This window comes from Ovis canadensis, chromosome 12 (genome assembly GCF_042477335.2).
Source record: "Ovis canadensis isolate MfBH-ARS-UI-01 breed Bighorn chromosome 12, ARS-UI_OviCan_v2, whole genome shotgun sequence".
NCBI classification, from domain to species: domain Eukaryota; kingdom Metazoa; phylum Chordata; class Mammalia; order Artiodactyla; family Bovidae; genus Ovis; species Ovis canadensis.
In genome coordinates, this window is record NC_091256.1 from 70,804,203 (window position 1) to 70,948,381 (window position 144,179).

General features: G+C 42.2%; 1 long non-coding RNA gene across 1 annotated transcript; it reads right to left on the reverse strand.

Annotated features, from left to right (window-relative positions):
* Positions 1-9,145: 9,145 nt before the first annotated feature.
* Positions 9,146-69,924, reverse strand: LOC138416635 (uncharacterized). Its single transcript, XR_011247788.1, has 4 exons — positions 69,726-69,924; positions 54,108-54,180; positions 53,308-53,402; positions 9,146-10,507 (listed from the first exon to the last, which is right to left on the reverse strand). It is a non-coding gene; the product is annotated as an uncharacterized lncRNA (long non-coding RNA).
* Positions 69,925-144,179: the final 74,255 nt, after the last annotated feature.

The following is a 144,179-nucleotide window of genomic DNA, read 5'->3' on the forward strand; positions in this document are numbered from 1 at the left end:
GCAGATCCCTATTGGTAAGAGCTCCCCGCTCATGCTGCCCTGGTGCCCAAAAAACCTCCTTCACCCATGTGCATGCACAGGGGCAGGAATAACTCCAGCCTCTGCTTTTGTCCTCTACTTTGAACATTTTCCAGGCTTCTTGGGATTCCCCACTGGTCTTTCTGTAACCTCATACCTGAATTCTTTCTTTCGATAACAAGGTTAACAAAGACTCATCATAAGAATACCAGATTGCATTTAATTTTTTAAATTTAATTGAACACTTTATTATGAGGTAGATTCATGCGCAGTGATTGGTAAGAAATAATATAGGGAGATACTGTAAGTTCTTTGCCCAATTTTCCCCAATGGTAAACATCTTGTAAAACTGTGGTACAATATCAGAGTCAGGATATTGACACCAGTCTAATCCCCAGATCTTATTCATATTTCCCTTGTTGTATGTGTGTGTATTTAGTTCTTTGCTATTTTATCACATGGAGTTTCGTTTATCAGTCACTATCTCTTGTGTTACCTTTGTCTAACACCACACATCCTCGTCTTGCTCCCTCCTCACTACCCCCAGCCCGAACCCCTGACAACCTGTTCTCTATTACTATATTTTTGCTGTTTCAAGAATGTCATATAAGACGTCCCTGGTGGTCCAGTGGTGAAGAACCCACCTGCCAATGCAGGAGACACAGGTTTCATCCCTGTTCCAGGAAGATTCCAGGAAGATGCGGCGGAGCAACTAAGCCCATCCACCACTCTACTGAGCCTGAACTCTAGAGCCTGTGAGCCACGACGACTGAGCCTTCAGATCCTGGAGCCCATGTGCTACATCACGAGAGACCACTGCAATGGGAAGCCCACGAGCCACAGCTAGAGAAAGCCTGAGTGCAGCAGCGAAGACCCAGCGCAGCCAAAAATAAACAAATAAATGACATATTTTAAAAGAATGTTATATAAATGAAATCAGAACCTATGAAACCTTCAGGACTGGCTTTTTGGACTCAATTTAATTCCCTCAAAAGTGACCCTGATGCTGAGAAAGATTGAAGGCAGGAGGAGAAGAGGGCAGTAGAGGATGAGATGGCTGGATAGCATCACTGACTTTGGGACATAGTGGAGGACAGGGAAGCCTGGTGCACTGCAGTCCATGGAGTAGCAAAGAGTTGGACACAAGTTGTTTAGCTACTAAACAACAGCAATGATTCCCTTGAGATCCATCCAAGTTTTTGCACGTGTTAATAAGCTGTTTCTTTTTATGCTGGGTTGTATTCCAATGTATAGATGTACCGTAGTTAATTTAACCATTCATTCACTGAAGGACATCTGGGTTGTTTTCAGTTTGGGGCAATTATGGATAAAACTGCTATGAACGTTCATATATAGATTTTTGTGTAAAGATAAAATGTAGGTTTTTATTTTCTGGGATAATTGCCCAAGAGTGCAGTTGCTAGATCATGTGGTAACTGCATGTTTAGTTTTATAGGAAACTATCAAAATGTTCTCCACCAGCAAAGTATGAGTGATTCATTTTTTGTGCATCCTTGCCAATAATTGATATTGTTACTACTTCATATTATCATCATTCTGATGGGTGTGTAGTAGAACCTCACTGTGGTAATTTAAGTTCTGAAATCTTTTTATAGTTCAGCTTTTAATTGTAAGCTCATTTGTGCAACTTTCATGCGTTGCTTTTTCTAATACATTATCTTATTGTTTTTTACTTTTTAAAAACTGAGCTATAGTTGTACAGTATTAGTAAGTTATAGGTATACAATATAGTGGTTTACAATTTTAAAGGTTGTATTTCATTTATAGCTATTATTGTCTATGTTGCTAATATTTCCTTAGTTGTACAATATATCCATGTAGTTTATTTTTATACATAGTCGTCTGTACCTCTTAATCTCGTACTCCTGTATTGCTTCTCCTACCTTCCCTCTCCCCACTGGTAACCACTAGTTTGTTCCCTATATCCGTGAGTCTGCTGCTTTTTTGTTATATTCACTAGTTTGTGGTGTTTTTTCAGATTCCACAGATAAGTGATATCATACAGCATTTGTCTTTCTCTGTCTCAGGTACTGTTTTTTCAGAAACTTCTTTACTAAACAACTGTGTGAAGTGTTGGAAAATTTCAAAATTTCCACCTAATTTCCACTAGTATTCACATAATTCCGTTCCATTCACCAATCTACATTTTTCCCGACATGCTTAGTATTCTATCAGTGTCTGCTTTTGAGACATGACTTGATGCAGTGTTGAAACATTTCCAGTAATTGCCAACTCAGAAGTGACAAATACCGCATGAATTACGTAGTTAATGAGCTATTCTGGCCATCATGGGCCTACAATAAAGGGAATTGCTTAGTCCACATACCAATTTTGTTTCTACGTTCATAAGAGATTTTTCTAATCAAAAAATTAAACTATGAAAAGTAGACACCTATTTCTTTTCCAGCCCTTCCAGAATGAGAATGCATTTGGGCTCTGCCCAGTTCTGATCTGTAAGCTGCCTCCTCAGTTCCTCAACTCGATGCAGCCCAAATCCCACCCTAGCTTTCAGGCCTTCTACTCACCCCTGGGGGAAAATGAGAGGTAAGAGGGGAAACTTGGTGTCCATGTCTTTATTTGTCTGGAGGGAAATTGATGCTTTTAGCAGACAACTTAAATGTTTACTTTAAAAAAAGTAGAGACCCAGTTGTTTGGATACAGCCAGAAACTGCTATCACTATCATAGAATGTCCCAAACTCACTTTGTCCCTATTTGAGGGTCCAAAGTGTTATGGGAAAAAAGAGACAGCTCTAACAAATAGCTCATACATGCTTGGACTTTCTCTGATAGTTCTCTGGGTGTGTGTATACGTATCACATACCCATACATATGCATGTGATAAATGGTTGAGTATAAAAACCCTGCAACAAACATGAATTCTGTAGATGACCAGGGAGGTCTAATTGGGTTCACTAGCAAAGCAACTTTTACAAAGACTATATACTGTAGGCACATGCCTCCATAAGTAGAGCAGCTATTTATTTTTTTAATAGGGGATTCTCATGTTACAAGGGCATCACAGATTACTGAATAATTTATTTAATGATAGATTATATGGGCTTCGCTCTTTGCCAATGAGCTCATCCCCAAATGTCTAAAGGAGATAAGGGGAGCAAAAGCTAGAGCTGAGGCTTGAGCTGTTTATTTTTTTATTAGATATCATAACTATTAGAGTTGTATATGTGTATTTTATTTAAGTTTCAGCTACATTGTCATATATATTCAACCATTTCACTATAGACATTTAGCTAATTCATAACAGTGCATACAACACACCACACTGAGAAATACAGAATAGAATAATAAATTACTTTGGCTGTTCTTGGTGATTTTAACAAAGTATGGTGATATATAAGGGTATGTTTGTTCTCTAGGAAAATATAGGGAAGCAGGAGGGAGCAAACTCAATACAAGGATGTTGAATTTGGAAAATTAAGGCAAGAAAAAAGATCTGGATAGGTATTTCGTCTGTGAATCTCTATTGTTATCTTTTTAATGACTTGGAGTGGAAAAAAATCACTTCCAAACTTGCAGATCTTAGATATTTTGCCTCTAGCGGTATATAGTCCTCAGGTAAGCAGAGGTACCTTGAAAGATGGGCATACATTTGTGTCAAACAAAATTTTGATGAAGATAACATTGATTTAAGAAGAAAATTTACATTTGACAATAGAAAGATGGTAAAACATTTAAACAGGCACATCCCATAGGAAGAAATTCATGTGCCCAATGACTGAAGCAAGAGATACCTTTTTTTTTTTTCCTTCGTAACCAGGGAAATGCAAATTAAACCCATAATGAGATATCTCTACACACCCACCCGACAGTTACAATTTTAAAGTTTGACAATAATAAGTGCTAACGAGGACAGAGAATAATGGGAAGTACTGCTAGTGGGATTTTCAACTGAAGTAATGACTTTGGAAAATAGTTATTGGCTACTGAGGTTGAAAATTCACACACCCTGTTGACGAGTGAAGAAATGCCACTGTGGGAAAATGCCCTGGAGGGAGATGTGTATGTATTTCCTGTGGATCAGGGTATATACAAGAGTGTTTAGAGAAGCATTGTTCCTAATAGCCCCAAGCTGGAAACAGCCCAAATGTCTGACGGACTTAGAAAGGATAAGTGAGAGCCAGAGCCATTTACAATAGCAGGGATGAATTCCACAGACAGAATGTTGAGCAAAAGAAGCCAGATGCAATTGGTAGAAGCTCTTAAACAAACAGGCAGAACTCAGTCTGTTGTTCAGGGATGCATATAGAGAGGGCAACACTATAAAGAAAAGCCAGGGAATCAGTATAAGAAGTAAAGTTAGGATGGCTAATACCTTTGTTTTGTTTTGTTTGAGTTTTCTTTTCTTCTATTTTTAAAAATATAAATTTATTTATTTTAATTGGAGGCTAATTACTTTACAATATTGTATTGGTTTTGCCATACATCAACATGAATCTGCCACGGGTGTACACATGTTCCCCATCCTGAACCCCCCTCCTACCTTCCTCCCTGTACCATCCCTCTGGGTCATCCCAGTGCACCAGCCCTGAGCATCCTGTATCGTGCATCGAACCTGGACTGGCATTTCGTTTCACATATGACATTATACACATTTCAATGCCATTCTCCCAAATCATCCTACCCTCACCCTCTCCCACAGAGCCCACAAGACTATTCTATACATCTGTGTCTCTTTTGCTGTCTTGCATACAGGGTTATCATTACCATTTTTCTAAGTTCCATATATATGTGTTAGTATACTGTACTGGTGTTTTTCTTTCTGGCTTACTTCACTCTGTACAATAGGCTCCAGTTTCATCCACCTCATTAGAACTGATTCAAATGTGTTCTTTTTAATGGCTGAGTAATACTCCGTTGTGTATATGTACCACAGCTTTCTTGTCCATTCATCTGCTGATGGACATCTAGGTTGTTTCCATGTCCTGGCTATTATAAACAGTGCTGCGATGAACATTGGGGTACACGTGTCTCTTTCAATTCTGGTTTCCTTGGTGTGTATGCCCAGCAGTGGGATTGCTGGGTCATAAGGCAGTTCTATTTGCAATTTTTTAAGAAATCTCCATACTGTTCTCCATAGTGGCTGTACTAGTTTGCATTCCCACCAACAGTGTAAGAGGGTTCCCTTTTCTCCACACCCTCTCCAGCATTTATTGCTTGTAGACTTTTGGATTGCAGCCATTCTGACTGGCGTGAAATGGTACCTCATTGTGGTTTTGATTTGCATTTCTCTGATGATGAGTGATGTTGAGCATCTTTTCATGTGTTTGTTAGCCATCTGTATGTCTTCTTTGGGGAAATATCTGTTTAGTTCTTTGGCCCATTATTTGATTGGGTCATTTATTTTTCTGGAATTGAGCTGCAGGAGTTGCTTGTATACTTTTGAGATTAATTCTTTGTCAGTTGCTTCATTTGCTATTATTTTATCCCATTCTGAAGGCTGTCTTTTCACCTTGCTTATAGTTTCCTTTAATGGTAATTACTTTTGGAGGAAAGGAAGAATTGTGGTTGCAAAGTATACTCGGGACTTCTGGGCACTGGAAATGTTTTGTTTCATGAGTTTTTGCTTCACAATTTTTCACTAAACTAGATATTTTTCAAGATTTTTAAAAAATATTTATTTATTGGACTTCACTAGGTCTTGGTCACAGCATGCGGGATCTTTGATTTTGGTGTGGACCATGGGATGTTGAGTTGCAGCCTGTGGAATCTTTCATTGCAACGTGTAGAAATTGTTAGCTATGACTTGTGGGGTCTAGCTCCCTGACTAGGGATCAAACCCAGGCCCCCTGCATTGCGAACTCAAAGTCTTAGCTGCTGGACCACCAGGCCAGTCCCTAAACTGGATTTTAATGTTTAATGAACTTTTTATGTAAATGTATATGTTGTATTTCACACACACCTGCACTAAGTGGGCACAAACAAATACTAAAAGATTGAGATTTGAAAAAAGAAACCCCCTAGATCAATTTAGTTACTTTAAAAAATGGACGTGTTCAGTTGAATGGACATTTAAAACAATAAGCTAAATCTTATGCATAGTCTCACGTAAGAATTTTCTAATGTGGTGCAGGGACGGAGAGGAAAGGGCATTGGCCGCCAGAGCCCAGGCCCCTTTCCAGCCAGCCCTGAGCCTTAGCACTCGTTTCCCAGGGCAGTTTTCAGGGTCTTGAATCTCATCTGTAAAGAGGATCAGACCCAGTTAGAACTCCTCTGAGAGTCTCCTGGTGTATTCTTGGGAGTTCTCTGTGGGAACTTTAATTCTTTAAAAATAAGAAATTCTTCCCATTTGGATGAGACTCTAAAGAACACGCACGTCATCTGGGTCCTCTGTAAGTCCACCTTAAAGCTGACAGAGCCAGCATCACTCTCTGGTTATGATCACACTGGGGCCCAGAGGTGCTGCTTCGATTGTCTCAGGCCGGTAAGGTGAACACACAGGTGGCCCTCATGAGTAGTGTCTGCGTTTGCCAAGTAACCTCATGGGAGGCTCACAGCCAGAGTTTTCATGGAAGTTTGAAGAGACTGTGTTGTGTGAGATGTGAGTCGGGACGATGCCCTACCCCCAAGAGGACTTGGCACCCAGTGACAAAGCCAGGGGCATTTTACGCCACAAAATCATGCCATCTGTCTCATTAAAGGAATGCTGTTAACTTAAGATTTATTGCTTTGCTATTGGGTTGTCACAATCGTGAAGCTGTTTTGATTTTATAGTTGTAGAAGTTACAGGCCTGTGGGATGCATGCCTGGTTTCATGTCTGTACATATCTAACTAACGACGCTATAAAAGTGATTTATGTAGACCCTGGAAATCCTCAAACGTTTTTTTCTCGAGAAGGCACCACACGTTATTTGAATTTGATCATGCTGAGCCCTGTGACCTTCACTGACCCTCCTGTGATTCTGTTTCCATTTTGGAAGTCAAGCCCTTTCCAAATGAGCAGGAGGCTTGTCCCTAGTGCAGCCTGGGACCCCAACCCCTTCATCTGTCTCAGTGAGACTCCATTGCACGTGACTTTGCCCCCAGGGGACCTTTGACAGCGTCGTGAGACCTTTTTGGTTATCGCACATGGAGCCAGGGCCCAGTCAACAGAGCCCTGCTGAATATCCTACAGTGCACAGGACAGTCCCTCATAGCAAAGAAACTCTCCAGGCCGTAATACCAAAAGCGCCCTGGTTGAGAACCCCTGGTTCCATTCCCTACAGCTTTCACTTTTACAGGAAAGAAGTCATCTCTGTGTTTGTTCCCAGTTAATCAGGATAAGGCAGTAGTTTTCTTTCATTTATTTTTATTTTTTTAATTTTTAGTACCTTTCAGGTTAATTTTTCTTTTTAAACAAGGAGTCTCACATTTTCCTTTTGTATTGAACCCTGAAAATAGTATAGCGAATTTGTTTTATTTTGTTTTTTAAATTTATTTGGCTGCCTTGGGGCTTAGTTGTGGCACTTTTGTTGGGAAAGTAGGGTCTTGCGTTGCAGCCAATGGACTCTCGTTGTGGCTCACGGGCTCCAGAGTGTGTTGACTCAGCAGTTGTGGTGGGTGGGCTTCCTTGCCCTGTGGTACATCAGATCTTAGTTTTCCAACCAGGGGTTGAACCCATGCCCCCTGCATTGGAAGCACAGAATCTTAACCACTGGACCACCAGGGAAGTCCCAGGAGTTTTCTTTTATAACTTACCTTTCTTAGCACCTGTTTCCTTCCATGTGGGAGAAATGGGCAAACAAGCAAAACCATCCCTCAGGTGTGAGGTCTGTTAACATGACTGGCTTGATTTAAGAGTGGGAGTTTTCAGCCATTTTACTATTTTTGAGGCTCCCTTATTTCTGATCCTCTTCTATTGGCTTCTGAGCCTCTTCTATTGGGGCCTGATCCACCATCTACATAGAGTGACTTTGCTCTCTGGGGACCTGGTCCTGATGTTTATAACTGGTCTGAAGAGGAAACGTGCTCCAAAGTGATTCCAAGAGGAGCCGACGTCTCTTCTAGAATAAACCACTGGAAACACTATTTGAGAGCTTCAAACCTATCTGAGGAATCTGGGTCAGTCTCCAAGGTTGATCTCAAGGCCCACGTGGTTGTGTTTGTCTGTGTGTCTGTAGCACTGCTGGGGACCATCTGCCCTGCTCCTGTCTATCCCTGAGGAGTTCTTATTCGTGCAGACCCTGCTGGGTGCTCCTGGGTCCTGTCTCGCCTCCCCCATCAGCTGTTTAGCTCCTTGGGAACACAGTCTCCCGTGTCTTTTGGGGTCACTGTGCAGCACCCAGCATGCCAGCAGGTGGCCTGCTCTGTGGCGGCCACACTGTCAGTGAGCTAGGGAAAATGACTACGTTCAAATACAGGTCAGGTGGTGTTACGGGTGACAAGTTTCCTAAACGCCGCCCCAGTCCCCCTCAGCTTTTCCTCTTGCTCGCCTGTTGTTCTGGTGATCAGCATCCAGGCACCAACCAGCCTCTTGGTTTTGGAAGCATTAGAGTCTATAACTTTTTCCTGACAAGATAGCTGCCCTTAGTCTCCAAGACCAAAAAAGGGGATGTTCTCTCACTCACTTGGCTGGGCAGGCTGCCCGAGGTAGGGGTTCTGAACGCTTCTCCGTCTCTACTCCATCTGGCCCTCCTCCCTACCACACTCCCACAGGGTCACGGAGTACGCAGTGGACAGGACTTCACCCAGCCCTGACAACCTCTGATTCGAGGCAGCCGAGAGGATGTCTCACATTCTAAGACCACCACCCTTTCCTCCCTGTCCCCACTCCTTTTTAAAAAGAAAAAAAAAATCCTCTCTAATGTGTAGTCTTTCAAAAACACAGTTGGGGGCACCATGCCTCTTGCACAACACGGGTGCCCCTAGGGTATGGCCAACAGGGCCCTTGTTTCCCGGCGGAGACTTTAGGGGTCTGCTCAGATCCCACAGCTGAGACACACAACCCACAGACCTCTCCTTCCCATGGGCTGTTTGGTCAACACCCCTCCCCCTCCTCCAGGTACCCTGCTCGGGGTGCCTTCCTCCTGGGTCCTGCACAGCTGGGGGCCTGCACAGCTGGGGGCCTGCTTGGCTCAAGGCGACTCACTGTGAAGGAAATGCAAACCATAGTGAAGGAAGGAAGAAAATTGAAGGCCCGGGAAGCTGAGCATTGGGTATAAGGAAATGAGGCTGGACCACAGAAAGGAAGGCCATCATGGGGTCAAAGGTCAGAAGGGTGACAAGCACAGGGAGTAATGTTATAGGAGACATGCATGCCTGCTAAGTCACTTCAGTCGTGTCCGACTCTTTGCAAGCCTCTGAACTGTAGCCCACCAGGCTCCTCTGTCCGTGGGATTCTCCAGGTGAGAACACTGGTATGAGTTGCTATGTCCTTCTCCAGGGGATCTTCCCAACCCAACGGAGATCAGGGATTGAGACCAAGGATCAAACCTGGGTCTCTTGTGTCTTCTGCACTGGAGTTGGGTTCTTTGCCACTGGCGCCACCTGGGAAGCCCCTAATAGGAGACAGGTGAATGGAAATGGATCTGGTGAAGTCTGTTAGCAATGCCAGGCTGGGCCTCTCTTGTGGAATCTGGTGATATTTTAGGTTTGGGGTAGAGCGAAGAGAGAGAAGGACATGATGACCTTAGGATAACTAGGCAACACTCAACAGTCCTTTTGTCCATTTCAGCCAGACTTTACATCGATGATGTCCAGACCTGGGGGAAGGGGAAGGAATAGCTGTGATTTCCCCCTGACTTTACACAGACACAGTGATGACTTGGAGCCCCATCTTTGACTCTGAACGGGTGGCAGACCCTGTTGTAGCTAAAGTGTAGCAAGCCCCCAGCACGTTGGTGGGGAAGAGCTAAATCAAGCCCTTCCACCTGGTGTGAGCCAGAACTAACTTTAGCCTCCCAGGAGCACATGCAAAGTGGGTCACCAGCTGCCCCATCAACCTCATCCAGGGCCGCTTCTGTTTTACATCCTGCACTGGAGGCTGTAGCGTATCTCCATGCTCACCCCCCAGTTCCCAGGCCAAGAACATCTTAGACTCACATAGGACTCCTTATTCCCTTGGCAACAGCCAGCTCCTTCCTCCCCTTCTATCCCAGAAGCAATGTCACAGTTTCTATACTTCTGCCCTGGGTCAGGAAGATCTCCTGGAGAAGGAAATGACAACCCTCTCCAGTGTTCTTGCCTGGAGAATTCCATGGACAAAGGAGCCTAGTGGATTACAGTCCATGGGCTTGCAAAGAGTTGGACATGACTGAATGATTTGCATCCTGGTTAGTGGACCCCATGGAGACAGGGCCCTCATGGAGGGCCTGAGTTATAAGCAAGAAGGAAGATGGGGAGATGACTCATCCCTGTGAGACGGGATACAGTCAGGTCAGGAGCCCATGGTCCAGACTGCAGAGGATCCAGGCTCTTGTTTTCCTCTTCCCCTGGATGCTGGCATCTTGTTCTTGTCATGGTTGATTAGCTCCCTAAGCAGAGAAAATGAAAGGAGAAAAATGGAGGAGAAATTAATAGCTCTGGTAAAAGATCTGGTGGGGAAGGAATTTACCAATTTACCAATGAACCAACTGAGATTTCAGTTGCTGCATCCACTCCCTATCCCTTTGTGATACATAGAATTAAATCTTGAGTGTAGGCACCAAACACATTACACCCATTCACCAATGGGTTCTCTGGTCTTCAGCTTGAAATCTGCTGAGCTTGAGGTCAGGATGTTCCCCTGGGACCCAGAGGTGACACCACATTCACAACTGACCTGCAGGCTAAATGGCAGGAAGCCCTGCTTGTGAAGATAGCTGGGTAGTAGCCATGGGGAATAGGGGTGATGTCTCATGAGTTCCATGGAAAGACAAGGATGGGCTGTGGGAGTGGAGAGGGTGGAAGAGGCAAAGAAACGTCTCTTCCCACATCATTCTCTGGGAGAACACCTAGGTCCTAAAGCCTGGCCCTGAGGGGTGACCACATTTCAAAGGAACATCAAGGAACAGATCTGAGTAGTGTGAAGAGGCCAAACAGTGAAAGCCTCAAGTGCCGCTCTGGCAAGCAGAGTGGATCTTGCTGCCAGGCATCTCAAGGCTTAGAATTCTCTGCTAGTGACCTCACTCCTTTCACAGTATTTATTCGTCCTCTTCATGGGACTCTGCCACTCAAAAGGAAATGCAGTGCTTAGTGAAATAAGAGAGACAAACACTGCATGATATCACTCACTTGTGGAATCTAAAACATACAACAAACTAGTGAATATAAAAAAAGAAGCAGGCTACAGATACAGAGAACAAACTGCTGATTACCGTTGGGGAGCGGGAAGAGAGAGGGACAAGATGGGGGTAGAGGATTAAAAGGTGCTGCTGCTGCTGCTAAGTCGCTTTAATTGTGTCCAACTCTGTGCGACCCCATAGATGGCAGCCCACCAGGCTCCCCCGACCCTGGGATTCTCCAGGCAAGATCACTGGTGTGTGTTGTCATTTCCTTCTCCAATGCATGAAAGTGAAAAGTGAAAGTGAAGTCACTCAGTCTTGGAAGGAAACCTCTGACAAACCTAGACAGCATATTAAAAAGCAGAGACATCACTTTGCTGATGAAGGTCCATAGTCAAAACTATGGTTTTTCCTGTAGTCATGTATGGATGTAAGAGTTGGACAATAAAGAAGGCTCAGTGCTGTCTGACTCTTAGCGACCCCATGGACTGCAGCCTTCCAGGCTCCTCCTTTCATGGGATTTTCCAGGCAAGAGTACCGGAGTGGGGTGCCATTGCCTTCTCTGAAGGTACAAACTACTATGTATAAAATACATTAGCTACAAGGATATGTCATACAACACAGGGAATATAGCCAATATTCTAGGATAACTATATATCAAATATAAACTTTGAAAATGTGAATTACTATATTGTATACCTGTAACTTATATAATATGGTACATCAACTATATGTCAGTAAAATCTTTTAAAATGAGGGACCAAGGTTTAAGAAAAAGAAAAAAAAAAGGAAAAAGAACATGCAAGATTTGGCTTTGTAATTCCAGAAAAACTCTGTGGTTCCACTAAAGTCAAGTGCGCTATGAAACTATAGGAAATGTCAAAACAGGTGCAAAAGGAGGAAGTAAATCTCTTCTAAGTAACTGCTACATTAGGCTCTATTCGCCTGTGGGATGCAGGGTAAAATTATTGCCCCCATTTGAAATCCAATATCTACCTTGCCCATAATGGGCCATCCAAACCACTAAACTTTTAAGAAAGTAAACTTCCTCTCTCTTCAGAGGTGACTGTTGGCATCATTGGCCTGAAACCACTCTACCATTCACAACAGACTGGTTCCAAATAGGAAAAGGAGTACTTCAAGGCTGTATATTGTCACCCTGCTTATTTAACTTCTATGCAGAGTACATCATGAGAAACGCTGGGCTGGAAGAAGCACAAGCTGCAATCAAGATTGCCGGGAGAAATATCAATAACCTCAGATATGCAGATGACACCACCCCATGGCAGAAAGTGAAGAGGAACTAAAAAGCCTCTTGATGAAAGTGAAACAGGAGAGCGAAAAAGTTGGCTTAAATCTCAACATTCAGAAAATGAAGATCATGGCATCTGGTCCCATCATTTCATGGGAAATAGATGGAGAAACAGTGGAAACAGTATCAGACTTTATTTTGGGGGGCTCCAAAATCACTGCAGATGGTGACTGCAGCCATGAAATTAAAAGATGCTTACTCCTTGGAAAGAAAGTTATGACCAACCTAGATAGCATATTAAAAAGCAGAGACATTACTTTGCCCACTAAGGTCCGTCTAGTCAAGGCTATGGTTTTTCCTGTGGTCATGTATGGATGTGAGAGTTGGACTGTGAAGAAGGCTGAGTGCCAAAGAACTGATGCTTTTGAACTGTGGTGTTGGAGAAGACTCTTGAGAGTCCCTTGGACTGCAAGGAGATCCAACTAGTCCATTGTGAAGGAAATCAACCCTAGGATTTCTTTGGAAGGAATGATGCTAAAGCTGAAACTCCAGTACTTTGGCCACCTCATGCGAAGAGTTGACTCATTGGAAAAGACTCTGATGCTGGGAGGGATTGAGGGCAGGAGGAGAAGGGGACAACAGAGGATGAGATGGCTGGATGGCATCACTAACTCGATATATGTGAGTCTGAGTGAACTCTGGGAATTGGTGATGGACAGGGAGGCCTGGCATGCTGCGATTCATGGGGTCACAAAGAGTCGGACACAACTGAATGACTGAACTGAACTGAACTGATTCTACTAGTAGAATTCGTACCATTGGCTGAGGTCCCACCCAGAAAATAGTCAATCCAATTTAATATAACAAACATGCATATACCTTTGGTATAGAGCTGGTGACTATCTGTGTTAGTCACTCAGTCATGTCTGACTCCTTGCGACCCTGTGGACAGTAGCTCACAGTCTCCTCTGTCTGTGGAATTCTCCAGGCAAGAATACTGTTGCCATTCTGTTCTCCAGGGGATCTTCCTGACCCAGAGATCAAACCCAGGTCTCCTGCACTGCAGGCATATTCTTTACCAGCTGAGCCACCAGGGAAACCCTGTGACTATCTGGGAATGTGTGATTACAACTCAGGCCACCCACTCTGAGTATCACATGACAGAAGGAGACCCCTAGCAGTGTGGGCAAGCTGACAGGTAGCAGAGAACAAGCATGGGCACCATCTTTTACTAAACCACTGTCCAGATCAAACCAGGATTTAAGTCAGCCCATGACTTTGAGGAGCTGACATGGTCCCTTCTGATGAAGCAGGGTTCCCACCACCACCACTCTCATTCCTATGATCTCTGGCTCTGCAGGTGGGAGGGCCTGGAGTGGGTGTGTTATCACACCTCAGACTGCCTTTCGCCACATGTAGTGCCGCCACAGACAGTGCTGAGCAATGGGAAGATCAGGCACCACGGTTTCTCTGGCACACTCTGAGGAGAGACTCAGCCTTTTTGCTTTGTATGGACCTGGGGTCTGCTTAGAGGGGAGAGGAGATGGCCTGGCTATTCCCTGCTAAAAGGGTCTTCCCAGACAGTCATAAAGCCAAGTAATGAAATCAGCCAGCACTCATGGAGCCCTGCTGCGGCAGACTCTGCGGTCCAGGTGAGAGCGCCTGAGGGCAAGCTGGTTTGGGCGTCCTGGTGTGGGACTGAAGCATAGACGTAGGTCTGTCAGTCAGAAAAAAGGTAAAGAGGGCCATCCACAAATAACAACACGGAGGGGAGGAAAACCTTAGAGATATTACCTTGGAGATGACTATTTCTCTTTGGAAACCATACAAGTAAGTAAATCACACTCTTTGGGTCCTGAGAGATGTGGCTTTGTCCCCTATCCAAGGATGTGGGGCTGTCGTGGGCTAGGCATGTGTGGAAAAGCCAAGGAAGGGAACGTCTCACACTTCCATGGCATTTTACAGCTGCTTTACCCACATGGTTTACACCTGATGTTCACAGCAACTGCTGAAGGGGACAAGAATTACTATCTTCATTTCACAGATGGAAACTTCCCTGGTGGCTCAGAAGGTAAAGCATCTGCCTACAATGCAGGAGACCTCAGTTCAATCCCTGGGTCAGGAAGATCTCCTGGAGAAGGAAATGGCAACCCATTTCAGTATTCTTGCCTGGAAAATCCCATGGACGAAGGAGCCTGGTAGGCTACAGTCCATGGGGTTGCAAAGAGTCAGACATGACTGGGCGACTTCGCTTTAAGAGAGGTTAAATGACTTCTTGAATGCCCCACTCTTTCTACGTGGCAGAGCCCGGATTAGAACCTGGGTGTTCTAACTTTAAATTCAGAGATCTTGCAGCCCTACAGTGGTGGTTTTTAAACCATCTGCCCAACAGAACATCCTGGGAGAGGAAGGGGACTCTGGCATCCCCAAACCCCACTCAGATGGGAGCAACTCCAATTTCATTTGCTTTCTCTGTTGGTGTTCCAGTCAAGATTTTGTGTATTAAAAAAGGGGGTTTGGTTTAGGTTGGAAATTCACTGAGCTCTGCCATGATCCTTCCAGTGGGGGCTCAGCTGCAGGACAAGGAGCCCGTGTGGAACACATGCAAGAAAGGGAGGGATGAAGGCAGCAGCTCTGGAGGCAGACTCCCACACGTGCATGCTCGGCCCCTCAAGACTTCCCTTAGGGAGGGAGACAGAGCTGAAGCCTGTCGGTCTGGGGAAGTATTTCCTGGCTCCACATCATGCGGTGCTGCCTGGTCAGCTTTGTGGGATCTTGTCCAGACAAATCTAATGCCCTCAGCAGACCCTGAGTCACAAACCATCCAAGCTCAATCAGCTATTGCAGCCTCATGCCTTGTAAGCATGTTTGCAGCCTCCTCCAATGCCCAGCCTCCAGTGAAGCACCTGCTTATCCTGAGGGTTGGCTTATGGCTGAGGCATCACCTTTTCATAGGGTGAGCCCACTCAGGGTGTCACCCCTACCACCTGAGCCCTGAGGCTTCCCAGCCACTTGTCCCTTTTCTCCGAGCTCTTCTTTGATAAGACTGTCTCCTCTCTCACTGTGCTTCTGATCTTTCTAGGAACCTGCATTACAACCTTCTGGTTTAAGCTTCTCTAAATAGGAGCTGTTTGGAAACAGCCTGCTTCTCTCCCCATTGTCCCAGCTGGCAAGTATTTTGGCTTACCAAGGGCCTCTTGGAGCTGGGTGGAGTAGGGCAAATCACTGAAGGTTGGGTTTTGGCCCTTTAACCTGGACTATGAAAAAGCCACCTGCAAGACTTGACTGAAGTCTCACTTTACTGTCATCATGGTTGATTAACATAAATGCATCCTTCTGTTCAGATTTTACAAAGTTCTTACAGTTTACTTTTGTCATTTGTTTTTATATCTCTCTCCTTAAACTATATATGACAGAAAGAAATCAGATAGACCTGGGTTCGAATTCCAGCTTTGGACTTACTAACTGTAGGATCTTGGACAAGCTACTCAACTTTTCTGACCTTTCTTTTCCTCATTTATATAGTAGAGATAGTATTGCTGCAAGGGGTTGGTGTTTTGTATTTTAAATGAAGAATAAATGAGATAAGGAATCCTGTACAGTGTTTAGCACAGAGTCAGATTTCAGTAGATGCTGGTTTCAAGGATCTAAAGATAAAGCCCAAAGTTTACCCACATTTGTTTCCTTAAAGTCTAGTATAGTAGCTGGTACATAATATATACTCAGTAAATATTTATTGACAGTATGAATACATGAGGAGTGAATCAAGAGGACATATATGAAACTGATACATCAGGCCACAGGAAGAGTTGGAAAAACTTGTTAAGTTCTGTAAAACAAGTAACAGTATTGAGAAGTGAGAAATATATCCTAAAGAGGTAATCAAGTGCTCCAAAATGTACTTACAAAGATGTTCATTGTTGTGTTCTTTATAATAGTGAAGCTTTTGAGATAACCTACATGTCCTTCAAAAGGGTCTGGGTACATTAAGTTGATTTAATGTAATAAAACACTATGTACCCATTTTTTAAATGTATATTTAGAAGTATTATTCTATAAAAATAACAAAAACATATTTTAGGTGAAATGGTATATTATAAAATCTCAGTCTTGTAAAATTGTCTATTTATCTATATTTCAAAAGAAAAAAATTCCGTGGTGGTCCAGCAGCTAAGGCTTCGTGCTCCCAATGCAGGGGACTTGGGTTTGATCCCTGGTGGGAGAACTCAATCCCACATGCTGCAACTAAGCGTTTGCATGCTGGAACTAAAGATGCCACAGCTAAGCCCTGGTAGAGCCAAATAAACAAAAATAAATATTAAAAAAGAAATGCTTGCAAGAGTATTAAAAGACAGTGAGTGGTTATATCTGGATGGTAGAATTATAGTAATTTTTAAAATATATTTTTCAACATTGTTTGAATTTTATGAATCTCATTTTATAATCAGGAAAAACTTTTCTTTTGGAAACCCAGAATATACAAAGGGTATAATAATCCGTGGATTTTTGTTGTTGTTTGTTTTCGGTTGTAAATGTCAAAACCCAGTATGAACTCCTTTAGATTCAAAGGGAGATGTATCTGGAAGACTGATATAACTATGGGAAGGTGGAGGTGTTGCTGTGCCTTGGGAACAGCTGTGAATGCCTCTGTCACATGACATCTTGGGGTGTTGATATCGTTCATTCCACCACAAGCCAGCTTCCTCCCCACGGCAGGAAACACCATCATCTTGATGAGTTCTGAGCTGCTAGTCTCCACCACAGAGGGAAAATGAGCATCGTACTTGGTGGTCCTTAGGTCATAAATTCCAAAGGTACACTGCAGTTGGCCCCATTGGTTCAGCTGTCTGTCCACCATGCAGTCACTTTGCCCAGGGCAAGACATGCTCTCTATGACTGGCCCAGCTTACGGCCCACTCCCATGCTTAGGCCCATCAGTGTGAACCAGCAGGCAAGGTCCTGTGAAAAGCACTTGATTGATGGGTTGAGGAATGGTTATCCTCTTCCCCTGCACTCTTCTGCTGTGAACTGATATTTCCTCAGAGGTGAGGAAGAGAGGATAGGAAGTTCTGAGTGTGTTGGCTTAATTTCTGTTTTCAGAGGAGGGTAGGGGAGGCTGGAGGTAGAGGGGTGGCCAGAAATTGAATGGACAGTTGTCAATATTTGGGGCAGTGAGTGAAATTCCTGGACATGTCCCTGTGCTACTGCAGAAGTCATCTGACTTCTCCAAGGGCTTACAGTTCAACCCAAAGGCTAAATGCTAGTTGGATAGAGGCGGTAGCTTTTGTTGTTCTCGCTACCTGACCTTTCTTCCCAGGCACCTTTCATCACTTCCTTGTTAAGAAAGGAGAAATATATCTTATAAAGTATGGTGGATTTTCTAAGTGTCATTCTTGGAACAACCAGAGCTCAACGAAACATTCACTGGTTTCATTCCTCTGTGCATTCCCTGCTGCATTTACTTACTTAGGCATGGTCATTTCATTTCTTTCCAAAATAGAGTGACTGTGCCCTGAAAATAAACACTTGCAAATACAGTAGGATCTTATGATATCATAGTCTACTGTTAGAACTCAACTTGGAATAAGGTCTTTGGTTTGAATGAGATCACTGCACTGTGAGTCCCTGATGGTCAAGGGTTATGTTTTTGTTATCTCTGAGCCCCAGCTCCTGGAGCAATGCTGGCCCACAGTAGGTCCTTAGAAGTTAATGGTACTCATAACTCTTATGGTTCATTCTTAACATGTTTGTTTTTTTTGGCGGGGGGTGGGGGGGTGGCGGGGGAGTTCTGTTAGTGTTTTTTCTTCCTCCCTACATTTTTTTCTGTCTATTAAGGATGCCACACGTTTCCCCAAATCTGGTTCCTGCAGTAAACCATTTTCAGAAGTTTGTTCTTCCTCTAAGCCTTTTCAGTGATGTTCCCAGTACCTTGTTCTACAGTATTTCCCCCACATAATTCATTTTTGACCTCTTTACTCATCCTTGACCAAGGTAAGATGTATCCTCCCACCAACAAGAGGCTATTTGGAATGCCTTGGATTGAGCTCATTGTCTACTTGGGCACTGGCTGAATCCTTTTCTTATTTTATATTGATAGATGGCACAGGTTCATGGGTTCAACTCCCAGCCTGCTACAGGTAAATGTCTTGTTCTTTGCAGTGGATTTAATCCAGATGAACAGTAAAAAAAAAAAAAAAAAAATTGCCCTGAAAGATCTGCTGGACCTCAGCCTATTTCCTTTTGCCCTGAAACAATATAGCACTGATGAGATTATGTTTCCAAGATGCACAGAAGGATTTTAACATGACATTACCTATAGACTTACAAGTCTCAGCCCTTAATAGCCACTACAGTGAGAGCACATTGTAGCGTGTTTTCTTTGTACTGATACTTGATAATTATTGAGCACTGAGGGAAGAAAAAAGAGTGTCTTTCCTTTCCTAATTAGCAGAAAAAGGTATGGAATGAAAAAAAAATCCACCAAAAGCCATGGCAAATCCGCAACATTTTTTCCCATTTGCATAGCCATATATCATTACTATGCATTATTCGCCTTGCTTTTCAATGTGAAATTGTTTTTAGTTGCAAGTAAAGAGAGAGATTGGAGAAGGTATTGGCAACCCATTCCAGTACTCTTGCCTGGAAAATCCTTGGTAGGCTGCAGTCCATGAGGTCGCTAAGAGTTAGAAACGACTGAGCGACTTCACTTTCACTTTTCACTTTTATGCATTGGAGAAGGAAATGGCAACCCACTCCAGTGTTCTTGCCTGGAGAATCCCAGGGACAGGGGAGCCTGGTGGACTGCTGTCTATGGGGTCGCACAGGGTCGGACACAACTGAAGCGACTTAGCAGCAGCAGAAGCGGCAAAGAGAGAGATATAGCAACAGTGACTTAAATGAAAAGGACATTTGTTTTTATTAAACAAGAAGTCCAGAAGTATGGTCTTAGGGGTGGCCTGAGAGCTCAACTGTGTTATCAGGATCTTTCTCTCTTTCTCACTCTCACTTACTAGGCACCTTGCTTGTCATCATTATGCTTATTCCCTCATAGACTTAATGTGGCTACCTCTGCTCCAGGCATCACTTCCACATCCCAGATAGGAAGGCAAAAAGGGATGACAGCAAGCTTTCCTTCAAGTTTGTCTCTTTGATTAGAAAAGCAAAATTTCCTGGCAAACTTCTATGTTTCATTGGTCCCAGTTGGTAACATTTCAAGTCCTAGCAGCAAGGAAGAATGGGAAAGGGTTTTTCAAAGAGAAAAACTGTTATACAGTCATGACTAGATTGAACTTATTGATCTTAATTTATTCCCTGAGTCAAGGTACATTGCTGCTGCACACCAATGACCTCCATCATCATTCAAACAAAATCAGTGTTGTGTTAGCAATGATTGCTGACAGTCAAGAGCAACCTTGGCAGCCTATTTTTGGCTGTGGTGATGATAACTATAAAACTTACCAGTGTTTTCCTAAGATAGAGGTACTTTGAATATAATGAGATGATATATGATTTTAATCACTGATAATGAATATGGAGTCAGTGGAACTGAATATTATCTAATATTACATAGTTAAATATGACAGCATGACTTGTTGAACTCAAAGAAGTCTATAGAGACATCAAATCAAATAATGATTGTACAACTTCCCTTTCTTAAAGCAAGTAATTTCAGAACCCAATATATAAGGAATTATAAACCCCATTTGCACTGATTGCTCAAATTTCTCAAGCAAGCAAATTCTGAGAATCACATACTTCAAAGAGCCCTTTCTAGTCTGCATTTCTACCCAATGTGAAGTGAAAGATATTTATTGGGTTGTGGCTTCCTCCACCCAAGCAAAGACTGCCAAGGCTCATTGCCAGCTCCTGTTTCTTCCCCTACCGTTACTATCTCACAAGCTGATCCTTTATTAAAGTTAATTTTGATATTAGAAGTCTTCTCTTTGGGCTCACAAGGTGAAAGGTAGGGAGTTCAGGTGGTAGGCCATCCCAGATGGCCTAGGATTAAGGCTTTCCTAGACAGCAGGACTTCGAATGCTGAAACCAGGACAGTCCTAGGCAAACCAAACTTGTTGCTCATATTAGGAGCTGTCACCAACGTGAAATGATTCATGAGGGAGAGGGAGTTTGAGAAGAAAGAAGGAGAGGGATGGGACTTCCCTGGTGGCCCAGTGGCTAAGACTCCACACTGCCAGTGAAGGGGGCTTGGGTTAGATCCCCACTCAGGGAAATAGACCCCACATGCTACAAGCAAAGATCCTGCATGCTGCAGTGAAGACCCTATGCAGCCAAATAGATAAACATAGAAAAACAAGTACTTAAAAAAGGAGTAAGGAGAGGGAGGGAGGACCTGGGAAGTCATGGCCATTTAACTCAACTCTGAATTGTGTGACTTTTCTTTCCTCTTTAATAACTGGGGTTCCTGCACGTCAGCTCACCAGTGATACATGAACTCATCATCTTGTCAGGTTCTCTACTCTTCCAACCCGTACACAATTGCCCATTTTCCACCTCCCAGTTCTATGCCTCTTTTTTTCTGTTTCTATTTCCATCCACTGAATTCAGTGGCCTTGCAGGTAAATGTTTTGAAGTCCCCTCTGCTCCAACACATAGCAATGATAGATAACATTTCCAAGAGAATTTAAAAAGTTGTAATCACACTAAAAAATGAGATACACATGTCCATGGTCCTGGAACTGAAATGTGAAGTGATGAGTTAAGGCTGATCTGAGGGCTTGGCAGGCTTTGGATCTGGAAGGAGGTAGTAGGAACTGTGAGTTTGGCTTCTGCAGGTACACCACAGGGGAAACGTGCTCTGCGGGAGGCATGGGAACCAGAATCATGCTCAGAGCTCACAACTAGAAGCCAGGGCAGGGCTACCCTGGCCTGTGAAGTGAGCCTGAAAACCTGCTGCCTAGCACTGCCTGGCATGTAGTCTAGTGCCTTTGGAACCAGGCTCAAACTCAGACCCCAGAAGGGTGAAGCATAGAGAAAAAGAAAGGCAGGGGAAAGCATTACACATGTTGATGACCCCGTAAACCCAACTTTTAAATGTATGAAGGACTCTTATACCAAGAAAAGACAACCAATAAAATCAATACTTGGAATATGAGGGGTTTTTTTTTTTTTTTTCAGAAAAAAAGATAACAAAAATGTCTGAAAAAAGACTTGGAAAATACATACATTTAGTATCCTTAAAGAGCTACATGAAGACATTATGCATATGCCACTGATCTATTCTGTATTGAAACAGGCAGAAATGACATAAAGATTAGAAATTATGAAAATTTGATCATTGAAAAAATTGTAAACTCAGTAGAATAAATTTTAAACTAAACATAGCTGAAGAGAGAATTAAATTGGAATTGGGAGGAATTCACCCAGAATGTAACAGCTTCAGAGGGGCTGCACGAATAAGGTAGAGAGTGCCAGGTGCTATGGGCTTCCCAGGTGGCGCTAGTGGTAAAGAACCCACCTGCCAATAGACTAAGAGACTCAACTTTGATCCCTGGGTTGGGAAGATCCCTTGAGGAGGGCACAGCAACCTGCTCCAGCATTCTTGCCTGGAGAATCCCATGGACAGAGGAGCCTGGCGGGCTACAGACCATAGGGTCACAATGGGTCAGACATGACTGAAACGACTGAAGCAACTTAGCGTGCATGCACGTCAGGTGCTGTGGTTATGGACTGGGGGCTCAGGAAAGGCTTGTCCAAGAAGATATTTGAGGGACTTTCCTGGTGATCCAATGGTTAAGAATCTGCCTTTCAATGCAGGGCCCTTGGGTTTGATCCCTGGTTGGGGAACTAGGATCCGGCACACCATGGGGCAAAGAAGCCCCCTCACTGAAACTAGGGATGCCCATTTCTGCAAGAAGACCCAGTACAGACAAAATTAAAAAAAAAAAAAGATATTTGAGCAGTGACCTGAGCAAGTAAGGGCGTGAGTGATGTAAATGTAAATAAAAATTAATCAAAATCAAAGATACACAGTAGTAATAACAGCTAGTTTCCAAGTCTCTGGGAGGATTAAATTAAATAGCATACCTAAAAGCACATGTCCAGTGGCAGAAAATAGTAATTACAATTTTTATTGTTATAAATAATAACAAAGGTTTAGGAGATCTGCTTTCCTTCCTGAGAACCTGAGTAAACAGAATAGAATTTATCTGCCTCCAAACTGAGGGGCCTTTTGCCACCTCTGCTAGAGCCCCAGCCTCATTCCCAGGAGTCTCAAATCAGCTGATGATTTTTTGAATCTAATAAGGGTGGATTTAGCTCTTTGTGACAAAGTGGCTGGAATGCTGTCGGCTGTCCATATGCCTGTTTTCTCCTTCTGCTTCTCTCCCTGGAGAAAAACTATTTTTCCCTCTAGCATTAACTAAACAATCTTGTCATGTCCAAAAGACAGAGATGACATTTTAATATATCCAGGCAACATGGCTAGTGGTTTCTTTGCAAATCTTGCAATTTTATCAGCACAGCTCTAAGCATTTCTCCCTGTTTTGTCTTGTCTGGAGCCTCAGGGAACTCCTGACAGAGGTCACGAAAGGAGGGGTGACAGAGCCCCCCTTTCTCTGAGCATGGAGCCTTTTCGAGGCTCAGGCCCCTCATGGAAACATTCCCTAATGAAAAGAACAAAATAAGACTGCTTCACAACGAACAGCAACAGAATGTTCCACTGGACAGAGAGCAGCTTCTTGGGACGTGGGAATCTGAGAGACTGGATTGCATTCAAAGAAAATGCCCCTGGAGTGATAAAGAGCAAGTCCTGGGGGCTCAGCAATAGTCAAGATCCCAGGCTTTAAAGGGAGGGGGTTTCCCTACCAAGGCCTGGGGGTGGGGCTGGTTATCCTAGGAGCTGAACTGGGTATGTGGGATTCTGATGACCCGGGACATGAGGTGGAACAGCTTCTTCCTCTCTTGAGCAAAGCAGAAAAGGGAGGCTTGATGGACCAGAAAGAAGATAGAGACGCCGAGTGTGTGTTTCTAACCAGAAGAGACAAAAGTGTCCCACCGTCTCTGAGTCCTTGGTCAGGAAAATGTTGTTTTAAGGAGGAAAGAAGGAAGAAGAAGCAGCATCCCCTTTTTCTTCAGCTAAGATTTGTATTTGCACTCAGCTCCTGGGGGGTTCTTCCCTGATAGCTCGGTTGGTAAAGAATCTGCCTGTAATGCAGGAGATACCAGTTTTATTCCTGGGTTGGGAAGGTCCGCTGGAGAAGGGATAGGCTACCCACTCCAGTATTCTTGGGCTTCCCATGTGGCTCAGCTGGTAAAGAATCTGCCTGTAATGTGGGAGACCTGGATTCGATCCCTGGATTGGGAAGATCCCTTGGAGAAGGGAAAGGCTACCCTCTCCAGTATTCTGGCCTGGAGAATTCCATGGACTATACAAAGAGTCAGATACAACTGAGTGACTTTCACTTTCACTTCGAGGGTGTGAGGCAGGCTAGCAGACATTGCATAGTGGTCCAGGCACTCTCCTCAGCATTTCAGTCCAACACAACTGTCCCACACTAGCAAGTCTATAAAAAAACAATCTTCCTCTTGTTTGAGTTCCTTTTTTCCCCAAAAAACTGCACACTTCACCAAGTATGAATTATTTTAAAATAATAAAGAACTGAGCAGTTTGACTTAGGCTTAAATTGGAGGTAAATATTTATGCTTGGGGTGGGAGAAGATAACAGGAATTATAGGGATGAATAGTGGGATTTTAACATCTCCATATCGCATGAGGCAGATAGCCTCTGATATCTTCTGAAGGAAAAGAATCTTAAGTTTATGTCACATTCAAAGCGAAACAAAATTTTAAAATCAGATGCTTGGGGTGAGGTTCAGTTCAGTTCAGTCACTCAGTTGTGTCCGACTCTTTGCAACCCCATGAATCGCAGCATGCCAGGCCTCCCTGTCCATTACCAACTCCTGGAGTTCACCCAAACTCATGTGTATTGAGTAGGTGATGACATCCAGTCATCTCATCCTCTGTCATCCCCTTCTCCTCCTGCCGCCAATCCCTCTCACCATCAGGGTCTTTTCCAATGAGTCAGCTCTTCGCATGAGGTGGCCAAAGTATTGGAGTTTCAGCCTCAGCATCAGTCCTTCCAATCAAAACTCAGGACTGGTCTCCTTTAGGATGGACTGGTTGGATCTCCTTGCAGTCCAAGGGGCTCTCAAGAGTCATCTCCAACACCACAGTTCAAAAGCATCAATTCTTCGGTGTTCAGCTTTCTTCACAGTCCAACTCTCACATCCATACATGACCACTGGAAAAACCATAGCCTAGACTAGATGGACCTTTGTTGGCAAAGTAATGTCTCTGCTTTTGAATATGCTATCTAGGTTGATCATCACTTTCCTTCCAAAGAGTAAGCATCTTTTAATTTCATGGCTACAGTCACCATCTGCAGTGATTTGGGAGCCCCAAAAATAAACTCTGACACTATTTCCACTGTTTCCCCATCTATTTGCCATGAAGTGATGGGACCAGATGCCATGATCTTCATTTCTGAATGTTGAGCTTTAAGTCAACTTTTTCCCTCTCCTCTTTCACTTTCATCAAGAGGCTTTTTAGTTCCTCTTCACTTTCTGCCATAAGGGTGGTGTCATCTGCATATCTGAGGTTATTGATATTTCTCCCGGCAGTCTTGATTCCAGCTTGTGCTTCTTGCAGCCCAGCGTTTCTCATGATGTACTCTGCATAGAAGTTAAGTAAGCAGGGTGACAATATACAGCCTTGATGTACTCCTTTTCCTATTTGGAACCAGTCTGTTGTTCCATGTCCAGTTCTAACTGTTGCTTCCTGACTTGCATACAGGTTTCTCAAGAGGCAGGTCAGGTGGTCTGGTATTCCCATCTCTTTCAGAATTTTCCACAGTTTATTGTGATCCACACAATCAAAGGCTTTGGCATAGTCAATAAAGCAGAAATAGGTGTTTTTCTGAAACTCTCTTGCTTTTTTGATGATCCAGCGGATGTTGGCCATTTGATCTCTGGTTCCTCTGCCTTTTCTAAAACCAGCTTGAACATCTGGAAGTGCACAGTTCACGTATTGCTGAAGCCTGGCTTGGAGAATTTTGAGCATTACTTTACTAGTGTGTGAGATGAGTGCAATTGTGCAGTAGTTTGAGCATTCTTTGGCATTGCCTTCCTTTGGGATTGGAATGAAAACTGACATTTTCCAGTCCTGTGGCCACTGCTGAGTTTTCCACATTTGCTGGCATATTGAGTGCAGCACTTTCACAGCATCATCTTTCAGGATTTGAAATAGCTCCACTGGAATTCCATCACCTCCACTAGCTTTGTTCGTAGTGATGCTTCCTAAGGCCCACTTGACTTCACATTCTAGGATGTCTGGCTCTAGGTGAGTGATCACACCATCATGATTATCTGGGTCATGAAGATCTTTTTTGTACAGTTCTTCTGTGTATTCTTGCCACCTCTTCTTAATATCTTCTGCTTCTTTTAGGTCCCTACCATTTCTGTCCTTTATCGAGCCCATCTTTGCATGAAATGTTCCCGGGTGAGTTTAGAGAGAAAATTATTGCACAACCTCAAAAGGAGAGTGTGATGCACACATGCGTATAAACAGGAGCTCTGTATCCTCGTGTTGGTGGTCTTCACACAAGTAGAGATGTTTGGTTTTCGGTGTGCTTGCCAACCTCACACATATCTACAGCTTGAAATGCCTCTCTAATAAGATTTCAGTACCTATGGTAGGCAGGTAAGAGACACATTAAATAGAGGAAAATTCAAACTGAGAGTGGGGCGTTGTTCAGTTATCAATATTTATTTGTCAGGGTCTTCTGTATTGTGGAGAACTCCATGGACTGAGGAGCCTGGTAGGCTACAGTCCATGGGGTTGCAAAGAGTCAAACACGACTGAGCGACTTCACTCACTCACTCACTCACTCACTCACTCACTCTGTATTGTGGAGGCTCTGCACATGCCTTTTGATTAAATTAATGTAGGACACCAGAATAGCAAGTGGAAATGGATTTTATTCCTTTCCTTAGGGACAATTGTTAGGTGGTAATCATGCCATAGAACCAGTTGCCTACCGATAGAGACTGCTGTAGGGTATATGTTTGAGGAACAAAATAAGTCCTAGTTTCTCAGTTAAACCCTTTTTAGACCTAATTCCTCATTCTGATTGGAAACACTGCATCGATTTATGTTCTTTCTTTATACTTTGATACATACAGTTTTTTTGGTTTTGTTTTTATTGAAGTATAGTTGATTTATAACTTAGTTTCAGGTATATAGCACAGAGAACCAGCTATGTGTATTTACCTCTGTCTGGTTTACTTCGTATAATAATCTCTAGGTCCATCCAAATTGCTATAAATGGCATTATTTCATTCTTATTTATGGCTGAGTAGTATTCTGCTATGTATAAATACCACATCTCCTTTATCCATTCCTCTGTCAATGGACATTTAGGTTTCTTCCATGTCTCGGCTGTTATAAACACTGCTGCTGTCAACACTGGGGTGCTTTTTGTATCTTTTTGAGTTATGGTTTCCTCCAGATATGTGCCCAGGAGTGGAACTGTAGGATCATGGTAGCTTTATTTTCAGTTTTTTAAGGAAACTCCATACTGTTCTCCATAATGGCTGTACCAATTTACATCCCCACCAATAGTGTAAGAGAGTTACACACCGTCTCCAGCATTTGTTACTTGCAGACTTTTTGATGATGGTCATTTTGACTGGTGTGAAGTGTGATATCTCACTGTAGTTTTGATTTGTATTTCTCTAATAATTAGGGATGTTGAGCATCATCTCATGTGCCTTTTGGCCACCCGCATGTCTTTTTTGGAGAAATGTCTGTTTCGGTCTTCTGCCCTATTTTTGATTGGGGTGCTTGACATGTAGTTTTTTAAACTTGATCGACTTTTTATTTTTATTTATTTATTTTAAATTAATTAATTTGTTTTGGCTGCGCTCAGGCTTTCTCTTGTGGCCTCCAGCAGGGGGTCCTCTCTGGTTCTGGTGCACAGGCTTCTTGCTGTGGTGGTTTCTCTTTTGTGGAGCATGGGCTCCAGAGCACAAGTTCAAGTTCAGTATTTGTGGCACATGGGCTTAGTTGCCCCGTGGCATGTGGAACCTCCCCAGAGCAGGGATCGACCTGTGTCCCCTGCATTGGCAGGTGGATTCTTAACCACTGGGTCACCAGGGAAGTCCTCAATACTTTTAAAGGGCCTTCCAGGCCACAAACCCTCTCAGTCTCTGTTCTGCTTCCTTAGCCTTCATACAAAAGGCCTTTGTTACAGACCTCGAACCCAAGTCCTCTCTCTCTGTCCTTGACTCCCAGAGAGAGAGGTGTGGGAGAAAATGGGGGGAGGGCAGAAGAAAAATCACCTGTTCAACATTATAGAGCGCAATAGCAATTAAGCGAAACTAGAAACTAGAATCTACTCATTCCGAGTAACCATTCTGAGGGGCACATTTTCAAATTAAATTAGAATATGTTGTAGTGCTTTGTGTAGCAGTAGTTAAGTGCGATCACGTAAGATGCACGTTAAAAGCAGTGCAGCAGAAGCAAATAATCCAATTTATCTATTAAAATTAACTAGGAATATTCATTTGAATAGCTAAAAATTTGACACTAGATAGGAAAATTACTCCATTGTGCCTCTTTTTGGATGAGTCTCAGGAATCATCATCAGTCATCCCCAATCCCTTGTTGCCTGATGAAATCAACAGTGAATTTAGCAGCTGCTCTGTTATTACAATTCAGCTACTTTCTATCTTAATCAGAGCAGATTACTTTTGACCAAGCTAGCATCTCTGAATATGTTCTCCACTGACCTCTTTCAGTTAATGGGAACTGGTTCTGTCTGTTATGCTCCGAGCCCGTATCTCCGAACCGACAGAGAGAGCAAGTCCACCACAGTAATGCAAAAACAAGAAGGGAGTTTATCTCTAGCGCGCTAGGGCTCAAGTCTCATCCCACACAAGGGAATCTGACAAGAGCCCCCAAAAAAGGAGTATGGCGGCTTATATACAGGCAGTTCTTTGTCTCAGTTACAGGAGTAGCTGGCGTTACATGATTGGCCAGGCAGGATGAGCGCATATCCTGTCTCTTTCTGGTAAACATGACTCAGGTCCTAGAGACCGTCGTTTGGTCCCTAACACTGTCTATTCATCTCATGTTTGTGCAGAGCTAATTTATCTTTGACCAATATTAATATTATGCTAACTATACAAGTGCAGTTGGCTCTTTCAGACAATTTCTATTACGAGAGCCCTTGAAAGTACAACACAGAAGAAAGAATAAAATACAGTGGACATGTAATTAGGGAGATGATGAAAATCCTTTCCAAGGTATGAAAAATATATCTGAAGTATAGGAATGTTGATCTTTGTTTTATGATGCCTGCATCCTTTTCTGGACCAAATTACTCCCTTCATGGCGTCAAATCTCAGATGTGTATGGGGGCCAGGAAGACAAGGGAAATGAGTAAAACAGACAGGATTCAAGTACTGCATCTGTGTCATGTGAGGCCCGGAGAAGCCTGGACTCCAAGAGAGTGCTTGTTCCCTCTGAAGGAGGCTTACATTCTCCAGTGTAAGAGAATGAGGCTTGGTCTGGACTTGAGTGAAGTGTCCTGTTTTTAATATTTATTTATTTACTTAGGCTGTGTTGGGTCTTCATTGCTCCACGTGCAGCGAGTGGGGGCTACTCTTTACTAGCAGTGCGTGGCCTTCTCATTGCAGTGGCTTCTCCTGTTGCAGAGCATGGGCTTTAAAGCGTGCAGGCTTCAGTAGTCATTGCCCATGGGCTTAGTTGCCCTACGACATGTGAAGTCTTCCCAGACCAGGGATCAAACCTGTCACGCGAGTGTATGCTCCTCGATTCTTTGTCTCGTCACAGCAAAGATTTGGAGTGACAACATTAACGCCCCCTCGGCGTGTCACAGCTCTCAGGTCTTGGATAGACCATGTTATAGCTCTCAGGTCTCGAATGGGCCATGTTATAGCTCTTACACAAATCAGTGTTACAGCTCAGTGTTACAACTCTATTTTATTTAGAAGATAGCAGGAAAATCCATCTTCGAGGTGTGAGGGCACGTTGATCTAAAGACATGGGGAGAAGAGCGCCCCAGCGCGCAGGAGAGAGAGAGAGAGAGAGAGCTGACTTTGGCTCCTCTATTTATATGTTTATGTCTCCCTGGGCCTGTCCTATGTAAATTGGGCCAGCCAGAAGTGTTGTTTGTTTTACCTGAGGTCCTCACTCCGGTCCTCGGAACTTCTTTTGTTTCATTTTTGCGGGCTTTTCCCTTCCTTGTCTTGTCAGTTCAGTTCAGTCGCTCAGTCGTGTCTGACTCTTTGCGACCCCATGAATCGCAGCATGACAGGCCACCCTGTCCATCACCATCTCCCGGAGTTCACTGAGACTCACGTCCATTGAGTCCGTGATGCCATCCAGCCATCTCATCCTCTGTCGTCCCCTTCTGCTCCTGCCCCCAATCCCTCCCAGCATCAGAGTCTTTTCCAATGAGTCAGCTCTTCGCATGAGGTGGCCAAAGTACTGGAGTTTCAGCTTTAGCATCATTCCTTCCAAAGAAATCCCAGGGTTGATCTCCTTCAGAATGGACTGGTTGGATCTCCTTGCAGTCCAAGGGACTCTCAAGAGTCTTCTCCAACACCACAGTTCAAAAGCATCAGTTCTTCGGTGCTCAGCCTTCTTCACAGTCCAACTCTCACATCCATACATGACCACAGGAAAAACCATAGCCTTGACTACATGGACCTTAGTCGGCAAAGTAATGTCTCTGCTTTTGAATATACTATCTAGGTTGGTCATAACTTTTCTTCCAAGGAGTAAGCATCTTTTAATTTCATGGCTGCAGTCACCATCTGCAGTGATTTTGGAGCCCCCAAAAATAAAGTCTGACACTTTCCACTGTTTCCCCATCTATTTCCCATGAAATGATGGGACCAGATGCCATGATCTTCATCTTCTGAATGTTGAGCTTTAAGCCAACTTTTTCGCCTTGTCTTGTAGCCACCGCCATTTTGGACTCCTTTTCCCTGTTTTACCTACCTAACAAAACCTGTGTCCCCTACACCGACAGGCAGACTCTCAATCACTGGACCACCAGGGAAGTCCAAGTTTCCTGATTTTTAAGTGGCTCTAATTTTTTTTTTTTAAGTACTGCTGCTGCTAAGTCACTTCAGTCGTGTCTGACTCTGTGCAACCCCATAGATGGCAGCCCACCAGGCTCCCCCGTCCCTGGGATTCTCCAGGCAAGAACACTGGAGTGGGTTGCCATTTCCTGCTCCAATGCATGAAAGTAAAAAGTGAAAGTGAAGTCGCTCAGTCGTGCCTGACTCTTAGCGACCCCATGGACTGCAGCCCACCAGGCTCCTCCGTCCATGGGATTTTCCAGGCAAGAGTACTGGAGTGGGGTGCCATTGCCTTCTCCGTTAAAGTACTGAGCTGAATCAAATAAAATTTAACCAAGGGTAGGACTCAGAAGGCTGCCATTTTGTGACCCCTGCTCCATTCTTTATAAAGGTCATTTCAGGAGCAAGGTGCTTAGAAATGGTCTATAAAATAGCTGGAGCATCCACCAGGTGGCAGGAAGAAGCAGACGATTTTTCCTGCTTGCCAACCTTTCCAGGGTTGAAGATTTCTGTAGATTCATCTGGGATCTTAAAAAAAGCTGTGGGACTTTGTTGGTGGTCCGGTGGTTAAGCCCCTGTGCTTCCAATGTAGGGGCTATAGGTTCAGACCCTGGTCAGGGAGCTAAAATCCCACATGCCTTGTAGCTGCAAAACCAGAACTTAAAACAGAAGCAATCCATGAACATGGTATATTTTTCCATCTATTAGTGTCCTCTTTGATTTCTTTCATCAGTGTTTTATAGTTTTCTATATATAGGTCTTTAGTTTCTTTAGGTAGATATATTCCTAAGTATTTTATTCTTTTCGTTGCAATGGTGAATGGAATTGTTTCCTTAATTTCTTTTTCTACTTTCTCATTATTCGTGTATAGGAATGCAAGGGATTTCTGTGTGTTGATTTTATATCCTGCAACTTTACTATATTCATTGATGAGCTCTAGTAATTTTCTGGTGGAGTCTTTAGGGTTTTCCATGTAGAGGATCATGTCATCTGCAAACAGTGAGAGTTTTACTTCTTCTTTTCCAATTTGGATTCCTTTTATTTCTTTTTCTGCTCTGATTGCTGTGGCCAAAACTTCCAGAACTATGTTGAATAGTAGCGGTGAAAGTGGACACCCTTGTCTTGTTCCTGACTTTAGGGGAAATGCTTTCAATTTTTCACCATTGAGGATAATGTTTGCTGTGGGTTTGTCATAGATAGCTTTTATTATGTTGAGATATGTTCCTTCTATTCCTGCTTTCTGGAGAGTTTTTATCATAAATGGATGTTGAATTTTGTCAAAGGCCTTCTCTGCATCTATTGAGATAATCATATGGTTTTTATTTTTCAATTTGTTAATGTGGTGAATTACATTGATTGATTTGCGGATATTGAAGAATCCTTGCATCCCTGGGATAAAGCCCACTTGGTCATGATGTATGATCTTTTTAATGTGTTGTTGGATTCTGATTGCTAGAATTTTGTTGAGGATTTTTACATCTATGTTCATCAGAGATATTGGCCTGTAGTTTTCTTTTTTTGTGACATCTTTGTCAGGTTTTGGTATTAGGGTGATGGTGGCCTCATAGAATGAGTTTGGAAGTTTACCTTCCTCTGCAATTGTATACCATGTTCATGGATTGGAAGAATCAATATAGTGAAAATGAGTATACTACCCAAAGCAATTTACAAATTCAATGCAATCCCTATCAAGCTACCAGCCACATTTTTCACAGAACTAGAACAAATAATTTCAAGCTTTGTATGGAAATACAAAAAACCTCGAATAGCCAAAGCAATCCTGAGAAAGAAGAATGGAGCTGGAGGAATCAACTTGCCTGACTTCAGGCTCTACTACAAAGCCACAGTCATCAAGACAGTATGGTACTGGCACAAAGACAGACATATAGATCAATGGAACAAAATAGAAAGCCCAGAGATAAATCCACACACATATGGACACCTTATCTTTGACAAAGGAGGCAAGAATATACAATGGAGTAAAGACAATCTCTTTAACAAGTGGTGCTGGGAAAACTGGTCAACCACTTGTAAAAGAATGAAACTAGATCACTTTCTAACACTGCACACAAAAATAAACTCAAAATGGATTAAAGATCTAAATGTAAGATCAGAAACTATAAAACTCTTAGAGGAGAACATAGGCAAAACACTCTCAGACATAAATCACAGCAGGATCCTCTATGATCCACCTCCCAGAATTCTGGAAATAAAAGCAAAAATAAACAAATGGGATCTAATTAAAATTAAAAGCTTCTGCACAACAAAGGAAAATATAAGCAAGGTGAAAAGACAGCCATCTGAATGGGAGAAAATAATAGCAAATGAAGCAACTGACAAACAACTAATCTCAAAAATATACAAGCAACTTCTGCAGCTCAACTCCAGAAAAATAAACGACCCAATCAAAAAATGGGCCAAAGAACTAAATAGACATTTCTCCAAAGAAGACATACGGATGGCTAACAAACACATGAAAAGATGCTCAACATCACTCATTATTAGAGAAATGCAAGTCAAAACCACAATGAGGTACCACTTCACACCAGTCAGAATGGCTGCGATCCAAAAATCTGCAAGCAATAAATGCTGGAGAGGGTGTGGAGAAAAGGGAACCCTCCTACACTGTTGGTGGGAATGCAAACTAGTACAGCCACTATGGAGAACAGTGTGGAGATTCCTTAAAAAATTGCAAATAGAACTACCTTATGACCCAGCAATCCCACTTCTGGGCATACACACCGAGGAAACCAGAATTGAAAGAGACACATGTACCCCAATGTTCATCGCAGCACTGTTTATAATAGCCAGGACATGGAAACAACCTAGATGTCCATCAGCAGATGAATGGATAAGAAAGCTGTGGTACATATACACAATGGAGTATTACTCAGCCGTTAAAAAGAATTCATTTGAATCAGTTCTGATGAGATGGATGAAACTGGAGCCGATTATACAGAGTGAAGTAAGCCAGAAAGAAAAACACCAATACAGTATACTAACACATATATATGGAATTTAGGAAGATGGCAATGATGACCCTGTATGCAAGACAGGGAAAGAGACACAGATGTGTATAATGGACTTTTGGACTCAGAGGGAGAGGGAGAGGGTGGGATGATTTGGGAGAATGACATTCTAACATGTATACTATCATGTGAATTGAATCGCCAGTCTATGTCTGACGCAGGATGCAGCATGCTTGGGGCTGGTGCATGGGGATGACCCAGAAAGATGTTCTGGGGAGGGAGGTGGGAGGGGGGGTCATGTTTGGGAATGCATGTAAGAATTAAAGATTTTAAAATTTAAAAAATAAAAAACTAAAAATTAAAAAAAAAAAAACATTGCTACTAAACCATCAGTGCATAAAATGAAAAAAAAAAATAAAAAAAAATAAAAAGCTTTTTATTTTGTATTGTAAAAAAAAAAAAAACAGAAGCAATATTGTAACAGATTCAAATAGTCTACATAAAAAAAATTCTTTTTAATAAAATAAAAATTAAACAATAAAAAGCAGTTGTCCCCTTGGCCTCACCAGCCACTGCTCCCCAAATCTTAAAGCAACCAAACACTGAGGAGACTACCTCTCTCTTTCCCTATCATTATTGGACACAGATAAGCCAGAAAACACACAGCCCGCCCTGCCACAATCCACCACCACCGCTGCCTGGCACCCACCCCCACCCCAAGAGCCACTGAGGAGGAACGTGTGCAGCATGGAAGGGTCACGGCCCTGACCCTGCTTCCTCCTTTCTCTGAGCTTGAGGGCACTTGGTACGAGGGGGAAAGTCACTGAAGATGAAGGATATTCATGCCCAGGGAGGTTGGTCTCTGCTGTAATTGGGAGCCACCCGGGCAGACAGCTGTTTTCACATGAAAGCCCAGGATGGAGTATCATCCAGGTCTACTTGAGGCTGATACCTGCGCTTGAGGCCTGAGCGCCTGATCCCCTGCCTGGCCTTGCCCTTTATTGGCTCTTAGCTATCCTTTCTCCGAGGCTATGAGCTCATTCTGACCATTAGACCGTTGCTCACAACCCCGATTGGCCCCTTACCCGACACAGACTGTCTGTCTGTCTCCACCTCTGCCTCGGCCCAGACGCCCCTGGCCCAGCTGTGCCCTCTGCTCCAGGCTCACCCCACCGCATTTTCTCCATCCTCTATCCAGACACTCAAACTGTGCTGCCGGGACGGCCCTGCCCTCCCAGAGACACCTCACTTCCTCTCCTCAGGAGGCCCAGGGTTAGAGGCCGCATACAACATAAATCTGTGACTTGAGGGGAATGGGACAAGGAGAGACTCCTCCTTTCACTAGGAATTAACAAGACGAGGTAGTTCCAAATTGTAGAAGGAGAGAGAAAGGCTGTAAAATGCTTGAATCTATTATCTAGAGAGATTTGGAAACTTCAAGGCTTTTCAGAGTACAGTCACTCCTTGGTATCTGCAGGAGATTGATTCTAGGACCCTCACCCCCCAGGATACCAGTAACCACAGATGTTCAAGTCCCTTATATAGAATGGTGTGGAGTCCCTTGGACAGCAAGGAGATCAAACCAGTCAGTTTTAAAGGAGATCAGCCCTGAATATTCATTGGAAGGACTGAGCTGAAGCTCGAATACTTTGGCCACCTGATGCAAAGAGCTGATTGGAAAAGACCCTGATGCTGGGAAAGATTGAAGGCAGGAGAAGGGGACAGCAGAGGGCAAGATGGATGGTGGCATCACTGACTCAATGGACAAGAGATTGAGCAAACTCTGGGAGCTAGTGAAGGACAGGGAAGCCTAGTGCTGCAGGCCATGGGGTCACAAAGAGTCGGACATGACTGAGCGACTAAGCAACAACAACAATACAACGATATGCACACACTCCCTTCATATACCTTAAATCATCTCTAGATTATTTATAATATCTAATACAATGTGATTTATGTAAATAGTTGTAAATAAAATGTAAATGATATGTAAATAGCTTCCAGCATGCAGCATATTCAAGTTTTGCTTTTGGAACTTTTCTGAAATTTTTTTCAAATACTTTTTAGATGAGTTTAATTGAATCTGTGGGTGTGGAAACTGCAGATACAAAGGGCCAACTGTGGACGGAAAAGCTCAGTGTCTGGAATAGGGTTTGGCTCGGACTAGGGAGGCCTGCTGAGGGGCCATAAAAGGGACCAATTGGCTTCAAGATCTGGCTTCCAGACTTTGCCCCTTTCTCTTACTGACCAGCTGGAAACAGAAATATCCTATTAGGAAAAAGTGGAGGCTCATTTAAAGGAGGGTTACATAAGGCCATGCCAGGCGAATTTCCATAACACCAAATTGCAAAGGGGCATTGTAAATTGTAAGAGAACCCCATCTGAGAATTTAAGGGCATAACTTCTGGTTTGGTCTGAGTCTGTGAAAGTTCAGGCAAAGTACCAAAACTCTCCAGATATCCATCAGTTCACTGAGAATACAGAAGTTGGATTAGAAGAAGTATTAGTTATCTGCATACATGCTCAGTTGCTCAGTCATGTCTTACTCTTTGCGACCCTTTGAACTGTATAGTCCACCACGTTTCTCTGTCCATGGAATTTTCCAGGCAAGAATAATGGAGTGGGTTGCTATTTCTTCCTCCAAGGGATCTTTCCAACCCAGGGATCAAACCCACATCTCTAGCATTGCAGCTGGATTCTTTACTCACTGAACCATCAGGTTATCCAAAATGATACAAATTCAACCCAAACCTTAGCAGCCTAAGACAATAAACTTATTATTTCACAGATTCTGTGGGTCAGGAGTCCACGTACTGTGTAGTCAACTCCTCTGACTTAGGGTCTCTCTGAGGCTGCAATTAAGTGTCAGCTGGGGCTGCCATCATCTCAGGGTTCAACGTGGGGAGGATCTGCTTTCTAGCTCACCCAAGAGGTTGTTGGCAGGATTCAATTCCTTCTAGACTAAGAGTCACACTGGTAGAATAAAAGCCTCAGTTCCTCTCTGGTCGCTGGCTGGGGCCCTCCCTTCATCTCTTGCTGCACAGGTCTCTCCACAGAACAGTTCACAGCATGGTGGGTGGCTGTTATGAACCAGAGAGGGTTAGCAAAATGGATCAGAGTCTTTGTGATGTCCCATCTCTTTGGTACATTCTGTTCTGTAGAATTGACTCACTAAACGCAGCCGAACAACCAAGGGAGGGGAGTCGGCAAGAGCATGAATACAGGAGGCAGGGCTCACTGGAATTATTTTAGTGGCTGCCTACCACACATTCTCTCCAAGGCCCCTCCTAGCTCAGATTCTATGAATACTCCCTCTCTCTCCCCCAGAAAGGGGCTACATATTCTATTTACAGACCCAACTTCTCTGCCAAGTGCTCAAATGGGCTCTGACATATTCTTCAACTAGAGTTAACCATCATGAAAAATGTAGTCAAATAGGAAAATTATCTTATCTGAAAGAGTTAGACTATGAAAAGAAGACATTGGATTTTCTCTGTTTTGGTGGCATCCTCCATTATAGGGCTCTTCTGGTAGACCAGATATATTTTTAGAATAAAAGGGGAAATATATCTTTGTTTAAAGCACTTCAGAACCAAGTACACTGAGACCAATCTATTCAGAGAACCTAGGTTGATTTGAGGTTCCTGCACTGCTAGGAGGAGCAACACAACTCAAAGGCCACTTCTGAGTTTTGCTGTATTTGCAAAGCAATCCACGTCATGGATTATCCCCAGAGCCTCTGTGAGCTGTTCACATTTCCTCTGGAATGATGTGACTTTCTTCAGACACCTAAGCCTGTACATGTTATACATTGGACTGGCTCAGATCTGGAGAACAACTTAGGGTCTCCAAATCCTGAGGACTGTTAGGTTAACTTGAATTAATGTTGCTGTCTTTGTCCATCACACAGGCACTTTGTAAAGCAGTCATGGATTCTTTTTAAAAATCTGTTTTAATCTATCAGAAGTCCATATTTCCTTTATTAATAGCTGTCTTTAAAATTGTGGTCATCAGGCTTCCCTGGGGGGGCTCAGTGGTAAAGAATCCACTTGCCAGCGCAGGAGACTCAGGTTTGATTCCTGATCCGGGAAGATCCCACATGCGGCGAAGCAGCGAAGTCCACGTGCCACACCTACTGAGCCTGTGCTCTAGAGCCCGGGAGCCATGACCGCTGAGCCCAACAGCAGCAACTACTGAAGCCTGCTCACCCTAGAGCCCATAGCCCACAGCAAGAGAAGCCTGTGCACTGCGACTGAAGAGTAGCCCCCAATCTCCACAATTAGGGAAAAGCCAGCGCAGCAATGAAGACCCAGCACAGCCAGAGCTAAATAAATAAAATTAGAAAAAGAAAAAAAAACTGTGGTCATCATAAGCCCTTCATCTTTTGATGACCTCAAGCTCTGCTAGCTTGGGAACTTGTTCTGTCGATGTGAACATACATATTAACCAGTTTGGAACCTGTAGTCAAACTAAGCCACAGTAGCTTCTTACCTCTGAATGAAAAGGCTTGAGATCCCTGTTTTTACTTACAATTTCTAATTTTGAGGAAATACATTATGATAATCACAGCAACACATTATGAATTCATGAGATTTTAACTGATCCCTTTCCATTTTCTTTTCATCGTATTTAAGAAGCTAAGACTTACAGATACTTGAATTTGCAGTTATCAAAGCTGTCTTATGCAGTTCCTTATTCATTCTTTCAAACTAGATAAAAAGAGGGATTTAATTCTTTACTGGGAGGTAACATAACATCAAGAAAGTATATAGACCTTAACACCAGAGAAGCTGGATTAGAAGCCTTAAGACTTCTGGCAAGTTACTTCTCCTCATGGTGACTCAGAGTTTTCATCTGTAATGTGGGATCATAGCTGCCTTTCTCACAGAATTGTTTCAAGGATTAAATTACACAGATGTATCTGTATGAAGCATTTAGCACTATACACAGAACTAGTTACTCAATAACTGGTGGTTTCCTTTAACATTTATTCAGAAGCAAACGGAGATCCTGAGAGCATCTCCATATGGTCAGCCAACAGGAGCAAGAAGGGACGGGATCCCAGAGTCTAGGTCATCAGGCTTCATCATAGTTATTTCAGGTGTTCCTTTAACAAGTCATCACCCAAATATCCTGCTTCACCACTTTGATGAGCTTTATAAACTGAGCCTGAAATACCACATAAGACACATACTGCCTGTGCCATTCCTGTGCCCTCAAATAAGGGCAGATTTGCTCTCAGCTGGTAGAGGGAAAAGGAATGTTGTATGTAATCTATGCAAGAAATGCTGATACGCCCACTTTTCCATCTGCTGTTATATTGGATTTTGTGGTTTAGCCTCCATATTGGAATGCATGAAAAGTGAGCACAGATAAAGGTGGGCAGTAGGTTCTCCATGGAGCCCCCTACCCTCCACAATAAATAGCTCCCCTAGATGATCCATGAAGTCAGCTGCATGTTTGGAAATTCCTCTTCTCTACCTGGAAAGTAGCCTGAGATTGGCTCAAGCTGTCCTGGAGCAGCTTTGCCGTGTAAACAACCACTGGAAACACACCACTTCTGGAAACCTGGCTATGTGAGAAGTGGGCTGTAGAAAGGCAGAGAGCGGCCTCCAGGCCCCCAGCTCATGGGCTGGAGGAGAGGACCTGGCTATGTGAAAAGTGGGCTGTGGAAAGGCAGAGAGTGGCCGCCAGGCTCCCAGCTCAGGGGCTGGAGGAGAGGAAACTGGGAAGCAGGGGAGCCACTGGCTCTGGGGTTGGGGCCTGTGCGTGTGGGGAATGGTGGTAGGGGTTCCCTGGCCTGTTTCATTAAATGGGAAGCAGAGACACAGAATACACCAGCAAGGCAGTTTCTCTTGGCCCCCTGGAGGAAATTTATAAAGGTCTTTGCCAGCTATAAAAAGGAAAGTAAATGAGTTGAATATTGAGTATTCAATAAAATTAAAAAAGTCCAAGATGGAAAATATAAAGAGAAAGGGGGGTTTGTATGGCATCTCCAACCCCTGATGCCTCCAGCTCCCTCCTCCCAAAGCCCTCACCTTACAAACTCACCTTCACCTGCAGTTCTCTCCACTGGGCCTCTCTCTGCCTTCCCTCCTGGAGGAGCTTGCCACATCTTACTCTCCTGGCTTTGGAAGCTCCCCCTAAATTCATTCAAAGAAACACACCCAAGATTACAGAAGGGGATATTCCAACCATGGGAAGGGTTTCAAAGCACAGATATAGCTCAGCCTAGGATAATGTACACCTGGGCACACACAGTCAGAGCTTCTGGGGAAGTTTCTTTTCTCCAACTCTATCCTAAACCAGGAGACCCAACAGAAAAATCCTCTGTTTTGGTCCTTATGTGTTTCTCCGTTCACATCCCACCTGCCTTCCCCTTTTGTACCCTTCCCTGGCATTCTCTTCCTGGCATTCTCACCACTCTGGATAGGGAATGGAGACTCCTTGTGCAAATGAAGGACATTAACCCAGAGGATGTGTGGAGATTACTTTTTCAATATTGCTACTAGATATCTTCTGGTATTGGGCCTCCCTGGTGCCTAAGACGGTAAAGCATCTACCTGTAGTGCGGGAGACCCTGGTTTGATCCCTGGGTTGGGAAGATCCCCTGGAGAAGGAAATGGCGACCCACTCCAGTACTAGCGTGGAAAATTCCGTGGACAGAGGAGCCTGGTAGGCTACAGTCCATGGGGTCACAAAGAGTCAGACATGACTGAGTGACTTCCCCTTTTGTACCCTTCCCTCCTCACTGCCCCTCCTGGCAATCTCACCACTCTGGATAGGGAATGGAGACTCCTTGTGCAAATGAAGGACATTAACCCAGAGGATGTGTGGAGATTACTTTTTCAATATTGCTACTAGATATCTTCTGGTATTGGGCCTCCCTGGTGCCTAAGACGGTAAAGCATCTACCTGTAGTGCGGGAGACCCTGGTTTGATCCCTGGGTTGGGAAGATCCCCTGGAGAAGGAAATGGCGACCCACTCCAGTACTAGCGTGGAAAATTCCGTGGACAGAGGAGCCTGGTAGGCTACAGTCCATGGGGTCACAAAGAGTCAGACATGACTGAGTGACTTCCCCTTTTGTACCCTTCCCTCCTCACTGCCCCTCCTGGCAATCTCACCACTCTGGATAGGGAATGGAGACTTCTTGTGCAAATGAAGGACATTAACCCAAAAGATGTGTGGAGATTACTTTTTCAATATTGCTAGTAAATATCTTCTGGTATTATCTGGGATTAGGGCTGTACTTGTAGAAAAAGCATCCCCAGATAAATGCTACATAAACTGATACCTCTGGATTCATAATTTCCCTCCTGCTTGTTACTGATTCATTTTTCAGTTAGGTAGTGAGTCCTTTACTGGGTCAGTTTTAATTTTCTCAGACTTCCTTTCTCTCATGTAATCTGCAGACCAAAGCTCAAGGAAGGGAAAATCCAAAATGATGGAACCAGGGTGAAATATTCTGTCATTTACTACTCTTCCCCTCTGAGGCTCCCCAGCCATTTATCCACCTTGAGTTGAGATCTTACACACACACACACACACACACACACACACACACCCCTCCCTCTCCTGGGCTCCCCCCCCCCCAAATCCTCCAGTTGGTGGAAATGGCAGCAGAACCCTAATCTGGAGGCCAAGTTGAACCCTTCCACAGAGTCAAAACCACAACCAGGAAGCATTTGCCCAGCACTCAGATGTGCAAAACACAGAGCAGCACAGAAGTTTTCCGTTTCAGACCTAACTCTGATTCCTCCAATGCAAACTGCCTCCTCACTTGCCTTTAAGGGTGTCATTTCTGCAGTGAACTTTCTTGAAAAATCACCCTTCTGTGAGTCTCCTTTTAGTAGATCTCTCCCTGCCTTTCCCTTCTACTTGGCAACAGAAGGCATTTCTGTCCCCCTTAGAGCACCCTGGCATGACCCAGGGCTCCTGGGGGAATTCTTCAAAGAAACAGGTTCTTGCTTGACCCCAACCTACTAACACAAAGAGTCCATCACAGGAAGGCCCAGGTCTTGGCTGAGTGAGCCCAGCATCGCCACCCACCAAGCACAGCTGCTCTGCTAATTTTAGAACTCTGAGAAGCCACCTGACTTCAAGGCACTCATGAGATACTCATCACACCCTATATCTGGAGCTGATCTGGGGTGGGGCCTGCTCCTTGTTCTTCACACCCAGAACACCTTTGAGAGCTAGAAAAGTGACTTTGAGGGAGGCGACTCTGAATAAATGACAAAAAGATAAAGCGACCCTCGATCAGCTAGCAAACTGCAAATTGTTTCAACCTGGTCGAGCTCCCAGAATTGGACTGGTCTGTCCAGTGACCTGACCTCCACCTGACATTCAGATCCCACCTCCCATTTCATGTGTCTGAAGTGGGACTCACCAGCTTCTCCCAGACCCTTGCCTCCTGTCTGCTTGTCTGAGGCATATCCTGTTTCCCAAGTGAGGATCCTCAGGTCAACACTGACTGCCTCCCCCTCCTCTCCAGTCACTAAATATAAAGTTCAAACTACTTTATCTCCTAACAGGGGTTCATAAACTTCTCTCCATTCCCACAGTCTTTGCTCTCCATCCCGTTCTCTTCAGGGATTCCCAAGTGGCACAGTGGTAAAGAATTCGTCTGCCAATGCAGGAGACACAAGAGATTTGGGTTCAGTCCCTGGGTCGGGAGGATCCCCTGGAGGAGGAAATGGCAACCCACTTCAGGGCTCTTGCCTGGAGAATCCCAAGGACAGAGGAACCCGGCGGGCTACAGTCCATGGGCTCGCAAAGACTTGGCCATGACTGAGCTCACACGCCTGTGCACAGGTTCTCTTCAGCCCTCACCTGCTCACTGTAACAGTTGCCGGCAGGCTCCCTGCCTACCTTTTCATACTCTTAAGCCCAACTACCAAGGCCATTTTTCTAAAACCACATCTATTTCTAGCTTAAAACCCTTCAAGTTTTCCTGGCAAGCTCTCCACACTATTTGCATGTTAGAATCACCTGGGCAGGGTAAAAAAAAAAAAGTCAATGCCCAGCTTCCCACCCCCAGAGATTCTGATTTGATTGACAGGATGGGACAAAGCATCCATATTTCTTTTTGAGATTCCCTAGAAAACTGATGTGCAGCCAGGGTGGAGAGCCACTGACCACCAGGATGGAGTCCAAGCTCCTTCCCATGGCACCCAAGACTTTTCTTGACTGGGCCCCTGCCCACCTCTCCCATCAGCCTCTCTCCTGGCATCTCCATACCTTTATGTCCCAGCAACACTGAGCCGCTTACAGTTCCTGCCACCGCACCATTGCTCATCTGTTCCCGAACCTGAAACACCCTCCTTATTGGCCCAGCATCACCTTCTACAGGAACCCATGCCTGATGCATCACCTCAGCACCTTCCCTCACTCCCTGGTGCTCCATAAAACCTTGGGTGTGCCTCTGTTACTGAACATCCACATTATTCTGTGGTGATTTATGTACCCATCTTCCTTAAGCAAAAGAGAGAGATTATTTCCATAGGGTTACTTCATGGAGCCCAAAGCTGCTCATACTGTAGATGGGCCTCTCAATCATGGGGACCCTGAATTTGGAAAGCTGCTTGGAATCAAGGCACTTCTTCTCAGTCACCTTCTCACTGGGGTTATATGGGCTCTGCTGTCTGTTTATTGCTTCTGGATCTTCTTGGCAGACCACATTCTCCACCTGTATGTGCCAGCTGGGTCCCAAATGGCCACTCCATAAAGGCAGGCTCAGCTCCTCAGTGTACATGTTTTCACTTGCAGCAACACTGACTGGCATCCTAAATGTCCATTCCAGAGTCCTAGGACAGAGAATTCTATTGGCCCAAGGAATCACCAGTGTTCCCATCAGCTATGGCCAATTATGGCTGCTGCACAGAAAGGGAGGGCCTGAAAAACTGGCAATGAATCATGGCATGGGCAGGTATCCCAAAGGTGAAAATTCTGCCACAAGAGTCAAGACTCCTCAACCCCGTGTTACATGGGTTTAGATCAAGTGCTGAGTGAGCCAGAGAAAGAAACCAGTATTTCAGTCTTGGGTATCTGGGAAGACTTCACAGGACAGCTGACACTGAACTTGAGCCTTGAAGGATAAGTAGGATTTTTCCAGGCACGAGAGAAAGTAAAGGATATTCTGGGTAAAGGCAATATCAACAAGATACCGTGCAGAATATGTTTCCACGTAGAAGTGAATGGAAGGAACTAAAATGGTGTCAAGATGGTGGGATCAGCAGCTGAGGCTAGAAATGTGGGTTTGACCGAGATTGTGAGAATCTTTACCAGACTGAGTTGTCTTCACCACTCAGGAGGCAGACTCCTCTGAGAAGATCTCAATCACAAAAGTAAGGAGGAAACAGTGTGAGCAGACCGGGAGAAAGGTCCTGGGGGTCTGCACTAGGGTAACAGGTAGATTCCTACCAGACTTTACAGTTCAAAGAGCAATTTGACTGTGGTAGCTCATCTGCTACTGCTGCTGCTGCTAAGTCGCTTCAGTCGTGTCTGACTTTGTGCAACCCTATAGACGGCAGGCCCCCTGGGATTCTCCAGGCAAGAACACTGGAGTGGGTTGCCATTTCCTTCTCCAATGTATGTAAGTGAAAAGTCAAAGTGAAGTCGCTCAGTCGCGTCCGACTCTTCGTGATCCCACGGACTGCAGCCTACCAGGCTCCTCCGTCCATGGGATTTTTCAGACAAGAGCACTGGAGTGGGTAATCCTCACAATATCATCATAATGTAGGTAAGGCTGGCTTTTATTATATTTTATTCACATTACTAAAGAGGAAAATGTGCTTCAATTCAGTTATGCAGCTTGCTTAAGATCGCACAGTTAACCAGATGCATAACTTGAATGTTAAGTTCAGTTCAGTCACTCAGTCGTGTCCGACTCTTTGCGACCCCGTAGAATGCAGCATGCCAGGCCTCCCTGTACATCAGCAACTCCCAGAGTTTACCCAAACTCATGTCCATTGAGTTGGTGATGCCATCCAACCATCTTATCCTCTGTTGTCCCCTTCTCCTCCCACCTTCAATGTTTCCCAGCATCAGGGTCTTTTCAAATGAGTCAGTTCTTCACATGAAATGACTGAAGTATTGGAGTTTCAGCTTCAGCATCAGTCCTTCCAATGAATATTCAGAACTGATTTCCTTTAGGATGGACTGCTTGGATCTCCTTGCAGTCCAAGGGACTCTCAAGAATCTTCTCCAACACCACAGTTCAAAAGCATCAATTCTTTGGCACTCAGCTTTCTTTATAGTTCAACTCTCACATCCATACATGACCACTGGAAAAACCAGAGCCTTGACTAGATAGACCTTTGTTGGCAAAGTAATGTCTCTTTTTAATATACTGTCTAGGTTGGTCATAACTTTCCTTCCAAAGAGTAAGTGTCTTTTAATTTCATGGCTCCAGTCACCATCTGCAGTGATTTTGGAGCCCCCAGGAATAAAGTCTGTCACTGTTTGCACTGTTTTCCCATCTATTTGCCATGAAGTGACAGGACCAAATGCCACGATCTTAGTTTTCTGAATGTTGAGCTTTAAGTCAACTTTTTCCCTCTCCTCTTTCACTTTCATCAAGAGGCTCTTTAGTTCTTCTTCACTTTCTGCCATAAGGGTGGTGTCATCTGCATATCTGAGGTTATCGATATTTCTCCCGGAAATCTTGATTTCAGCCTGTGCTTCTTCCAGCCCAGCATTTCTCATGATGTACTCTGCATAGAAGTTAAATAAGCAGGGTGACCATATACAGCCTTGATGTACTCCTTTTCCTATTTGGAACCAGTCTGTTGTTCCATGTCCAGTTCTAACTGTTGCTTCCTGACCTGCATACAGGTTTCTCAAGAGGCAGGTCAGGTGATCTGGTATTCCCATCTCTTTCAGAATTTTCCAGAGTTTATTGTGATCCACATAGTCAAAGGCTTTGGCATAGTCAGTAAAGCAGAAGCAGATGTCTTTCTAGAACTCTCTTGCTTTTTCGATGATCCAGCGGATGTTGGCACTTTGATCTCTGGTTCCTCTGCCTTTTCTAAAACCAGCTTGAACATCAGGAAGTTCACGGTTCACATAATGCTGAAGCCTGGCTTGGAGAATTTTGAGCATTACTTTACTAGCGAGTGAGATGAGAGCAACTGTGCGGTAGATCTTCAAATTCTAAAGTCCATTCTCTGTTCAGTGTTGCAGGATTCACACAATGAACAGGTCAAACTAAAACTACCTTGCATTAGAATATAAAGAAATGGATAATTCAGGGAAAACATTTTCAGTATTAACTACTGATTTGGAAAAATGTTCATGATACGATACTGACTGGGAGAAAAGTTAACTATAATACCATATGATCATGTAGTGCTAATCGTCTTAAAAGTATAAACATGAACTGAAAAAAGTACCAAAAGGGAATAAAGCAAATTGTTTTGGGGTAATTTTTTACTTTTATCTGGATAATTCTTTTTTTTTAATGATTTTTTGTTTTAAGTAATTAGTTAATTTTTGGCTGCACTGGGTCTTTGCACAAAGTCTTTCTCTAGTCGCAGCGAGCACAGTTTACTCTTTGATACAGTGGGCTGGCTTCTCATTGTGGTGGCTCATCTTGTTGCAGAGCACATGCTATAGGTGCGAGGGCTTCAGTAGTTGTGGCTCACAGGCTTAGTTACTCTGAGGCATGTGGGATTTTCCTGGACCAGGGATCGAATCTATGTCCCCTGCATTGGCAGGCAGATTCCTATTCATAGAGCCACCAGGGAAGTCCCTGGATAATTCTTATTTTTATCTTTATATCCTTCTATGTCTTCTAAAATATCTACCTCAGAATTGTATTGCCTTGAAGTGAAAACAGTAACTTTCCATTATAAAAATTATATAGTCTCTCTCTCTCTCTCTATATATATATATATATATAAATTACATATAAAGTATATAAAAAATATACTTTAGCTTTAGCATCAGCCCTTCCAGTAAATATTCAGGGTTGATCTCCCTTAAGATTGACTGCTTTGATCTCCTTGCTGTCCAAGAGACTTTCAGGAGTTTTCTCCAGCACCATAGTTCAAAGGCATCAATTCTTAGGTGTTCTGCCTTCTTGACCATCCAGCTCTCACAACTGTACATGACAACTGGAAAGACCATAACGTTGATTATACGGACGTTTGTCGGCAGAGTTATGTCTCTGCTTTTCAACACACTGTCTAGATTTGGCATCACTTTTCTGCCAAGAAGCAATTGCTTTCTGATTTCATGACTACAGTCACCATCTGTAGTGACTACTTATTCTTTAGCAGTTTCACGGGATTCCATTGAATTGATCAACTTATTTAATCAATCCATTTTAAGACATATTTAACATGTTTCTAGATTTTTTTATATTATAAAATTTAAATACACTGTGTTTATTTCCTCATACATTGCATAGATATTTAACTGCATATGAGCAATAACTACCGGGCTTCCCTGCTGGCTCAGTTGGTAAAGAATCTGCCTGCCAATGCAGGTAACATGGGTTCAACCCCTGGGTCAGGAAGATCCCCTGGAGAAGGAAATGGCAACCCACTCCAATATTCTTGCCTGGAGAATCCCATGGACAGAGGAGCCTGGTGGGCTATAGTCCATGAGGTGTCAAAGAGTTGGACAATTGCCATTTTGACAGAATTGCCAAATACCTTCGCCTTCACTTACAATGGGTTAAATATTTTTTCAATCTGTGGTAATTTGATATATGTATTTTTAAAGGATTGTCTAACAAAATACTTGTAAAGAAAAAATTTCCATCACTGACCAATTTAGAGTATATTTATTGGTCACAGTCCAAAATACATCACATAATCAAACAATTCTTCTAACCAAGATTATGTAATTCAGAGTTATAAAATTTCACCCCAATATACACTTACTAAAAACTATTTATTGTTAATTATCAGTGTATATCTAGCAATGAAAGCCCAACTGTACTTATAGTAGGCCATGAAACTCGTGGTATGGCTATAATTGCTATGGTTTGTTGTATGAGGTAGTAACTAAAATTTTCATCTCGATGGCTGAATGACTGAGAAGAGTGCACTGTGGTTGCAAAGTTCAGTTGAAGACTGTGAGAAAGGGACATCCTCGAAGCCCATCAGAGGCCTGACCACAATCCACAGGACAATTAAATGCAAGGGTGAGCAGGAGGGGCCAAAACGTGATCTGGGTATCAGCTGAGCACCTTTCAAAGGACTGACAGTGGTCAGTCTCCAGGGAATAAACACTCCCAAATAAACTGTGCTTCCTTCATAAAGAATTGCAGGCCTTTCTGAGCTCCTAGGTTAGTGAGTTTGTTTACTGTTTACTTGTTTGCTTGCTTCTTTGTTTGTTGAGCTTTGAGTTATGAGCCAAATACAGATATGACTGCATTGTCCACATATGCATTCAGGGGACAGGATTTTTGTCTGAATTTTTGTGAGTCAGATGATTTTTGTATTGGGATAAAACAATGTTGTGATAGCTTCAGGTGAATAGTGAAGGAACTGAGCCATACACATACATAGATCCATTCTCTCTCAAACTCCACTCCATCCAGGCTGCCATGTAACCTTGAGCAGAGTTCTCTGTGCTATCAGTAGGTCTCTTTGTTGCTTGTCCATCTTAAAAGTAGCAGTGTGTACATATCCATCCCAGACTCCTAACTAACCCTTCCTTCCACTCTTCCCCCCAGCGACCATAAGTTTGTTCAAGGGACAGATTTTATATCATCATGCTAATAGGAAAAATTTGTAAAATGACTTCATCATCTCCCTAGATGCCAAGAAATAATTCAAACCAACAATTGTCCCTTTTGAAAACTCTAAATATCTTAACGAAAGCGTTTCTGGGTTAACGCTTCTAAAGAAACCAAAATTCCAAACCAATATTATTTAAAATGGAGAATTCAGAGTCAGAGTTAGTATGCTGTCTGCCATCATTGCACGCCACATGATATTATAGGGCTGACAATAATGTTCTGAGAAGAGCGAGAAACAGAAGCATCTACACAAGAAAGGAACAATTAAAGTATCATTGAGAGATGCTATTATTGTATACTTGTAAAAGCCATGAAGTGAGAAGTGACAAAGAGCTATGGAGTATAAGACAAGTCCACAAAATCTAGTGTTATTCTTTATAGTAGTGGTACACATAGAAAAAGAGATTCCATTCTACAAGAGTAACAAAAACCATAAATTCTTGAATACTGACTCAACTTGAAATAAAAAACATTTTATCATGTTGAAAGGAATGCAAAACACCATAACAGGGAAAGTGAAGGGAGACCAGAATATGGCAGTCTTCCCTTGTTTCTGATTAAGAAGAGGATATAGTAAAGATAATATATCTTAAATCAGTGTGCAAATTTAGGGCAACTAAAGTTCACTAACTTTCATGCATTGGAGAAGGAAATGGCAACCCACTCCAGTATTCTTGCCTGGAGAGTCCCAGGGATGGAGGAGCCTGGTGGACTGCTGTCTATGGGGTCGCACAGAGTCAGACCGACTAAAGCGACTTAGCAGCAGCAGCAGCAGAGACAATTTAGGGCTTCTCTGGTGGCTCAACTGGTAAAGAATCTGCCTGCAATGCAGGAGATCTGGGTTTGATCCCTGAGTTGAGAAGATCCCCCGGAGAAGGGAATGGCAATCACTCCAGCCTTCCTCCAAGGAGACTTCCATGGACAGAGGAGCCTGGTGACTACAGTCTGTGGGATTGCAGAGTCGGACATGAATTTATACAGCTTGACAAATAATGTGAAATTAGTCCAAAAGAAAAAGGAGTCAAGGATTACAAGATCCTTTTTTTTTTAATTTATTGAGGTAAAATTTGCAACATATAACAACTAAATCTTTATGAAAATTGTATGATACATCAAAACAGTGAGAGAGGATAAAAATCACTAACTGAATAAAATATATTTCAGAGATAAACTCAGTCTTAGGGACAAAATATATTGGGGGAGAGAGGGGAGAATAAGCACTGTAATAGTAGATAAACATTATTTAAGCAAAATTATAGGAAAAACAGAATAATTGTATATACTTATATGTCATACTTAGAGTGAAATATTGAGAGTATCTGGTATCTTGCCTTTTTTGTGTGTGGTTTATGGTTTTATGGAAGCTTTTTTTTTTTTTTTCCTTTCTGCTACTGTGGACTCATCAGCAAAGACTAAAGGGAAATTTCCCCTTACTCCTCTCAGAGAATGCAGTCAGCCTTTGTGTTCTTGTGTTCCTAGCACCCAAAGGACACATATTACGTTCTAGGATCAAGCCTTTGTTTGGAAGCACTGATTTCCAGGCAAGAAGAGGCAGGGGGTGGAGGTTGGGGTGGGAATCATGACGTATCTGGAGAGAGGCTTGACGTCAGGCTGAGAGTGGTCTGCTCTCTGGTTTGATGTCCCTAAGGAGAGGGGAACACACAGTGCCCAGAAGGTGGTGGGACCTTGTGTGGAGGATGGCTACAGGAATGCTGTCAAGGCCAGTCACTAGCCCCTCAGCTTGGGAACAGGTGCCATGCTATCTGGTCTGGTGAGAAGAGAGTACAGCCACAGTGCCCCCCAACCATGGGGAGGCCTGTGCCCACTTGGACAAGGAGCATCTTCTCTGGTGACTAAGTAGATTAATGACAGGGGCCTCTTTTCCCATCCTCCTAGACTGAGTAGGTTCTGAGGATCTGGTAAAACTCAAGGAGGGAAAAGAGAGAACGAAGATCCCTTTCCTAAACAATTACTACTGGGATCAGAGAGTAAATCCTGAGCTAGAAAAATAAGTGATATTTCTTGCACCTCAAGTACGTGGAACAGTTCATACCTGTTATATCCTACAGCTTGATAAACCCAGGTGATTCAAAGAATAATTAAACAACGATTACAAACTATTTTGAAAATTAGAAAACAAACTAACATATTTTTTCCAGTGGAGAGGACAGATACATTTCTGGGATACAAAAAAAAAAAAAAAAAAAAAAATTAGACCGAGGGGTAATGGAAAACTATACAACCCAACTGGCACTTAGAGAAATACAATCATATGTTGTACCCAGATTGCCCCCAATAGCCTGGATTTATTCTAACTCAGGATTGACTATAATTAACCCATAAGTGACTATTAGCAAAAAGTTTTAATTATAGTGATGTAAGCCTAGCAGTGTAATCTGCATTTTTCACCAAATGTGACATAAACATTCGTGCAGACTCCAAGTTAACAAAGAACTTACTCAGTTTTTTCAGTGTCTCGTGCCAAAGGATGTTTTTGAAGTAATGCTGGAAAGGGGTCTGGACTTTCCCATCCTATGAACCAGCCACTTATGCTCTCACACCACGAGATGCCTGCCAAACCTGAGGCCATGAGGCAAAGCTCAGCTACCAGTTCTGCTGCTGCTGCTAAGTCGCTTCAGTTGTGTCCAACTCTGTGCGACCCCATAGACGGCAGCCCTCCAGGCTCCCCCGTCCCTGGGATTCTCCAGGCAAAAACGCTGGAGTGGGTTGCCATTTCCTCCTCTAATGCATGAAAGTGAAAAGTGAAAGTGAAGTCGCTCAGTCGTACATGGGCCCAACACAAAACCCAGATCTTCTTATTATGTTAGAAATTCAGTGGCTGGCAAGGGGTCAAAGCTAAATGACCCCACAGTGCAGTCACTGAGACATCGAGGTGAAAAACACCATACAGTATTAGGATTTTCCGGAAAAACAAAACCAACACTTCTCTCTCACACCAACCCCCCCAACTTAAAGAGAGATTTTTGACCTTATAAGATATTGGCTCATGCAATCATGGAGGCTGAGAAATCCCCCAATGAGTTATTTGCAAGTCAGAGAACTAGAAAAACTAATATAGTTCCAGTCCAAGTCTGAAGGTCTGAAGAACCTGGAGTGTCAATGGTGTAAGTCCCAATCTGAGTACAGGAGAAGATCAATGTACCAATAGTTCAGGCAGGGGTCAAATTGGTCCTTCCTCTACCTTTTTGTTCTATTCAGGCCTTCAACAGGATGGATGACGCTCACCTATGTTAGGGAGGGCTACTCAGTTTACTAATTCAAATACTAATTTCTTCTGCAAACACTCTTACAGACACACTCAAAATAATGTTTAACTAGATATCTGGTACCTCAGCCAAGCTGACCCATAATATTACCCATCACCATGTATGTAGGGGTTCAGCAGGGACTACCCATCTGCCTAACACTATGGTTGTGAAACTAGTTGCCCATGTGTGTCTCATTAACAGGCTTGGATTGGCTAATAATTGTAATTAAACCAAACTTCATGATATAGTTTTTTGAGTTCCTCAGATTTAATTCCACTAAAATTTCAGAATGAAACTGTGACATTGTAGTTGCAAACAAAAGGGAAATAGGTATGAATAATTCCCCAAATGTCCTTGACTCAGATTTGAGTCACATGGATTTTCATTCAGCATAATTATCACTAAAAAAACCAGTATTGGTGGAATAGTGGTGAGCATAGCTACCTTCAAACACCATTATCACTAAAGGTAGATGAATGTGGCTTACTTGAATTTCTGATCATGTGGTTCATCACTATATAAAAATGTGATTGTTCCTGTTCAAACCAATTATAGAGTCAACCAGAACACATCTGAATATGTAATTAAACTATTTATTATATTTCAAAAAATTCAACATTATGATTAGATCATTAGTGACCTTAGATATGTTGGTTGTTGATATCTTCCAAGTTTTTAGTTTTATTTTCTCTTTCCACAAATGATGCTCCTTCCTGTGGCTGCTCAGACTACTTCCCTTTAGGTGGTGGCCAAAGATGAAATTCCACATTTAGTCAATTGGAATGTTGTTACCATTGGGGTAATGGCAGGAGCACTGATCTTGGTGCTGTAAGACCTGAGTTACAGTCCGGGCTACCCCACTTACAAGCATGTGACCATGTGCAAGTTACTTGACCACTCAGAGCTGTGGGCCCATCTTCATAAAATGGAAATGATAATACCTGCTCTGATATTCTTCCCTGAGGCTTGTGGTAAGACTCAAATGAGATATTATACAAAAGTCTTTGCAGAGCACAGAGCACCATCAATTGTCTGGTATCATGATTGGCATGCTCTAGGTATCAGTATGCTTAAACCCTAGAGTATATTAAAATCACATGACTCGCTGGTTTAAAATGTTCATTTCTAGGCTCTATTCCCAGAGTCTAGTTTAGTAAGTTCTGGGTGGAACTTGGAGATCTGCATTTTTATCCTTCAACCCCCATCATCACCACCCTTCCCCTGCCGAATGATTTGCATATGAATGGCCTAGGATAACACTTAGATAAATACTCATGCAAGGGTAAAATAAAACACTTCTGAAGAACTTCAGGAATGGCTCCTCAGATAAGTTAGGTCCTGCCAGTTTTGGATTAATATCAATCCGCCTGCTAATGCAGGAGACATGGGTTTGATTCCTAGGTCAGAAAGATCCCCTGCCCCTGGAGAAGGAAGTGGCAATCCACTCCACTATTCTTGCCTGAGAAATACCATGGTCAGAGGAGCCGGGTGGACTACAGTTGGACACGACTTAGCGACTAAACGACAACAATCAGATATCTAATTGCTTTAAGTGATAAACTAACATAAACTATTGAGCTGATGTTCAGTTGGAAGATGTTACTCAAATGAATTCACTCCAGAAAAAAAGATATTTATTGTAGAATTGCTCTTAGAGTTGGTTGAAAATAATGAGAAAGACTTTTGTTTTCCACTCTACCTTAGCTTCCTCTAATGTTACTTCCAGGCCAGTATTTCTTGGCTTTACTTCTTCTCTGCCACGATTTCTGTGCTGAATGAATGTCCTCCATCTGTCTGGGGAGAGAGGAATGGATTCCCATCATTTTAACAAGGCTGTCTGATGAACCGTGTGGGCATGCCTCAGGCCAGAGCGCTGAGGGAGAAACAAAGCTTCAAAGATTCTGGCAACCGCAGGGGCATCCAAGATGGGAAGTAATAGAGCTGCGGTCCCTCAGCAGCCACAGACTCAAACGATAGCTGTTTTGTCATTCAGAATAGATAGCACAGGGCTAGCCCTGGGCTAAATTATTCAGTCATTGAAATTGACTTTGATGTTTCCCCACTATCTCCAATTCCTGATCATGCTTATTATCCCTGCCTCCTACCCTGGACAGGACCCTCATTTTGATATCCCATCGAGCTCTCTCTGACTAGAACCTGGGAACTCTTTCTTTTCTATGACAACACCCCAACTGCCCCCTTGGCTCAGTGTCCCTGGTATAGAAGGAGGTAGTGGTAGTGCTGGGGGTGGAGGGATGGGACTCTAATCAATCAGTGTATTGATGTTGAGGTTAAATGTGTTACTTTCCTCTAGGTAACTGAGGACTTTCTGAAAAGATATTTTCATCCTAAAGAATACAAAGTCCAGGAATTATAGGCACAGGTAGCTTTGGAGGACAGGTCCAGAGTGGAGGAGAAATTTTCAGGTAGCAGCCCTTCCCCAGTCACACCACCTCGTGGGCAGCATTGACAAGCCATGCACATTTCCGAGAGCTTTACCTGGGGACTTCTTAGCACCATTGTTTGGACTTAGCAGCAGGACAGCTCCTTCTACCTCACCAGCCTCTATTTCCTGAAATAAAGGAGATGAGATGGTTTGTGCTAAGTGGCTTCAGTCATGTGTGACTCTTTGCAACCCTATAGACTGCAGCCTGCTAGGCTCTTCTGTCCATGGGATTCTCCAGGAAAGAATACTGGAGTGGGTTGCCATTTCCTTCTCCAGGGAATCTTCCCAATCCAGGAATCAAACCTGAGTCCCCTATGTCTCCTGCATTAGCAGGAGGGTACTTTACCACTAGCATGACCTGGGCAACATCAACTCAATGGGCATGAATTTAAGCAAACTCCAGGAGATAGTGGACTGGGAAGCTTGGCGTGCTGTAGTCCATGGGGTCTCAAAGAGTCAGACACAACTTAGCTACTGAACAACAACAATATTTCGTTGACTCCTCTTAGCAACTACGCAAGAAAGGTGTTATGCTAAACTCCTTACACAATGGACCACTGAGTCCCCTCAAGGACAGTATAAACTGTGAAGGTTAAATTCATCAATGCAAAGAATCAACTGTACTGACCCTAGATTAATGTTATCCTGAATTTAAAAAGAAAACTACCCCACCTCCAGCTGTGGACCCTAATTAGTTTAGATCAATTATTATAAGCCCACTCCCTTGCCACAGTGATTGGTTTTATTAGAACTAAGCCTATCAGTTCACTCAGCATTCCCCTGGCTGCATTTGACCTAATTAAGGGCAAAGGAAAGCAAGAAGATATCAGAGGGTTTCTGGGAAAGGAACTTCATTGTTTTTATCAGAATACTTCCAGATGTCTTTCTTTCTCTCTCTCTCTCTCTCTCTCTCTCTCTCTGAAAATTGATAAGGAAGTACATATCAGTCTTTTTGTTAGTAGTCATCTTGCCTCAGTCATAGGATGAAATTGACACCCAAGGCAAAACAAAGGCCTAGAACAAAACTGATTCTTTGATTATCATGGAGCTGCTAAATCAGACTAACACTGAAGCCTACCCTAATGCTGGACTTTGAGCTATGGGAATATGAGTTACGATTAGGTTCAGTTGCAAATAACTGTAAACTCTAATAACAGTGGCATAAACAATGGCACCCCACTCCAGTACTCCTGCCTGGAAAATCCCATGGACGGAGGAGCCTGGTAGGCTATAGTCCATGGGGCCGTTGAGGGTCGGACATGACTGAGCGACTTCACTTTGACATTTCACTTTCATGCATTGGAGAAGGAAATGGCAACCCACTCCAGTGTTCTTGCCTGGAGAATCCCAGGGACGGGGGAGCCTGGTGGGCTGCCGTCTATGGGGTTGCACAGAGTTGGCCACGACTGAAGTGACTTAGCAGCAAACAAGTTAAAAGGTCATTTCTTTCTCAGGTTTAAAAAAAGTCCAAGGAGATAGTCCTGGGATAGTATATCTTTCATCTGGTAGCTCTGCCATCCCACCCAAGTCCAGTCAGCAAGAAAGAGTAAAGTGAAAGTCAATTCTCAGAAGACACATATAACACTGTTAAATGCCAGAACTTAGTTATGTGACTATAACTAGTTTTAGATGTGGCTGAAAAAATGTCTTTGTTTTGGGAGGTCATATATGCCTGGCTAAAAGTTGTGAGTTCTTCCCCTGGTATAAGGGGGAGATGAATCTTTGGGGATAACTAGCATTCTCAGCCATTGTATGTCTTCCTTACTATTTAAGGCAATTTGGATGGAGTTTCCTGTTATTTACAAACACATCCTAATTGACATAACCCCATAAGCCCCCAGTGACGTTCCATCTCCAATCACATGCTGATGGATAAAAGTAAGAAGACCTTCACTGGGAGCATCTGAAGGTCTTTCCCTGTTTTTCTTCTCAGGCTTGGGACAGCACCTGGCACACAGAGGCACTTGATAAATATTTGCTGAATGGAATAAAATTAACTAAGAAGATTCAAACAGAGAGAGTTCAATAGAATCTTGGCATAGTGACTTGTCAACTCTGGCCTTGAGGAAACTGTAAAATCTTCTGAGGCTATAAATAAGAGAAGTAATACCTACCTTTAAACACTGTTCAAACATTAGTGACAATGTATGTAGAGTGCTAAGCTAAATTTCTGGCACATACCCACATAGTTGACACACGCATACCACGTGCATGAATTTTTAAACAATTATGATTATACACTATCCATCTTGAAAGAACCCTGAAGTTAAGAAAAGAGGGATTTTGGCAGTGTTTCAAATACCCACAAACTCTACTGGCTATCATTCATTCTTATTCTTAGGAAAATATAACTGCTGAGTTCAAAGGAAAGAATACTTTGAAGAGATTTTTCATTAACACCCTGAAGGCTTCTTAGATATCAAATAGTTATTTAGTGAGTAAAGTGTGAATGAATCAGAACATATGTATTGAATTTATCTTGGAACTCTGTGTGTGTAAAACCTAACTACAAAATGTGCTTTGCATTCTCTCTCTGTCCAAAGGCTGGAAAAACAGCATGACGTTCTGCTGAACCCAAAATAACCTTGAACTCAGCAAACAGACCAAACTGATGGAAGAACCCCAGGTCATTTTCAGGGTCTTTACCATATTAAGGTATCTACAACCCCCTATGATTTGGGATCTTTTGTGTTTGTTTTCTTTGGTTTGACTCAGAAACTTCACGGGAAAAAACAGAATCACCCTCTTTGTCCTCACTCAAGGTCTGAGAACAAAGATAGACATGTTACTCCTGTGAAGAGGGCCTCTTCTAAGCAATGGGGCCTCGCAGACGTGGAAAGAACTGAGTTACCTTTTAAGTCAAATCATATATAAAGGCTGTAGTAAGAGGAGCTAAAAGAAAGAGTGAAGGGGATTTTAGAATGTTAACAGAGGTTAGCGGTCCTCCTCCCATATCGGTGCTGAGAAAGCTGCATTTCAGAGAAACTGCTGTTCTTAGCAGGACATGCAGTGAGCTAACAGAGTGGGGAGAGTAGGGACTGAAAGGCAAGGTTCTCATTCCATAGTCCATTACACCCTTGCAGGAAAAATGTTTAAATCACACACAAAATTTTTTTTAATCTGTTTGCAAAGGCAGCATATTGGTTTTAAAGGCAAGTGCCTTAGACTGTACAAGGGGCTTTCACACACACATTCTCATCTGACCTCACACACACAGAGAACGCCCTTTAGCCCACAGGTTTTGCACAGGAGGGAACAGAGGTTAGGCGGCTTGGCAAATTTGCTCAGAGGAAGCGCTGCTCCAAACACACCTCTTTCCGCACTGCTCATGAGTAAGTCAGAGACAAAACAATCATGTTTCTTTTTAAACAGAAGAAAGAAATGCTAGTTTGTTGTTCTGATACTGCCATCTCCATTTGCTGACTGTCTTTAGGGTAAAAAAGTCCTCCTTGAAAATGAGATGAAAACATTTCCAGGTTTTTCTTTCTGGGGCGGTTACTGATGCTTTGCTTTCGGCCTCTGGCCTGATATGCATAGGAGGGGATCCATTCGGACTCTGCTGCAGCCTTCCGCTCTGGTCTCCCTCTCGCCTTCCTCGCTGGGCCTCTCTTTCCTCCCCTCGGGGTGCACAGTAGATCCTTAGCCCAATCAGCCACCATGTCCTGAAACACAGCAAACTGCTCAAGACTCAACTGAAGTGAAAGTTGCTCAATTGTGTCCGACTCTTTGCAACCCCATGGACTACACAGTCCATGGAGTTCTCCAGGCCAGAATACTGGAATGGATAGCCTTTCCCTTCTCCAGGGGATCTTCCCAACCCAGGGATCGAACCCAAGTCACCCGCATTGCAGGTGGATTCTTTACCAGCTGAGCCACAAGGGATGCTCAAGATTCAAGTTGACGTCAAATGTCAAAACGTTTGTTGTCTTTGTCACAGTTGTCGCTAGGTCCTGACTGATGGATTGGTTGAAAGTAGAAATTATCCTGTTTTTTATCAAAAGGCAAATCCTCTGTTCTCTTAAAACCATAGGCCTGTTGAGATGGCTGGATAGCTCATTAAAACATTAGGATCTTTTCCCCAAAATTGGCAGGGTTGGGGGACTTCCCTGGTGATCCAGTGGTGAAGAATCTGTTCTGCAATGCAAGTGACAGGGGCTTGATCCCTGGTCATGGAACTAAGATCCCACATACCACAGGGTAACAAAGCCCACTTGCCACAACTAGAGGGTCTGTGCGCCACAACAAAAGACCCTGCATGATGCAACAAAGATCCCACATGCTGCGGCTAAGACCTAACACAATCAAATAGATTAAGAAACTTTAAAAAATGAATTTATAAAAATAAATAAATGAAAAGGTGATTCCTTTCCAGGAGGTTTTCAATTAAAAAAAAAATGGCACTGGGGCTCTGTCCAACACAGACTTTTCAGTAATGACCACTGATTGGTACTTTTTTCCCCTTGTACTGGTACTGATTTTTCCTTGGCTTTTAATTATGTTAATCAGAACCAGTGACATACTAGAGCTGGCTCCTAGCATGTCATGAGAGGTCATCCTTAAATTTCAGGAATTTGTGAAGCTGACGTGTTAAAAGCAACCATTATTACAAATTAAAGTATATAAACACAATTAATTTATTTTAAAATCAAGTGTAATAAATGCTCAAAACATATCACTTCCTAATTACTTATACTTATTTTTTTTCCTTATGCTTATTTTTAAAAACTAAAGTATAATATTGGTTCTTCGGAGACTATTTGGGTACCTGTTTGGTGGAAATACCATAACCTGGTGTGCTACTGTATTTCTCTTCCCAACTGTGTTTGGTGATGTCACAATGATAGCTTGAAACCAACCATAATTGAAAAATACAAAAGACTACAAATCAGAATTTCTTTATTTCAGGGAGTCCTTTTTTAAAAAATGCACTTACTAGCACTTCACCCAGCAGAAGCACCTGTAGATCCTGCAACGTGAATACATCAAGACCACTGTTCTTGGTGCTCTAGCAAAATCTTATGTATAATAGCAGTCCCCAAAGCAAGGAGTGCAAGAATGACCCTGAAGAACCAAGTGATTGTTCAGTTCAGTTCAGTCACTCAGTCGTCTCCGACTCTTTGCCACCCCATGAATCGCAGCACGCCAGGCCTCCCTGTCCATCACCAACTCCCGGAGTTCACTCAAATTCATGTCCATCGAGTCGGTGATGCCATCCAGCCATCTCATCCTCTGTCGTCCCCTTCTCCTCCTTTCCCCAATCCTTCCCAGCATCAGAGCCTTTTCCAATGAGTCAACTCTTTGCATGAGGTGGCCAAAGTATTGGAGATTCAGCTTTAGCATCAGTCCTTCCAGTGAACACTCAGGACTGATCTCCGTAAGAATGGACTGGTTGGGTCTCCTTGCAGTCCAAGGGACTCTCAAGAGTCTTCTCCAACACCACAGTTCAAAACCATCAATTCTTCGGCACTCAGCTTTCTTCACAGTCCAACTCTCACATCTATACATGACCACGGGAAAAACCATAGCCTTGACTAGACGGACCTTTGTTGGCAAAATAATATCTCTGCTTTTGAATATGCTATGTAGGTTGGTCATAACTTTCCTTCCAAGGAGTAAGCATCTTTTAATTTCATGGCTGCAATCCCCATCTGCAGTGAGCCCAAAAATATAAAGTCTGACACTGTTTCCACTGTTTCTCCATCTATATCCCATGAAGTGATAGGACCAGATGCCATGATCTTCATTTTCTGAATGTTGAACTTTAAGCCAACTTTTTCCCTCCCCTCTTTCACTTTCATCAAGAGGCTCTTTAGTTCTTCTTCACTTTCTGCCATAAGGGTGGTGTCATCTGCATATCTGAGGTTATTGATATTTCTCCCAGCAATCTTGATTCCAGCTTGTGTTTCTACCAACCCAGCATTTCTCATGATGTACTCTGCATAGAAGTTAAAGAAGCAGGGTGACAATATACAGGCTTGACGTACTCCTTTTCCTATTTGGAAACAGTCCGTTGTTCCATGTCCAGTTCTAACTGTTGCTTCCTGACCTGCATACAGATTTCTCAAGAGGCAGGTCAGGTGGGTCTGGTATTCCCATCTCTTTCAGAATTTTCCAGAGTTTATTGTGATCCACACAGTCAAAGGCTTTGGCATAGTCAATAAAGCAGAAATAGATGTTTATCTCGAACTCTCTTCCTTTTTCCATGATCCAGCAGATGTTGGCCATTTGATCTCTGGTTCCTCTGCCTTTCCTAAAACCAGCTTGAACATCTGGAAGTTCACGGTTCACGTATTGCTGAAGCCTGGTTTGGAGAATTTTGAGCATTACTTTACTAACGTGTGAGATGAGTGCAGTTGTGCAGTAGTTTAAATATTCTTTGGCATTGCCTTTCTTTGGGATTGGAATTAAAACTGACCTTTTTCAGTCCTGTGGCCACTGCTGAGTTTTCCAAATTTGCTGGCATATTGAGTGCAGATCTTTCACAGCATCATCTTTCAGGATTTGAAATAGCTCCACTGGAATTCCATCACCTCCACTAGCTTTGTTCATAGTGATGCTTCCTAAGGCCCACTTGACTTCACATTCTAGGATGTCTGGCTCTAGGTGAGTGATCACACCATCATGATTATCTGGGTCGTGAAGCTCTTTTTTGTACAGTTCTCCTGTGTATTCTTGCCACTTCTTCTTAACATGTTCTGCTTCTGTTAGGTCCATACCATTTCTGTCCTTTATCGAGCCCATCTTTGCATGAAATGTTCCCTGGTATCTCTAATTTTCTTGAAGAGATCTCTAATCTTTCCCATTCAGTTGTTTTCCTCTATTTCTTTGCATTGATTGTTAAGTAGTGTAAAACAAAGGTGCCTTGGGACACACCCTCTTCCTCTTTCTTTATATAGAGATTCATGACTAAGACCACTTTTAGATAACATAGACACACCCCCTGACAAAATTAACTTCAGGTAGTCTTCTTATTGAAAAGTAGAAAGAAAATAGTGCTGGTAACTACTAATTTTCAAAAAGAAAGGTTGGGGGCTTCACTGTGCTTCCACAGCTGGCGACACAGGTTCCATCACTGCTTGGGGAACTTAAGATCTCACACATCATGTGGCAGGCCAAAAAAAAAAAGGTTTAACCTCAACCATCAATGTTGTTACACAAAAGCTACTGTTTTGAGCAGGTTGTTTTGAACAACAATGTTGTTTTGAACAAAAACATCTAAATGTTGTTGTTCAGTCACTTAGTTGTATCCGACTCTTTGCAGCCCCATGGATTGCAGCATGCTAGACTTCCCTGTCCTTCACTGTCCCCCAGAGTTTGCTCAAACTCATGTCCACTGAGTTGGTGATGCCATCCAACCATCCCATCCTCTGTTGTCCCTTTCTCCACCTGCCCTCAATCTTTCCCAGCATCAGGGTCTTTTCCAATGAGTCAGCTCTTCACATCAGGTGGTCAAAATATTGGAGCTTCAGCTTAAGCATCAGTCCTTCCAGTGAATATTCAGCATTGATTTCCTTTAGGATTGACTGCTTTGATCTCCTTGCAGTCCAAGGGACTCTCAAGAGTTTTCTACAGCACCACAGTTTGAAAGCATCAGTTCTTCGGCACTCAGCTTTCTTCTTTAGGGAGCAGGTATCCTCAGTTCCTCCTTGTCCCACTTCTTACAGAAGCCTGTGCTGGCCTGGTATTGCCTGTGATGGGGTGGGAATGGCCGCCTGATTCTGGGGTTCAGACCTGGAAAACTCACTTGCCCAGAGACACCAGGTACACTTCCCCCAATAGATTACTTTACCTCCCATCTGCTTTACCCCTTTGTCTTATTTCTCAGTTGATTCAAATCCAGGAGGAAAGAGGGTATTAACTTCAGGGCCTCTCTAACCCATCAACAGCCAAGGATGAAGTGGCTTAGAACTCAGTCTTCTAAGGACATTACAGAGAAATTTTTTATGGCTGTAGTGAGAAGCTGTCAACACTTACCCATAATATCTTTCATGTTCAAGTGTTTGAACATTCTACTACATAGAAGTTTGGCATCTCATTGGAGCCCTGGCTCTTTTTGACCCAGCTCCAAAATTTATTCCTTAAGAAAATCTTGGCTTTTTTTTCAGTCAGATCCCCCACTAACAGCTCAGCTCCAGGCAGGGATGGGAAGGCCTTTGATCAAAACAGGGATCCTGGCCAAGCCCTTAAAAGTTTCACAACTGAGCATTAACCCTCCCACCTGTTTACCTGGGTTTCAAAGCAAATGCTCTGCTCAAAAGGACAGTAAAGGATTCCTGAGTCCCAGATCTCACTAGAAAAGGTAATTTTGAATGGTTTGCTATCCCATTTATCTGAAAAACCCCAGTGAGATCATCTTATTTAGGAATAATATTTGCTATAGGAGTGTTAACAGAAGACCATCTGGATTAAAAATAGACAAGTGACTATTCCGACAGCAGTTGCTATGAAACTCTCATTGAAGATACCATTCAGAGCATCTTTCAAAAACTTCTATCTGGTAACCCAAGTGAGGAATATCTTGGATCTTTGTACTAGGGAAATTTTGTCATCTCCAAATGTTTCTTCCTTTCAGATGATAATTGAAGTACCGCTTTCCTTCCTTGTCTTGGCTATAAGGAGGCTGCAGCTAAGCCTCAGACTTCACGCTCACTCACAGATGCTCTATCAACCCTTATGGCTGGATTATCTGCCTTGCACCTCTTAATCTTGCCCTCTCCTCTTTTTTCCTTCCCTTTTATTGACTTTGATATATTTATTCCATTTTAAAGTCATTCTGAAATTCTTCAGCAAAAAGGTGAGATACAACTAAATACAATGAAAAGATTCAGTGATTGCTTGAGGTTGGTGGGGTTGGGAGTGCTGTGTGGGAGAGGAGACACCTGCAGGACATAGGGGAACTTTGGAGGGCCATGGAATGTCTATATCTTGATTGTGGTAGTGGTTACCTGCGTACATGCATTTATCAAAATCCATTGAACTGAGTGCTTAAAATGGTGCATTATATTGTAAGTAAATTGAACCTCAATAAAGTTGACTTATTCAATTAACTTGTTCCTATGATCTGCATTTTACACGGTACTGGGCAGATAGAGTACACGCAGTTGTGTAGGTTGTTCACTGAACAAAGGTACCTGGCCCAGAGGCTAGGAAGGGCTGAAATCCAGCCCATGCCTGGCTCACCAAGCCCAAGTACCCAGCAAGGGGCTGAGTCTTCTCAGAGGAAGACTTTGCTTTTCTTTTTTATATTTTATAATGATATATTTACATTTTTATAAAACTTTTCATTTTATATTGGAGTATAGTCTATTAACAATGTTGTGATAGTTTCAGGTGAACAGCAAAAGGACTCAGCCATACATATACCTGTATCCATTCTTCTGAGGCAGCCTTTTTGATTCTGGAAAAAGCATTATATGAATATGGGTCCTTGGAAGCCTGGTTCTGAAGACATAGTAAAATATAATACAGATACTTTCCTGTCCTTGTGGAATTTGTTGTCTAGGGGGAAGGAGTTAAAACAAACAGTAAACATATAAGATAATGATACATTGTAATAAGCACTGTTAGAAATAAATCCTAAAGGAAATCAACCCAAATTATTCACTGGAAGGACTGATGCTGAAGCTAAAGTTCCAATACTTTGGCCATCTGATGCAAAGAGTAGACTCATTGGGAAAAAACCTTGATGCTGGGAAAGATTGAGGGCAAGAGGAGAAGAGAGCCACAGAGGACAAGATGGTTGAATGGCATCACTGACTCAATGGACAAGAGTTGGAGCAAACTCTGGGAGATAGTGAAGGACAGGGAAGCCTGGCATGCTGCAGTCCATGGGGTCACAAAGAGTCAGACATGACTTAGAGACCAAACAACAAGAAATAAATACGGTGATGTAATGGAGAGTGTCAGGCTTGAGGAGATACCCAAGATAAGTCATCAGGAAAGACTTCTTAGAAGAGGACATTTCAGCTGAAGCGCAAGTGATGAGAAGCAACCAGCCTTGTGGAGTGTGGGAAAGCAACCCAGACAGAGGGAACAGCAAGAGCAATTTCTCGGGGGCGGGAGAACTCAGCCTATTCATGGATCAGAGAGAAGGTCACTGAGCGTGTAGTAAGCCAACTGGAGCAGGCCATAGGGGTCAATAATGTAACAAGTTCTCCAAAAGTTAGACAGAAGCCTTGAGAAATGGCTCACAATACTAATTGCACTACAGAACATTTTATTGCTCATAGATTTTAGAATTGCCAAGAGACCTTACAGATAAGAGAGTCCTTCAATCTGCCTCCATGACAAATGCAAATAACAAGGGCCAGTTCACTCTGATAACTGGTAGCACAAATAGGATTAGAACTCAGGCTTGGCTTCAATTCAGCTTGCATTTACTGACTGCCCACCACATGTCAGGAACTATTTTCTACCCGATGGTTTAAAGCTTTTCAGACAAGGCAGGGTTGAGTAACAAGAATGACTGAATCAGTGCAATTCTACTGCTGAAGACATGTTAAGGAGCATCTTCCTTTAGACAGCTGCGGGGGCTTAATCAGATGAGTATTTCACAAGACTTGATTTTTGCCTTGTGTTTTAAAATGGTTTCCATTCATGACCATGAGATACATTTTTTTGAAAGATTCATATTTTAAAGCAACAAGTTCTGAAGCTAATCCTATGCTGATGGTGTTAGGAATGAGAAGACCATTAAGGGAATGCTGAGTGGGAAGTAACAAGAATATAATCTCAAGTAAATAATGTTGATCAATCATGAGAACACCAGCACCATCTTTGAAACCCAAGAAAATCGAGATTGTATGGAAGACTTGCAGGGAAAAACTCGGATCTCACTCCCCATGTCACAGAACACGGTGTCATCTTCTGCATTTCCTTCATCCATCTATACTCACTGCCTGGAAATGGCGGGTGAAAATGACAGCTGCTCTTTATGAAGCCATGCCTTTATCACTGTTAAATGATTTGCAGGCTAGTAAATCCCAAGGTTCTTGGGATTATATTCTCCCTCTCTGATCTTCCTTTTCAAAAAGCTAAAGAAGCTAGAGCCGTGCAATTAAGCATCAGCCCATAGAAATAGAAATATGCCACAAAACCATCACTTCCCCCTCTATCTCATGCAGTTCTGAGAGTAACACAAATTAAACCTACCATCTTCAACACAAACTTGAGTATCCTACTCAAGTAGATAAAAAAGCTAATTAAGAAACCAAGGCTAATATTCAAAGAGATGTTTTCCCTTGTGCATAATGGGTTTTTGTTCTCCTTTTAAAGAAAGTGACTTTCTTGCCTTCATCTGGGGGCCATTTTCCTAACTGACCCCTCATCCCAAGATGCAACCCCCTGGCAGTCAAGTCTAGATTAAACAGCTTCACCTAATCCAAACACACTCTGGTCCTTTCCATGGAAGGGATTTAAGAAGGTCTAGTCTCAGTCTGGGCTGACCTCCCACTGGCTGTGCAGTGAACTCAGTACAGTTTGCTGCCCAGCACTTCCTCCTCCTCTGAAAATGCTCCTCACCTCCCCTTGTCCTGCCCCAGTCACAGCACCATATCTGGAGAGACCCATCTCCGGAGAGACCCATCTCCTAGGACTCACCTCTCTGGTCATATTGGGTTGGTCTACAGGCAGTTGGGCCTCAAAAACTGACCAGAACCCTTAAGACTTTCAGGCTGTCTCCAAAAATACATCCCTATTTCCCTCTAAGTCTTCTTCCCTGTTTCCCCAGACACACTAGCTTTCCTCTGCTGTTCATCCAGGTGACAGAAGAGGGTAGTTAGTTTCTCTAAAGTTAACACTTGTTTGCAAGCAGCAGGGTGTCACGGAAACCCCAACAGGGTGATAGGTGGGCCTGCAGTGTAATGAGAACCAAGGGCTTGAATCACAGTGTGAGTAAGAAACTCACTCTGTCACTTTTCCCCATTTCTTCCTATGTACCTCTGTCAGTCCCCTCTCACTGTAGGCTAGCTCTCTCTACTGCCAAATCTACTATGTAAATAATGCCCACAGCCAACAGTTCCTGGGGTTACAATTCCTCAATTCAAGACAGCTGTTACACTGAATTAGACTCTTAGTCTAATTCCAAATTCCTGGAAAAGCTCTTTGTTTCTCCATGGATGTTATCAGCATTTTGGGCAGAGCAATTCATGCCATATGGAACTGTTCCATGCAAGCAGGATGTTTAACCTATTGGCCCCTGCCCGTGAAATGCCAATAACCTCCCTCCCCCACCTTACCCATGGTGACACCAGAAAACTGCATCCACCCTCTACCAGATGCCCCTTGGGGAGCAAGATCACCATAGTTTGAGAGCCACTGTATTAGATATTCCAATTCAACCTGGTTCAGTTTGAGGTCCTATTCCCAGAGAATCTGATACTTGTTATAAATGGCTACATTCTGAGAGGAATTTCCCTTGGAATACATCTTAGAGGACAGAGGTATGTGTAACAGAAGATGAAAATTTCATTTCTTTATGATTTTGAGTCAGCTATATTTCTTTCTAAAAAACAGCAGGTTTTTTTGAGGGGGCGTATCTTGCTTCTGCCGTTTTATTTTTCTTGCACAATGACATGATGGTGAAATCGAGGATGTGGTAAACGTTTGTTTTGATTTTTTTAAAAATCATGTAATTAGTAGTGAAAAACGACAAATATTGACTTGTGAGTTGGTGCTCTCCTTTGGACTCGAACAACCAAGTACAAATGCAAGTCAGATGTCCCCCCTTCAGGTACCCCAGGGACAGTGAATGGGAAGGAAGAGCAGGAAAGAGAGAACATGACAACGAAAGCAGTATTTTCCTTCATAGAAACCTAGGTTTGGCCATGACTAGCTCTGCCTGCCTCTCTCCCATTCTCTGAGTTCAAGGATGGGATCCTTCTTTTGCTCAAGGACCATAATAAAAGTATGGTTAGACTCGTTACATACATAGTCCAAGAGGAATTAAGGTGAGTGGGAAATGATGAAGGTATTGCTTTAAGGCAAAAAATTTTTAACTTATTATTATGACCTTGGAAAATGTGACCCAGAGCAATAACGCTAGTAATCTTAAGACCGCTTGGATCCTGCACTGTCATGAAAGAGGAGACCTATCATCAAGTTTATGGTTGAATAAAATTTCAATTCAGTTTTTGAACCAATGTGATGAACTAAGAAGTCATCTCTGAAATTACGCTGTTATGAGCAGGTGGCCCATATAGTTGAAAGAGAACAGACTTAGGTGGTAAGAGATATGGATTCTAGAGTAAAAAAGAACCCATACATGAGCCCACACTCAAATGAAAGAATGAATGAATGGGAAAAAGGGGGAAGTTTTTCCTTACAGTAGGAGTCCAACTAATAAATGTAGGAGAAAGGAGAGAATTTAAAAATCACCACTTGGCAACTACCACGTTAATAGCTACTTCAAGGAAAAGTTATTTGTGAATGATAAAATCAGCAGGTGAAGTATGATGAGGAATAAACCCACATAGTCTCAAGATTTCTCCTTACAAGATATTCACTTATTACAAAGGGATGAAATAGTAACTTTACCATGGAAATACCTCACAGATTCCGTCTTAATCAAGGGATCAGTGTTCCTACCATGAGAAATGGAAAAATAGACCTCCTGTGCCTCCTGACATGATACCCTGAGAAGGACACTGTATCACTGCTGTGCTACTTGTGCCAGAACTGCAGAGCTTGAATCTAATCTTGAAACACATCAGACAAACCCAAATCCAGAGACATTCTTTAAAATAATTGACCTACACTCTTTAGTATCAAGACCCTAAAAACAAAGAGACTGAGGAATCATTCCAGATTAAAGCAAATTGAAGAGACATCACAACTAAATTTGTGTGACTCTGGATTGGGTCCTAGTCCAGTAAAGGACATGAGTGGAACAATTGACAAAATTTGACGAAGGTCTGTACATTCGTTTATAATATTGCTTTAATGCTGATTTCCTGATATGGCGTTATAATACAATACAGTAAATAAGTGCACTCCGGTTACAGAAGAGAGTTTTTACTTTTAGGAAATGCATGCTGAAGCACTTAGAAATGAGGAAAAGAGAGAGAAAGATTAAGATTCTGATCCTAGGTCTGCCATTAACTAGGCGACCCAGGACAAGTTGTTCACACTCTCGGGCCTTCGGCCTTCTGTTTGTAAGATGAAGAGATTGCACTAGCTGCGCGATCCTCAAGGTGCGATGAAATAAAACAGCATCATCTGGGAAATCGTTAGAAATGCTGATTCTGAGGTCCCATCCCATCCCATTCTGGGGATGCCCCCTCTCCCTTTTTTTTAAGATTTAAAAGCGCTTAATGACATGGCATATATTTAACAGATAGGACGAAAGTTGAGCAGTACAGGTCAGACAGCTGAGCACTGGGCCTGAATGACCACCTCCCTCACTGTTCAGGCGCAGCCTCTGGAGTTCATTCCTATCAATACTGTCTGGATTGTACAGTCAGATGAAGGATTGTCATTACCATCGTTACAATGACTGAGAAATGCACCCTGTGTATCAAAGAGCAAGGTAAAGAAGCCAATGAGGATGGAGCCTGGATATTAACGAGTCCTCTGTGAAATCCTGATGTGTGCTGAGGTGTGAGAACCGCTGCCCTAGTTATCTCCAAGGCCTCTGTTAGCTTAAGGTTAGCTGATGTTCTGTGGTTCTCATCTCTCTCCTACAGAGGACCACTGTTTCTCAGAAAGAGTGCCTCCCCTCTCCAGTTCACTCATCATTTATTTGGTGCTGACAAAGGGCTGGCTGGAAGTGCTGGAACTTTGGAGAAATGATTCTTCTGGGCATTTAGACCTAACCTGTGCTTACAATAGGTACAGATGAAACATAAAGCATTTAATAATCCTACTCACTCGGGAAATAGCAAAAAAAACTAAACGATGCATAATAAAGTTCCATCCAGTGGCTTATCTGCCTTGGCCCCTTACTAAAATGCTTGAACCACTTGCTTCTAGGAAGAGTAGGGCTGTGAATCACTCCTAAGAGTTTCTATTGCTATGTTTAGAAAAGTTTGCCTTAGCCTTCTCTTCAGGATAAGTGTTTCCTGGATTACTCAGGTGGTTGAGAATCTCTTCCCATGCCTTCTAAACACTTCTACAAACCCAGAGTTAACTCTTATCTGTTAAGTGTCCTTAAGCTGTGACCCAAGAGAGTGTTAAGTTTGCTTCTGATTGGCTGTTGATTAAAAAGAGCAAACAGACAGAAATCTCTCCCATTCTTGGTTTACCGGTTACTACTGGGCTAGTGGTAAAGAACCCACCTGTCAATGCAGGAAACATAAGAGACTCGGACTCGATCCCTGCATCAGGACAATCCCCTAGAGAAGGGCATGGCAAACCCACTCCAGTATTCTTACCTGGAGAATCCCATGGACAGAGGAGCTCAGCAGGCTGCAATCCATCAGTTCAGTTCAGTCCAGTCGCTCAGTCGTGTCCGACTCTGCAACCCCATGAATCGCAGCACTCCAGGCCTCCCTGTCCATCACCAACTCCCGGAGTTCACTCAGACCCACGTCCATCGAGTCAGTGATGCCATCCAGCCATCTCATCCTCTGTCGTCCCCTTCTCCTCCTGCCCCCAATCCCTCCCAGCATCAGAATCTTTTCCAATGAGTCAACTCTTCGCATGAAGGGCATGGCAACCCACTCCAGCATCCTTACCTGGAGAATCCCATGGACAGAGGAGCTCAGCAGGCAGCAATCATGGAGATGCAAACAATTGGACAAGACTGAAGCGACTTAGCTCACAAGCCCACTCTGGGCTCTGATCACTGAAGCTTTTTCATTCACATCCACACCCCTGTCTTCAGCACCACCTGGTTCTCAAAGCTACTTTTTAGTCCTGATCTTGCCTAATGTCAGTTTCTGATTTTGTGTTGTTTCTACATTTTTATTTATTGATTGAACAAATAGTGGAGATCTACATGCCCCTCTTCCCTGCTCGCCCTGACTTTATCCTCCAGGTTCAATTTCTGATTTTTGACAGTCATGGGGATGCCCTTTGAGAACTGATTCACTCTATCCAAAACAGATCCATCATCTTCTCTACCATTCTGGACCCAATTTCCTTAAGCTTCTTTGTCTCCATCTGTAAAACAAGATAATAATAGCACTTTCCTCATAGGGTGTGTATGTCCCGCACAGAACCAATGCTTGTAAATTTTAGCACTGCTGAGCACATAGTAAGAACTGAGTGAAAATTCACTATTGATAATATAGTTATAATAATAATAATAAACAACTCTCCCTAAATTGATTATCTGTCTACAGGTTTGCATTTTCTCTCAGTTTTCCAAATTGGCAACTTTGGAGTTCACCCGCCTCTGCCCCAAAGTTCAATGAGTGAACTTTGGAGTTGACTCATTCTCCTCCATTGCAGATATTTTGGCCTCATCTACCTTTATATGGGGCTTCTCTGGTGGCTCAGATGGTTAAGAATCCCCCCACAGTGCAGGAGACCTGGGTTCGATCCCTGGGTTGGGAAGATCCCCTGGAGGTCAGAGGAGCCTGGCAGGCTACAGTCCATGGGGTCTCAAAGAGTCAGACAAGACATTGCTTTCTTGGTGGGGTTTGCATGGGACAAGAATTAGGAACAACTTCCCTGGGAGGCTGCCCTACTCTTGCAAAGACCTTGAACTAGGCTGCTAAGGAGACTCGGCCGTGGATCACCCACCTCTGCCCCTGGGTCCCTTTCAACACAATCTCCCTGCCTCCCTTCTGGGATATTGCTGGTAATTAGTGCTTCATTCCTGACATTGCTATTTCCCCCTGGGCCAAATGACTGAGCTTGTTACATTTTAAAATGTAAAATTTCCTGGCTCCCTTTAGTGCATTTAATCCTGCCACCCTTGGGCTTCCACAAACAGAGGCACACTTCTCGTTTTCATGGTAAAGTAGGTGAATAAATATTGAGAGTGAATCCTTCCATCTATCAAATATTCTAGTGCTTCAGTCTCAATGACAGCAATCTTGGGGATGAGTGGGGCATGGGTGAATGACGGCCCTTGGTCAGCATATCATTGGAAGGGAAAGAATGTGTCAGGGATCATGTTTATGCTTTCCAGTGTGTGTTCATTCCATTGTGTTTTCCCCCTCCCCATTCTTAGCAAATGGCTATTTCACACCAGTTCAGTTCAGTTCAGTCGCTCAGTCGTGTCCGACTCTTTGTGACCTCATGAGTCCCAGCACGCCAGGCCTCCCTGTCCATCACCAACTCCTGGAGTTTACCCAAACTCATGTCCATCGAGTCAGTGATGCCATCCAACCATCTCATCCTCTGTCGTCCCCTTCTCCTCCTGCCCCCAATCCCTCCCAGCATCAGGGTCTTTTCCAATGAGTCAACTCTTCACATGAGGTGACCAAAGTATTGGTATTTCAGCCTCAGCATTAGTCCTTCCAATGACTATTCAAGACTGATTTCCTTTAGGATTGACTGGAAAAAAGACACTTGCTCCTTGGAAGAAAACCTGTGACCAGCCTAGACAGCATATTAAAAAGCAGAAACATTGCTTTGACAACAAAGGTCCATCTGGTCAAAGCTATAGTTTTTCCAATAGTCATGTATGGATGTGAGAGTTGGACTATAAAGAAAGCAGAGCACCGAAGAATTGATGCTTTTGAAATGTGGTGTTGGAGAAGACTCTTGAGAATCCCTTGGACTGCAAGGAGATCAAACTAGCCATCCTCATGATAACAGCTTAGAAATGAGTGCACAGACCCTTCTGCTCTTTGCTAAGCCAGGTTTGAGCCATGTTGTAAGCCTTCTCCGCTAAAACTGCAGCTAATCAGAATGCTGGCAGTCTTACCAAATAAAAGGGCTCAAAGAGAAATGCCTTGACTAAAGCTAAAACATCTGCCACCTGGTTGTAACATTTCATATTTGATATCAAGGAACATTAGATTTATTATGCCATGTACTTCGATTTTGTGGCAGATGCTTCCTCTGCTGGGAAATACTGGACTTGGGCATTTCCTCCTCCAGGAAGCCTTCCCCTCCCATGGCTTCGGTTATTTTCCCTGGGTTCCCAAAACCAGTCTGTGCTGGGTGTGAGGGGCCCAGGCTTGGGCCTTGTGTTTCAAGGGCTCCTTTTTGACCCTCCTTTTGACTGGCCTCTCCTTCCAGGACAAACAAACCCCTGGACCAAGGGAATATGTCCATTCAGAGAATGGACTTTCCCTCCTGGACTGTATGCTGGGTACTCAAGATCCCAGAATGTTCTCCTTGAATGGCCTACAGCCCTCCAGCCTCAGTCCACCTTGAAAGTTGACCACGTAGCTGGTGAACACATGCTGAGGGATGCTGAGAGGCGGCTGGGCAATGGCTATTTGCTGCTGGAGAGAAGCTTGGATATGCAGTCTGAGGGGTCCACGTGCAGGTGTGCTGACGCTCACAGTTCAGGATGGAGCTGGGGTTGCAAAGTCGATGGGGGTGAGCCGGGGGTATATCTGATAAGGTAGGAAGATAGAACATATTGTATTGATAGTTTATTAGCTAGCTTTATAATTTTAAATACTTAGATGTATAGTCAGTGGGCCTTTCTTTGTACTCTTGCTCTGGACCCTGCAAATGTTAAAGGTGGATCTGTTCAAAACATCCAGGGAGTATCTCTAGGTTTGCAATACTAACATTGCATAATCATCTGTTTCATGGCTGTGGTAGCTACTGTATATTCCCCCCAGCCTCAGAGTTTTTGCACACACTGTTTCCTCTCCTGGAATGGTCTTCCCGTGGATCCCTTTAGCCTAGTAAACTTTTTAAAAATTGAAGTGTAGTTGATTTACAATATCGGGTAAGTTTCATGTGTACAACAAAGTGATTCGGTTATATATATATTCGGTACGTATATATGCTGTATTTTTCAATTATTTTTCATTAAAGCTTATTGCAAGATATTAAGTATAGTTTCTGTGCTGTATAATAGGTCCTTGCTGTTTATCTGTTTTATATATTGTAGTATGCATCTGTTAATCCCATAGTCCTAGTATATCCCTCCCTCCCCTTCCCCTTTGATAACCATAAGTTTTCTATTAACGTGTATATGAGTCTGTTTCTGTTTTGTAAATAGGTTCATTTGTCCTATTTTTTAGATTCCATATTTAAGTTGTATCTTGTGATATTCATCTCTGTCTGACTTACTTCTCTTTGTATGCTAATCTCTGGGTTCATCCGTGTTGCGGCAATGGCATATATATGTATATGTGTGCACATGTGCTCTGTCACTGCAGTCATGTCTAACTCTTTGTGACCCCATGGACTGTAGCCCACCAGCCTCCTCTGTCCATGGGATTCTCCAGGCAAAAATACTAGAGTGTGTTGCTCTGCTCTCCTCTAGGGTGTCTTCCCGACCCAGGGATCGAACCTGCGTCTCCTGCATTGCTGGGGGATTCTTTACTGCTGAGCCACTGGGGAAGCAGTATATATATATATGTGTGTGTGAGTGTGTGTGTGTGTGTGTGTGTGTATTACATCTTCTTTAACCATTCCTCTGTTGATAGATAGTTAAATGATTGCTTCCATGTCTTTAGCTTGTGTGTGTGTGTGTATGTGTGTGTGTGTGTGTATTAGTTGCTCAGTTCTGTCCAATTCTTTGTGACCCCATGAACTGTAGCCTGCCAAGCTCCTCTGCCCATGGAATTCTCCAAGCAAAAATACTGGAGTGGATGGCCATTCCCTTCTCCAGGGGATCTTCAACTTTTAATTTATATAACAGACCTCAGTTGAAATATTTTATCAAAAAACTCTTCCCTGACTTCCTAGATTAGGTCAGGCCCTCCTGGTTTTTCACTCCCAAATTTCCTGATACTCTGATAATACTCTGAGGTGAAAGTACAGTAGCAATAATGATAATAACAATGTTAGTGATGATGATAAAAACAAGTATCCACTGATTACTAAGTGCTAGACTTTTTTATGGGTGCTTTACATATATGACCTCACTTATTCTGCATAAGACAAATGAAATATTATCATCCTCATTTTACAGATGAAGAAACTGAGGCTTAGGAAGTGTGGTAGGTACCTACCACACTTCTGGTTTCTGGTACCTACCTGAATCAGACCTCCTAGTATTCTCACCTTCACAATGATTCAGTTCAGTTCAGTTCAGTTCAGTCACTCAGTCATGTCCGACTCTTTGCGACCCCATGAATCGCAGCACGCCAGGCCTCCCTGTCCATCACCAACTCCCGGAGTTCACTCAGACCCATGTCCATTGAGTCAGTGATGCCATCCAGCCATCTCATCCTCTGTCGTCCCCTTTTCCTCCTGCCCCCTAATCCCTCCCAGCATCAGAGTCTTTTCCAATGAGTCAACTCTTCACATGAGGTGGCCAAAATACTGGAGTTTCAGCTTTAGCATCATTCCTTCCAAAGAACACCCAGGGCTGATCTCCTTCAGAATGGACTGGTTGGATCTCCTTGCAGTCCAAGGGACTCTCAAGAGTCTTCTCCAATACCACAGTTCAAAAGCATCAATTCTTTGGTGCTCAGCTTTCTTCACAGTCCAACTCTTACATCCATACATGACCACAATGATTACCTACCTGCTAACCTAGGTGATTTGCTTTGGCCAATGATCCTTCAGCAAGCATGACTTACTGATAAATTCTTGCACATTGGAGCTTCTTATCTTTGAACCCAACTTCATTTAAGACTCCCAGATCAAACTAATGAATGAAAAGAACCACATGGTGAGGGAGGCCCAACTGGTTCAGCATCTCAGCTGACCTCAGCCTGCAGCTGACCCTGAAGCTGAATGCAACCACTGCAGGCAAATTATAATGATAGAATAAAGAATAACATAATAGCACAGTGTACTACAAAATGTGCATAGAAATAGATCATTAGTAGAGAGGGGTTAATTTGCTCAAGAACCCAGAACTAATAAATGATAGATATGCATGTAAAGTTTATAACTAGACTCATACTATATCACTTCCTAGTCCAAGCTGTCCTCTTCTGGACACCGGATAGACTGTGGCTCTGCTCCCTGGCTCCTCTCCTTGTCAACACCACGCTTGCCTACCCTCTAGCCCACTCAGCTTCCTCTGGCCATACTGTTGTGCAAATATCATGGACACACAGGACTCCTGAGAGCAGCAAAAGTCCCTGTGAGATGGGCAGCTTCTTATCGCAGTGTGACATTCCCCAGGGGAATGGGTTCTCTCCAGCCCGGGTGCCCCTACACCCCCTGGGCTCTCCCCCCGGGGAATCAGGTAGGCCAATCCCCCTTCTCTCCCCTGTGTCTCCAGGACACTGTCTCTTCAGTTCTGTACCCTCCCTTCCCCATTTCCTCAAATCAGATTTAGACTGACAAATAAGCCTTTCTTTCTCCCACTAAGATTTTCCATTAGGCATCTGCTGATATGGCCCTTCCCATTCAGAGAAGCCAAGGGTACAAGACATAACAAAAGTGCTGGTTCTTCCACTCAAGCACCATAAACTAGAAATGCTTTCTAGTCTCAAACTAGAAATGCTTTCTAGTCTCAAACTAGAAATGCTTTCTAGTCTCAAACTAGAAATGGGAGGGAAAGAGCACCTTCCAAAGAGAGAAATACAATGAGGATTGCTGAGGCCTGGAGAGTGACTGACAACATATGCTTCAGCCCAAACTGAGATTTGAAAAACCCCTAGAATTTCTTAGAGCACTTACCCATGGCTGATCCTTCTGTCTCCAAGAAAAATGTAGGTTACTTTCCTTTTTTAAAAATAAAAACAGCACTGTCAAGCTACACTTTACGTATTAGAAAATTTACCTATTTCAAATTTGTTTAGTAACTTTACCAAGTGGTGTAACCACCTCTATAAGTCAGTTTAGAACATTTCTATCCCCTGAACACAATACCTTATGCCCTCATCCTGTTCTCTTCTCCAAACCCAGGCAATCATTAATTTAATATCTGTCTCTATAAGTTTGCCTTTTCTAGACATTTCTTGCAAATGGAATCATATAATATGTGGTCTCTTGTGTCTAACTGAACATGACATTATTAAAGTTCATCTATTATGTACCATATGTCAGTAGTTTATTCAGTTTTTACTTCTGAGTAACATCCATTCTGGGGCTTCCCAGGTGGCACAGTGGTAAAGAATCCACCTGCCAATGCAGGAGGCGCAAGAAATGCAGTTTCAATCCCTGGGTCAGGAAGATTCCCTAGAGAAGGAAATGGCAACCCACTCCAGTATTCTTGTCTGGAAAATCCCATGGACAGAGGAGCCTGGTGGGCTATAGTCCATGGGGTCACGGAGTCGGACCCCATTCAGTACACACACAACATCAATTGTATGGATACACCACGTTTTATGCATCTTTTCACTACTTGGTGAACAGTTGGGTTGTTTGCAGATTTTGGCTCCTATGAATAATGCAGCTATGAACATTTGAACGTGAGTCTTTGTGTGGACATGCATTTTTACTTCTCTTAGGTAAGAGTGGAATTTCCAAGTAGTATTCTGTTTAACTTTTAACTGTAAACTGCCAAGCTGTTTCCCAAAGTGGCTTTACTGTTTTACATTCCCACCACCGATTAGGGGTTCCTTTCTCCTCTCCAAGTCATGGGACAAACATCCTCCAATCTTTGATCAACAACCAGTTTTTTAATTCTAAGAATTAATTAGGTCCTAGAGAATGTTTTAGCTATGCTCTCCTGGGTTGATTTATGCTTTGTTCTCTGTAATGACCTTACATAGACAGTTATGATGGTTACAGTCAAGATGCATGTGTCATTATTTATTTATTTAAAACACTTAGTTCATTGGGCTGGCTCCAATAACCATTTAGTTTTTTACTATCTCAGGGGATGGTCATGCAAAAGTACTTATGAAAACTCTGAGGCAAACAACAGTCACCAGGAAACTGAACTCCCTGAGAGCAGACTTCTGAAGACTGTAACCTTGTATGGTATTTTTTAGAAGAGGACATTGGCCCTAAATACGTCCAAAAGGCAATGACACCCCACTTGCCTGGCAAATCCCATGGACGGAGAAGCCTGGTGGGCTGCTGTCCATGGGGTCGCAAAGAGTTGGACACAGCTGAGCGACTTCACTTTCACTTTTCACTTTCATGCATTGGAGAAGGAAATGGCAACCCGCTCCAGTGTTCTTGCCTGGAGAATCCCTGGGATGGGGGAGCCTGGTGGGCTGCCGTCTATGGGGTCGCACAGAGTCAGACATGACTGTAGCAACTTAGCAGCAGCAGCAGCAGCAGCAGCAACCCCCCAAGGTGAAAAGCCGATATGAAGGACATATGTATAGGAAACCTCAGAGCCCGGAGAAAACAAGTTTAGGTTTGTGTGAAGGTATATACCAACACAGGCTTCCGTGGTAGCTCAGCTGGTAAAGAATCTGCCTGCAATGCATGAGACCCTGGTTTGATTCTTGGATCAGGAAGATCCCCTGGAGAAGGGATAGGCTACCCACTCCAGTATTCATGGGCTTCCCTGGTGGCTCAGACAGACAGTAAAGCATCTGCTTGCAGTGCAGGAGACCTGGGTTCAATCCCTGGGTTGGGAAGATCCCCTTGAGGACGGTTTGGCAGCCCACTCCAGTATTCTTGCCTAGAGAATCCCCATGGACAGAGGAGCCTGGTAGGCTACAGTCTGTGGGATCACAAAGAGTTGGACACAACTAAGTGACTAAGCACACACATACACACACACACACCAACATGTTTCACAGATTATGAAATTTTAAAATGTATTCATTTTTGATGGCACTGGGGCTTTGTTGCTGTGTGCAGGCTTTCTCTAGTTGCAGCAAGCAGGGGCTCCTCTCTTGTTGTGGTGCACAGGCTTCTTATTGCAATGGCCTCTCTTGTTGCCAAGCATGGGCTCTAGGGTGCATGGGCTTCAGTAGTTACAGTACATGAACCCAGTTTCTCTGCAGCATGTGGTATCTTCTAGGACCAGGGATTGAACCCATGTCCCCTGCACTGGCAGGCAGACCTTCAACCTCTGGACCACCAGGGAAATCCAAGAAATCTTTTATTATGCAACTATAGTCAGAGAAATTTTAATCAGAAATCCTAACTTTCAAAAATCCTGCTAGACTATTTCTATAAGCATACATTTTTTAAAAACGTGCTCAATAACAGTAACTATTCAAAGAATCAGAAATAAAACTCAAGACAGTCTGGGACTAGAAGTTGCCATTGAGGCCTTGGTAATAGTGAATGAGATTATTCCCTAGGGGAAGGGATTGGTAGGTCACAACAGTTGTCCCTCAAGGTCATTTGCATAAGAACTTCAGATGCATGAAATAGTAAAAAATCTCCTGGACTAAGATTTCTAACACTGAAAATGGAATATTTATAAAAGAAAAGTACTGACTAGTAAGGAGTGACACAAAGCTTCTTTGTGGTGTTGATTTCTCAATCTACACGTGTGCTGAAATGTCACGGAACTACACATACACACACACACACACACACACACAGGGTGCATGTGAAAACTAGTGAAATCCAAGTAAGGTAATGTGAGTTTATAATATTATACCAATGTAACTCCCTGGTTTTGACCTGTGCCGTGATTATGCAAGGGTAAAATGTACATGGGAACTCTATGTACTATAGTACTTTTGAAATTTCTTGTACTGGTACCTTAAACTATTTCAAAATTAAAATTTAAGAAAGAGAAAGAAAGAGAGAGGAAGGAAGGAGAAAGGAAACTATGGATCCTTTTCTTCTATAGTCAGTATGGATTGGAGGTAAGGGAGAGATGGGCAACAGTCAGGTACCTCCTGAATTTTAGCAAAGATCCCCTATGAAAAAGAAATTATGAAAAATGAATACAATAAACTCACCCTAAACAGGAATCTATAGATTAGATAGATAGATTGACCTAGATAGATAGGTTGCCATTTCCTTCTCCAGAGGATCTTCCTGACCCAGGGATCGAATCTGGGTTTCCTGCATTGTAGGCAGACACTTTACTGTCTGAGCTACCAGGGAACTTCCCAATAGATTGACAGACATAGATATTTCATATGTATAGAATGACTAGATATAATGTAAGAAAATGACCATGTCTGCATGTGGGAGTCTATGGGGTCGCACAGAGTTGGACACCACTGAAGCGACTTAGCAGCAGCAGCAGCAGCATGTGGGGGTCTAACTGCTTGTGTTGTACCTTTATTTAGCAAGAGTGATCACAGAAGGAGGTTTAGCCTTTACTGTGTCTGAAAGCAGAGCGTACAAACATCAGGAACTGTCTACAGGAGAGGGTCTGGACTGATTGTTCCAGCATCCTTGGCAGGGGTACTTCTACAACGGAAATGGATGCATCAGACTATGATAGTCTGGCGACAAGAGCTATTAAGACCATTCTCTAATTCCCTTTGCTATGATTCCATTCTCAGTTTTAATTGTACTTTGGCTTTTCATGTAGCTTTTGTATAGCAAGATAATGAGCTGATTGGCCAATGCAAGGATTTTAGTCTACTTGACATTATTTCTTCTTCATGAATTAATAATTTAGCATTCTGGTTCATATATCAATATCTTGTGGGTCTGATAAGTATGAGTGAGCAACTAGAGCATGAGTTCTTAACCTAGAAACTAGAGATGGGCTTCAAGGGATCCATTAAGCCCTAAGATTGTATGCAAAACCGTGTCTACACGTGTGGTGTGCATTTATCCAGGAGTGGGGTTGATAGCTTTCACTAGATTCTCGTAGAGAGTTTCCAATCTGGATACACTGGCAAAATAGAATTACCTGGCTTATGAAACTTATCTTCATGGAACATATTGGGAATATATTCCCATGCTGTAATTCTTTTAGGACAACTTCACAGGATTCAATTGCTCAAACTCATCTCTAATATTTTAACAGCTTGTTCGCTAATAACCTCTGAAGGGCTTAATTTTTAGTTGAACTGTTGCTTTATTTTATTAATAGATGGTCAAGTGTGAGAATTACTGGCAATCACTACTCTTAACAGCTAATGTTTACAAGACAACAGCTCTTTACCAGGCAATGTGCTAACTTTGTGTGTGGAGTCTTAACTATGGGCTTTACAATAGTCCTGAGGAGTAGATATTAGGACTTCAGTTTAATATCTGAGGAAACCGAGCTAGAGAAGTTAAAGAACTTACTAAGGTTATATAGCTGTCAGTGGAGAGCCAAATGGACACCCATATGTGACTGGCCTTTCTCTCAGCCACAAGGCTCAATATCTCGGTTCTCAAGCTCTACTTGGAAGCATTTTCTCGTCAAAGCTTTATTTCCACCTCAAATTCTCCCACCCTTTGTAGAAGGCCTCTGGTTCTTAAACTGACTGTAAATCACCCCACTAGAACCATTAGAGTAGTATCCACCGTGAGGTCAGCAAGCTATTTTCTGTGAAGGACCAGACAGTATTCATAACTATTTTAGGCCTTGTGGCCCATATGGTCTCTGTCACAACTCAGCTCTGCTGCCCTCTGTGATGCAAAAGCAGCCACGGATAAGACGTAAGTGACTAAGTGTGGCTGTGTGCCAATAAAATCTGATTTATGGATATGGAATTTTTAATTTCACATAATTTTCATATGTCACAAAATAGTATTCTTATTTTAATTTTCCCCCCGCCATTTAAAATTGGGAAAACCCTGCCTAGCTCACACTCTGTACAAAAACAGGAGGCAAACTGAATTTGATCAATGGGCCAAAATTTGCCAATGTTGCTCGGACATCATCTTATGTGCTCCTGCTCTCCACAACTACACAGAAAACCACTCAGCCTAAAATTGTACCTTAACCTTTTCTTATTCTCTACAGAATCTATATGCAGGGTTAGACCTATAAGTAAGGGCTCAAATATACTTGAGAAACAGCACTGATGGTTCCCACCCGCAGAGCCATAACCAAGAAGAAATAACAAGTCCATCTCAAAATAGACAGCATCTTTATTGTCTTCACCCTCTCTCCTCCCTAACAAAATTCTGGCTCTCTAAAATATCACAGTGAGTTTTTGGTTCTGAGTGCTGATAAGAAATACCCACGTGCTTGGCTAGCTTGAAGGTCAGATGGCATCTGGGCCTGGAGCCAATGAATACAGCTGGTGAAAATTCAAGCTGTCACACACTTGTTGCTAGCCCTGGTTTTCTAGTTCCTTCATCATGAATTATTAGATTATTTATAATAATGAATCGCCGCATGAGCAATCATTTTTAAAACCGTAATCCCCAACCAGGAAAGATGTCATGACTTGATGGGCTAAATTTAGGACCATGAGAACCGTTCTCTAGGTCTGGCAGCCATGCATCTTCTCTGGGCCTTCATTTCCTCCTCTGTAAACAAAGGGTAATAGCTCTGCCCTCCTCCTATGTGAGGTTGGGCTGATTGGGCTGTAGATATAGTAGCAATGGTTTGTAAGCTTCTTCATATAACTTAGCTCAATCATATTAAGCCATGCTGGTATATGATATTATAAGACAGAGAAATGTGCTGTGCTGTTACATGTAAGAATGAAACTGTTTGGTTTTGTAATTTTCTTTAAGGCCATATCAACAAACTTTAAGATCAAGCTGATATTTACTAAGCACACCTTTAAAAATTTTATAACATATGCCAATGAGTTTTTTGTTTGTTTGTTTGTTTTTTGCTTTACCACTTCAGTGTGAAATTGCTGAAACCAGAAACTGCGATTACCACAGTCTTTCTGGTCAGATGTCACCCTGCTGGACAGCATGTGAAAGCAGGAGATTCATATTATTCTTTGTTAATCAAAGCCCGTGACCCAGTTGTCAGGACAGAATCTTGCAAACACCGCCAGGCACCAAGTAAACTTCTAGGTGCTTGAGGAGCCAGCTGTTCTGCGAGGCGTGGATGTTATTCTGACTTATTTCTAAAAGTTTGTGTGTGTGTGTGTGTGTGTGTGTGTGTGTGTTTTTAACCGCTTTGCACTGGAGTTAGTTTTCACCCACTTTACAGATGCCTTAAAATAATCTGGTGTTGAAAACTCTTCCAACAGCTGCCAGCTTGCCCATGAGGTGAGGAAGCTGCTTCCTCAAGGGTGAAACAGCACTTGGTGCAAACAAATGTTTAAAACCAGTAAAGGCAGCAGACAAAGGAACTAGCACTTCCGCATTCACTATAGCCAGGAGAGAGTGTCTCCAGTCAGAAGCCCCTCAGCATTCAGCAGCAGATTGATGATTTACTGCTCCTGAGAAGACAGCAATCTCAGACATGGTATAGAGTAAGAGGTGGAACAGAAATCGACTCACAAAAGATATTCTTTCAAACCTCAGACCGCAATTACCATGGAGAAGGGGAGGAGGAGTTCAGCTTTGCAACTGGAGCCTCAATGATATATGTAGGAAGCAGCTGCCTTCTATTCCCTGCCTCATTCCATTGTGGGGCAAGCAATGCCTGGGTACACAGTATTTGTGACATTTGTGGGGTGCTTATGGCGCCTGGATGAAGAATGCTTATAGGGTTACTAATTATTATTATAATAATACTGTGGCAAGAAGCTTTGCTGGCCTTCAGCAGATAGCAGCTTATATAATACTCTGCTTTGATGTGAGAAGCTTGCAAGCATCGGTGGTTAACATAATTTTGGCTGGCTCTTAGAGTCAGCTGTGGTCATTATGCTGCCTCCCCTAACATAACCCCAAGAAGCAGTTCACATATTTCTACGTGGGTTAGTCCCTGAATCATGAATCAAGAATTTAACCATTGGTGTGGCAAATCGTGTTGCTGTTACTAACATGCTGGTTCTTCTCTCTCCACCTTCTCTAATAGTCTCAGGGTAGATAAGAAAACTGTTGTTGTTTGGTCACTAAGTTGCGTCTGACTTTTTCGAGACCTCATGGACTGTAGCCCACCAGGCTCCTCTGTCCATGGGATTTCTCGGGCAAGAATACTGGAATGGGTTGCCATTTCCTTCTCCAGGCAATCTTCCTGACCCAGGAACTGAACCCATTGAATCTCCTGCATTGGCAGGCGTTTTTTTTTTTGTTTTTTTTTTTTTTAACCACTGAGCCCCCAAAAAGAAAATATTTTCCCTGAAATTTGGATTCACACTACTTGAAATTGAAAAGCCTATGGCATGTTTACACTGAATAAAGAAAACCTTTAATTAGCCTCGGAGTAAAAATGGAAAGAAGAGGAAGAAACATACTTTTGAGAAGTCTCAGGTTAATTTGATTATTTTAGCAACTCCTGAGCCCCCAGCATGGCCAGACATTAGAGCTACAAAGATGCAGTGCCATCAAGGAGACTCAGGCTGGGGGAGATGGATACACAAATTGACAAGCACCATGAAGAGGAACATGCACAATGATACATGTACTAAGAACAATAGAGGTGCAACAGAGAAAAGGGCTTTTCCATCTGGAAGGGAGCAAGTCAGTCAAACAAAGCAAAGGAATAGGTAGGAGATAATCTGGAAAAATGGGGGCAGGAGGAGAAGGGGACGACAGAGGATGAGATGGCTGGATGGCAGCACTGACTCGATGGACATGAGTCTGAGTGAACTCCGGGAGTTGGTGATGGACAGGGAGGCCTGGCGTGCTGCGATTCATGGGGTCGAAAAGAGTCAGACACGACTGAGTGACTGAACTGAACTGAACTGAATCTGGAAAAATGGATGTAATGGCTCCTCCCAGCTCATAAACTGCCCACCTTCCAGGAAGGAGCAGCAGTAGGTCCAAGAGTGTAGAGGTGAAAAACAGACCAGCCTGCATGATGATAAAGAAAAGAGTTTTCAGAATTGCCTAAATCCTGTGACTATATGCTAAGCAGGAGCCCGGTGTCCTACCCCAACCCCGTCTTGGGCTCTTCATCCAGAAACTCTGGGAAGTCTTCCGGCTCCTTTGAATTGCTGTAGCAGCTGACTCTTTGTGCTATTTATCTTGCACTTCCACCCCATCAGGGTACCCTCTACCCCCCTGATGAGCAACCTGAGGGAAGGGACTCAGTAAGGGGGTGTCCTGCATTAAGCTCCATTGTTATTCCGCTTGTTTTAGGTTTGCACTCCTTTTGTTCAAACATTCTTTTATTTTTTGACCATGCCGTACAGTGTGTGAGATCTTAGTTCCCCAACCAGGGAATCGAATCCTTGCCCACTTCTCTGGAAGCTTGGAGTCTTAATCAACCACTGGACTGCCAAGGAAGTTCGATTATTATTGCATTCTAATTGACCTGCTCAGTTTGGTTCACTATGGTCTCTGTACATAGTGACTTACAGTAGGCATTTTTTTCTGTTTTTATATTTTTATTTTGAAATTTAAAATCTATAGAAAAGTAGTAAAAGTAGCTCTTGAAACTCCCCTATACCTTTCACTCAGTTTACCTGTTGTTACCATTTTACCAAATCTGCCTAATTCTTTATACGCACATACATTTAAATTTTTTCCTAAACTATCTGAGAAAAAAGTTGCAGGCATCATGCCCCTTATGTCTTGATCCTTCAATGTGTATTTATGTATTTCCTGTAAACAGGGACATGCTCTCACACAACATAACCATCAAGATCAGAAAATTAACATCGATCCAACATTACCATCTAATTCAGAGATTCCATTCAAATTTCATCTGTTGTGACACAGAAAACAATTTTATGGTTATTAAAGGGGAAAAGCGAGGCGGGGGGAGGGATAAATTAGGAGTTTGGGATTAACATATACACACTAATATATCTAAAATAGATAACCAACAAGGACCTACTATATATCACAGGGACCTATACGCAATATTTTGTATATACCTATCGGGAAAAGAATCTGAAAAAAGACAGAAAAGCTCAATCACCTTGCTGTACAGCTGAGACTAACACAGCATTGTACATCAAATATACTTCAATTTTTAAAAAATTTCACTTGCTGACCCCGTGATAGGTCTAGGTCTTTCATAATGATCATTTCTCTTTAGTTTCCTTCATTTTGGAAAAATGCCTCCATTTCTCCTTCTTTTCATGACATTTCTTGAGGCACATTGTTATTTTACAAAATATCCTGCAGTTTGGGTTTGTCTGGTGTTTCCTTGTGATTTATGCATCTGCAGCAAGAATCTCTCAGAAGTAATGCCTTGCTCTTCTTATTGCCTCATATCAGGAGGCACATGATGTTAGTCTGTCCCATTACTAATTTTTCTTGTTACATTTGATGGAGTCGATGTTTTATAGGATTCTCTGCTGAGTCATTCCTAAGCATTTTGTGAAGAAAATGTCTTTCAACTTCTACAGTAAAATAGGACTTTCTTTCTCCTCCATTTATCCCTTTAATTTTTATCATTGTAGATTCAGATTCCTATTTTATTCAGGTGGGTAAGATCAGTAACTGTCATTTACTAGGATACTCAAATCGCACCAGACTTGGTCAGTGGGAGCTCACTGAAGGCAAGCCTTGTGTCCTTTTGTTATGCCCCCATCATTCTCTCAGCATCGCCTTAGTTTGTAGAACAAGATGTTCCTGTCTCACCTTTTATTTCCCCTACCCCAGCCCTAGAATCAACTGTTTCTCCAGGAAACCCAGGTCCATTAAATGAAGAATAGCATGTAGAAGCCAGATTCTTCAAGCGAGCTATGCTTATTCCTTCTGAGATATCTTTGCTTCTGGCCCTCTCAGCAGATAGAACTAGGAAATATAAGTATATATCTATCTACATACATGCCTGTATATACATGCATGATATGTGAATACACACACATAAACATCTATCCTCACTTATACCTAATTCCATATCCAAGTCTTCCTAAAAGTTATGAGTTCACCTTGATTCCTCCACTCCCAATTTAACACCACAGTATTTATTCTAGCCTTTCCCTTTTCCAAATTTGTAATTCCCTTCGGAAAGCAAGTAATTTTCAATGCATTTACTTAATTGTGCAGTCCTCCCTGTGCGTTGAGCTTCCCTGGTGGTTCAGTGGTAAAGAATCAGTCTGCCAGTGCAGGAGACATGGGTTCAATCCCTGACCCAGGAAAATCCCCTGGAGAAGGAAATGGCAACCCACGCCAGTATTCTTGCCTGGGAAATCCCATGGACAGAGGAGCTTGGCCGGCTACAGTCCAAAAGAGTAGGACACAACTCAGCGACCGAACAGCAACAACCCTGTATGTCACCAGTCCCCCAGCCACAGGAGCCTGAAGTTTGTCCCCTGACTGTGGGCCCCCAGAGCAGGCAAATCTCTTCCCTGCCATGGGGTGACTTGTAATCAACAATGACTTGCATAATCAGAATGAACCGTCTTTAAGTGAATTCTGAAGAATCAAAGGTTTACTTTTCCTTGTGTTGCTTAGCAGAGTGAATGTTATTTTCTTCTTTGCCATGGCAGTGACCACTTTCAATGTGGAATTTTTTTTTTCCTATTTGCTCCTCTCTCCTGCTCTCCTTACTCACTAATGAGTAATACTCAGTAAAAGGATTAACTGAATCCATTCAAAGATGTGCAGCTCGCTCCAAACTTCTCCCAGGAAGAGTGCATTATAAATATGATATAGCTGTAAAAAACCAGAGCTGTAGACCAGAGGTCAGGTGATCCCTCCCCACAGCTGCCAGATGGTTAGTTCTTCTAGTACATTCTCAGAGACATAACCTCAAATCCTAGGATACACATCTTTAAGCCATCTTCATCTCCCGCCTCTCCTTCCCCCACCCCCATGACAAATTGTAACCTTGGAGGCAGTGAGTTCTCTGCTGCTGCGGCTGCTATGTCAGTTTCTCCTTGATCCGTTTACTGCGGCGGTAGTGCCTGTCCTCAACAATGTCCTTACTGTTCTGCACAGCAGGGGAAATCCTTTTCCACGATCTAAACCATCCCGACGCGTTAAATGCTGTTTTCTTACAGAAGCAGATAGTTATACTGCATCACATGTACCAAATGAAGTTTAAAATGTCATTTCTAAACTTACTCTCAACGCTCTCACAATTTATATTGTTAGAGAAAAGGGATAATAAGGGGACCCACAGTCTTTCAGTTCAGAACTGACTTGTTTTAGATGAGCAAGGAGAGCTGCCTGGCAACACAATGCATCCCTGTGCATAAACTATGTTTACAGCCAAGGCTGGAGTAAAGGAACAGATGGCAAGAAAATCGGATTTAAGGAAGGGACAGATGCGCCTGCGTCGGGGAGCTCGGTAAATCTCTTGGCTTCTGGTTTGCATGCAAGGATGAAGTCTAGCTACCCACGGCAGTCACACCCTAGCTCACTGCTGCCTTTGACTGTTTGCATCTTGTCTCTGAGAATGGTTAATACAGCCCATTACCAGCGTTTATCTCATCCCTCCCACGGGGAATGTGTTTTCCCAGGGCTTTGTATGTTCCCTGTCCTTTTATGGAAAGTAGTTTCTTCATCATCCATGTGATTGTATATGTAAAATTTCAAGAATATTTAAGCTGCTAACCCAGCTAGTCTATAGAAGCTGGGGTTATAGTTTTATGATTTTAGAAATATTTCCAATGAGCACATATAACAAGGAAAAATGAGCATAAACATTTATGATTAACACATTAACAAGCACACTCCCGCTCCCCACTCTGCCCCCTCCCCCCGCCCCTGCCCCCACCCCGCCCCGGCCATGCTTCATCATCTCCTTTTGGTTCTTTTCTCTGTGAAGGCAAAGCAATTTTAAGGTGCTAAATTCTGCGGTATATAAAATAGCTATTATAGATATTAAAGTTGCCTAGGCCTACTTCCCCCTCCCTCCCAAAGGAAATTGTAAGTTATACTCCGGTTAAGACTTACATTTGCTGCTTTTAGGGAGGTAATGGGGAAGAACATATGCATTCTGTCCCAATGATCTATGGCTGGGTTTAAATACATTTGTATTATTTAACCTAATTCTATCTCAGTGATGCATGGTTGGATTTAATAGCCCCAATTGTTCAATGCCGGGATCAAGTTATAAACATAAAGTTATATTTTTATTCCAGAATGGCCCCCTCTATGTTTATAGCAATCCTAGGGCCTTCACAGCCACCCTACAAAGTCACCTTCCTAAAGAAACATGTACCATAACAAGAAGCCCATACTCACGCCTGCGTGTTGGCAATTCGCCACTTCTCGGCAGCATCAAGTTCTGCAAAAGTCACCCTTTTAGATTCATCCTGAGAGAAAGATGGAACTACTTAACTAAAAATACTATATATTATAGAAGGAGTTTCTCACAAAATAGCCACGAGTTTAAAAAAAAAAAAAAAGTCAAAGTATCTTGGAGCTCCTCTGGGTGTCCAGTGATTGATAATCCATTTTGCAACACAGAGGACACAGGTTTCATCCCTGGTCGGGGAACTAAGATCCCACATGCCACAACTAGAGAGCCCACGTGCTACAAAGAAAGATTCTGCAGGACACAACTAAGACTCGAGGCAGCCAAATAGTTAGATAAAATAATTAAAAAATTTTAAAACATTGAAATATCTTATAGGATTTACTGCAGAGCACCCTCACAAGTGGTTTCAGTGATGTCATCAGAACTGATTTGACTCAACTCTTGCCTCATGGTATGTGCAAGGCTAGCTACAGTTCGTGGGTACGAGCATGATTCTGTCAGATGACCCACAGGTTCCCCGTCACATAAAAAACCCAGGTGTGCCCCACCAGCACCCTCAGTGCCTAGCACACCTATAGCTGCTCTCTGTTACTTCTAGTCGGCTCTGAGATCCGGTGTGACCCTTCCCCGATCTCTGGAAAGGCAATGTTGGGATCAGAGGCCTGTGCCTTGCTGGCACACCCAGTCTCTCACAGAGCATAGGTTCTGGCCTGTATTGATGTGGCTTCCTCAACCCTTGGGACATGGAGGGGCTGCCCCAAGCCTGGTAAACTGGAAGCCTGGCTGAGGCTGCCTTAAAGACAATTTTCCACTTGTGCTTTAAGTGAGCTGTGTCCTTTTACTTTACATACAATCTGTGTCTGCCACCGCTTCTGATTCTCTGGCTCCAGTTCACGACAGTACCCAAGCCAAGGAAAAAGCCACTACCAAGAAATCTGGGAAAAAATCCATTATGGGCACCTATTCACAACCACCAGCCAGGAGGCAATTTGTTATGCCTCTTTTTTGGCACCCTTGTCTGTGGCTGATACAAATATACCCTCTCCTCAGTTCTATGGGGCTCAAACTTTTGTTAGCATGGGATAAAACTTGAGGACATAGGAGACCTTGAGGGCATGAAACTGAGTAAGTCAGAAAGACAAAGGCAAATCATATGATCTTACTGATATGTGAAATCTGGACAAATAAGCAAAACCTGAACATAAAGATTCAAAGAACAAGGACTTTGCTGGTGGTCCAGTGACTAAGACCCACGCTCCCAGTGCTGGTGGCCCAGGTTCGATGCCTGTTCAGGCAACCAGATCCCACATGCCGCAACTAAAAGATCCTGCATACAGCAACTAAGGGGGCTTCCCTGGTGGCTCAGCGGTAAAGAATCCACCTGCAATGCAGGAGACCCAGGTTCGATCCCTGGGTCAAGAAGATACCGTGGAGAAAGGATAGGCTACCCACTCCAGTATTCTTGCCTGTAAATTGCATGGGCAGAGGAGACTGGTGGACTGCAGCCCATGGGGTCACAAACAGCTGGACATGACTGAGCGATTAAAGAACAACAACAAACTGCAACTAAAGATCCTGTGTGCCCCAACTAAGACATAGAGCAGCCAAATAAATAGATAAACAGAGTAAACAAATACTTTTTTAAAATTCAGAGAACAGATTGGCAGTTGTGGCGTTGAGAACAGTTGAACTGGGTGAAGGCGCTTAAAAGAGACTGACTTCTCTCACCTCAGTCACTGAGGTTTACTGGGTCCAAGTTGGGCATAGGAGCAACAGGCTCCACTTGCAAAGCTGATGACAGTGGATTTTTAGAATAAGTTCCTAAGTAGTCTTTTGTCTTTCTCTCTCTTCACTTTATACAAGCCCCCTTTCCACTCACTTTAGTTATCCTAGAGCTTTAATTATGACCTATAAACTGCAAGTCTGTGTATCTGTAGCCCCAAGCTTTCTCTTGAATACTAGGTTTAAATTTCCATTGGCCAGCAAATATTTCTCCCTTTATATGCTCTAGATACTTTTGACACATGCTTAAAATATAATAATGAAAAGTTATTTCATCCTAGAACATTTGAAAATAAAGGCTACTCTTTGAGGCCAACTTTGAGGTCAAGTAAAAGGCTAGTTTGACCGAAATGTGGAATCCACTCAGGGTAAAGAAAAAACTTTGTTTAAATTTCTTATAAAGTTTAAAAAAGAATCTGTTGCTAGTGGCTGAACAGCCTGTAACACCAAGACCTGAAAGCAGTCAGATTCCACAATCTACACATTTAGGACAAGTGCCATCACTTCTGCTGAAGATGTGAACAAATATTTAAATATTTCATCGTCATTTAGTGAATGTTTGCTTTGCTTCCCCAAGACAAAGATGGCTCTGTGAAGGCTGTATCTGACAACTGTTGGTGCTCACTACCTGCTGATTTTATTCTCTACTGCTTCTCAAACAATAGTGGTAAAAATTCTAACTTGAGAATCTGATTTATTATATTCACCCAAGGATTCAAATCTATAGTCATAATCAGACTCCTGTTCCAAGGAGCAGAAACCCACTCGGTTCAAAGTTTATTTATTTTTTTAATATTTATTTATTTGGCTGTACCCAAACTTAGTTGTGACTCGTGGGATCTTCAGTCTTCATCGCAGCATGCTACGGAAACTCTTAGTTGCAGCATGTGGAATCTAGTTCCCTGACCAGGGAAAGACCCCGGCCCCCTGCACTGGGAGCTCAGAGCCTTAGCCACTGGACCACCAGAGGTCCAACACTTCAAAGTTTATTGTAAGGCTACAGCTTGTTTGACACTAAGCTGTGTCCAACTCTTTGTGACCCCATGGACTGCAGCAGGCCAGGCTTCCCTGTCCTTCACTGTCTTCCAGAGTTTGCTCAAATTCATGTCTGTTAAGTGGGTGATGCTATGAAACCATCTCATCCTGTTGCCCCCTTCTCCTTCGCCTTCAGTCTTACCCAGCATCAGGGTCTTTTCCAATAAATTGGCTCTTTGCATCAGGTGGCCAAAGTATTGGAGCTTCAGCATCGGTCATTCCAATGAATATTCAGGGCTTATTCCCTTTAGGATTGATTGGTTGGATCTCCTTGCAGTTCAAGGGGCTCTCAAGAGTCTTCTCCAGCACCACATTTAAAAAGCATCAATTCTTCAGTGCTCAGTCTTCTCTTCATGGTCCAAACCTCACATCCATACGTGACTACTGGACAACCCATAGCTTTGACTGTATAGACTTTTGTCAGCAAAGTGATGTCTCTGCTTTTTAATATGCTGTCTAGGTATGTCATAGCTTTTCTTCCAAGAGTTAGTGTCTTTTAATTTCATGGCTGCAATCACCATCCACAGTGATTTTGGAGCCCAAGAAAATAAAATCTGTCACAGTTTCCACTTTTTCACCATCTATTTGCCTTGAAGTGTTGGACCAGATGCCATGATCTTAGTTTTCTGAATGTTGAGTTTTAAGCCAGCCTTTTTTCTTTCCTCTTTCAACCTCACAAGAGGCTCTTTAGTTTCTCTTCACATTCTGCCATTAGAGTGGTATTGCCTGCATGTATGAAGTTGTTGATATTTCTCCCTGCAGTCTTGATTCCAGCTTATGATTCAACCAGCCCAGGATTTTGCATGATGTACCCACTCCAGTGTTCTTGCCTAGAGAATCCCAGGGATGGGGGAGCCTGGTGGGCTGCCATCTATGGAGTCGCAGAGTCGGACACAACTGAAGTGACTTAGCAGCAGCAGCACTCTGCATGTAAGTTAAATAAGCAGGGTGACAATAAACAGCCTTGACATACTCCTTTCCCAGTTAAATCAGTCTGTTGTTCCATGTCTGGTTCTAATTGTTGCTTCTTGACCTGCATACAGGTTTCTCAGCAGATAGGTAAGGAGGTCTGATAAGGCGAAGGTGCCACTGAGGAAAACAGGAAGAGTGGTGGCCGAGGGGAACTGGACATCTTCAGAGCATCGTGACAGCACTGTTCGTAAAGGGTCTAGTAGACAGATAGCTTTCTTGGGCAGACACAGCTCTGAGCTCTGCCTGTGCTTGCTTAGTCTTCACAACAGTCTTATAAAAAGCACCAGCATGGTCCTGCTCCTTACAGGGGGAGACTGAGGCATAGAGCGGTGAAGCATGGCATCCCAGCTGCTCTGGCTCCAGGGCCATGTTCTTTCATGCAGTGCAGCTGCTCTCCTGGTTGTTTTCCTCCATCGGAACTTCACGTGGTGGCGGCTCAGTGACTCTCTGGTTGGCATCACCTGCTCTTGCTGCTGCTGACTGACTCTGTGTCCTCTCCCTTAAGATTTTTATTCACTCTCCCCACATGGATACCTTTTTTTTTTTAATTGGAGGGTATTTGTTTTACAGTATTGCGTTGGTTTCTGCCATCCAACACGGTGAATCATCCGCAAGTATACCAACACGTGTACTTTGTATGGAGCGTCACTGGCAGAGTGGGAAGAGCATATTTGGCAGGTGACCAGGCAGCCTTGATGCCTTAGCGGGGTATATGGAAGCTATGGCATAGCTTAGCGGGGTATATGGAAGCTATGGCATAGCGGAGCTGATAGAAAGGTAGAGATATCACCACTGTATGACAAAGCAGGAGAGGAAACAGTAAGCCAGAGGACGGAAAAGTAAACTCAAATACCCTCTTATGGTCACATGTTCAGAAGGCAGGAGCGCTATCCCCTGGAAGCTCCTAGAACCAGCTGGCGAGACATTTGAAGAGAATTAAAATATTGCAGACAAAGAATGAAAGAACCAAATACATGTTGTATTTGTTTTTATTTTGTCTTTTCTCCAGGCTGATATGGATGGGGAACCATGGACTTTGTATTTGTGTGTGCTCAGTCCTGTCCTATTCTTTGCTACCCTTTGGAGTGTAGCCTGCCTGGCTCTTCTGTCCAGGGGGCTTTTCAGGCAATAACTGGAGTGGGCTGCCATTTCCTACTCCAGGGGATCTTCCCAGTCCAGGGATCGAACCCAGGTGTCCTGCTTTGCAGGTGAATTCTTTACCACTGAGCCACCCAGGAAGCCTATGTATTTGTAGCTCACACAAAATAGAGCCCTATAGCCGCCCTCCTCCAAATGTTGATGCTCACTGTGTTGATTTAATTTGAGCTAATTTCCCTTTCCCTCTCACATCAAGGCCATGGTGTAAAGTAGCGCCACCTTCTCCAGAAAGCACTTCCCCTGTGACTGACTGTGCTGATTTACTGAGACCTTGCTGTGTGTAGGACTTCCCTGGTGGCTCAGACGGTAAAGCGTCTGTCTACAATGCGGGAGACCCGGGTTCAATCCCTGGGTTGGGAAGATCCCCTGGAGAAGGAAATGGCAACCCACTCCAGTACTATTGCCTGGAAAATCCCATGGACAGAGGAGCATGGTAGGCTACAGTCCATGGGGTCACAAAGAGTTGGACATGACTGAGCGACTTCACTTTCTTACTGTGTGTAAGTGGGCACTAAGGATATAGCAATTAATAGAAGACACAAGGTCCTGGTGTGCTGAAACATATACTCCAGGTGGGAAGGGGCCTTGGAGAGCATCTATCTAATCTACTCCTTGTTCAAGACAGGGATCAACTCCATTCCAGGCCTGCCCACCACTCAGCCAGCCTCTGCTTCACACATCTCCTAGGATGACCCATTGTATCAGCAGTTAGCTCTAAAGCTTAGAAAGCGCTTGTCTAAGTAGTGTAAAAATCTGTTTTCCTGCTATGTCTGTTTATTGACCTTGGTTTCATTCTCTAGAGCTAGACAAAATAAATTTCCTTTCATCGGACAGTCTGTCAAATATTGGTCAACGTGAAAACCTTCACACTTGCTCACTCCTCATCTCTCTGCCATCCTTTCACTTTCCCAACAAGCTCAGGTCAGACCTCCTCCCCTTATCTTTCCCTCATCCTTGCCTTACCATCTCTCAGCCAGAATATGGCACATTGGCACTTCGTTTGTGTGTGGGTGTGCACGTGCGTGCTCAGTCATCTCTGACTCTTTGCGGCCCCATGGACTGTAGCCTGCCAGGCTCCTCTGTTCATGGATTTCTCCAGGCAAGAATTCTGATTATTTATTTATTTTCCCTCCTGGTTATGTTGCCCTCTGTGGTTCCAAGGCTCGCCACAAACTCGGCAGTGAGAGTGTTTCCTGGTATTTGGAAACCTCTCTTTTTAAAGGCTCCCTTCCTGGGACGGAGCTCCATCCCTACCTCTTTTGTCTCTCTTTTTATCTTTTATATTTTTTCCTACCTTTAGAAGACAATAGGCTGCTTTTCTGGGTGCCTGATGTCCTCAGCTGACATTCAGAAGTTGTTTGGTGGGATTTACTCAGCGTTCAAATGTTCTTTTGATGAATTTGTGGGGGAGAAAATGGTCTCCCCGTCCTATTCCTCCGCCATCTTAGGACCGCCCCCACCCCGCCAGGCAAGAATTCTGGAGTGGGTTGCCATATCCTACTCCAAGGGGTCTTCCTGACCCAGGGATTGAACCTATGTCTCCTGCATCTCCTGTCTCCTGCATCTGGCAAGCAGATTCTTTACTGCTGAGCCACCTGGGAAACTGCACTTCTTTTACTTGGACTTTATTTCTTCTTCATGCTATTTCTCCCATTTTCCCTCCTAACACAATCTCAGCACCCAGCTCTAAGCCTATATTGTCTCAACCTCTGTATATGCTAGGTTATTGCCCTCCTGGACAAACTGCAATTGGACAGATTGTGGTAAGTGGTGGCGACAAGTCAACACTTCCTTTGGAGCTTTGTTTTGTTTTTGGCGGGGTCTATTATTTCTTTAAATTTAAAATTTTAAGTTTACTATGCAGAATTATTTAAGAACTGAGTCGACAATCAAAAAATGGGCCCAAGAACTAAACAGACATTTCTCCAAAGACGACAATACAGTTGGCTAAGAAACACATGAAAAGATGCTCAACATCACTCATTATCACAGAACTGCAAATCAAAACCACAATGAGGTACCATCTGAGGTACACTGGTCAGAATGGCTGCTATCAAAAAATCTACAAACAGCAAATGCTGGAGAGGGTGCAGAGAAAAGGAAACCCTCTCACACTGTTGGTGGGAATGCAAACTAGTACAGCCACTATGGAGAACAGTGTGGAGATTCCTTAAAAAACTGGAAATAGAACTGCCATATGACCCAGCAATCCCACTGCTGGGCATACACACCGAGGAAACCAGAACTGAAAGAGAAACGTGTATCCCAATGTTCATCGCAGTACTGTTTACAATAGCTAGGACATGGAAGCAACCTAGATGTCCATTGGCAGATGAATGGATAAGAAAGCAGTGGTACACATACACAATGGAATATTACTCAGCTATTAAAGAGAATACATTTGAATCAGTTCTAATGAGGTAGATGAAACTGGAGCCTATTATACAGAGTGAAGTAAGTCAGAAAGAAAAACACCAATACAGTATATTATCGCATATATATGGAGTTTAGAAAGGTGTTAACAATGACCCTATATGAGAGACAGCAAAAGAGACACAGATGTAAAGAACAGACTTTTGGACTGTGTGGGAGAAGGCGAAGGTGGGATGATTAGAGAGAATAGCGTTCAAACATGTATATTCAGTTCAGTTCAGTTCAGTTCAGTCGCTCAGTTGTGTCTGACTCTTTGTGACCCCAGGAATCCCAGCATGCCAGGCCTCCCTGCCCATCACTAACTCCTGGAGTTCACTCAAACCCATGTCCATCGAGACGGTGATGCCATCCAGCCATCTCATCCTCTGTCATCCCCTTCTCCTCCTGCCCCCAATCCCTCCCAGCATCAGAGTCTTTTCCAATAAGTCAAATTTTCACATGACGTGGCCAAAGTACTGGAGTTTCAGCTTTAGCATCAGTGCTTCCAATGAACACTCAGGACTGATCTCCTTTAGGATGGACTGGTTGGACCTCCTTGCAGTCCAAGGGACTCTCAAGAGTCTTCTCCAGCACCACAGTTCAAAAACATCAATTCCTCGGCGCTCAGCTTTCTTCACAGTCCAACTCTCACATCCATACATGACCACTGGAGAAACCATAGCCTTGACTAGATGGACCTTTGTTGGCAAAGTAATATCTCTGCTTTTTAATATGCTAGCTAGGTTGGTCATAACTTTCCTTCCAAGGAGTAAGCGTCTTTTAATTTCATGGCTACAGTCACCATCTGCAGTGATTTTGGAGCCCCCCAAAATAAAGTCTTCCACTGTTTCCCCATCTATTTGCCATAAAGTGATGGGACTAGATGCCAGGATCTTAGTTTTCTGAATGTTGAGCTTTAAGCCAACTTTTTCCCTCTCCTCTTTCACTTTCATCAAGAGGCTCTTTAGTTCCTCTTCACTTTCTGCCATAAGGGTGGTGTCATCTGCATATCTGAGGTTATTGATATTTCTCCCGGAAATCTTGATTTCAGCTTGTGTTTCTGCCAGCCCAGCATTTCTCATGATGTACTCTGCATAGAAGTTAAATAAGCAGGGTGGCAATATACAGCCTCAAAGTACTCCTTTTCCTATTTGGAACCAGTCTGTTGTTCCATGTCCAGTTCGAACTGTTGCTTCCTGACCTGCATATGGGTTTCTCAAGAGGCAGGTCAGGTGGTCTGGTATTCTCATCTCTTGAAGAATTTTCCACAGTTTATTGTGATCCACACAGTCAAAGGCTTTGGCATAGTCAATAGAGCAGAAATAGATGTTTTTCTGGAACTCTCTTGCTTTTTCCATGATCCAGCGGATGTTGGCCATTTGATCTCTGGTTCCTCTGACTTTTCTAAAACCAGCTTGAACATCTGGAAGTTCACGGTTCACGTATTGCTGAAGCCTGGTTTGGAGAATTTTGAGCATTACTTTACTAGCATGTGAGATGAGCACAATTGTACGGTAGTTTGAGCATTCTTTGGCATTGCCTTTCTTTGGGATTGGAATGAAAACTGACCTTTTCCAGTCCTGTGGCCATTGCTGAGTTTTCCAAACTTCCTGGCGTATTGAGGGCAGCACTTTCAAAGCACCATCTTTTAGAATTTGAAATGCCTCAACTGGAATTCCATCACCTCCACTAGCTTTGTTTGTAGTGATGCTTTCTAAGGCCCACTTGACTTCACATTCTAGGATGTCTGGCTCTAGTTGAGTGATCACACCATCATGGTTATCTCAGTCGTGAAGCTCTTTTTTGTACAGTTCTCCTGCGTATTCTTGCCATCTCTTAATATCTTAATATCTTCTGCTTCTGTTAGGTCCATACCATTTCTGTCCTTTATTGAGCCCATCTTTGCATGAAATGTTCCCTTGGTATCTCAATTTTCTTGAAGAGGTCTCTAGTCTTTCCCATTCTCTTGTTTTCCTCTATTTCTTTGCATTGATCACTGAGAAGGCTTTCTTATCTCTCCTTGCTATTCTTTGGAACTCTGCATTCAGATGCTTATATCTTTTCTTTTCTCCTTTGCTTTTTACTTCTCTTCTTTTCACAGCTATTTGTAAGGCCTCCGCAGACAGCCATTTTGCTTTTTTTGCATTTCTTTTCCATGGGGATGGCCTTGATCCCTGTCTCCTGTACAGTGTCACAAACCTCCCTCCATAGTTCATCAGTCACTCTGTCTATTAGATCTAATCCCATGAATCTATTTCTCACTTCCACTGTATAATCATAAGGGATTTGATTTAGGTCATAGCTGAATGGTCTAGTGGTTTTTCCTACTTTCTTCCATTTCAGTCTGAATTTGGCAATAAGGAGTTCATGATCTGAGCCACAGTCAGCCCCTTGTCTTGTTTTTGCTGACTGCATAGAGCTGCTCCATCTCTGGCTGCAAAGAATATAATTAATCTGATTTCGGTGTTCACCATCTGGTGATGTCCATGTGTAGAGTCTTCTCTTGTGTTGTTGGAAGAGGGTGTTTGCTATGACCAGTGCGTTCTCTTGACGAAACTCTATTAGCCTTTGCCCTGCTTCATTCTGTACTCCAAGGCCAAATTTGCCTGTTACTCCAGGTGTTTCTTGACTTCCTACTTTTGCATTCCAGTCCCCTATAATGAAAAAGACATCTTTTGGGGGTGTTGGTTCTAAAAGGTCTTGTAGGTCTTCATAGAACCATTCAACCTCAGCTTCTTCAGCGTTACTGGTTGGGGCATAGGCTTGGATTACCGTGATATTGAATTGTTTGCCTTGGAAATGAACAGAGATCATTATGTCATTTTTGAGACTGCATCCAAGTACTGCATTTTGGACTCTTCTGTTGACCATGATGTCTACTCCATTTCTTCTAAGGGATTCCTGCCCGCAGTAGTAGATATAATGGTCATCTGAGTTAAAATCACCCATTCCAGTCCATTTTAGTTCACTGATTCCTAGAATGTTGACATTCACTCTTGCCATCTCTTGTTTGACCACTTCCAATTTGCCTTGATTCATGGACCTGACATTCCAGGTTCCTACACAATATTGCTCTTTACAGCATTGGACCTTGCTTCTATCACCAGCCACATCCACAACTGGGTATTGTTTTTGCTTTGGCTCCATCCCTTCATTCTTTCTGGAGTTATTTCTCCACTGATCTCCAGTAGTATATAGGGCACCTACTGACCTGGAGAATTCCTCTTTCAGTATCCTATCATTTTGCCTTTTTATACTGTTCAAGGGGTTCTCAAGGCAAGAATACTGAAGTGGTTTGCCATTTCCTTCTCCAGTGGACCACATTCTGTCAGACCTCTCCACCATGACCCACCTGTCCTGGATGGCCCCACATGGCATGGCTTAGTTTCACTGAGTTATACAAGGCTGTGGTCCATGTGATCAGATTGGCTAGTTTTCTGTGATTATGGTTTCAGTGTGTCTGCCCTCTGATGCCCTCTCACCACACCTACCATCTTACTTGGGTTTCTCTTACCTTGGACGTGGGATATCTCTTCACGGCTACTCCAGCAAAGCACAGCTGCTGCTCTTTACCTTGGATGAGGGGTATCTCCTCATATTATCATATTTAAATAGATGACCAGTCCAAGTTCGATGCATGGAACAGGGCACTCAAAGCCAGTGCACTGGGATAATGCTGAGGGGTGGGAGGGGGTTTCAGGATTGGGGACACATGTACACTCATGGCTGATTCATGTCAATGTATGGCAAAAACCTCTACAATATTATAAAGTAATTAGCCTCCAATTAAAATAAATTAATTAATTTTTAAAAATAAAGGAACAGAAGAGAAAAAAAAAGAAACTGGGTTGAACAGTCCATTTATGATAATGATTTTGATCACTAAAATAAATTTTTTTTAATTTTAGGTGTATCTTTATTTTTTTAAGTTAATTTTTATTAGAGTATAGTTGCTTCACAATGTTGTGTTAGTTTCTACTGTATAGCAAAATGAATCAGCCATGCATAAATCCCCTCCCTTAAAATAAACTTTAATAAAACATATGTACCAGAAAGCCTTTGTATACATAAAAAGGAAGGCAAGAAAGAGTACATGAGTGAATGGATGGATGTTTTCTTGTCTATAAGCCTTAGAATCACTGTTGTTCGTTTTTAGTTTATTCCTACTCATACCAAATAGAGAAATAAAGTGAATGGTTTTTCAAATCAAAATAACGGTTTCAGTCATTACAATTGCTAGTTTATTTATATTAAATAAATATATCATCTCATCATGCTGTGCAGCATAATTAGCAAGTATTATATTGTTGAATCCATGACCCAGTTTCCTGAAGACATCTGTGTTCTAAAAGGATTTTTTGTTAAACTGAGATTCAAAGGCACTACTTGAGTAAAGTTGCCAGATAAAATACAGGACACTCAGCTAAATGTGAATTTCAGATAAACAGCAAATAATTTTTCAGTATCTGAGACATATTACATGAAGCAGACTTATACTAAAAGTTATCAGTTGTTTTTCTGAAATTCAGATTTACTTTAGCATCTTATATATTTTTTTATTTTTCCTCTCTGCATGCATTTTTTTTTGGTCAAATCTGACAACATCGTACCTAAGATGTAAACCTTAGAAGTTCATCCCAATTCCCACTCCTCCACCACTATTCTCCCTCTCCACCTTCCAGCCCATTTATGTTTCTCTTTCTTTGTTTCTTTTCAGATGAAAGACTCAGATTGCAGTCCTCCCTAGTGTAATGGCCTCATTTCAGCTCCAAATTGTTTTTTATTTTTTCCCCTTTGACAATATCCAACAGGTGTGTAACCATATTTGATTTCTGTTGTGGGATTTAAAAATGTGTATAGGATAAACTGCTGGGGAAATAGACTTAAACAACTTAACTGATGACTAAGAGTTTAACAGGTGCAAACTGGTGAAACCAGTCTCACTGTACAAATGATGCAAACTGGAGGGTAAGTCTGGGTGGAGGTTTGTAACAGTAATGCAACTCCCTGTCAACAGAAATGAATTTACTGGATGTTGTCACCTGTGACCTTAAGGCCTTCTATATTCACTGTTTCTTTTTTTTTCACCCAAGAACTAGATTCCTTTTCTTTTTTTAATTCTTCTATGACTCCATTTCCCTTTCATAAGCTCTTGAGAACATCTGCAAAAGTCATCAGAGAGCACTCCATGGATTGATTTTTCTTAGGGTTCTGGGCCATCTCCTACCTCAAAAGGCTTTCTTTTTACTAGCCTGAGAAGTGCAAACACAACCCGTTCCCACCTCCTCTCAGCCTGCAGCATGGAGTCATTCATGCTCCTGAGCTGGCCATATGATTGATTTGTTTCATTATTGTTTATGGATCTGTGTAGGCAAATGTGCAGAATCATAAAGACAGTGGGAAAAGATGAATTATTCTTGTTGAGAGTAAGCTATGTCAGTGTCCATGGCATGAGGCTTGTTAAGTAGTAATTGTCAATGTATCAGACAATGCAAGCTGGTTCAGTGTAAAATTATGCGCTTTACCTCTCTGGAAAAGATGATAAACTATGCAGTAAGCTGTTACCTACGTTTAACAAAATACTACTCAGAATAGTCTATGAGACTGCAATAAATTTACTTAAACATGGATACTGACATATTAAAAATAGCTTAATACAGCAAATTTTAAGATGACCATGAACTTCAAAGAACAGACCTGAGATCCCATGAACCTTGGATTCTCAAACTTCTATATACGTAAGAATGTTCCAGAGAGTTTTCTAAATACAGACTATTCTTGTGTCCTATTGCCAGATATTCTATTTCACTGGGCATGTAACATGGATTAGGAACCAGACAAATCTGCCACTTTATCATGTGAAATTCTCTCATGTCTGTTTCCCCATTTCCTGTAAAATGGGGATGATGTCAGCTATTCATGGAGTTGTTGTGAGGGTTCAGAGTTACTATCTAAAGCACTGAGTAGACCACCCATATATGTTAGCAATTAAAAAAAAAAAAAGCCAGTACTCCAGGTGATGCTGGCAGTCAGCACTCATTCTAAACACAGTAGCGTGGCCTCAGGCTAGCTATGGCCTCAGTGTGGGCTGTGTGTAAATTAGTTAATCTCTCTGTGTATCAGTTTATTGCCAGTAAAATACATGTGAGAATTAACACACTGATCCAGTCCTTGAGAAAGGAAGTAGCTATATTTCCCCCAACAGCCTGGTAGTGTTTACTCAGCACTGTGAGAACGTTTGGAACAGTAAGAAATACGTAGTAAACAAGGACCATGCCAAGACTGTAGGCACCAATAAATTGCTTTGGATCTTTACCTTCACTCTTGTGGAGAGCAGTCACAAAAAGTTCGCAGACTTGGTTGTCATAACAAGTCCAGCACACAGGAAACTACAAGCCTACCACTCAATTCTGTAGATGTGTTTGTATATGTGGGAAAGCTCAGTGACCACAAACTGAATCTCCTTTCTGGCTCCTTCTCCATGACCTCTAAATGCTGGTGGGCCCCAGGGCTCTGGCCTCTTCTCAATCTATACTCTCTTCCTAGGTGATGTTGTCTAGTCCCCTGGCTTTTTATAAATCTAGCCTGACCTTTCATTGGGTTTCAGACTTGTATACATCCAAATGTCTGCCCAACATCTACGCTTGGATGCTTAAAGTTATCTCAAACTTAATACGTCTAAAAATGAACTCTTGTTTTTAACTTTAGCATCTCCCCTGCCCACACAAATCTATCCCTTTCCTCCCCAGGCTTTCCCTACCTTGTTAAGTTCTCAGACTTAACTTTGAAAAGTTACCCTTGATTCTTCTCTCCCTTAAAGCTCTACAGTTTCTCACCTCTACATCCTCATCTTCTGCTTCACTCTGCCTCACATTAACCTTTTTTGCTGTTCCAGAACATTCCTCATCTTTCTAGAACAATCCTCAACTTTTTTGGCACCAGGGACTGGTTTTGTGGAAGGCAATTTTTCTGTAGACTGGAGTGGGGGAATGGTTTCAGGATGATTCAAGCATATTACATTTATTGTGCACTTTATTCAATTATTATTACACTGTGATAGATAATGAAATAATTATACAACTCACCATAATGCAGAATCTGCGGGAGCCCTAAGCTTGTTTTCCTGCAACTAGATGGCCCCATCTGGGGAGGATGGGAGATAGTGCCAGCCTCTCCTCAGTGATAGCATAACTGCCTCAGCTCCATATCAGATCACCAGGCATTGGGGTCTCAGAAGGAGCTCCCAACCTAGATCCCCCGCATGCGCAGTTCACAGTAGGGTTCACATTTCTATGAGAATCTAATGCTGCTACTAATCTGACCAGAGGTGGAGCTCAGGCGGTAATGCAAGCAATGGGGCACGCCTGTAAATACGCATGAAGCTTCTCTCGCTTGCCCGCTGCTCACCTCCTATGCAGCCCAGTTCCTAAGAGGCCATGAACCAGTACTGGCCCATGGCCCAGGGGTTGGGTTCTCCTGTTCTAGAACATTTCTGTCTCCAGGACTTCACTTTCTATTCCCTCTACCAGGAGCACTCTTCTCTCTGGTTGGCTCATGACTGACTCTTTCTCATAATTCAAGTCTCTGCTTAAACATCACCTCTTCAAAGAGGCCTTCCCTGACCACTGAATGAAAAACAGCCTCCACTCCTGCAGTCCCCTTCTAGCCTTTGCTGTCATTTGGTCGCTAAGTCATGCCTGATATTTTCATGACCCTGTGGTCTGTAGCCTGCCAGGCTCCTCTGTCCATGGATTTCTCTCACCAAGAATATTGGAATGGGTTGCCATTATCCTTCCTTTTTATTTTTTTTCTCATACTACTTGTCTCAATATAAAGTTATACTATTCATTTGTCTTACTTGCTTAATGTATGTCTTCCATACTAGAATAAGTGTAGAAGAAATGCTAAGTGGATAAAGACCTTGTCTTACTGTCTCCTGAGCTCTGCGATGGTGATAACTCATAGTGGTTCTTAGAAAGTCTTTATGGTAAGAATGAATGAATGATGAGTGGATATTGGTTATTAATAATAAAGGGTTTTGGGGAACCAGGAGAATAGTGAGTATTAGAACATTTAAAAAAAATAGATTCTGTTTGGGCTTTGAAGAACTAGAGGGATTTGGATAGGTGAAAAAAAAAGAAGGGGCTTAGCAGGTGGGAAAGAGCACAAGCAAAACCCAGATATGACCACAGTATCTGTGGGGCAATGAAAATAAACCAGCCTGATAGAGACAGAGAGCAAATACAGAAAGAGGCTGACACTGAATAAGTAGGAGGGGTCAGACCAGAGCTGAATGTGTCATGGAGAGGAGTCACTTGATGGGAACATGACCTCTTCCACGGGGGTGGCAAGCTGTCAGCAACAGGTGTGGCATCATGTAAAACTGAAACTGGGAGGAGAGGGGAGCTCTTCCACCAGCACAACATTCAACCAAAGCCTTAGGAAAAGATAAAGGGCTCGACAATCATATTTCTCCCATAGCTTGGGTAAAAATCCCAGGAAGAATTTTTTTTTTTTTTTTTTTTTTTGCTCTTTGCTCTTGAGACATTCAGAGACTTAGAGGTCATGGCAGAATCTGAGAGTGGGCCAAGCCAAGAGTACCTCACATTACTCAGTGGTCAGGGAGTCATTAATTGATGCTCTAGAAACCAGGAAGTATCGGATCTTGTGTGAAAGCATGGGAATGAGGGCCATTCTGAAAACATATTGGCGATATCGTTGGGGAAAATGACAGGTTTTTAATGACTAAAAAATGACCAACAGAATTTCAAGCAAAGCTTTCTGTAATGTTGCTATAGCTAAAACCACTGTTTGTTATGATTCAAAGTAATACTGGCTAGCTTTGCTCTAAAGATGCCTTTTGAGAAATCATGTTTCCTCCAGATGTTGTGTAACAGAGGTGGAGAACTGAATCACTGTGAGAAAAAGCTGGAAATGACCTAGATGAGTACAGGAAAACCCAAGGGACCTGGGCAGTTTTCTATTAAGATCAAGCAACTAATTAGATTGTAAAACGTGTTATAGTTCCCTGACTTCCACCTCCCCTCAAAGATATGAAAGGCACATTACGTAGCACCAAAGACCACTTTAAAGGATGCTTTAGGATTTGCTTTATTCACAAGCCTACAACTGGACCACTTATCGCACGTTAAGAAAAAAATCCCTCCCTTGTGCCTCTACTGTGTAGACACCACAGCATCTCAAGGGTGGTGCAAACACCGTGTTTGTGCCACTCACTTCCTGGCTCAGCCTCAGTGTCCCTTTTGTCTTCTGATGCACTAGAAGAGTGAGTCACATCTAGTGGGCGTTACGTCACTGGATACTCATCCCTCTGCTGGTGCTTCCCCTATTTTAGCTCAGTGAATCCTCACATGTAAAGGCAGTAGGTAACATCACACCCATGTTACATATTAAAAGGATACACCTCAGAGAATATTTTACGTCCACGTTCTATTCATTTTGGATAAGGAATATATTGACTCTTGGAGCTCCCATTTCTGGACTCCAAACCTTTGGGTTAAGAATAACTCTGCAGGGAACTTCCCTGGTGGTCCAGCTGCTCCCAATGCAGGAGGTGTGGGTTTGATCCCTGGTGGGGAAACTAGATCCTACAAGCTGCAACTGAAATCCAGTATAGCCAAATAAATAAATAAATAAAAATAAATATTTTTTAAAAGATATTTATCTTGAAAAAAAAAAAAGAGCTCTGCCTTGTCTCAAAGAGGTGGAACTCTTTCAAACAAAATTGCTGAATAACTTAGAAATGGCTAGATTTCACTTATGTTAAGCAAAATCCAAGAAAATAAAAGTTTGAAACAGCAAAAGAATAGGGTCAAAGAAAAAAAAAAGTCCTTTCTTCCTACAGATAAAGGCCACATCATCTTTATCACTATATCCCCAGTGCTTAAAGAGAAAATCAAGATATCTGTGGGGAACAAATAAATTCATATGATAGCTTTGGGTGTTTACAATACACAGTCCAGACTGGATGTTTCCTCAAAAGTCACTCTGCTTCCAAGCAGTTTCCCATCCAAAGTAAGCACCAAAAGGACCTGGCCTACCTCCCTAAGGCATAAAAAAAGCATTACAGATGGACAGTTAGAACAACAAACAATGTCTAAGATAAAATAAACTTGATCCACATTGCCCACTTGCCTTTCTTTCTTTCTTTCTTTCCTTCCTCCCTCCCACCCTTCCTTCCTTCCTTCCTTTCTTTCTTTCTTTCTTTCTATTTCCTCTTTTTTTGTTAAAAAAAAAAAAAAAAAAAAGCAGAGACATGTTGGGAGGAGAATTCCTGGATGTTTCCCACAAGCAGATGGTAATGTTCTCCTATTCTCATTTTATGGGCTCTAGACAGAGAAGGGGGCGGTGGAAAAGAGAATGATAGAATCGAAATTAGATGAAACACATCTGGCCAACCAGTAATCCTCTGATTCTAATGACTCTTAAAAGCTACAGTATTTGCAAGAATTATTTACCATTATCACTATGCTATCCTTACAATCAAGGAGTAGGCCAGTAAGAAATTTCATCTGCACTTGTTCTTTCAACACATGTTTGGTTAGTACTGAGCATGTCAGGCTTTGGGTTAGTTGCATGTTTTATAGAGAGGACCATCTTACAGAGATGGACAAAACAAAGTGCTTGGTGTCAGCTAGCTCGTAACCAAGACAACCCTGACAGCAGGGACCGTGCAGGTTGGTCGGTGCTGGGACAGCGGCATGCCCAGGATGCTAGGGAAGTCTTGGAGTGTGGTCAGAACAGGTCCCAAGACCAGGTGACACTAGAGCTGTGTCCAGAAAGAGTAGTAGAATTTAGACACAAGCGAAGAAGCAAAGGAAGTGATGTGAAGCAGGAGTAAAAGTCACTGAAATATGACAGCTCCTGAGCTGTTTGGGAACCAGATTTAGTTGGTATCTCTAGAATGTGGGACGGGGGAGCCTGGTGGGCTGCCGTCTATGGGGTCACACAGAGTAGGAAACGACTGAAGTGACTTAGCAGCAGCAGCTAGAATGTGAGAGGGGGCTGAGGATCAGCACCTGAGCCTGAAGAAGCAGCAGGGGCAAATCAAGAAAGACTCTCGCTCTCATGATTGGATGTTAAACTAAAAGCAGTGGGGACCCATGGAAGGATTTCCAACCAGAAACAAAAATGCCATATTAGAACTTTTGGAAGTTCACTTGATTAGCAATGTGATACACAGACTTGGGAATCATGGAAGAAGACTGGAGACAAGACGACTCATTAGCAAAGGATGGCAAGAAACAAGCCAAGGACTGCCTGTGAGGATGGAGAGGAGGAGGCCAACTGGCCAGTTGGGCATGAAGAATGAGTGCAGAGGAGATGCCATAGAGAACTCCAGGGCTTCTGATTGGACTTACCAGGCAGATGTTGATATCACACAACACACAGTGTAGGGAAAGGGCACAGTTTGAGGAGGAAGATGATATGGGCAATGCTGAATAGGTTGAGTTTGACATGTCCAGCTGGCAGTTGGATAGCCATTTCTGGAGCTCAGAAACCAGTTTTATCCTGGAGATATGAATCAGCACATGGGTGATCACTGAATCTCTAGGTTTAAGTTCTACTAGATCAGTGGCTTACAGACAGTTTTTCTATAGCCTGCAGTAGAAATACATTTAATACCACAATCCTGTGGGCACATGCACACACAGATAAAAATCCACTAAACAGTACTGACTATTGCAAAGTGATGGACTCTAATAATTTTCCCTCTTATTTGATTTTTTTTAATGCAGGTTACATGCATACTAAGTGGGTGCAAACTTTTGTTTAAAACCCATAGTCCTAGACTGCAAACGTCTTATGGCAGGGACCACATCTTACACAATTAGGATTCCCCAAAGTATCTGTTATTAATATAATTCTTTTCACATAATTTTTGTGGGAGGAAGGGAGAGAAGGGTTTTTTGATAATTTTCTCCAAAACTACAATGACATCTTGTCTCCTCAATTCTCTTGAGCTTTTATATACAGTTTCCATTTTTTCCCACACATTTCCAAGATGATCAAGAATGAATCACTAGAGAGTTCCCTGGAGGTCCAGTGGTTAGGATTCAGTGCCTTCCCTGCTGTGGCCCTGGGTTCAATCCCTGGTCAGGGAACTAAGATCCTGCAAGCCACACAGTAAAAAGAAAAAAAAAATCATTAGTGCCTAGGGTGAGAGCTGCTTTTTCTCCCCACTGCACCCCCGAATACCAACTCCCCTAGCCACACCAAGCATTACAGGCGTGGGGTGTGAAGCTGGGCTGAACTGGCAGAGCAATGTGCTCACATGCCCTGGCTGCAGCTCTTTCTGTGCGAATATTGTCATGCTCTATTCAACATGACACACGCAGCTGCCTGGAACCAAAGGAAGACAGCAGTGGCAGCCAACACACACATAGTGAAGAGGAAGTGGAAACCAGGAGGAAACAGAAGCTATGAGCAAGCTGAAGGCAAGAGGAAGAGAGGACAGAACAGGTTGCCGAAATCAGTTGGTAGGGACAGGAGCAGTTGAAAAAGAGGCAGAGAGTAGTTGAGAAACCATAACAAAGCCCTAGAAAAGGGCGCTGTGGCCAACATCTGCCCACAGGGGCAAGATACCCAATTAAGCTACCTTCCACTCCCCTGAGAACATTTCAGGCTCTGTGACGGCTGGCTTTTCATAGATTTATCTTACTCCATGAGGCCTAGCCGTCATAAATAAAATCCCCGCCTCTCTTACTTTTGATGAATTTTTAAAATTCTTAAGTTGTAGAAAAGTTGAAAGACTAATAGCGAGAACTCATACTCTTTACCTAGATCCATCAACTTTTAACATTTCGCCACATTTCCTTTTGTCTTGGTTTTTTTCTCTGAAGCATTTGAGAACAGGAAGCATATATCATACTCCTTTGCCTCAATATTTCAGTGTGTATTGCCATAGAACAAAGATGTTTTCTTCTACAACCACAGTACAGGCACATTCAGGAAATTTTATACTGATGTACTGCTTTAAAAGTCTGTCTTTCTACACCAGTGCTCACTGCAGCATTTTTCAAAATAGCCAAAAGGTAGAAATAACTGAAATATCCATCAGGAGATGAATGGACAAGCAAAATGTGGTGTATGCATACCGTGGGATATTATTCAGTCTCAGAAAGGAATGACATTCTAGTGTATGCTACAACATGAATAAACCTTGAAAACATGATGCTGAGTGAAACAAGCCAGACACAAAGGACAAATGTTGTATGATTCCACTTATATGAGGTACCCAGAATAGGCACAGTCACAGAGACAGGAAGTAGAATGGTGGTTACCAGAGGCTGGGGGAAGGGGAAAATGGGCAGCTACTGTTTGGTGGATATGGAGTTGCTATTTGGAAAGATGAAAACATTCTGGAGATGGATAGTGAGGATGATTGTATAGCATTGTGAACATATTTAATGCCACTGAACTATAAACCAAAAAATAGTTTAAATGGTAATTTTATATTTATCTCAATTTTTTAAAAATTTCAAATTCTGTGTCTTGTCCCAATAATGTCTTTTATAGCATTTTTCCCTCCAGTTCAGGTTCACCCATTGCACATGTAGCATTTAACTATTATGCCTCCTTATGAAGGTGACGAATTCATGCCTGTTTGCCTGGACTTTTCCCGTCTTAACCTTGCAAATGCGGAATCCTGGGAAACCACTCAGGCCCAGACAAACAGGGATGGTCGGTCATTGTACTCTTTAGTCTCCCTTGATCTGTAACTGTTCCTCAGCCTTTGTCTTTCTTTGCCATTTTTAAAGAAATTGGTTCAGTTATTTCATAGAATATTTGCCCATTTGATTTTACCTAATATTTTCCCAGGTAATGCATTTCTGGTTGGGGTACCATTTTAGTAATGTTGCATCCTTTCAGAGTACCTCAGAGTCACAAGTGTCCCTTTTTCATGGGCAAGGTGTGGTCCAGTGTCACAATCACAGACTTATTACTTTCTTCCCTGTACATTCTTTTTTTTTTCCTTCAGTTTTATTGAGCTAGAAGTGACATATTGGCTTCCTGGGTGGCTCAGCAGTAAGGAATCCACCTTCTAATACAGGATACGTAGGTTCAGTTCCTGAGTTGGGAAAAGCCTCTGGAGTAGGAAATGGCCACCTACTCCATTATTATTGCTTGGGAAATTCCATGGACAGAGGAGTCTGGTGGGCTACATTCAATGGGGTCAAAAGGAGTTGGACAGAACTGAGTGACTAAGCTACATGCACAATTGACATACAGCACTGTTTAAATTTAAGGCGCACAGCATAATGATTTGACTGTGGCGACCACAGACGATGACCACAGAAAGTTTAAAGAACACGTATCATCTCACATAGATACAAAATTCAGTTCAGTTCAGTCGCTCAGTCGTGCCTGACCCTTTGCAACCCCATGAATCTCAGCACGCCAGGCCTCCCTGTCCATCACCAACTGGTGGAGTTCACTCAAACCCATGTCCATCGAGTTGGTGATGCCATCCAGCCATCTCATCCTTTGTCGTCCCCTTCTCCTCCTGCCCCCAATCCTTCCCAGCATCAGAGTCTTTTCCAATGAGTCAACTCTTTGCATGAGGTGACTAAAGTACTGGAGTTTCAGCATCAGCATCAGTCCTTCCAATGAGCACCCAGGACTGATCTCCTTTAGGATAGACTGGTTGGATCTCCTTGCAGCCCAGGGGATTCTCAAGAGTCTTCTCCAACACCACAGTTCAAAAGCATCAATTCTTCGGTGCTCAGCTTTCTTCACAGTCCAACTCTCACATCCATCCATGACCACTGGAAAAACCATAGCCTTGACTAGACGGACCTTTGTTGGCAAAGTAATGTCTCTGCTTTTCAATATGCTATCTAGGTCGGTCATAACTTTTTTTCCAAGGAGTAAGCGTCTTTTAATTTCGTGGCTGCAGTCACCATCTGCAGTGATTTTGGAGCCCCCCAAAATAGTCTGACACTGTTTCCCCATCTATTTCCCATGAAGTGATGGGACCAGATGCCACAATCTTCATTTTCTGAATGTTGAACTTTAAGCCAATTTTTTCACTTTTATCTTTCACTTTCATCAAGAGGCTTTTCAATTCTTCACTTTCTGCCATAAGGGTGGTGTCATCTGCATATGTGAGGTTATTGATATTTCTCCTGGCAATCTTGATTCCAGCTTGTGTTTCTTCCAGTCCAGCATTTCTCATGACATACTCTGCATAGAAGTTAAAGAAGCAGGGTGACAATATACAGCCTTGACGTACTCCTTTTCCTATTTGGAACCAGTCTGTTGTTCCATGTCCAGTTCTAACTGTTGCTTCCTGACCTGCATATAGTTTTCTCAAGAGGCAGGTCAGGTGGTCTGGTATTCCCATCTCTTTCAGAATTTTCCAGTTTATTGTGACCCACACAGTCAAAATTAAAGAAATAGAAAAATATGTTTTTTTCCTTGTGGTGAGAAAGATTAGGATTTACTCGCTTAATAACTTTCATGTATAACATATAGCAGTGGTTGTTATATTTATCATGTCGTACATTATATCCCTAGTGCTGATTTATCTTACATTTGGAACTTTATACTTTTTGAATGTCTTCATCCAATTCTACTCCCAAGCCCCCACGTCTGGTAAACACAAATCTAATCTCTTTTTCCATGAGTCTGGTTGGTTGTTTTTGAAGAATAATTGACCTACAACACTATGTCAGTTCCTGGGACACAGGAGAGTGTATTTCTATACATTTTCCTATTCTAGATATTTCTATGTATTTCAAAATGATCACCATGATAAGGCCAGTTACCACCCTCCCAATATATTTTTAAAATAAACATTTATTATGGTGTGAATATTCCTCAAAACCTGAAAGAGCCTGTTAATCACTCAGTCGTTCTGACTCTTTGCCACCTCCATGGACTGCAGCCCGCCAGGCTCCTCTGTTCATGGAATTCTCCAGGCAAGAATTGCCATTTCCTCCTCCAGGGGATCTTCCCAACCCAGGGATCAAACCTGGGTATCTTGAATTGCAGGCAGTTTCTTTACCATCTGAACCACCAAGTAAGCCCTGAAAACCCTGAGGAGAAGCTAAACATTTGATAGGAAGCATCTGACAGCATCCTTGCATTTGACAGAAGCAAGCATTTTAGGATCCCCTTTCCACTGTCATCACAGGACACAATAAACCACTTTATTCCCACTCCTTCCCTCTTTGGCCACTATAAGTTTTTTTTATTTGTCTTTCTATAATTGTATTTAGTTACTTTTGGCTGTGCTGGGTCTCCGCTGTTGCTCTAAGGCTGTCTCTGGTCGCAGTGGGTTGCAGCCACACTCTGTTGCAGTGTGCATGCCTCTCACTGCGGTGGCTTCCCTTGTTGCAGAGCATGGGCTCTAGTTTTGTGAACTTCAGTAGTTGTGGCAAGAAGGCCGTAGAGCACGTGGGCTCAGTAGGTGTGGCACATGGGCGTAGTTGCCTCTCGGCATATGGGATCTTAATTCCTGGACCAGGGATTGAACCCATGTCCCCTGCATTGGCAGGTGGATTCCTAACCACTGGACCACCAGGGAAGTCCCACTGAGGAGAAAGACTTTTCAAAATGCAAATACTTCTTTCTATACAATCCCCTCTTTTTAAAAAATTCTTGGCTTGACTGGTAAAGAGTGCATGTCCTCCTGTTTGAATTTGGTGCCTTGATTGTCATTCTTAAAGGGAAGAGTGTTTTCTTGGGGAAAGCACAATATTTATGTGTTGCAGAGACCTCTACCCTTTTTTATTGCCTTCAGAATTTGTTGTATATTTATTTAGTAAGTAATCGGTTCAGATGGACATATCTTCTTTATGAATTACCAATCGGGTAAACAGTGAACTCTTCAGAAGCACTGGCAATCGCCAGAGGCAGGGCTTTGTGGGGGAAGAGGTGGATGAGCAAAGGTTTCAGAGCTGTTTGAAGGACACAGAAGCCTTTAGCACCTGGGAGCACCATGGCCTGGAATTCAACCATAGCCCTTACCACAGGCCAACGCCACAGAATCTATTTATCTATTATGTTTTCTGCTTGTTCTCTACCTCTGTGTGCTAAAATGAAGAAACCCTCTGAAGCCAGGGAATCTTTGTTTTTGTTCATAGACTGCGGTGCCTACTCCATAGCACTCATTCAATTAAAATTAATTGAATGAACGAATGAACTTGTTCATGGATGTAATTAACATAATCATACCATTGATTGCACACCTAAAAATGGTCAAAGTAGTAAATTTAATGCTGGGTATATTTTGTCACTTAAAAAAGGTTTAACAAAGTCATCTGACATGAGTAGTCCTGGATCATTCATATACAGTTGACCTGGAACAACACGGGTTTGAACTGTGCAGTCCCACTCATATGTAGATTTTTGTTTCGATAGTAAATACTACAGTGCTACGTGATCTGCCATTGGTTGAATGAACTGTGGATATGGAGGGTGTTATAGGTGGATTTGCAACAACAAGGAAGGTCAGGTACCCAACCGTCTTCCCCATCCCTCACATTGTCCAAGGCTCAACTGCATTTGAAATTACCACAGTATAACTGTTCTACTAAGAAATCAATCCAGACTAGTTCTTCATTCCAGGAAATTATGGAGGATCAGTCAGTTTCAAAGCCCCTTGACCAAAGTTTTTTCTTTTTCATCCTACTAATCATGAAATTTCTTTTCTTTTTTTTAAATCGCTTATTTGATTAATTTTTGGCTGCGCTGGGTCTTCATCGCCGCTCGGGCTTTTCTCTAGTTGCAGTGAGTGGGAGCTCCTCTCTAGTTGTGGTGCACGGGCATCGCGGTGGCTTCTCTTGTTGCAGAGCACAAGCTTAGAGCGCCCGGGGCTCAGCAGTTGCAGCTCTCATGCTCTAGAGCGCAGGCTCGGTAGTTGTAGCCTTAGTTGTTCTCCTGCATGTGAGATCTCCCCAGTCCAGGAATTGAACTTGTGTCTCCTGCTTTGGCAGGTGGATTCTTTACCACTGAGCTACTAGGGGAGCCCGACTCAGGTTTTTAGTTTTATTGGGAGTGGGGGGCTGTGTGTGAAGGATGAAGAATAGCAGCCCCTTTTTGGTTATAATCTTTTCTTGACATCCTTCCTCCTGACACACACCTCACTATCATTCCACCAGAGATTTGAAGAATGGAATCTTTGAACCCTAAAATTAATGATAGAATAGTTTTGCTTTCCCCATTTCACATTGGGAAAGGCGGGAATTCAAATTCAAATGTGAATTCGCATTTTCTGCCAGTATTCTTGGTCATTCACCTTCAGTTGAGTACTAGGGTGCCGTGGCAACAGGAAATTAGAAACTGCCTGGTTGGAAAGTATTGCACGTGTTTCTTCTGTTCTCAGATCCTTCTCCCCCAATAGTGAAGAGCCCATGCTTGCCAGTGATGAGGTCTAGAAAGCACAGAATCAAGAATTACAGTTCAGGGAACTTCTGTGAGCTAGACTGGACAGGGAAGGTGCACCTACATTAATGGTCCACTCTGGGCAAACTTCTGCTTTAGTGTTCACAACATGCTTTGCAATCTGCAGATAAACGTGCAGGCTCTGCAAAGTGCAACATACAAATGGCTCCTGGTAAAATCCTTAAGGATCAAAGCTATTTTCTCTCTGCCCTTTGAACTATCTAGTTTACTTTTTAAATTTGAATGCTTTCATACAAGCTGTGATGATGACATGAGTGTGAATACACCATGACCCTTCTGAAAAGATCCTGACTTAGAAAAGTCTTCACCCCAACTCTGGCTCTTCTCTGAGGCTTGGGAGGAAAAGAGAGAATGAAAGGATGCTCATTCATATAAGATTTTGAAAGTATATTGGGCACTCAGTTAAAAATACTCTATTAAATTTGACACTTAACTCAATAACTGAAGAAATAGTAATGAAAGAGATTTTGTAAAAGGTAGAAATGATGAGTGCCAAGTCCCATCATTTACAAATTTTCTGCCTTCCATGCAAATGTGGATTCAGATGAAGAAGTAATGAACAGATCTGGAACATCTTCTTTGTACTGTTTTAAGTGTTTTTACACATTTTATCTCATTGAACTTACAGCCATATCTACACATATCTATGTAGATTAGGAAATTGTGATTCTTTTCTTGAGGCAAACGATTTGGCTTTCAACTAAGAAATTTTCTCTCTCACCTTCACTCCCATTTTTTCTTTTATGAATTATAGAAACAAGCTATTCTTACTTTATCTTAATTTCATGCTTCTAAGATTCAGATACATGTTTCAGGATTGTTAACAAGTAGAAAAAGTATGTTTGTGTTATAAGGTTAATTATATCAAACACTGAGCCAATATTTTTAATAACTATTTTATTATAACTATACATTTTAGTTAAAATGTCACTACTGTGTTTAGTTTAATTGTATGTTTTGATTCTGAATCGCAATAACAAATGCTGGGTTTGAGCTAAAACTGTCACGGAAGTGGGTAGGAAAGTTGCAAAGAATGTCAGGATAAGTACTATTCAGTGGGAATCAAGCTTTTAGAAGAATGGAATATTCGACTTGCCCCTCATTCCCAACAAGCTCAAGGCACATTTTCCAACTCTCATTTCGGTAAGAAGTGTCAATGAACACAGTGGCTATATGGAGATTATGTTAGTAGTGTATTATTAACAATTTTCACTCTAAGCAAAACAATTTAGCAAAATAAATGTAGATAAAGATAATTATTAAAGTATTATACTAAATAATACATAGGTCACTGCTATATGACTTATTCAATAATATAACCCCACTCAAAAACTTATGTACACTCCCCTTTGTGTAGAGACTATTTATTATTGCAGTTCTCACTCCAATGAACATAATAAATAACTGTGGAGTTGTTAGAAATTATAACTGGAGGTATAGATAAATAGATAAGTTAAATAAGTTAAATAGATAAGTTTTAGGAGAAGATAGAGGATTCTGTGTATATGAGCTATAAGAAATAGAAATTTATTAGAGTGAAAAATCTGGAGCATGAATATCTGTATTTCAAGAATCTGTTCTAACACTTAATAACTGTATGACCTTGAGGAAATTCATTTTCAATTGTAACACAAGGAGAAAAATATTACTTGCCTTCCAGCAGTGCTGTGATGTTTTGAGAATAAGTGATAAGGAAAAACATTTTTTAAAACTAAAACAGCATAGATAAGTTATAATAATAAATATTTCTAGCAAGATTCAGACTTTTGTTTCCATTACAATTTTTATCTAAAAATAAGTTGCCAAATACTCATTTAAGAAATCAGAAAAGTAAATATAAGAAAAAAAATATCCATAGTCCTGCCATCCTTCTTCACCTTCAAGTCTTGATCAAATATCACTTTTTCGGTGAAGCTTTTCAGGACATTGGGTTTAAAATTGTTGCACGACCGTCTCTACACACATGAACACTACGCACTCACTGACTAGCATTTCGGGTCATGTGACCCACTATTTATTTATTTATGTACTGCCTATATCCCTCAGGAATTTCAGCTGCATAAAGTTAAGGACTTTCTTCACTTTGTTCACTGTTGTATCCCATTGTCTCTAGTCCCTGTTCCCTATCAGTATTCAATAAATATTTGTTTTAAAAAATCAACAAATCCAAACACAAGTACTATAAACACTTAGATGTGTTTCTGGCAGTGTTTTTAAATTTTAAATGCAGTGAGTGTTATTTTTAACAAACAGCATATAAGTAACATTTATTGAATGCCAGATACTGTGCTAAGGATTTTACCTACTATTTCTCCCTGGTTTTTTTTTTTTTTACCTATTGTTTTTAAATTTACTGTGTCAACAAGCCTGAGTGATATTATCTCTGATTTACAAGTGAGAGAACCAAAGGCTCAAAGCATTAGGCAATTTTGTTCATCATCAAGCTTCCAGTAAATTAAAACTGGATACAAACCAGTGTGTGACTTTCACAACATCATTGTGCTCTGGAGTTGTACTCTTGCTGCATTTTTATTTGTATCCATCTTTTTCTACTTCCTTTTATGTCCTAAGTATTTCCTCATGTTATCACGTTTCATTTCCTACTTCAATGGCCGAAGCTAATTGCGTATATGAGGCTCAGGAGACAGAAGTAAAATGTGGTGGCAGAAGGTCATATCTATCCTTAAGTGTTCAGTTCTGAGCTTTACCTAAAAAATCATATTTAATCTAATCTCTGTTTTTTCCCAGGAACCCCTCCCTACTCCTGTCTACTTACTCACATTTGTATTAGCCAGGATTCCTGGACTCAACCTATCTGCTCAAGCATTTTGCTTTTTAGGGGGGGATTTATGAGAGAACACTGGAGTGACTCAGATTTGAAGCTGAACAGCTAAGCCTTGGAAAGCTGTCAGTTGGACCCTGGCCATCAGGGCTCCCACCCCATCTCCTGCCTCTTAGTGCCTTGCTCTCTGACCAGCTTCCTCCGTGGGAGTATACAACATCGCTGCCTTGGATGGACAGCCTTGCAGCTCTTTGACCAAAGAAAAAAGGAATATCTTTCTCCACTGCAAGTTTAAAAGATATTGGTAACAAGGCACTGGTTGAACTGGTTGGGACCCTGTGCCTATCCAGGGATGGACCGATGTGCCCAGGGGAAGGGAGAACAGAAATTGACTCAGCTTGGGCTATGTGCCCTTTCTCTGAAACACTTCACAGTTAGTAGCCCTCACATGATTTTAAGGATCATTTCCCCCCAAAAATGTCTGTTCTGAACAAAATATTGAAAGTTCTACTATAGAACCAGATCAAACGCCACCATCTTCCCTAACCACTTCAGGCTTCCTTTACTTTTTGTGAAGAAAAATTCATGGAACACCTATCACGTGGTAGGCACCGCTAGGTTCATTTGATCAGTCAACAAGGTTTATTCTCAAGTACCATATATTAATTCATATAAATGAAATCTGAAAAAAACGGTGTAAGATGATCTTATTTACAAAGCAGAAGTAGAGACACAAATCTAGAGAACAAATGTATGGATACCAAGGAGGAAAGGGTGGGAAAGGATGAACTGGAAGATTGGGATTGGCATATATACACCACTAATCCAACCAGTCCATTCTGAAGGAGATCAACCCTGGGATTTCTTTGGAAGGAATGACGCTAAAGCTGAAACTCCAGTACTTTGGCCACCTGATGCGAAGAATTGACTTATTGGAAAAGACTTTGATGCTGGGAGGGATTGGGGGCAGGAGAAGAAGGGGACAACAGAAGATGAGGTGGTGGATGGCATCACTGACTCGATGGACGTGAATCTAAGTGAACTCTGGGAGTTGGTGATAGACAGGGAGGCCTGGCGTGCTGGGATTCATGGGGTCGCAAAGAGTCGGACATGACTGAGCGACTGAACTGAACTGAATACTATGTATAAAATAGATAACAAATGAGAACCTGCTGTATAGCACAGGAAAGTCTACTCAGTGCTCTGTGGTGACCTAAATGGGAAGGAAATCCAAAAAAGAGGGGATATCTGTATATATGTTTAGCTGATTCACTTTGCTGTACAGTAGAAATTAACACAACATTATGAAGCAACTATACTCCAATAAAAACAAACAAATAAACAAACAAACAAAAAAAACCCCACAAAGTTGATTCAGAGCCTCCTATGCCAGGCATCTTGCTAAGTTGCTGGGGACTCAACAGTGAGGAAGAGAGGTAGGTCTCTACCCTCTAGAACTTACACCCTACAGGCCCAACAGTCAATAAACAAGTAGATAAATGACACAATCAAATAAACAGGGTGCCGTCAGAGTGTAATGAAGGTAGCTATGGGGAAGGGGTCTGCAGAGCTGATAACAGAACAACTACCCAGCTCACAGAGGCTGAGCCCATGAAGGTCTGCTAAATTGAAAGAGAAACTAGAAAAAGGAATGTCTAGCTTAGGGTAAAAATAAAGGAAATTTTCTGAATGTTAAGAACTGCTAGTTAAAGGAGGTCATACTCCCTTAGGAGTTTTGGAAAAAAACACATCATTTAGCAGTCATTAAGAAAAAATGTGTGACCGTAGGAACTGTAAAGTTCACAAGGCTTCAATACACATTTCAAAACAAGCCCAAGAAATAACAATCAAATATGTCATTGCTATACAACTCATTCGAAAACAAATCCACAACAAAAGGAGAAAAAAAAAAGCAGTTTCAGAGTTCACTTACCTAAGCACCAAAGAATGAAAAGGCTCCTCTGAAAATCCACATGGCATGTTTATTTCTTTAAAATGACTCCACCGCTCCACCCCATACATTTGTTTGTTTATATGCGTAACAAATATGTAAAAAGAATTAAGATTTGTATTTTGAGATTACTCTTAATACAATATCAAGCCACATAGTGTCATGAACTTGCCCTCTATACACACACATAAACATGCTCTCATGCATAAAAGCAGCATCATATGGAAAAGGTATGAGTTTATAGTCAGAAAGAGCTATGTCCCAATTCTAAGTGGTTCTACCACTTATTAGTTGTGTGACTTTGAGCATCTTATTTAACCTTTCCAGACCTCATTTTTCATTTGTAAAATGGAGATAACAATAATAACTTCATGGGGGTATTCTGAAATTTTTATTAAATGAGATCTATGGTGCTAAGCAGTATGTGAATCAGAGTAGGCATTCAATAGATGGTTTGTTTTTTTTTTAAAGATTCAGTTTCTGATTAGGCCTGGACAAGACACAATATCATTTTGACTACTCTTGTATTCTATGAAAAAATTAATTTAGTGTATTTTCTTTGTTTGCTAGTGATTCAGACCACATCAGAAATATTAGTTACATGACAGCTACTATTTCATTAATATGTCAGGAATAATTGGAACAGATCCAGCTAGGGAATAAGTTAAGAACATTAGCAATGCTTTTTTTTTTTTTTTGGTTCCTTCTGCTATACATTAGAATAGACAAGGGATTAGGTTAATTATTCATGTGTGAATGGGAGACCCAAAGAACATTCAGTCAAAGCAGCCTTTACAGGTCAGAGGAACCTTGGCCATCTGTATGAAAACTCTTGCCTCCCTGTGTGTTCTGCTCATTCTTGAATTCACAGTCTGGCCCAAGGTGCTCTCATTACTCACTCCATCTGCTATCATTGCTCTGGTTTTAAGGAAAGGGAGTTCATGGTTCTTTTGTTACATCAGCAAACAACACTTACTCTGGAATGTCTTAAGTTCTTATCATCCTTTTTTACAAATACCTCCAAATCTCCCTTAAATCACACTACCTCGGACATGGAAACCTTGTATCTTACAGTTAGCTAGTCCAGGTCCATTAAAGTAGAAATCCTGCTGGAAGCGATGAGTCAATCAATTCTTTGAGACACAGTCAAGTCCTTATGGGTAACTCTAATCTTCAGAAAGGTTTCCATTCAACAGTTCACAGAGGTTATCTCTTAAGAGTAGAAACAGAGGAAGGTGAGTAGCAGAGAATGGAAGAGAAAGAAAGAGGGGAATTTTTACATTTCATTCCCTTAAATTTGGTCAAAATCAGTTCTAGAATCACATGGAATAAATCTAATGCTGCCTCCAAATGACGCTTTCAAACATTCAAAGGCGACTACTTGCTCTTTCTTTGTCTTCTCTTTTTCAAGCTAAGGACTCCTAGTTCTTTAAATGTTCCTCATGTGATAAAGTGTGTACCTTTGTTGGTTATTCCTGCAGCATTTATTTCCTCTTCCCTTTTTCCACCAGCCCTGATTTCCAAGTGGGACTCCCTGTGGTACTGGATGAGCTGATCCCCTCCCTGCTCCAAGGGTGGAGTTCACGGCCAGGGCTAACACTCCATTCTCCTGGCCACAGTGATAGCCACAGGGGTGGGCATCTGACTTAAGCCAGTCAAGTTAGAGTAAATCTCAAGACATTAATGCATTGGTTCTAAGGTGTGAGATGGGGGTAAGGGTTCTTGGGACCTTGGGAATATTGATATCTGTCTTAGACCATGAAGGGAAGGGCCTATACTCAAAATGGTGTAGGTACCAACACTCAAAAAGGAGACAGAGAGAAAAACCTAAGTTCTGGTTGCATCAGGTGAGCCTATAGCAAAGCCTTGCCTTAGAATAATTTTACTTCACCATTTTGTGGTTTCAGTTGCATGTGTCAAATTCTTACTTTTGCTTAGCTCAGTTTGATTCTAGTGTTTTGTTCCTTGCAACTAAATATATCCTGACTGATACATGTGAGATGGTGTTGTTATGGTTGCCTTCTCTTGGACAGGCTCCAGATTGTCAATGACCCTCTTCCAAGAGTCCCAGAAGAAAAACCTATTATTCTAGATGAAGCCTGACTAGTACAGGTCAGAGGGGGCCTCTCATGAGACTGGAGTAGAATGTAGTATTGTTAATAACTCAATCTGAGACTGGCATTGGAATTTTGAGCATCCCAATTCCAATTACTCTCACCAGTAAAATACCTATTTTCCCAAATAATTTACCCAAGTGTAACCTAAACCCTAAACACCAGGCCCTTGTAAGAAAAAAGGAAAAAGTATATTTCAGAATATACTTTCTACCTGTTCCTTCCCTACAGAAAGGCCCAATCCCTGCTGGTTCTACTTTAGCTTTCAAAATAGAATCACCAACTCCCTCCTTCAATTTTGTCACATATAGGTTAAAAAAAATCTGCAGGTTTTCAAGTATAATCACTATACCTGAATACTTTGCTAAGCAAAGTGACTACAGTGTTCTGCAACCATGTGGAAGGATTGCTCCCTAATTACAATGAGCTCCAGGGGGTTTCATCTAGAAACGAAGACAGGTGACTGGTCCCCAAGAGGCCTCTGGGTGGATATTTCCCTGGTAACTACACAAAGGTCCGGGTTTGGACCTCAGCTGGGAAAGTTCACAAACTAGATTTTCCAAGTGTATCCCCAGAGGTGCAGACTCAATGATACGCTCACACAGTGTGGACGTATAAACCATAATACCAGTGCATTCATTTTTAACTGGAGATGAGCTTTTGAGGCAGGAAACAGATGACCTTAATCTCATTCAGAATACCACACCCTCTTTCCTGAGGACACATACCTGAAAAGTTGGTTTAGTAATCAAGACACTTTCTGGGTGAGGATGGAATTAGGAAAAGTTGATTGTCTTAAGGACTTTTTCACTACTTAGGTCATGGTTTACCCTGATCAAATATACACTTACATGGTTACGTGGGGGAAACGTATCTGTCTAGGGGCCAGAAGGACTATGACGTGGATCCATATTGCCAAATTGTTCTTTGCAAAATAACAACAGTTAATGTTTATACATGGTGCTTACCCTGTGGTCCATCACTGTTCCAGACTTCTTACCGATTAACTAACTTAATCTTTATAATGAAACTTTGAGACTTTTGTTATCAGCTTCATTTTACAGATGGCAACCCTGAGTCACAATGGGGTGAATAATTTGCTAAAAGTTGCCTTGTTAACTAGGTGGTAAAGCTAGATCCCCAGGTTGCCTGGCTCCAGAGTCCATGCTTTGAATAGTTATGCTACACTATCCCCTCCCTTTTTTTTTGGCTCTGCTGGGTCTTCATTGTGATGTGAGCGGGCTTCTGTAGTTGCAGTACACAGGCTCAGTAGTTGTGGCCCGAGGGTTTAGTTACCCCATGGCATGTGGGATATTAGTTCCCTGACCAGGGATTGAACCAGCATCCCCTGCATTGGGAGGCAAGTTCTTAACCACTGGACCACCAAAGAAGTCCCTACACTGCCTCTTGAACATTGTGTTCTTTTATGCTACACCCAACATGCTACGTGGGTTACTTCATAACCTTCTTGACACCATTCTCTATAAATCTGATTCCTTATAATACTGTGTCTCTGAAATATTTTTCTTAAAAAGTATATATGTATGTGTTAGTGCTAGTCCCTCAGTCATGTCCAAGTATTTGCAACCCCTTGGACTGTAGCCCACCAGCTCTTCTGTCCATGAAATTCTCTAGGCAAGAACACTGGAGTGGGTTGCCATTCCCTTCTCCAGGGGATCTTCCCGACTCAGGGATCGAACCCAGGTCTCTTGTATTGCAGGCAGAATCTTTACCATCTGAGCCACTGGGGAAGCCCAATATATGTATATACATATATTGTATGTGTATATATGTACATATGAAGCCCAATATATGTATGTATATATATACACACAATATATGTGTATATATATACATACATATATATACATATATATACATACATATATATGTATATATACATACATAATACTATATATGTATATATAGACATATGTATATAGAGAAATTTTAAAGAAAAATAGCGTATACCATATATGTGGTGTATGTGTATAAAATCCTTACTGCTGCCTCCATATATACCAACAAATATGAGCAAAACCATGCTCGTATGGGCAGTTGGCCAGGAGGACAGGAACTTTGTTATACTGAACTAGACAGCATGATGATAGCTGTTAAAATAGCATTCTGCCTATACTTAATCCTTCTCCAAAAAAGGAAATATTTAGTTTCATGGAGGTATTTAATAGTTACAGCAAGAAACACTAGAAAGGAATGAGGAACATGCATTGGCCTTGTGCTAGAAAGTGATGCTACAGTCAGAGGCAGCCCCTCCTGAATAAGGCTTCAGGCAGCGCACCCTCCGTTACTTCGCCATCGCCGCAAAAGGCCCCGGTCAGGGCTGGATATTACTAAGCTAGTCACACCCTTGTTTCAAAGGGATTATTTAAAAATAGCTACAATTTTAAGAAAGATTCCCTTGTTACTTTCTTTTTTTTAAATCTAGTATTTTTTTAAATAGATTAAAAATTCATATGATTCCAAAACCCAAATGTACAAAAGTTTATATAGTTAAAAAAAAAAAAAATAAAGAATGTCTCTCCTATGCCTAAACCCCTGAAACTTGGTTCCCCTCTTGGGAGGCAATTATCGGTTCTTTATTTATCTTTCCAGAGGTATTCTACTATCATTTTTTTTTGCTGTCACATTTTCCCCCATGGGGACGTTATTGGAAACTTTTTATCTTGTTTTTGCCACGGTTTCCTCTCTTTCTTTCCTGTCTCTTTTTACAGGCGAAAAGGTTGACTTTCCCTGGGGACCTTCTTCAAAATGTCAACTTCTTGATGGATATTGGTTTTATCCTGTTTCCAAATCCAGTTTCTGCTCTGGTTAGGAGTCAGTTTGTGTGTGACAGCTGGTGGTCCAGGCACCTTCTGATGAATGATGGATGGGACCAGGAGGAACAACCCTTCCCTAATATTATTAATTGCGAGATTTCTGCAAGCTCAAAATTCTAAGAACTGACAGTTGCCTCCAACTGTTACCAGCTGTTAATTTGGCTGAAGTGGTGGGGATCCAATTTCCCTTCAGCAAATACTCTGGGACAACAGCTAGCTTACTATATATCTTCCTTTACACCCTCTGTGACACTCAATTCTGAATTATTTAAGCCTAAAAATAGTATCCTAAACCTCTTCCAGAGTGCCCACATCTACCACTGACCATGTAACCCAGCAAGAGTAACTTACCTTGGTCCTGGGTTCCCCATTCATACAATAAGGGAACTGGGTGCATCGATCTGCCTGCTTCCAGCCCTAAAAATCTTCAGGCTTAAGGATAGGATGAGATGGTAAATGGTTAATGTTGCAGCAGTCTTCCCTCTTTCCCTCAAAGCACCTAACACTTGAAGGAATGAAGAATCTGGTTGTGATCTTGAAGCAACACCCAGTGTGTACTTGAGCAATTTTAGAGCAAATCTGCTCTTTGCTGCCATGGCCTTGCAGGGTTTAAGAACTGCTTTGTTTCACAGCTACAAAAAAATTCTCTCTTAATCCCATATACTAGCGAGTAATTTTTCTTTCTCATTTTAAGTTATTATGAAAACATGGGATTTCCCTGGCAGTCCAGTGATCCAATGCAGAGGGCTTGGTTTCAATCCTTGGTTAGGGAACTAAGATCCCACATGCCACAGGGTGTGGCCAAAAATTTTTTAAATTAAATGAAATAAAAATTTTTTAAGTTATTATGAAAACAAGCATTAATTTTTTTAAGTATAGAAAAGCAGTACAAAAAAAGCAATCCACCCTTTTAATCTCACCTGTGCTTGTCCAGGTAATCTATAATTCTCACCCAATTTGAAAGTTTAGTTTGAGTCATCAGAGTGACAGTTTTGAGATATGCTTCATGAATTAAATTTTTCTATTTTTATTTATTTATTTGGCCACACCAGGTCATAGTTGCAGCATTCAAACTCTTAGTTGCAGCATGTGGGATCCAGTTCCCTGACCAGGGATCGAAACCCCCGCTCCCTACATTGGGAGCATTGAGTCTTAGCTACGGGGCCACTAGGCAAGTTCCATGCTTGGTGAATTAGATGCTTCTGTCTGAGAAGAGTGAGCCTGGTGACAAGGTTTTATGAGTGGAGGTACATTGGATGCCATATTTCCATGTTCTGAAGCGGAATTTCATCGGGTACTCTAGGGTGTCAGTTTCTTGGGACCCAGCTACAAAATCAAGGGGCTTCCCTGGCAGCTTGGTGGTACAGAATCCACCTGCCAACGCAGGAGACTTGGGTTTGATCCCTGGGACGAGAAGATCCCCCGGAGAAGGAAATGACAACCCATTCCAGTATTCTTGTCTGGGAAAATCCCATGGACAGAGGAGCCCAGTGGGCTACAGTCCATGGGGTTGCTACAAAGAGTCAGGCATGACTTACCAACTAAACAACATGAATCAAATTCTCAAGAGACTGATTTCTACCCAGACTGGCAAGACATCAGTGTGCACTGGAAAACGTACTTTCACTCAGGTCTGCTGTGTACACATCACCTCCCCCGTAGAAGGTACCTGGGGAAAATTTGTTTCTGTCAGAAGATTTGATAAGCATGGAGTTAGTATAAGATAACATATCCAGGCCCTGATAGATATGCTAAGATAGAAAATTCCTCCTCTACAAAAGAGATTCCTAGTATGCAAGTGTCTCATCTTCGGCTCACTCGTTGAGCAAACATTCCTCAAGTCCCCCAGCAGATATCCTGAAGCTATTACTGGTTAAGTTTCATGGTCCCTCACTCGGAAGGGTCATCCCTCTTATGACCATGGAGGTGCCTTCATAATAAGTTCATACTTTCCTATGTTTCTGTAAAATTTGCAGAAGTAGGCAATTTAAATGTGAACAGTTAAAACTTCCATCTCCTGGCCCTCCTACTTCTCAGTCACAATTCCTGTGGAGTAGGGTGGCTTTGGAGTGGTCGCAGGTACTTTGTGGGTCTGATAAAGGAGTTGAGTTGGGGATGCATTTTGATTGGGTGTAATGGCTTGCAATCACTTCTGTAATTAGTCATTTACAAGTCTGGTCTTCCAGTGTCAGAATAGCTACAGGAATGCTTCTACTACTCACTGAGCCAGCCCGCCCAGCAATAAGACTTGAAAGTGCTGGACCAGAAGTCACATTACAGTGTGAACATGTCCTATTGCATCAGAAGGACATGGAGTGTGGAAGGAAAAGATGATTTGAAACATACAGACAGAAGGCAATCTATGACCCTGAAGGTTTCCTGGCCGCCCCTCTCTTGGTTCAGTGTGCCCTGTCCTTTTTCCTCTAACACACCTGACAACATCCTCTTCAAGGGACTTGAGATTTTTACAAACCCCAGAAAGAGCCTTAGATGTCATGCTGCCTGGTAAATTTTGTCTAGAAAAAATCCCCAGGATAAGGAAACATGAAGGGGCCTGGGAATCTGCTCAAAGCAGGGAGAAATGAAAAATACTGAGAATACAAATTAATATGAATTGAATATAGTGGCAATGGAGGAGTGAGAGTATTAAGGGAATGGGAGTGAATGGGAAAGGTGTGTGTGGGAGTGCTGGGAAGGGAGGACTTGGCAGACACTGACCAATTCTTGCTCTCCATTTCCTTTTAGAGAAGTTGAACAGATTGTCCCCTTTCCAAGGGCTTCTTTTTGCAACGTTCACCACGACTGCTTAGTTCAGACTTTATTAGGTACCATGGCATTCCAGTTATGCCTCCCTGATATCATCCAGATTAAACGTGAGGGTTTTTGAATACTTGGCGAAATCTTTACTAAATATTGAGTAGATTGAAAAGAATAGTAAATTATGGATATATGTCAAGTACTCAATCTTCAAGTGTAAGAAAACAAATTAACCTGTGAACCTCTCCCTACCCAATCTCCTCCCCTTCCTCCTCAGAGGTAAGGACTATAATTTTGTAAATAGCATTTGTTTGCGTTCCTTTATAGTTTTATTACATGGATTCATTATTTATTGTTCAGTTGCCATGTTGTCTCTGACTCTTTCCAACCCTATGGACTGCCACAAGTCAGGCCTCCCTGTACTTTATTTCTCAGATTTTGCTCAAACTCACGTCCATTGAGTCAGTGATGCCATCCAAACATCTCACCCTCTGTCACCCTCTTCTCTTCATGCCCTCAATCTTTCCCAGCATTAAGGTCTTTTTCAATGAGTCAGCTCTTCTCATCAGGCGGCCAAAGTTTTGGAGCTTCAGCATCAGTCCTTCCAATGAATATCCAGGATTGATTTCCTTTAGCATTGACTGAGTTTGATCTTGCTGTCCAAGGGACTCTCAAGAGTCTTCTCCAGCACCACAGTTCGAAATCTTCATATCTTCAGCACTCAGCCTTTTTTATGGTCCAACTGTCACATCCATACATGACTACTGGAAAAACCATAGCTTTGCCTAATCAGGCTTTCATTGGCAAAGTGATGTATCTGCTTTTTAATACACTATGTAGGTTTATCATAGTTTTCCTTCCAAGGAGCAACCATCTTTTAATTTCATGGCTGCAGTTACCATCTGCAGTGATTTTAGAGCCCAAGAAAATAAAATCTGTCACTGCTTCCACTTTTTCCCTTTTATTTAACATGAAGTGACGGGATTGGATGCCATGATCTTAGTCATTTGAATGTTGTTTTAAGCCAGTTTTTTCACTCTCCTCTTTCACCCTCATCAGGAGGCTCATTAGTTCCTCTTCACTCTCTGCCATTAGAGTGATATCATCTTCATATCTGAGGTTGTTAATATTTCTCCTGGCAATCTTGATTCCAGCTTGTGATTCATCCAGCTTGCCATTTCACATGATGTGCTTTGCATATAAGTTAAATAAGCAGGGTAACAATGAACAGCCTTGACATACTCCTTTCCCAATTTGGAACTAGTCAGTTGTTCCATGTGTGGTTCTAACTGTTGCTTCCTGACCTGCATATAGGTTTCTCAGGAGGCAGGTAAGGCAGGTAAGATAGTATTCCCATCTCTTTAAGAATTTTCCACAGTTTTTTTGTGATCTACAGAATCAAAAGCTTTAGCACAGTCAATGAAGCAGATGTTTTCCTGGAATTCTCTTGCTTTTTCTATGATCCAACATATGTTGGCAATTTGATCTCTGGTTCCTCTGCCTTTTTTAAATCCAGCATGTACATCTGGAATTTCTCAGTTCACATACTGTTGAAGCCTAGCTTGAAAGATTTTAAGCATTAGACTCTTTGGCATTGCCCTTATTTGGGACTGGAATACAAACTGACCTTTTCCAGTCCTGTGGCCACTGCTGAATTTTTCAAATATGCTGGCATATTGAGTGCAGCACTTTAAGAGCATCATCTTTTGTTAACTAATTAATCATTAACTTTTTCATAGATTCTTGGCCATATTTACCAGTTAGTTTGTTTCTTCCCAACCTTTATACTTTATTTTCCTTCTTATTCTGGTCAGGATCTCCTGGATGATGTTAAGTAGAGCACCCCGATCTTGTCCCTATCCTAAAGAGAATGCTTTCAGTATGTCACCATTGGATATGATGACTGCTGTAGGGTTTTTGTTAGTGTTCTATATCAGGCATTCATTACTGCGTAACAGACAATCCCAGTGTCTTAAAATGACAAGCGTTTTATTATTTTTCATGATTCTATGGGTTGACTCTAGGGCAGGTGGCACTAGTAGAAAAGAACCCACCTGCCAGTGCAGGAGACATAAGAGACGCAGATTCGATCCCTGGGTTGGGAAGATCCTCGGGAGGAGGACATGGCAACCCGCTCCTTATTCCTGCCTGGAGAATCCCATGGACAGAGGAGCCTGGTAGGCTACAGTCCATAGGGTGGCACAGTCAGACACGACTGAAGCGACTTAACACGCACATGGGGCTCCATGGGATGGCTTCTCTTTCTGTTCTAGGTAGTATCAGCAGGTCCGGCTGCAACCTGGATGAGATCTAAGATGGCCTCACTACAGCTGAGATGGCTGGAAACCAGGGGCCTTTCTCACCTCCTTGTCTTTCCAGGGCTTCTCTCTCTGGCTGGCCTTTTCCAGCAGGAGAGCATGACTTTCTTGATAGCTTAACTTGTCAAAGTATAACACTTATTGACACTTTCAATAATACAAGAACCTTTGAATATTCTATTTCTAATCACTCCTGGACTTATATGCTATTACAGAAGTGTTTTTAGTCTATATGGATTAAAAAAATTTTTTTTAATTATAGGAGAGTTACTTTACAATGGTATGTTGGTTTCTGCTATACACCAGTTCTGGTGAGGTGATGAACCTAGAGCCTGTCTATATTGTAGTTTAGATTTATGTTTACTCACAAATTTAACCCCTTTTTTGCTCTTATATGTCTTCCCGCATCTCAGACTTTCCACTGGGGATTATGCTACTTCTTCTTGAAGTATATTCTGTAGAATTTCCTTCAATAAATTGGCTGAATCTCAATTCTTGAAAGAAAGTTTTTGCTAGTTATGCAACTTTAGATTGTTTTTCTTTTCTCTCTCTCAACCCATTGAAGATATTATTTTACCACTTTTGACTTCTATTTCTATTGTTAAAATTAATTTCCATTCCTTTGAAGATAATATATTATTACTCATCTTCTTTTAAGATCTTCTATTTCACTTTTCTGTATTTCAATCACATTCTATGTCTAAGTATGATTTTAAAAAATTATTTATCCTGCTTAGGAGTCTTAAAAACTCATATCAAGGTAAAATCAAGATTGAAATTGGAGATATAATTGGAGATCTGATTGTGAAAGATTTTGAAAGTGATATAAGGAGTTGAGTTTACTCTTCAAACCTGATAGCTATGCACAGTATTTAAAAATTTTGGAAAATATGTGTTCCCTTGCATATATTTAATATATATAATGTTCATCATAAGTTCATATAAGTTCATTTCTTGCTAATAAGAGAATATAATAAATATTTTATAAACTAAAATAAGGTGAGGATTGACTAAAATTGGAATATGTTTTATGCAATGCTTGAATATATCAATTTGATATCTATTTGGATATGATTATATATTATTTAGGACTTCCCTGGTGGCTCAGATGGTAAAGCGTCTGCCTGCAATACGGGAGACCCAGGTTCAATCCCTGGGTTGGGAAGATCTCCTAGAGAAGGAAATGGCAACCCACTCCAGTATTCCTGCCTGGAGAATCCCAGGGACAGAGGAGCCTGGTAGGCTACAGTCTATGGGGTCACAAAGAGTCGGACATGACTGAGCGATTTCACTTTACTTCATATACTATTTATGTGCTTAATGAATAAAGTGTGCTAATTTAAAAATAAATCACATATAATTTTTACCCATCAGTTTTATTAAACGTGTCTTAAAATTTTTGTACTTTAAAATATCATGGTTTCATTTAAAAGAATAAGAATTACTTACCTATGCTGCTTCAATTGTTCTGAATTTAAGCCTTCCTAATATGAGATCAACACTGTTTCTAACTTGAAGCTTCACCCTTGACAGAAATATGTGTAGGACACAAAAAGGCAGGAATGCTTTCATTAATCATTAAGGAGGGTTCCCTGAAACCCATTGTCATGGTAGTATAATCAGTCACACAAGAGGTCTAAACAAATTTTCAATAAACAAATTCTCAATGTCGCAATGACTTTAGAGGATCTCTCTCTCTCTCTCCCTCTCTCTCCCTCTCTCTCTCTCTCTCTCTCTCTCTCTCACACACACACACACACACACACACACACACACACACACAAATGCAATCAGACCTGGATGTCCTACATTTACTTTTGGAAAAGGATTCAGGCAGGCAGGTTTTGCCCACAAATAGATATCTGCTTCAAGGGGAGAGGAAGTCCAGACCTTTTCTTTGGGCCAAGAAAGATGGGCAGAAGAGAAACCAGTCATAATTCTTCTATTCTTTATTTGGAAGTAGGTTCAAATGACCTAATGGGCAGATCTTTCTCTCTTCTTTACTTGTAACAGTAAACAGGTAACTGGTACAAGTTTGAAGTGAGACTTTTCATAACATATAACATCTTCAATTACTGCAATACTATGAAATTTGTCTTTTTGAAATTTTACTTGAGAATGGTAAATTAGACTTATTTTAATTATTCCTACCTTTTTCTCTGAAAAGAGAGAAATATAAGAAATGTGTAACTTTAGACCAATGGAGAAGAATTTGAACAAGGGTATGGTGGCTCAGATGGTAAAGCGTCTGCCTACAGTGTGGGAGACCCAGGTTCAATCCCTGGGTCGGGAAGATCTCCTGGAGAAGGAAATGGCAACCCACTCCAGTATTCTTGCCTGGAAAAACCCATGGACAGAGGAGCCTGATAGGCTATAGTCCATGGGGTTGCAAAGAGTTGGACAAGACTGAGCGACTTCACTTTCACTTTCATCTTAGAACAAGGTCTAATACATACTTTATGGTTAAGTGTTAATTGTCCTCAGTACAGATTGTATGCTTGATAATGTACTAACCATTAAGCAGTTAGAGGAGGTATTGAACAGGGATTAAGGGCACAAGTACACAGTTAAACTGCCTGGGTTCAAATCCCCTAATTAGCTCTGTGAACTTGAGTAATTTTCAAAATTTCTCCAGGCCTCAGTTTCCTCAACAATAATATCAGGTTAAAATGTTATCTATCTCAGATGATTGTTTTGAGAATTAAATGAATGCCCCCATTTCCTCAGCTGTAAAATGATCTTTTGCTCACAGGACAGTTATAGGGATACAATGAGTTGTATGTGTGTAGTGTTTAGCACAGAGACCTGGCTTATGGTACGACTTCAATAATGTGTTCCATTTAGCAAGTAGGAAATAAATCTGCCTTAACAATACAAAATTAAATGCTTATTTTACTTTCACACACCATATTACAGCTGGGAATTTGAGGATTTAACACACAAATTGAATATGCTGAAAGAGAAACAGACAAGGCATTAACTTTAAAGAGGAAAGTCCCTAGACATCTTTGTATTCCGTTGTATAAATTACATATTAAATATGGGAAAGGCTAACAAAGATACACAAAGATAAACGATTCTCTAATTTTTAAGTAACGCATATCTCAATTTTAGTTCTTAGTTCAACTAAGAAATGTAATGCCATTATAGAAATGTAATGGCAAAACAAGTTCTCCATTATATCTTATATTAGTTCTCTGGTTTAGCTCTAACTTGTTGAGAGTAAGCATGTTATGGCAAGACACTAAATCTCCTATAAAATCTAATGTTTTTTTTTTCTGTGTGTGTAATCATGATTTTTTAAGTTACGTATTCTAGATTCTAAATGACACTAAACCAGGTTAATGTAGCATTAAAACATCCAGATCAAAAAATAAAGGAAGCTGTCAGTTATCTATATTTCTCATAAACCACCAAAAGAACTGCACATTTAGAACCATTTCTATGATTGACTGAATTTTTCACTTTTTATTTAGACTTTTTTCTTCTTTTTTTATTGCCCATGCCACAAGGCCTATGGATCTTAGTTCCCTGACCAGAGATTGGACCAAGGCCCTTGGCAATGAAAGCACAGAGTCTTGACCACTGGACCACCAGGGAGTTCCCTATTTAGACATTTATCATAATCAAGAAGGCATATATTATATAAACAAAGCATTCGAAAGTTAGTTCTGTTTTTTTATTTTATCCAATGTAAGCTGTTTTTTCTCTTTAATTTCCCTAATTTTCATGCTAGAGATAACTTGAACATTAGAGTGAACAGCTATAGTTTTCAACTGCTCGGAGCCACTCATTATTTACAGAACTGTCCCTTTGTACTTTATTGGAGCTTGGGGTAGGAGGAGTTGTCATCTGCCACCCATTCTCCCCTATCATGCTGACAAGTAAATAAATTAGCCCTGGATACAGGTAGATGTAAGGCTGAGTTCCTTTTCTGTTCACCTGAAACTATCACAACATTGTTAATCAGCTATACCCCAATATAAACAGAATAAGAAATGACAGAGGTCACATAATACCTAGGTTTAGGATCAATCTGTTAACAGGCATAAATATAAGTTATAAACACTAATAACCCACTGGAATCTGACAAGAAGTAGGCCAATTTTTTGAAATTATTTGAAATTAAATTAGCCCTGGCTAATCAAAATGGTCCAACTTTCCAGGTAAAGTGATTGGTTCAGGGGTAGACACACAACCCAAGAGGAACCAGTCAGAGTCCTTCCCTGGGACTTTTCAGCCAGAGCTGGAGGGGAAACCTGCTGTCATTTCTAGACCTGTGGGCTGAAAGGGTGTTCATCTGGAGTGCTACCTTCTCATCTGCAGAAGTAGATGAATTCAACAAACCAATAAAGAAGATCTGGGAGATGGAAGGATGGGGCTTGATTATACAACTTGGCCCCTAGATTTAACTCTTGTCTGACATCATGTCCTCACACCCCCACATATGTGGGTGTGTTTTAAAGATAATTTGAGTTTATAACACTTACAACTGGAGGAGTCCTGACATTTCTCTAATTTATCCATAGATGCAATCATTCACCATGAAAGTGAATATATTACAATGAAATACATTAAAAATGTGGTCTAGGTGTCCCTTGAACCCAGCTAGTATAACATGTGGTTGAGGGCATAGTCTCTGGAGTCACCTTACCTGCCTGTAAAACTAAGCATCGCTTGGGCTGAGAAGGGCTACCCTCCCAGAGGGCACACGGGCTCTCCAGTTGCCATAGGGATGGCCTCACACACCTGGAACCAGTGCTGATTGCCATTTATCGTTGCAAGACACTATTATCTTTCTTTAAAGTGTGTTACTAGAAATGTCAACCATCCTTTGTTTTGTCATCTGTACAATTCTGTGAAGAGAAAGGTGGAATGGAAGAACCAAGAAAAACAGGAGCCAGTGTTTTTGTCCATGGATGGGTGGAAGGTTCCTACAGGTTGTGTCTGTGAAGCCACTATTTCATGCATTTTCATTATCTATTTGGGCCCTGCAAAGCATTTGCTTTCACCACCCTGGTTCAGTGGCCAGCTATGGTAGAAAATCCTCTCTAACACTCCTAGAATTTTTTCACATGTATGTTATGCTGCCTGGTTGTGTAAGGTTGCCTGGATTCAGAACCCATCTCCATCACTGACTGTAGCACAGTTACTTTGAGCAAGCCACCTAAATTCTCTGTGCCTGTTTCCTTATTTGTGGAATGTAGATAGTATAGCACCTCCCTCCTGGGATTTTTGAGGATCTGAAACAGTGACGCATGCTTAGAATAGTGCCAGGTACAGCGCTACTTAAGCGTCAACGCTTATTGTGCTTAGGTGTTCATACATCATTTAAATCGGATTTTCTTCTCACTAATCTGTCTGAGGACCGCTTCACTGAGGGAGTGGAAGTCTGTTGAGATGACCCAGGTCAGGGCTTGGGGACTAGAGGAGCTGGAGACAGGGGATGGAGTGGGATGGGTCGAAATGGAGAGGATAAAAAAGCTCAGGGCTTTGCAGAGTGATGAGAACCTGAATGCAACGACAGGTGGAGTCTATGGATCCAGAGTAAGGGACACTTAGAAGATGGAAGAGAGAAAAAGGAAAGGAAGTAAGAGGGTGCCTAAATATTGGGTTGGCCAAAAAGTTCATTTGACTTTTGGTGTAAGATGTTAAGGGAAAACTTGAATGAACTTCTTGGCCATCCCAATAAATTGCACACATTTCAAAGCTTTGTCTAGTGTTGACTTGCATCCAGGAAAGGGGGGAAGAAATTTCTTTTTCCTCTCTTTCACTCTTAGACAAATATCATAATTTAACTGCATTATAAATGAAATAGACTGGTGTGGACAAACCTGAGATCCCAACTATCGTTTATACTCTTTCAACAGGAAATCTTTTCTGAGTTCTGAATACCAGGCTTCAGCAATCTTCTGGAGCAGGATCCATAGTAAGTTGGGGCTGCCTGTTTGCTGGAAGAGGAGTGAAGAAGGGAGTTTACAACTGGGCAGGTCAGATAGAGAGCCAATGTCTCACAAGAGAAGAAACTGGAGCTTGCAGTGGTTGAGTTGTCTGGACTAGTGACACAGCTAGTTCTAGAGCCCAATCCTTGGGTCTCTGAATTCCCAGCAGAGATTGGATGACCACCTACCAATTTTCATAAAGGTATCCAAATATTAGGCTGGAGGAGGTAGAAGGGGGGAGGAAAATCAGAAGATCCCCAAGTATTCCAAACTCAAGATTTAATTATGCTACACTGCCCAATTTTATTTTATTTATTTATTTATATTAATTGGAGGCTAATTACTTCACAATATTGTGGTGGGTTTTGCTACACATTCACATGAATCAGCCATGGGTGTACATGTGCTCCCCATCCTGAACCCTGCTCCCACCTTCCTCCCCATCCCATCCCTCTGGGTCATCCCAGTGCACCAGCCCTGAGCACCCTGTTTCATGCATCGAACCTGGATTGGCAATCTATTTCACATATGATAATATACATGTTTCAATGCTACTCTCTCAAATCATCCCACCCTCACCTTCTCCCACAGAGTCCAAAAGTCTGTTCTTTACATCCGTGTCTCTTTTGCTGTCTCACATATAGGGTCATTGTTACCATCTTTCTAAATTCCCTATATATGCATTAATATACTATATTGGTTGGAGAAGGCAATGGCAACCCACTCCAGTACTCTTGCCTGGAAAATCCCATGGATAGAGGAGCCCGGTGGGCTGCAGTTCATGGGGTCACGAACAGTCAGACACGACTGAGCGACTTCACTTTCCCTTTTCACTTTCATGCATTGGAGAAGGAAATGGCAACCCACTCCAGTGTTCTTGCCTGGAGAATCTCAGGGACAGTGGAGCCTGGTGGGCTGCCGTCTATGGGGTCGCACAGAGTCGGACACGACTGAAGCGACTTAGCAGCAGCATACTGTATTGGTGTTTTTCTTTCTGGCTTACTTTGCTCTGTATAATAGGCTCCAGTTTCATCCACCTCATTAGAACTGATTCAAATGTTTTCTTTTTAATGGCTGAGTAATACTCCATTGTGTATATGTACCACAGCTTTCTTTTCCATTCGTCTGCTGATGGACATCTAGGTTGCTTCCATGTCCTGGCTATTGTAAACAGTGCTGCAATGAACATTGGGGTACACATGTCTCTTTCAATTCTGGTTTCCTCGGTGTGTATGCCCAGCAGTGGGATTGCTGGGTCATATGGCAGTTCTATTTCCAGTTTTTCAAGGAATCTCCACACTGTTCTCCATAGTGGCTGTACTAGTTTGCATTCCTACCAACAGTACACTGCCCAATTTTAGACTAGACTTAGTAAGTATCAATCACTTGCTTTATCCTTTTGATACTGCAACAATCTGGATCACAATCATTCTTTGCTGATGATGATCAACTTGAAGTACAATCTGCCATGAACTTCCAGGAATGTTTAGCACCTATGAGGCCCAACGGTAAACAACTTTGCCTAAGGACTGCACATGTGCATGCATGCTAAGTCACTTCAGTCATGTCCTACTCTTTGCGACCCTGTAGACTGTAGCGTGCCAGGCTGCTCTGTCCATGGGATTCTCCAGGCAAGAATACTGGAGTGGGTTGCCATGCCCTCCACCAAGGGATCATCTCAACTGAGAGACTGAACCCACATCTCCTGTGTTGCCTGCATTACAGGCAGATTCTTTACTGCTGAGCCACCAGAGAAGCCCCTGACTTAGAACAGTGATAGGAAACATTTTATGTATTCTTTACTTGCAAGAACTGTCCCAAGATCAATGATGCCATTATTCTCTCTACCTGACTGCTGTGGAATTAACCAAGAGAGTTGAAATGACCAGCCAACTCACTGCAAATTTTGTGTGGCAAGAAACTAGAGCAACGATCAAAGAGCACTATCCTTGGACTTCCTTGGTGGTCCAGCAGCTAAGACTCGTGCTCCCAGTGCAGGGTTCAATCCCTGGTCAGGGAATGAGATCCCATATGCTGCAACTAAGAGTTTACTCGATTCAAATAAAAGATCCTGCATGATGCAACGAAGACAGATTATCCCGTGTGCCACAACTAAGACCTGGGGCAGCAAAAAAAACTCAAGAAACTCTCTCCTTTCACTGCTTAATGGGGTATAAGCATCAGTAAGACACAGAATCTGATCAATTTTAGCACCAGCACAATGAAAAAGTAATAGCACCAAAAGGCAACAGTGAGAGTGAAAATCTTTACGGTTACCTCTCTGTTGGTTTACTCATGCAGGAAGAGTTAGGTGAATTGCTAAGAGAATAATGACTATCACTCACAGAGCTTTACTAGCTAGCTTTACTAGCTTTACTAGGCACCAGATGCTATGCTAGTCCCCTAACCTACATCGTCTCTGAACCGTACAAGGAGATTTTATTATCCCTGTTTTTCTGATTAAAGAGCTGAAGCTGAAAGAATTTCACTGACTTGTCTGAGGTGCCCTAGCTGGTAAGGAGTAGATGGGTTTGATGTTGCTGCCCTCTGTGAGGCAGCAGCAGCTAGGGACTTCGGGTTTGGCATTCTGAGAGATACGCTAGGGGTAGAAATGAACAGACTATAAAGACGTTGTGGTGCCGTGGATAACTTGATTGTGCTGTAAGAATTCCAAGAACAACACAGTTGAATTATAGTAGTAAGGGGGATGTTTTAGTAATATGAGCAGTACAACAAAGGGAGGAGAAAAATCGCTTCTACCTGACTATATCACAAACCACTGTTGATCAAAAATCATGCCTTTAAGAAATATTTTAGATTAAATCAGTTGTTTAGGAAGCCACTATAATGTTTTATGTCTGATGCTGCTGCTGCTAAGTCGCTTCAGTGGTGTCTGACTCTGTGTGACCCCGTAGACGGTAGCCTACCAGGCTTCCTTGTCCCTGGGATTCTCCAGGCAAGAACACTGGAGTGGGTTGCCATGTCCTCCTCCGATGCATGAAAGCGAAAGGAAAGTTGCTCAGTTGTGTCTGACTCTTCGCGACCCCATGGACTGCAGCCTACCAGGCTCCCCCGCCCATGGGATTTTCCAGGCAAGAGTGCTGGAGTGGGGTGCCATTGCCTTCTCCGATGTTTTATGTCTAGGAGGCAATAAAGTAGATTGGTTAAGACCAGGCACCTGGAGCAAGACTGCCTTGAATCAAATCCTGCTGCTGCCACTTCCCAGCCATGTGACCTTGAACTAGCTACTTACCTACCCCATAGGGCTGCCATGAGAATGATTAAATACACATGAAATGCTTAGAAAACACCTGGTCCATGAAAAGCATATGGTCAATGTTAGTCAATACTGTGTGCAGAGTAGTTATAAATGGTGTGATGGGATTGAAGACATGGTCCCCACTTTGAAGGAACTTAATGACGAGCTGGGATGAAAAAGCATCTGCTAATAATATGTCTCAAGAAGTGGTACAACATTAAAACATCTGTTGTCAAGATATATGCTGTTATATCACCGAAAAAATTTCCAGTGAATATTAATAATAATGATTAAGGAAATAAAAGAGAAAGTGAGCTATGACTTAGATTTTGAAGAAGCTGATGGCTCACCACTAGAAAAATTTTTATTCCAGGATTCTGGAAAAGTGACTTGTCCATCTTCATTATTGTTCATCTTTATCTGTTATGTATGTAATGATAACCCTCTCCATGCAAGATGCTGAGATAGTGGTAACAAAGGACTACAAATCTGAAGGAACTCTTATCCTCAGGGAGCTTAAGATCTATTATAAGAAGTTACATATTAACGAAATTCAAGGTAGAAAGTGCATTAAAGGCCTCATCAGTTGTAAACACAATAGTTTCTAGAAGTTCTATTATGTACTTTTTTTTTTTTAAGTGTTAATCTGGTGCACACAGGAGCCCAGATGCCAAGTGCAATAATGCACATGAGAGAGATCTTGTTCTTTTAGGAGGGGCCTCCTGGGTTATAGTAGGAATGCGGAGCAGTCCTCCCTAGGAATCCTCTGCAGGATGAAAAATTTAATCAGGATACAGAGGCTTGAGGAGACCTCACTAAATGGGCAAGAGCATCAGGATGAGGATTTATTAAATTACCTAGCAAGATCATCCATATGGTCCTAATTCTTCTCTCTCCAGCTGTGCCTCCCCTCAATCTCACCATGCTTCAAAGGTAGATTCATTTTGGGAATAAATACTAGATAAGAGATTGTGAGTCAGATAGACTGGTACTTAGAGTGGAAACTCTAAGAATATTTCTGTTTTAACTGGATAAAACAGTTTTGTATCTGGACAATTACCTTTTAGATTCCTCTTTTTTACGTTTTTTCCTACTCTTATATCTGAACAAGGATTTTTAGCATGTTACAGTTTTCAAGTTGATAGCTCATTTTCCATTGGCTACACTCTTAGTTTCTTCCTGATGACATTGAGTGGGAAATCTTCATTTCTCATAAATCCGGCTGGAGGATGGCTTATGTTGGAAGGCTTCCTGTAGAAAACAGAAACCACTAGGGCTTCCCTGGCAGCTCAGATGGTAAAGAATCTGCCTGCAAAGCAGGAGACCTGGGTTTGATCCCTGGGTGGGAAAGATCCCCTGGAGAAGGGAAGGGCAAACCCACTCCAGTATTCTTGTCTGGAGAATTCCATGGACAGAGAAGCCTGGCGGCTTACAATCCTTGGGGTCTCAAACAATCAGACATGACTTAGCGACTAACACGCATACACAGTAGTTGAATTAACACTTTTTTACCTGGAAATTTCATCTTCTTCCTGACTTTTTGTCTCTATCTCTTGTCCTAGATCTCGAATACTAATTTTAGATTTGACTTCTGTTTGCTGATTATATAACATTCTATTTGGTTAATTGAATAGGATTTATAGTTCATATGAAACCTAGCTCATTTGTAGCTAAGCACCACTTTGGCTATGCCTAGTGGGTTATATCGGAGAAGGCAATGGCACCCCACTCCAGTACTCTTGCCTGGAAAATCCCATGGGCGGAGGAGCCTGGTAGGCTGCAGTCCATGGGGTCGCAAACAGTCAGACACAACTGAGCGACTTCACTTTCACTTTTCACTTTCATGCTTTGGAGAAGGAAATGGCAACCCACTCCAGTGTTCTTGCCTGGAGAATCCCAGGGACAGGGGAGCCTGGTGTGCCGCCGTCTATGGGGTCGCACAGAGTCGGACACAACTGAAGCGACTTAGCAGCATCAGCAGCAGCAGCAGTGGGTTATATGAAACCTGAGGAAAATCACACAGTGCCCTGCCTAATGGAAAGAGATGTGTACAGGTAACATCAAATTGAAATAAACGTGAAAGGAAATGAAAGTTAGGAAAAAGCTGTGTTTGTAAGAAGGATAGGGTGTGGAGTTTTGGCCTTCCACAAGGGGGATGGAGGTTGAAAGATGACTGATTTTTCAGTCACCTCCCAACAATGTGGACAGAAAATTTTTATACTGTGAGTGTAGAGCCTAAAATGGATTTATCACATGAATCCCTCTAGAAAGAATAGGTATGTTGACTAAATGCTGCTCAAATAAGTTTGCGTGAATTCCCTTTCTAGGCAAGTTGGGCCCTGAACTTCTAGGCAAGTTCAGGAGCCTGCCGCGGACATGGGCAGGCAAGGCTAGCCCAAGGTTTGAGGAGGCAGAGAATTGGAAGGCATCTAGAACAAGGTAAACACAGCATTGACCTGATATTTCTGGGCAGTAATTTGGAAACAAGGAAAAGAAAATGCAGATACTGTGATTGTACCAGTCTTACAACTTCGAGCTAGCATCAAACACTGGTGATTTAGAAAAGTGCTTAGAAATTAACATTATAACACATAACAAAGAATATTACTTATAAAACCCGACAGAAACACTTTTCAAGGTTGTTTTTTTTTTGTTTACTTTTTTTTACATTATTTAACCTTTGGAATAATGACATGAGGAATGACATGGGTACAGTTTTCTCAGTACCCCATCTCTCCAATTCCTAAACTTTTCAGAGTTCTGCTGTGCAAATCAACTGGCTTCTTTTTCCCCTTTAAAAAGGCAGCTCATTGCATTTTACTCCACTTACTTAAATCTATTTATCCTTTATTTTTTCATCTTCCAAAAATTTTTATTCATTATCCTTTCTTCTTCCATTCTTTCTATACTTTATTGTAATTTTATGTGAATTTTGGGAGGTAGCAGATATAAACATGAATAGTCAATTCACCAAGTTTAGAAGGTAGTCAATAAATTTGTTTTAAATTTATCAGAAGCCTTGCCTTTCTTGTGGTTATATTTCAAAATTAATAATATTGGTAAGGAAGAAAAGTACTGAGATATAAGTACATCTAGACAAGTATCAGTATTTACGTTTAGGTATAACTTGGCCCCAAAGCCCATTAGTTTTAAAGTGGCTTTATTTCAGTTTCAGCATGTGTGCTGGTATTGTTTATATTATAGTACATATTAGTAAATTGAAAGCAATTTTTTGAAAAGTGACTAACACTGTTTTTAATGACATCATGATTTCTAAGTGTAGTCACAATTTGAAAGTCAATCTATAACTAGTTTTACCCCCATTTATATCTTCTAAAGTTAAATACTCTTAAATAATAACCGCTATGTTATAGATACAGTGAAGACAAATATAATTGCCATTATTCAACAATGACTTTCAAATCTGTGTATACTAAGTCATAGTGAAGAAAGTCTCTCTGGCTAAGTGAAGTCTCTATTAAATACAGTAAGAGTGATATAAAATGTATTGGTTGGTCTAACAGAGGGACAATTAAATGCTTATGTTACTAATTTTCAGAGGAGTTAGAATATTTATTTTCGGAATGTGAAACCACAGATAGAATTACATCTCTCCAGGGAAAGGGACTCATTGGTTATGCAGTAAGCTTTTCCCATCTGTAATGTGATAAGCAACTTTATTACTACATTCAGTTCAGTTTGGTTCAGTCACACACGCAGTCATGTTGAAATTTTTGCAACTTCATGGACTGCAGCACGCCAGGCCTCCCTGCCCATCACCAACTCCCGGAGTTTACTCAAACTCATGCCCATCGAGTCAGTGATGCCATCAAACCATCTCATCCTCTGTTGTCCCCTTCTCCTCCTGCCTTCAATCTTTCCCAGCATCAGGGTCTTTTCTAGTGAGTCAGTTCTTCGAATCAGGTAGCCAAAGTATTGGAGTTTCAGTTTCAGCATCAGTCCTTCCAATGAATATTCAGGGCTGATTTCCTTCAGGGTAGATTGGTTGAATCTCCTTGCAGTCCAAGGGACTCTCAAGAGTCTTCTCCAACACCACAGTTGAAAAGCATCAATTCTTTAGTGCTCAGCTTTCCTTATAGTCCAACTCTCACATCCATATATGACCACTGGAAAAACCATAGCTTCGACTAGATGGGCCTTTGTTGGCAAAGTAATGATTCTGCTTTTTAATATACTGTCTAGGTTGATCATAGCTTTTTTCCAAGGAGCAAGCATCTTAATTTCATGGCTGCAGTCCCCATCTGCAGTGATTTTGGAGCCCCCAGAAATAAAGTCTGTCACTGTTTCCATTGTTTCCCCATCTATTTACCATCAAGTAATTGGACTGGTTGCCATGATCTTAGTTTTCTGAATGTTGAGTTTTAATCCAACTTTTCACCCCCCTCTTACACTTTCATCAAGAGGCTCTTTAGTTCTCTTCTCTTTCTGCCTTAAGGGTGGTGTCATCTGCATATCTGAGGTTACTGAGATTTCTCCCAGCAATCTTGATTCCAGCTTGTGCTTCCTCCAGCCCAGTGTTTCTCATGATGTACTCTGCATATAAGTTAAATAAGCAGGGTGACCATATACAGCCTTGACGTACTCCTTTACCTATTTGGAACCAGTTCCATGTCCAGTTCTAACTGTTGCTTCTTGATCTGCATACAGATTTCTCAGGAGGCAGGTCAGGTGGTCTGGTATTCCCATCTCTTTCAGAATTTTCCAGTTTATTGTGATCCACACAGTCAAAAAGGCCTTGGCGTAGTCAATAAAGCAGAAATAGATGTTTTTCTGGAACTCTCTTGCTTTTTTTGATGATCTAATGGATGCTGGCAATTTGATCTCTGGTTGCTCTGCCTTTTCTAAATCCAGCCTGAACATCTGGAAGTTCACGGTTCACGTATTGCTGAAGCCTGGCTTGGAGAATTTTGAGCATTACTTTAATAGCATGTGAGATGAGCACAATTGTGCAGTAGTTTGAGCATTCTTTGGTATTGCCTTTCTTTGGGATTGCAATGAAAATGGACCTTTTCCAGTCCTATGGCCACTGCTGAGTTTTCCAAATTTGCTGGCATATTGAGTGCAGCACTTTCACAGCATCATCTTTCAGGATTTGAAATAGCTCAACTGGAATTCCATCACCTCCACTAGTTTTGTTCACAGTGATGCTTCCTAAGGCTCACTTGACTTCACATTCCAGGATGTCTGGCTCTAGGTGAGTGATCATACCATCGTGGTTATCTCAGTCATGAAGATCTTTTCTGTACAGTCCTTCTGTGTATTCTTGCCACCTCTTCTTAATATCTTCTGCTTCTGTTAGGTCCATACCATTTCTGTCCTTTATTGAGCCCATCTTTGCATGAAATGATCCCTTGGTATCTCTAGTTTTCTTGAGGAGATTTCCAGTCTTTCCCATTCTGTTGTTTTCCTCTATTTCTTTGCATTGATCACTGAGCAAGACTTTCTTATCTCTCCTCGCTATTCTTTGGAACTTTGCATTCAAATGGGTATAATCTATCCTTCTCTCCTTTGCCTTTCATGTCTCTTCTTTTCTTGGCTCTTTGTAAGGCCTCCTCAGGCAGTCATTTTGCCTTTTTGCATTTCTTTTTCTTGGGGATGGCCTTGATCACTGCCTCCTCTACAATGTCATGAACTTTCATCCATAGTTCTTCAGGCACTCTATCAGATCTAATCCCTTGAATTTATTTGTCACTTCCACTGTATAGTCATAAGGGATTTGATTTAGGTCGTACCTGAATGGTCTAGTGGTTTTCTCTGCTTTCTTCAATTTAAGTCTGAAATTGGCAATAAGGAGTTCATGATCTGAGCCACAGTCAGTTCCTGACTGTGAGCTAGCAAAAACTTTCAATAACCAGAATAAGCAAAAACACTAAATGACAGACTCCAGTTTCACTGTTAAATATTATATGCATATCTCTCAATATACAAATGCAGAGAGAGATATAGAAGGATATTCTTTAAAATATCTTTTATAATATCACTTCATAAAGGTGATATGGTAGAAAATTATCTCCTGTAATATATTTAAAATTTTTCTACCATATCACCTTTATGAAGTGATATTACAAATCTAATGCTATTTTTTTCCCACTATTCTAAAAGTATTTTGATTTTTGAAAGCAATTTTACTCTGGAACTCATGAATAAGCATCTATAACCAAGCTGAATTCTAGGAAATATTAAACATATATTGGGTATCTCATACTGAATTGTTCATAGTTAGTATAAAATATATTTAATAAGTATTTTCCAAGCTTCATTTATCTATAGACATTGTGCTGTTTATTGATAAGAATATACAAGAAACTATTTAAAAATCTTAACAGATGATGCTGTTAAAGTGCTGCACTCAATATGTCAGCAAATTTGGAAAA